Below are 144179 nucleotides of genomic sequence, written 5' to 3'. Positions count from 1 at the left end.
CCAGTCACAAAAACATCCATCAATCATTACACTTTGCTTCGTATCTCCAAGCCAATTTTGGATCCAACTTGCCACTTTGCCCTGTATCCCATGGGCTTTAACCTTCATGATCAGTCTACCATGTGGGACCTTATCAAAAGCCTTGCTACATCATACGCACTACCCTCATCGACCCTCTTGGTTACCTCCTCAAAAATGTTGAAGAAGGAAAACTGGTAAATACATAACAGATTATTCGAGTAAAAATGGAAAATGCTGGAAACACTCAGCAGGTCAGGCAGTATCTGTAGAGCAATAAACAGAGTTAATGTTTCAGGTTGATGGTCCTTCATCAGAGCAAACAAAAACAACAACTGCACGTCATGCTCCTCGCGGTAGAGGATCCCGCTGACCTGCGGAGGATGCGTGAGTGCCAGGAGATTTACTCGGCCGCATCCTCCGCCAGGATCAACTGGGAGAAATGTTCCGGACTCCTGGTGGGTCAGTGGCGGGTGGACTCCCTGCCGGAGGAGCTCGGGCCTTTTGCCTGGAGCACGACCCATCTCTTTTATCTGGGAGTCTACCTTAGCCCGGACGAGGAAGCCTGGCCGGCGAACTTGCAACAGCTGGAGGCCAAGGTCGCCGCTCACCTAGGGCGCTGGACAGGACTGCTCCGAGTGCTGTCCTACAGGGGTCGAGCGCTAGTCATGAACCAGCTGGTGGCCGCCATGCTGTGGTACCGGCTGGTCACTTTGACCCCTCCCCCTGCGTTTGTCAGGAAGCACTGGGTCTCTGCCGCGGTCTTGAGTCTCCCACTTGGGGAGGGCGGTCAGTCATTGGTGTACGTCAGCACCCAGCTCGTGACTTTCCGTCTTCAGACCCTGCAGAGATACCTTTACGTCGAGCCCCCTCCTAGGTGGCGTGCTCTGGCGACGTATTTCTTCCGCCAGCAGCATGGCCTCAACTACGACACGTAGCTCCTGTTTGTGAGCTTGGGGGACATCAGGACTGCCGTCCCGGAGCTGCCTGTCTTTTACAAGGAACTCACCAAAGTCTGGAACAAAGTCTCCACCAAGCGCAGCTCCCCACCGGCTGGAGTGGCGGCCGTCCTGCAGGAGCCGCTGCTCGGGAATCCGTACCTCCACGACCGAGGTTTTAGGTGGCAGTCGGACGAGAGGGCTGTGGCTGGTGAGGTGACCAGGGTCAGGGACCTGCTCGATGGTGGAGGAGTGGGCTGGATGGCGCCAGACACGCTGGCGCGGCGCCTAAATTCGGCCGACGTCCGCCGCGGGGCCGATGCCATCGAGTCGCTAAAAACGACTGGGCCCTGACTCCATTAGGTGCATCGAGGAGGCTCAAGCACGTGGGGAGATCCCGTCCGAACTGACCCCCGTCCGGACGGAATTCCTCATCGGCGCCAAACCCCGGAACCTTCCTCGGGAGCCGGCGCCTCACAACTTGAGCCGCCTCGGGGAAATTCCCTCCGTTCCTTTCAGTTCCGTGCGGAGGGGTTTCCTGTACGGGCTGCTCCTGCACACTCTCAACTTTGCCATCCTCGCCTGCCATCCGGACACGCCATGGCGTACCATCTTGCCATCTGGAAGAGGCGGGGTCCCCGATGGAGGGCACTCTACGCGGGAGTCCTCTCACTATTTATCGGGGACTTGGCCTGGAGGGTGGTACATGGAGCAGTGCCGTGCAATAAATTTTTAAGCCTGCAATTTCTACGGTCTGGAAGAGTCCGTGTTCCATGTTTTTATCGAATGCACGAGGTTGCAGCCCCTGTTTTATTATTTAAAGGGGCTGTTCCTGAAATTCTGGCTGCACTTCAGTCCCCCACACCTGATTTTTGGGCACCCTGTGCGGAGGGGAGCGGGTAGGTCTGAGGGCCTCCTCGTAGGACTGCTCCTGGGCACGGCCAAGGGTGCCATCAGCCGGTCCAGGCAGTGGGTGGTCGAGGGGGTCGTTCAGCCTGACTGCCTGTCTCTCTTCCGTGCGTACATCCGCGCCAGGGTGTCCTTGGAGGTGGAGCTGGGCACCAGAGGGACTGGAGTGCATCATCACGCCCGGCAACCAAATTTTAATTTGATTGTATGTTTTAAAGTTTAATTTGTTTTAATTGCCGGTGTTTTTAGTGTCCCCCTCCCCTTTTATAGGGGGCACTTGGAGAAAAAAAAATGATTTTAGTGCCCAAAAAAAAAACTAAAAAAAAAAACAAAAACACAAAAAACCCCCCAAAAAAACACAAAAAAAAGGGCCTTGAAAATGGTTGGTGTGTCCCCCAGATCGGGGGGACACAATTTAATGTTTTAGTTTCCTCCCAAAAAGAGTTCTGTGGACCAATGGTGGAGCTGTTGGAGGCGTGGCCTATTCACTTGGAGCTGTGCTGCAGTGAGAGAAGGAGCTCCCTGCTGTTGCTCCTGCCTGGAAGGCCTTTGTGAGCCCTGTGAAACAGCCCAGGAAGAGGAGGAAGGGGCTTATTTCATTACAATCCATCCAGAGGGAGAGGAGGAGAGCAGAAAAATTTAACTGCACGTCATGCTCCTCGGGGTAGAGGATCCCGCTGACCTGCGGAGGATGCGTGAGTGCCAGGAGATTTACTCGGCCGCATCCTCCGCCAGGATCAACTGGGAGAAATGTTCCGGACTCCTGGTGGGTCAGTGGTGGGTGGACTCCCTGCCGGAGGAGCTCAGGCCTTTTGCCTGGAGCACGACCCATCTCCTCTATCTGGGAGTCTACCTTAGCCCCGACGAGGAAGCCTGGCCGGCGAACTGGCAAGAGCTGGAAGCTAAGGTCGCCGCTCGCCTAGGGCGCTGGACAGGACTGCTCCGAGTGCTGTCCGACAGGGTTCGAGCCCTAGTCATAAACCAGCTGGTGGCCGCCATGCTGTGGTACCGGCTGGTCAATTTGACCCCTCCCCCTGCGTTTGTCACCAAGATACAGAAGAAGCTGGTGGACTTCTTCTGGAACAACAGGAAGCACTGGGTCTCTGCCACGGTCTTGAGTCTCCCGCTTGGGGAGGGCGGTCAGTCGTTGGTGTGCGTCAGCGCCCAGCTCGCGACTTTCCGTCTTCAGACCCTGCAGAGATACCTTGACGTCGAGCCCCCTCCCAGGTGGCGTGCTCTGGCGACGTATTTCTTCCGCCAGCAGCACGGCCTCAACTACGACACACAGCTCCTGTTTGTGAGCTAGGGGGGGCATCAGGACCGCCTTCCAGGAGCTGCCTGTCTTTTACAAGGAACTCACCAGGGTCTGGAACAAAGTCTCCACCAAGCGCAGCTCTCCACCGGCTGGAGTGGCGGCTGTCCTGTAGGAGCCTCTGCTCGGGAATCCGTACCTCCACGACCGAGGTTTTAGGTGACAGTCGGATGAGAGGGCTGTGGCTGGTGAGGTGACCAGGGTCAGGGACCTGCTTGATGGCGGAGGAGCGGGCTGGATGGCGCCAGACACGCTGGCGCGGCGCCTAAATACGGCCGACGTCCGCCGCGCGGCCGATGCCATCGAGTCGCTAAAAACAGCTCTGGGCCCTGACTCCGTTAGGTGCATCGAGGAGGCTCAAGCACGTGGGGAGATCCCGTCCGGACGAAATTCCTCATCGGCGCCAAACCCCGGAACCTCCCTCGGGAGCCGGCGCCTCACATCTTGAGCTGCCTCGGGGATATCCCCTCCGTGCCTTTCAGTTCCGCGCGGAGGGGTTTCCTGTACGGGCTGCTCCTGCACACTTTCAACTTTGCCATCCTCGCCTGCCGTCCGGACACGCCATGGCGTACCATCTTGCCGTTCGGAGGAGGCGGGGGTCCCCGATGGAGGGCACTCTATGCGGGAGTCCTCCCACTATTTATCGGGGGCTTGGCCTGGAGGATGGTGCACGGAGCAGTGCCGTGCAATAAATTTTTAAGCCGGTTCACGGGCTCCCAGGCCGCCTGCAATTTCTGCGATCTGGAAGAGTCCTTGTTCCATGTTTTTATCGAATGCACAAGGTTGCAGCCCCTGTTTTATTATTTAAAGGGGCTGCTCCTGAAATTCTGGCTGCACTTCAGTCCCACACTCCTGATCTTTGGGCACTCTGTGCGGAGGGGAGCGGGTAGGTCCGAGGGCCTCCTCGTAGGACTGCTCCTGGGCACAGCCAAGGGTGCCATCAGCTGGGCAGGCAGCGGGCGGTCGAGGGGGTCGTCCAGCCTGACTGCCTGCCTCTCTTCCGTGCGTACATCTGCGCCAGGGTGTCCTTGGAGATGGAGCACGCGGTGTCCACCGGTACGCTCGCGGCCTTCCGCGAGAGCTGGGCACCGGAGGGACTGAGTGCATCATCACCCCCGGCAACCAAATTTTAATTTGATTTTATTTATTTTACAGTTTGATTTGTTTTAATTGCCGGTTTTAGTGTCCCCCTCCCCTTTTATAGGGGGCAGTTGTAGAATTAATGATTTTATGGCCCAAAAAAAAATTTTTTTTTTTTTTTTTTTTACAGTCCAAAAAAGTCACACGAGACGATGGGGGAGGTAGGAATGGTGCAGCACTGTTCTCTGTGGAACTCATTAGCTACTGAATTTTTTGAAGGTAATACTGATCTGGTAGGAAAGAGGAATGAAAACGATAATACACATTTGGATTTCAAAGCGAGCTTTTGAAAAGCTTCCACACTTGTGACAACATTTTCCGGCATTTTGAAGCCTCTTATGCTAACCAAAAATAAATCCTCCTGGAAGGATTCTAGATTTTTGAAATATGAACTAAAAGTAATTGTATAGACTTCAGGACAACTTTACAAAGCAAAGTTAAACTCAACAGGTTAACACCCCCCACACCTCCCGTTAAAATATTGTCAGGAGAACGGTCAAAAGCATAGAAGCATTCATGCACGGTGGCCAATAACAGGAATTCTGATCTATTTTGGTCTAAGGACCTAATGATTTCCACCCCAGGGGTATTAAAAGGAACAGGCGAGGAAACTGCAGATGCGATAGTTTATACAAAGCTCTCTCGATTCGAGACCATGCCCTTGGACTCCATTATTTCAGAAGCGAGGGAGCGAGAAACTAGGAGACGACAGACCAGTAAGTTTAACATTCGATTTCCAGGAACATCCCCACAACTATCACGAGAGATCGAGTGACTGAACACTTGGACAAATATGAGCTGATCAGAGTCAGCATGGATTTGCAAAGGGTAGGTCATGTCTAACTAATCCAGATACATTTTTTGAGGAGGTCATCAACATGGTGGATAGGGGAGTGCCCGTGGATGTTGTCTATACAGACTTCCAAAGACATTTGATGAGGATTATTATAAGAATGAGGGATTATTAGCAAAAATAAATAAATGTAATTGGAGGGAATCATAGAATCATAGAAATTTACAGCACAGAAGGAGGCCATTTCGGCCCATCATGTCTGCACCGGCTGACAAAAAGCTATCCAGCCTAATCCCACTTTCCAGCTCTTGGTCCTCTGTACCCTCTCTAGTGCAATCACATCTTTCCTGTAATGTGGTGACCAGAACTGCACACAATACTCGAGCTATGGCTTAACCAGTGTTTTATACATAGAAACATAGAAAATAGGTGCAGGAGTAGGCCATTCGGCCCTTCAAGCCTGCACCACCAGTCAATAAGATCATGGCTGATAATTCCCTCAGTATCCCTTTCCTGTTTTCTCTCCATTGATCCCCTTAGTCATAAGGGCCATATCTAACTCCCTCTTGAATATATCCAATGAACTGACATCAACAACTCTCTGCGGCAGGGAATTCCACAGGTTAACAACTCTCTGAGGGAAGAAGTTTCTCCTCAACTTAGTCCTAAATGGCCTACCCCTTATCCTAAGACTGTGTCCCCTGGTTCTGGACTTCCCCAACATCGGGAACATTATACCCGCATCTAACCTGTCCCCTCCCGTCAGAATCTTATATGTTTCTATGAGATCCCCTCTCATCCTTCTAAACTCCAGTGTATAAAGGCCCAGTTGATCCAGTCTCTCCTCATATGTCAGTCCTGCCATCCCGGGAATAAGTCTGGTGAAATTTCGCTGCACTCCCTCAATAGCAAGAACAGTTCAAGCATAACCGCTCTGCTCTTGTATTCTATGCCTCGGTTAATAAAGGTAAATACCACCTTAACCACCTTATCTACCTGTTCTGCTACCTTCAGGGATCTGTGGACCTGCACTCCAAGGTCCTTTTGTTCCTCTACATTTCTCAGTGTCCTACCATTTATTGGCCCTTAAATTCCGGTCGAGGTCTTCCCGTGGGCAAACGAATGAAATAGAGAAAAAAGATGCGCACTTGCCCGATGCTGCTGCGCCCATTGGAACTTCCGAGCCTGAGGCCTCTCGTGACTGCACGTCGCAGCGCATGCAAGTGGGGACATGCGCAGGCTGGCAGCTGGAGACAGCAGCCAATCAGGTTAGTATATTTTCTCATTCATAGTAATAGGAGTTCTGTAAGTCCAGAACTCCTATTACTATGAATGAAAAACCTCCCACGAACACCAAAAACACAATAAAAAAATAGAAAATAAACTACATCTTCAATATTCATTTAAATTAAAGTTGTTTTTAAAAAAAAAAGTCGGGAAAATATTTTTTTTTATAACTTTTTTTAATTAACCCTTTAAAATAAACTTACCGTAGTGGGGAGGGTTTTTAACAATAAAATGTGTTCTCATAACTATTTTAAAATGTTTCTGTGTATTTTCAAACACTTGTACCTGTAAAAGTAAGCTATATGCCTGCTTTTTCAGGCGTAAGATTTTAAAAGACATTTGCGAGGCAAGATATTTGTAAATATTGGAAAGCCTGCCCTGCAAGTCTCCTCGCTCCCGATATGTGTTGGCTCTGTCAAGCCAGAAACGTGCCAGATGGGAAAAGCCGGTTTTCAGCCCATGTGCATTGTGTGCTGAAACCCAGCTTTTCCTATGTCTTCCCGGGTCTGTAGAAACTTCATACGGGAGATCAGAATTTGAGAGCCATTGTGTATTCCCTTGTCTTGTTAGACCTGCCTAAATGCATTACTTCACACGTCTCAGGATTGAATTCCATTTTCCACTGTTCTGTCCACCTGACCAGTACATTGATATCTTCCTGCAGTCCGCAGCTTTCTTCTTCAGTATCAACCACACAGCCTATTTTTGTATCATCTGCCAACTTCTTCATCATACTCCCTACATTCAAGTCGAAATCATTGATATATACCACAAAAAGCAAGGTAATCTTCTGACATGGGTTGGTAATTGGCTGGGAGGCAGGATACAGAGGGGCCGAAATTCAGGGTGGGGATAAGGCCCGTTACCGCCATTTTGCTGCGGCTATGCGGCGGAATCAAGTGGCCGCCGCATTGCAGTCGATTGGCCACCACGATCCAAATTCAGCTCGGGGATTTTTCGGGTGGTCCCCACTTCTGCCCCACTGCTGCCGACCGTCGCAGGCGTATCATCAAAGTGTGCACCGCCACTCTCCCACACTTCCATTCCACTTCGCTCGAAATTTACCTTAAAGAATCGACGATCCGCCCGTTGCGCGGTGCCCCTGAAAGTTTTTCTGTTCGTGCACCTTGCTTTGTGTGCGTGAGCCATGGCATCGCGCCGATCCTTCAAGGGGAGGGCGCACTGCTGCGGCCGCCATGTTTTTTTTTGCTGGCTAACTTCCCAATCAGCCGGACAGTTACGGCCTCGGGTTTGGCCAGGTTGCCAACAGGCAGGCCACTGGTCCAGTCAAAACCCTCCCTGGTGACCCAGTGGCCAAACCTAAAGAAACGCTGCTTCTCTCCCCTTTAAATGAGGGGAGAGACGTGGTGACGCACACGCGCATTGACATCACCTCCGCTCCGCCAATGAGTGACAGCGGAGGAGACTCCGTTCAGAGGGTCTAGTAAGGAGGAGGAACTGAGGGAAATGTTTATTAGTAGGGAAATTGTGTTGGGGAAATTGATGGGATTGAAGGCCGATAAATCCCCAGGGCCTGATGGTCTGCATCCCAGAGTACTTAAGGAGGTGGCCTTGGAAATAGCGGATGCATTGACAGTCATTTTTCAACATTCCATTGACTCTGGATCAGTTCCTATCGAGTGGGGGGGTAGCCAATGTAACCCCACTTTTTAAAAAAGGAGGGAGAGAGAAAACAGGGAATTATAGACCGGTCAGTCTGACCTCGGTAGTGGGTAAAATGATGGAATCAATTATTAAGGATGTCATAGCAGTGCATTTGGAAAGAGGTGACATGATAGGTCCAAGTCAGCATAGATTTGTGAAAGGGAAATCATGCTTGACAAATCTTCTGGAATTTTTTGAGGATGTTTCCAGTAGAATTGATGGAGAACCAGTTGATGTGGTATATTTGGACTTTCAGAAGGCTTTCGACAAGGTCCCACACAAGAGATTAATGTGCAAAGTTAAAGCACATGGGATTGGGGGTAGTGTGCTGACGTGGATTGAGAAGAGTAGGAGTAAATGGGTACTTTTCAGAATGGCAGGCAGTGACTAGTGGGGTACCGCAAGGTTCTGTGCTGGGGCCCCAGCTGTTTACACTGTACATTAATGATTTAGACGAGGGGATTAAATGTAGTATCTCCAAATTTGCGGATGACACTAAGTTGGGTGGCAGTGTGAGCTGCGAGGAGGATGCTATGAGGCTGCAGAGTGACTTGGATAGGTTAGGTGAGTGGGCAAATGCATGGCAGATGAAGTATAATGTGGATAAATGTGAGGTTATCCACTTTGGTGGTTAAAAACAGAGAGATTATTATCTGAATGGTGACAGATTAGGAAAAGGGGAGGTGCAACGAGACCTGGGTGTCATGGTACATCAGTCATTGAAGGTTGGCATGCAGGTACAGCAGGCGGTTAAGAAAGCAAATGGCATGTTGGCCTTCATAGCGAGGGGATTTGAGTACAGGGGCAGGGAGGTGTTGCTACAGTTGTCCAGGGCCTTGGTGAGGCCACATCTGGAGTACTGTGTACAGTTTTGGTCTCCTAACTTGAGGAAGGACATTCTTGCTATTGAGGGAGTGCAGCGAAGGTTCACCAGACTGATTCCCAGGATGGTGGGACTGACCTATCAAGAAAGACTGGATCAACTGGGCTTGTATTCACGAGTTCAGAAGAATGAGAGGGGACCTCATAGAATCGTTTAAAATTCTGAAGGGTTTAGACAGGTTAGATGCAGGAAGAATGTTCCCAATGTTAGGGAAGTCCAGAACCAGGGGACACAGTCTAAGGATAAGGGGGAAGCCATTTAGGACCGAGATAAGGAGAAACTTCTTCACCCAGAGAGTGGTGAACCTGTGGAATTCTCTACCACAGAAAGTTGTTGAGGCCAATTCACTAAATATATTTAAAAGGGAGTTAGATGAAGTCCTTACTACTCGGGGGATCAAGGGGTATGGCGAGAAAGCAGGAATGGGGTACTGAAGTTGCATTTTCAGCCATGAACTAATTGAATGGCGATGCAGGCTAGAAGGGCCGAATGGCCTACTCCTGCACCTATTTTCTATGTTTCTATGTTCCACCCCTCACCAGCACTTACCGCCACACTTCCGCCCCATTATGACCGACTTCTGGTCTGATCCGAAAAAAACAGAAAATCGATAGGAAGCCTGTCTCATCGCACCCGACGGTAAAAACATCTAAAAAACGGAGGTGCGCCCACTTTCTGGCGGGCTTGAAATTTGGCCCCAGAGAGTTGGGATGTGACAAGTGGTGTTCCTTTGGGATCTGTACCAGAGCCTCAGCTTTTCATCAGATATATTATTGACTTGGATGAAGGAATAGAGAGCCGAAAATCCAAGCGTGTAAGGACAGTAATATAAGGAAGTTACAAGGCAACATAGATTGACTGACTAAATGGGCAAAACTGTGGCAGATGCAGTTCAACGTGGGGAAGTGTGAGGTCATCCACTTTGGATCCGAGAAAGACAAATCGGAATATTTTCTTTATGGTGAGAGACTCGGAGCTGTGGAGGAGCGAAGGGATTTAGGGAATCCAAGTACACATCACTAAAAGCTAGTAGACAAATACAAAAATTAATCAAGAAGGCTAATGGAATGTTGGCCTTTATCTCAAGTGGGCTGTAATACAAAGGGGAGGATGTTATACAGGGTACTTCAGAGCCTTGGTTATCTGGAGTACTGCATTAAGTACCGAGCACTGCATCTCAGTAAAGAAAAAAAGACTTGGATTTAAATAGCGCCTTTCACGACCACCGAACGTTCAAAGCACTTTACAGCCAGTGAAGTACTTTTTGGAGTGTAGTCACTGTTGTAATGTAGGAATCGCAGCAGCCAATTTGCACACAAGCAAGCTCCTACAAACAGCAATGTGATAATGACCAGATAATCTGTTTATTTTGTTATGTTGATTGAGGGATAAATATTGGCCAGGACACCGGGGATAACTCCCCTGCCCCTCTTCAAAATAGTGCCATGCGATCTTTTACGTCCACCCAAGAGGGCAGATGTCTCAACCAAAAGATGGCACCTCTGACAGTGCAGCACTCCCTCAGCTCTGCACTGGAGAGTCAGCCTAGATTTATGTGCTCAAGTCCCTAGAGTGGGACTTGAACCCACAACCTTCCAACTCAGTGGCGAGAGTGCTGCCCATTGAGCCACTGCTGACACTTAGGAAGGATGTATTGGCATTGTTGGGGGTGAAAATGCACCAGAATAATACCAGGGTTTAGAGGGTTAAATTATGAAGACCAGCGGCATATACTTGATTTGTATTCCCTTGCGTGTAGAAGGTGGAGTGGTAATCTATTCAAGGTGTTTAAAATGATAAAGGGATTTGATAGGTTAGATTGAGGGAAACTATTTGCTCGGGTGAGGGAATGAAAAAGAATGGAGGATAATCTTAGAGCTAGGCCATTTAGGAGCTAAAATGGAAGCACTTTTTATAACAAAGGGTCGCGAAAATCTAAGGCTTTCTCCCCAAAGGATTTTGGATGGAAAATTGACATTTTCAAGAGTGCTAGATTTTCTTTAGGTAATTGATATCAAAGGCTGGTAAATGGAGTTGTGGTACAGATCAATCATGATCTCACTGGCTGGCAGAACAGACTTGAGGGGCTGAATGATGGTCTTCTGTCCCCCTCTTGACCAGCTATCTGATTGTTTCATGGATTAATCATGGGCAGTATGCCCACTATTGTCTGGTGGTTAGTGAAGCTCTCACTTGTACACACTTGGAAAATTAACCCGTTCAGTAAATTTTGGTCACCTAGTGAGTACTCTGTAGGATGAGAACAGGGAGTGGCATCCTGTGGGGTGAGGGAGGGACGGGGGAAGTGGTGTCCTGTGGGGTGAGAGGGAGAAATGTCCTGGTTTTCTGTAGGGTGAGGGAGGGAGCAGGGAGTGGTGTCCTGTGGAGGGAGGGAGAGGGAGCAGGGAGTAGTGTCCTGTGGGGTGAGGGAGGGAGCAGGGAGTGGTGTCCTGTGAGATGAGGGAGGGAGAGGGAGCAGGGAGTGTTGTCCTGTGGGATGATGGAGGAAGAGGGAACAGGGAGTGGTGTCCTGTGGGGTGAGGGAGGGAGCAGGGAGTAGTGTCCTGTGGGGTGAAGGAGGGAGCAGGAAATGGTGTCCTGTGGGATGAGGGAGGGAGAGGGAGCAGGGAGTGGTGTCCTGTGGGATGAGGGAGCAGGGGGTGGTGTCCGGTGGGGTGAGGGAGGGAGAGGGAGCAGGGCATGGTGTCCTGTGGGGTGAGGGAGGGAGAGGGAGCAGGGAGTGGTGTCCTGTGGGGTGAGGGAGGGAGAGGGAGTGGTGTCCGGTGGGGTGAGGGAGGGAGAGGGAGCAGGGAGTGGTGTCCTGTGGAGGGAGGGAGAGGGAGCAGGGAGTGGTGTCCTGTGGGGTGAGGGAGGGAGAGGGAGCAGGGAGTGGTGTCCGGTGGGGTGAGGGAGGGAGAGGGAGCAGGGAGTGGTGTCCTGTGGGGTGAGGGAGGGAGAGGGAGCAGGGAGTGGTGTCCGGTGGGGTGAGGGAGGGAGAGGGAGCAGGGAGTGGTGTCCGGTGGGGTGAGGGAGGGAGAGGGAGCAGGGAGTGGTGTCCTGCGGAGTGAGGCAGGGAGAGGGAGCAGGCAGTGGTGTCCTGCGGGGTGAGGGAGGGAGAGGGAGCAGGGAGTGGTGTCCGGTGGGGTGAGGGAGGGAGAGGGAGCAGGGAGTGGTGTCCGGTGGGGTGAGGGAGGGAGAGGGAGCAGGGAGTGGTGTCCTGCGGAGAGAGGGAGCAGGGAGTGGTGTCCGGTGGGGTGAGGGAGAGGGAGCAGGGAGTGGTGTCCGGTGGGGTGAGGGAGGGAGAGGGAGCAGGGAGTGGTGTCCGGTGGGGTGAGGGAGGGAGAGGGAGCAGGGAGTGGTGTCTTGCGGAGTGAGGGAGGGAGAGGGAGCAGGGAATGGTGTCCTGCGGGGAGAGGGAGCAGGGAGTGGTGTCCGGTGGGGTGAGGGAGAGGGAGCAGGGAATGGTGTCCTGTGGGGTGAGGGAGGGAGAGGGAGCAGGGAGTGGTGTCCGGTGGGGTGAGGGAGGGAGAGGGAGCAGGGAGTGGTGTCCTGCGGAGTGAGGGAGGGAGAGGGAGCAGGGAATGGTGTCCTGTGGGGTGAGGGAGGGAGCAGGGAGTGGTGTCCGGTGGGGTGAGGGAGGGAGAGGGAGCAGGGAGTGGTGTCCGGTAGGGTGAGGGAGGGAGAGGGAGCAGGGAGTGGTGTCCGGTGGGGTGAGGGAGGGAGAGGGAGCAGGGAGTGGTGTCCGGTAGGGTGAGGGAGGGAGAGGGAGCAGGGAGTGGTGTCCGGTGGGGTGAGGGAGGGAGAGGGAGCAGGGAGTGGTGTCCGGTGGGGTGAGGGAGGGAGAGGGAGCAGGGAGTGGTGTCCGGTGGGGTGAGGGAGGGAGAGGGAGCAGGGAGTGGTGTCCTGCGGAGTGAGGCGGGCAGCAGACACTGTCTGGTGGTGGTTGTACAGACAGGGGGCTTTGCCTGCTATGATTTTACCACATTGCGAGCAGGCAGTAAATAGATTGGTTCCTCCTGGCATCGGAGTACAAATCAAGTCAATACCTCAATCCTGGAGAGAAGTGTGTCTCTCTCACTTGTGTTTCTACTATATTCTCATCTATCTCTCTCTCTCTTTCTCCTTTGCTACTTTTTCCTCACAGCGCCTTCAGGGTTTCAAAGCACTGCTATGTCCTTGAAAAGTGAGAAGAGAAAGACTGTGATGGCTCCTGTTGCTGGTTGAAAGCAGCTATTGATGGGGAGCGAAGGTTTTTAAATAGTCCCTCAGTCTCTGAAAATAAATTGCACCTAGGGGTTTGCTGCCAGGGCTCAGAGGCTGTCCTTGCTAACAAGGATAGTCAGGTATTCAGACTCTCCGTTCCTGTCAGTGTCCCTGTCACACTCACCCCAGCTTCTCTTCTCCGCTCACCCAATGCTGCGCGTGATCCACATTCCCATGGTGCGGATTTGGGATCTGCTGGTTGCTCCAAACGGCCCAGCGGTGGCTGCTTATCCTCGGAAATGAAAGGTGTTCGGTCAATTAGCATTTTAAATCTCCGATACTGTTTTAAGCTTCTGACAGTAATCTCTCAGCTGGTAAAGCGACGATTTTCTTTGGCCTGGTAGGGTGGCCCTTGACCTCCTGAGGGGTGGGGGGGGGGGGAGGGGCGCGGTGGACATAAAAGATGCTATGGCACTATTCAAAGAAGTCATTTATCTCATTACTGTCTGTGGGATCTCACTGTGCACAAATTGGCTGCCACCTTTGCTACATTAAAACAGTGACTACATTTCAAAAATATTTCATTGGCTGTAAAGCACTTTGCGGCGATCTGAGGTTTGGAAATCCACGTATAAATGCAAGTTATTTTAGTTTATATTGTATTAGTTTTCAGGAACCGAAGCGATGAGGAACGGCTGGGAAGGTTGTTCTCAATGGAAAGGAAGAGCCCCCAGAGGTGTTGTTCTGACTGCAAGCTCCTGGGACAAGGCCTCACCCTGCTGCATCGCACACCAGGAAAGCATGTGGGTACAGCTTGCACCTTTGCATCCATTGTGGGCGGAAGACCGTGCCTCGCCGCGGAGCACTGCAGGTGGACGAGTCCTGTGTCCAACAATCAGGCCTCTCCGTGTCGGTGTCCCGCCACTATGGTCAGTACCGCACTGTAGAACTAAATAAAGTGCTGGTGCGTTTGGGTCCACTTGGATGATCCAGCGGCCCCAGCACTGTGTAACATAGCAGCTGGATTTTATTAGCAACATTTGTAAACCAGCATCCCATTAACTGGTGCAGGCAGTGGGCAGTCGAGGGGGTCGTTCAGCTCGACTGCCTGCCTCTCTTCCGCAGCTACGTTCGTGTCAGGGTGTCCCTGGAGATGGAGCACGCGTGTCCACCGGCACACTCGCGGCCTTCTGCGAGAGGTGGGCGCCGGAGGGACTGGAGTGCATCATTTCAACAGGGAACAGAATTTTAATTTGATTTGATTTGATAAGGTTCCCTTTAATGCATAATTGTTAATTTGTGGGTTTTGGTGCCCTTAAAAGCGGCAATTGAGTTAAAAGTTTCACTAAAATAGTTGTAAACCAGCTGAGTTCGGGAAACATTGCAAGACTCTCGGTGAAGAGTCGTCTTGTGCAGGGAAATTGCTGCATTGCAGAATTAACCCTGCCCATCAGGGTAGCCTAGTCATTATTATGGAGAAAAGCAATTAGTATTCCTGGGCATTCATTTATCTGCTAGTTTAGTGAATAGAGGAGAGTTACCAAAACATGTTACATGTTCCTCCACGAACACCGGTGACCAGTGATCTCTTTTTTTTGGGTGCACAAGCCCTTTAACAGGCTGTGGAGCCCATTCAAATGTCCGTGCATGCACAGTTTTTCCATTTAAAAGCCGGTGAGCCAGTTGCGTGGGACATCTAGACAGATGTGCAACATAACGGGAATGTTGCTGGTGACAGGCGTATCCAGAGAAGTTGTGTTTTAAGTTACAACAGTGACAGCGTCACAGAATCATAGAAATTTACAGCACGGAAGGAAGCCATTTTGGTCCATTGTGTCCGCACTGGCTGACCAAGAGCTATCCAGCCTAATCCCACTTTCCAGCTCTTGATTCATTGCCATGTAGGTTACTGCACTTGAAGTATACATCCAAGTATTCTTAAAAATGTGGTGAGGATTTCTGCCTCTACCATCCTTTCAGGCAGTGCGTTCCAGACCCCCACCACCCTCTGTGTGAAGGAATTTTCCTTCGTGTCTCTTCTAAACCTCCCCTCAATTACTTTAAATCTATGCCCCCTGGTTGTTTATCCCTCTGCCAAGGGCAACAGGTCCATCCTATCCACTCTATCCAGGCCCCTCATAATTTTATACACCTCAATCAAGTCTCCCCTCAGCCTCCTCTGTTCCAAAGAAAACAGACCCAGCATGTCCAATCTTTCCTCATAGCCAACATTCTCCAGTCCGGGCAACATTCTTGTAAATCCCCTCTGCACCCTTTCCAGTGCAATCACATCTTTCCTGTAATGTGGTGACCAGAACTACACACAGTACTCCAGCTGCGGCCTAACCAGTGTTTTCTACAGTTCAAGCATAACCTCCTTGCTCTTGTATTCCATGCAATTATTCCATATGCCACCTTAACCATCTTTTCTACCTGGCCTGCTACCTTTAGAGATCTGTGGACCTGCACCCAATGTCCCTTTGTTCCTCTACACTTTTCTATGTCGTACCATTTAATGTGTATTCCCGTGTCTTGTTAGACCTCCCCAAATGCATTACCTCACAATTATCCGGATTGAATTCCATTTGTTACTGTTCTGACCAGTACATTGATATCTTCCTGCAATCCGCAGCTTTCTTCTTCATTATCAACCACACAGCCTATTTTAGCATAATCTGCAAACTTCTTAATCATACCCCCCAACATTCAAGTCCAAGTCATTGATTTATAGTCAAATGTACTTCATTGACTGTAAAGCGCTTCAGGATGTCCTGTGGTTGTGAAAGGTGCTATATAAATGCAAGTCTGTCTTTCTTTTTCTCTTTCTCTTTCTCTTTCTCTTTCTCTTCTTTGCACTAACCATCTCACTCCAAGTCCGTACTCACTTATTTTGGTATTGCTCCAGTATCACATCACTCACTTCAGTACAGATTGGTCAACTCACTAACAGCAGGCTAGTGCTGGCTCCTCATTAATGGCAAAGGCATTTTGCACTATCCAGATTAGTGAAAGTGTTAAATGGAAACATCCTTCATCAGATTCTCTGCACCAAGCAGGTCAGCAAATAAATCCAAGTCCATGAATATTTAAAGGCCTCGCTCAAAGGTTTCAATTCAATGGAAAACATTAAAAACATTTTTTTTTTATATTTGTTCCTGGGATATGGGTGTCACTGGCAAGGCCAGCATTTATTGCCCGTCCCTAATTGCCCTCGAGAAGGTGGAGGTGAGCCGCCGCCTTGAACCGCTGCAGTCCATATGGTGAAGGTGCTCCCACAGTGCTGTTAGGGAGGGAGTTCCAGGATTTTGACCCAGCAACGATGAAGGAACAGCGATATAGCTCCAAGCCTGGATGGTGTGTAACTTGGAGGGGAATGGAGAGGTGATGCCATTCCCATGCGCCTACTGCCCTTGTCCTTCTAGGTGGTAGAGGTCGCTGGTTTGGGAGGTTCCGTGGAAGTAGCCTTGGCGAGTGCTGCAGTGCATCTTGTAGATGGTACACACTGCAGCCATGGTGCGCCAGGGGTAGAGGGAGTGAGTGTTTAAGATGGTGGATGGATGCCAATCAAGTGGGCTGCTTTGTCCTGGATGGTGTCGAGCTTCTTGAGTGTTGTTGGAGCTGCAGTCATCCAGGCAAGTGGGAAGTATTCCATCACACTCCTGACTTGTGCCTTGTAGATGGTGGAAAGGCTTTGCGGAGTCAGGAGGTGAGAAACTCGCTGCAAAATACCCAGCCTCTGACCTGCTCTTGTTGCCGCAATATTTATGTGGCTGGTCCAGTTAAGTTTCTGATCAATAGTGATCCCCAGGATATGGATGTGGCGGATTCGGCGATACATAGAAACATAAAAAATAGGTGCAGGAGTAGGCCATTCACCCCTTCAAGCCTGTACCACCATTCAATATGATCATGGCTGATCATGCAACTTCAGAACCCCATTCCTGCTTTCTCTCCATACCCTTTGATCCCTTTAGCCGTAAGGGCCACATCTCACTCCCTTTTGAATGCCACAGGTTCACAATTCTCTGAGTGAAGAAGTTTCTCCTCATCTCGGTCCTAAATGGCCTACCCCTTATCCTTAGACTGTGACCCCTGGTTCTGAACTTCCCCAACAACGGGAACATTATTCCTGCATCTAACCTGTCCAATCCCGTCAGAATTTTATATGTTTCTATGAGATCCCCTCTCAGTTTTCTAAATTCCAGTGAATGTAAGCCTTGTCGATCCAGTCTTTCTTCATATGTCAGTCCTGCCATCCCAGGAATCAGTCTGGTGAACCTTTGCTGCACTCTCTCAATAGCAAGAATGTCCTTCCTCAGATTAGGGGACCAAAACTGTACATAATATTCAAGGTGTGGCCTCACCAAGGCCCTGTACAACTGCAGTAAGACCTCCCTGCTCCTATACTCAAATCCTCTCGCTATGAAGGCCAACATGCCATTTGCCGCCTTCACCGCCTGCTGTACCTGCATGCCAACTTTCAATAACTGATGTACCATGACACCCAGGTCTCATTGCACCTCCCCTTTTCCTAATCTATCACCATTCAAATAATATTCTGCCTCCCTGTTTTTGCCACTAAAGTGGATAACCTCACATTTATCTACATTATACTGCATCTGCCATGCATTTGCCCACTCACCTAACCTGTCCAAGTCACCCTGCAGCCTTTTAGCATCCTCCTCACAGCTCACAATGCCACCCAGCAAATTTGGAGATATTACATTCAATTCCTTCGAACAAATCATTAATGTATATTGTAAACAGCTGGGGGCCCAGCACTGAACCTTGCGGCACCCACTAGTCACTGTTCTGAAAAGGACCCGTTTATTCCTACTCTTTGCTTCCTGTCTGCCAACCAGTTCTCTATCCACATGAATACATTACCCCCAATACCATGTGCTTTAATTTTACACACTAATCTCTTGTCAAAAGCCTTTTGAAAGTCCAAATACACCATATCCACTGGTTCTACTTTCTCCACTCTACTAGTTACATCCTCAAAATTTCTAGAAGATTTGTCAAGCATGATTTTCCTTTCATAAATTCATGCTGACTTAGACCAATCCTGTCACTGCTTTCCAAATGCACTGCTATTACGTCTTTAATAATTAATTCCAACATTTTCCCCACTACCAAGTCAGACTAACCGATCTATAATTCCCTGGTCTACAATTAAAATCAAGAAAAAGCAAATGAGTTCAAGAGCTGCTGGTTAACTAGATACAAATTTCCAGATGAATTGTTCTCCACCTCATACTGCATTCTAGCATTTTCTCTACTACTGATGTCAGGCTAACTGGCCTGTAGTTCCCCATTTTCTCTCTCCCTCCTTTCTTAAATAGCAGGGTTACATTAACTACCTTCCAATCTGCGGGCACCATTTTAGAATCTATGGAATTTGAAAGATGACAACCAATACATCCACTATCTCTGTAGCCACCACTTTCAAAACCCTAGGATGTAGGCCATCAGCTTCATTCCCATTCATTTCTCCAGTACTATTTTTTTACTAATAATTTCTTTCAATTCCTCATTCTCGCTCGACCCCTGATACTCCACTATTTCCAGAAGGTTTTTTGCATCTTCTTCCGTGAAGACAGAACAAAATATTGATTTAATTTCTCTGCCATTTCCTTATTCTGCATTGTAATTTCTCCTGTCTCAGCCTGTAGAGGACCCACATTTACTTTAGCTAATCTTTTCCTTTTTACATACCTATAGAAGCTTTTACCGTCTGTTTTTATGTCTCTTGCTAGTTTACTCTTGTATTCTACTTTCCCTTTCTTTATCAAAAGTCCTCCTTTGCTGAATTCTAAAATCCTCCCAATCCTCACGCTAACTGCTCTTTTTGGCAACAATATAAGCCTCTTCCTTTGATCGAATACTATCTTTAACTTCTCTTGTTAGCCATGGTTGGACCACTTTTCCTATGGGGTTTTTGTGCCTTAAAGGAATGTATGTTTGTTGTAAATTATGTATTAATTCTTTAACTGCTACGTCTACCATCATACCTTTTAATGTAGTTTCCCAATCTACCTTGGCCAACTCACCCCTCATACCTACATAGTTTACTTTGTTTAGATTTAAGACCCTAGTTTTGGATTTAACTAAATCACTTTCAAACTTAATGTAAAATTCTATCATATTATGCTCACTCTTCCCTAAAGGCCCCTTTACTACAAGGTTATTAATTAACTCTTTCACAATACTAGATCTAAAATAGAATGTTTTCTAGTTGATTCCTCAACATACTGATCTGGAAAACCATCTTGTATACATTCCATGAATTCGTCCTTCACACTATTACTGCACATTTGGTTTGCCCAGTCTATATGTAGATTAAAGTCCTCCATGATTACCTTTTATTATTATAGCTTCTTGTCTATACAGCATTTCCTGTTCATCGCCTCCCTGCTAACCTATACTGGGTGTCTGTCACTTTTCGGGTTGTAAGGTTCTGCCTAAATTCTCTTTCTTTCTAATTTCTTTGGTGTAAAACTGTAGTCCGGAATATTTCTGTTCTGATATCTGCCAAATACTTCACACACTCTTAATACATTATTATGTCCAGTAATCTAATGAAAGAATTCACCGTATCAAAATAATTGGGCTAACACTTCTGTGAATATAAAGAATAGAGGGATGAGTTAGCCCAATTATTTCAGTGTTCGCTGCTAATATCCAAGCTTCTATCTTCTAGATTTTGATACCTCTGTCACTGTGAACAATTTGTCAAGATAAACTTCACAAATCCCCCTCATAATTGTGAAAGCCATCCTTTAGTCAACCTCTTAGTGTCTTCCTTTCTAATGAGAGTGAGCCCATCTCCCTTCAGCGACACAGCACTGTCTGCTCGTTCCCAGATTTTTGGATGACCCTCATGGATTAAACCAAGGCCCTATCTGCCCACTCAGGTGGATTTAAGAGAGTCCATGGCACTATTAGAAGAAGAGCAGAAGAGCTCTCCCCAATGTCCTGACCAATATTTATCCCTCAACCAACACCAAAAAAACCCAGATTATCTCAATGCTGTTTGTGGGACCTTGCTTTGCTCAAATTGGCTGTGGCATTTCATAAGAAATAGGAGCAGGAGTAGGCCATTAGGCCCCTCGAGCCTGCTCCACCATGGCTGATCTGACCATGGACTCAGCTCCATCATAGGCAGTCCCTCAAAATCGAGGAAGACTTGCTCATACTCTACAAATGAGTTCTTAGGTGATTGAACAGTCCAATATGGGAATTACAGTCTCTGTCAGAGATGGGACAGATAGTCGTTGCAGGAAAGGGTGGGTGGGGAGTCTGGTTTGCCACACGCTCCTTCTGCCTGCGCTTGCTTTCTGCATGCTCTCGGCAATGAGACTCGAGGTGCTCAGCACCCTCCCGGATGCTCTTCCTTCACTTAGGGCCAGGGACTCCCAGGTGTCGGTGGGGATGTTGCATTTTATCAAGGGGGCTTTGAGGGTGTCCTTGAAACGTTTCCTCTGCCCACCTATGGCTCACTTGCCATGTAGAAGTTCCGAGTAGAGCACTTACTTCGGATGCTGGGGATGTTGGCCTGATCGAGGACAATAACGTTGGTGCATCTGTCTCCTCCTAGGCAACTACACAGCTTCCCTGCCCGCTCCCCATAACCCTTTACTCCCTTATATCTCAAAAATCTGTCTATCTCCACCTTAAATATATTCAGTGACCCAGCCTATACAGCTCTCTGGGACAGAGAATTCCATAGATGTACAACCCTCTGAGAGAAGAAATTCCTCCTCATCTCAGTTTTAAAGGGGCGGCCCCTTATTCTGAGACTAAGTTCCCTAGTTTTAGTTTCTCCTGAGTGGAAATATCCTCCCTGCATCCACCTTGTCGAGCCCCCTCATTATCTTATATGTCTCGATAAGATCACCTCTCATTCTTCTGAATTCCAATGAGTATAGGCTCAATCTACTAAACCTATCTTCATGTCAACCCCTTCATCTCCAGAATCAACCTAGTGAACCTTCTCTAAACAGCCCCCAATGCAAGTATATCCTTCCTTAAATACGGAGACCAAAACTGAATGCAGTACTCTAGGAGTAATCTCACCAATACTCTGTACAATTGTAGCAGGACTTTATCCTCTTGTAATAAAGACCAACATTCCATTTGCCTTCCTAATTACTTGCTGTACCTGCATACTAACTTTTTGTGTTTCATGCACAAGGATCCCCAAGTCCCTCTGTACTGCTGCACTTTGCAATTTTTCTCAATTTAAATTATAATTTGCTCTTTTATTTTTACTGCTAAAGTGGATAACCTCACATTTTCCCACATTATACTCCCATCTGCCAAATTTTTGCCCAGTCAGTTAGCCTGTCTACATCCCTTTGCAGATTGTCTGTGTCCTCCTCACAATTTTCTTTCCCACCCATCTAGGTCCCAGCACTGATCCCTGTGGCACCCCACTAGTTGATAACCAGAAAATAACCCATTTATCCCGACTCTCTGTACTGTTAGTGAGCCAATCCTACATTATAACAGTGACTACATTTCAAAAATACTTCATTTGTTGTAAAGCACTTTGGGACAACCTGAGGTGCTATAGGAATGTAAGTTCTTCCTTTCTTTTACTGAATCATACTTTCCCCACCACGCTTTGCAGCCACAGTGTCCTTCCCATGGTGTGGTGAACAGAACTGCACACAGTAGTCCAGACATAGTTACATTTCAGTAAAGGTTAGGATACCATGCTATCCGAGTAGGTAATAGGAGGTGAACCTCTGAGGTGGATTGAAAATTGGTGACCCCCAGAGAAAGCAGAGTGGTTGTGAATGGAACTGCTGTGATGTGACTAGGGTCACTAGTGGGTTGTCATTGGATCAGTGCTGGGCCATTGCTGTTTACAGAGCACAGAATGATTTGGAGCTGGGCCATTGCTGTTTATAGTGCACAGAATGATTTGGAGCAGGAGAGACAAACACAACTGTTTGAGTTTACAGATGGTAACAAATGTGAAGGTGGGAAGAGTTCTAACAATAGTGAAGAGGCATACCAAATACAAGATCTGTTTAGGTTGGAAATGTAGACTAATGATTGGAAGGTGGCATTTAATGTGGATACTGCAAGGGATGTGACTGGAGAAGGGAACCATACAATGGGAATATGAATGAAATGGCTCTGAACACAACACAGGAGAGGGGTCCGGTAATTGGAGTGAGTCCAGAGAAAGGCAAGCAAACTGGCACCTAACTTAAGGCATTAGAGCTGAGGAGAGAGTGAAGAGGCCAGGGTTGTTCAATCTGGAGGAAAGGAGGCTCGGGAATGTGATGAAGTGTACATCCATTCTGATTAGTGTGGGACACTAGGACAATGGGGGTAGATGGTTAATGCCAGCTCAGTTCCCAATAAGTCATCACATGTCTGCCTGATAAATAAACAAGCAAGGGAAGTTATAAAACCCAATGTCTCAGATCATGGGCAGACCTTAAAGTTTTGTCTTTAAAAAGTGTGCAGAAGCTGAACTGCATTCAGTAGACAGGGTTGAATTGTTGTCGAGGACACGAAGGGGTCCTGCTCCAAATCACGAAGGGATGATACAAGTGCGGGCCATCCTGACACAAGGGGCACAATCACAGGATTTTAAAATTTTCATCCTTGTGTTCAAATCCATGGCCTAGCTCCTTCCTATCTCTGTAACCTCCTGCAGCCCTACAACCCTCTGAAATCTCTGCACCCCTCAAATTCTGGCCTCTTGTGCACCCCCAATTTTCATCGCTCCACCATTGGTGGCCGCGCCTTTGATTACCTTGGGCCCCAAGCTCTGGAATTCACTCCCAAAACCTCTGCCCCTCTATCCTCTCTTAAGATGCTCCTTAAAGCCTACTTCTTTGACTAAGATTTAGATCATCAGTCCTAATATCTCCTTTTATGGCTCGGTGTCAAATTTTGTCCGATAATGCTCCTCTGAAGCACCTAGGGATGTTTGCTTACGTTAAAGGCTCTATATAAATGCAAGTTGTTAATGTATTCAAGATCCTCAGGGGACTAGTCAAACTGAAGTCTGAATATGTCTGAAGTGGACACAAGCTCTCGGGAGGAAGTTGGGAAGAGAGTATGAGAACATCTAAAGGGATAATTCGAGAAAAATTGAAGGGACTGTGTGATGAGGGTGTTTGGTTTCTGGGATTGCCCTGATGAGCTACAGAGCCTCTTCCTATTTGTTATGTGTCCAATTTTAGTCTCCTCGGCAAACTTGGAAACCCTTTTCAAGATCATTCTCTCACTCTTGCCTTCCAAAGACTAACCTCTGGGGCAGTCCACTCGATGTCTTTGCAGCTTAAAATTTATCTGATGCTGCCTATGTTCTAGGAATCATTCAATTAGATCATTGCTGATCTGTGGCCTAACTCCATATACCCACCTTTGCCCCATATCCCTTAATAGGGTATATGCTTAACAAAACTTTATCAATCTCAGATTTAAAATTAATAATCTACGATCAATTGCCATTTGTGGAAGAGAATTCCAAACTTCAACCAGCCTTTGCGTGTAGAAGTGTTTCCTAATTTCACTCCTGAAAGGCCTGGCTCTAATCTTTAGACTATGCCCCCTAGCCTGAGACTCCCCAACCAGCAGAAATGGTTTCTGTCAATCCACTCTGTTTCCCCTTAATATCTTGAAAACTTTGATCAAATCACTCCTTAACCTTCTAAATTCCAGCGAATACAACCCTAGATGGTGTAATCGCTCCTTGTAATTTAACCCCGAGTCCGTTTTTGTTCTTGTTCTTGTGCTAAATTTGCATCCATTCCCCGATTCTATTCCTGTTTATTGTAGCAATTTTACCCTCCAGTTTTGACAAAACAACCCCTGCAGTTTGCAGATGGGCTTCCGGTGAATTCCATGCACCAGCAGCTGTTCAGAGCTTTGAAAATCAAACTTGTCAAAAGTTCTGGAAGTTGGGCAGTGTTTGTTTGTCTAGGGTCTGGTGCAGTTAAAAGAAAATAGTACCTTAGTGAAAAATTACAGGACAGCTGCTGCAAATATTTTAGCCCTGATTTTAACTCCAGGTGGATTCCCTGCTCAGGCCTGAGGTTAAAATTACAGTCGGGTCACAATGATATCATCAGGCCACAACATGCATATGTAAAGAAGGATCCTGTTGGCTCCGGGTGCGTGCCTTGCTGCCTGCTCAGGAGAGAGCAGGTTAAAATCGTAGATGTTGCGATCATGGCGGCTTTTGGACAAGAGCCAGGGCGATTTTAACTGCCCACCCACTAGGTTTCTGCTGAGCGAATGGGTTTAAATCGCCCCCGAAGTTTCCTTTGAACAGCACTGTTTATTTTCTTGCAGCCTCAGCAAAGCACATTAGAGAAACTGCAGAGACTAAAATGGGATAGAATTCTTGCAAGACTGCATTTTTGAGTAGGATTTTACAGTCAGTCGCGCAGGAGTCTGTGGGGCATGGCAAATATTTCACAAGTAACTCTGACCTTGTGAACCGTGAGCAGAAACAGTGACAAATGAGTTTGCATGAGTCAAACAGTGAAAAGGAGAATTTTAAACAGGCTTTTACCCTCTCCCCAATTCCCACTTCTACAAAGTGTTGTGAAAAGCTTTCAGCCTGATTTTTCCCCTGTTGAATGACGTAAATGTTGTGTTTATTGTAAGCAGTCCTCTGGGCCCATCTGACAGTAATGCCACCCTCTGTAAATGAAACGGTGGAACTGCATGAATCCTGCTGCTTTCTGAGAATAAGCAGCTTCTGGTATCTGATGTGGAAGCAGGGTTACCAACCCTCCCGGAGTATTCCGAATTTGATTTGCGACGAACCCGGGAGACTAAACTCGTTCGGTGAGCTCAGCAGTGCTGTTCCTTGCATGGCCGTTTCCCTCCTGTCTCCAGATTCGCAGACCAGTCACTATCAAGATCCCGATACAATGCGGGGCTGGTGAAAGCAATGGGGCATAGTTTACCCAGTATCCAGAGCGCCGGAGAAATCGCCCTATCCCCCAGACAGGGCGGCGCTAGGAATGCTGGGGAGGGTATTCCCCATTGATCAGCAACGCACTGACGTCACCAGCTGCCAGCACATGGGCACATCAAGGGGGGAATTCCCATTGTCAAAGTTGGCGACTTTGAGTGCGCCGTTCTTCGATTTCAGCCCAGTCGAGACAGCCTGGACAGACAGGATGGATTCCCGAAGGTGCAACTATTTTGCTACTATTCTACTTTAAATACATAGTATATTTTTCTTTTGTCCTGGCTGATTTTTATCCCTCAATCAACATCACTAAAACAGATTATCTGGTCAGTATCACATTGCTGTTTGTGGGAGCTTGCTGTGCACAAATTGGCTGCCGCGTTTCCTACATTATAATAGTGACGACTCTCCAAAAAGTACTTAATTGGTTGTAAAGTGTTTTGGGATGTCAAATGGTCGTGAAAGGCGCTATATAAATACAAGGCTTTATTTTTGGATGAGGGATGAATATCCATTCTTTTTTTCACGAGTACTCCTTAAAATAAGGTCACGTTTATTTGTAATGTAAAAATGGCCGCCCTTTGACCTCTGATTGGTCTCCTTGGAGAATAAGCCACACCCTGAAGTTTCTCTCGAATGTGTAACTGGAACCGCCCACTTACCTCCCCAGGCTCTCTTTCTCCCCCCCCCCCCCCCCCACCCTCCATCCCCTTCCCAGGCTCTCCAGCCCCCACCCCCTCCTGCCCCCACCCCCCTCCTCCCTCCCCAGGCTCTTACTCACCCTCCCACCCCGCCTTCCCAGGCTCTCTTTCCCCCCACCCTGCTCCCCACCCTCCCCAGGATCTCTTTCTCCCCCCCCCCCCTCCCCAAGCACTCTTTCTCCCCCCCCTCCCCAGGCACTCTTTCTACCTCCCCCCCCCCCAGGCTCTCTCTTTCCCCCCCCCAGGCTCTCTCTTTCCCCCCCCCCCAGGCTCTCTCTTCCCCCTGCCCCCCATCCCACCAACTTCCTAGGCTCTCTCTTCTAACCCCCCACTCCCCAGGCTTTCTCTCCTGCCCCTCAACCCCTCCCCAAACTCTTCCCCCCCCCCTCCACCCAGGCTCTTCCTCCCCCCACCCAGGCTCTTCCCCCTCCCCCCCTTCCCACGCTCTTCCCCCTCCGCCCCCTTCCCACGCTCTCCCCCTCCCCAGGCTCTCTCCCACCCACTCCCCAGGCTCTCTCTCTTTGCCCCCCCCTCCCCAGGCTCTCACCCCCACCCCCCCTTCCCAGGCTCTCTCTTCTCCCACCCTCCCCAGGTTCTCTTCCCCCCCCCCTCCTCCCCAGACTCTCTTTCTTCCCCTCCCCACACGCTCCCTCTCTCTTTCCCCCCCCTTCCCTTCTCTTCCCCCCCCTTCCCTTCCCACTTCCCTTTCCTTCCCTTCTCTCTCTTCCCACCCGCCCTCCGCTCTCTCTCTCTTCCCCGCCCCCACACTCCCTCTCTCATCCCCCCCTTCCCTTTCCCCCCTTCCCTTCCTGTCCCCTCATGCTCCCTGTCTCTTCCCTTCCCCCCCCCTCTTCCCTTCCCACTTTTCCCTTCCCCTTTCTCCCCTCCCTCTTCTCCCCCTCTCTCTTCCCCCCCTCTTCCACCCCCCCTCTTCCACCCCCCCTCTCCCCCCTCTTCCACCCCCCCTCTCCCCCCTCTTCCACCCCCATCTCCCCCCCTCTTCCACCCACACTCTCCCACCCACACTCTCCCCCCCTCTTCCACCCCCTCCCCCCCGCTCCCTCTCCCTCTCCCCCCTCTCTCTCTCCCTCTCCCTCTCCCCCCTCTCTCTCTCCCTCTCCCTCTCCCCCCTCTCTCTCCCTCTCCCCCCACTCTCTCTCTCTCTCTCTCTCTCTCTCTCTCTCTCTCTCTCTCTCCCCCCCCCTCTCTCTCTCCTCTCTCTCTCTCCCCCTCTCTCTCTCTCTCTCTCTCTCTCTCTCTTTCTCCCCCCCTCTCTCTTTCCCCCCCTCTCTTTCCCCCCCTCTCTTTCCCCCCCTCTCTTTTCCCCCCTCTCTTTCCCCCCCTCTCTTTCCCCCCCCTCTCTTTCCCCCCCTCTCTTCCCCCCCTCTCTTCCCCCCCCTCTCTTCCCCCCCCTCTCTTCCCCCCCCTCTCTTTCCCCCCCGCTCTTCCCCCCCCGCTCTTCCCCCCCGCTCTTCCCCCCCGCTCTTCCCCCCCCGCTCTTCCCCCCCCGCTCTTCCCCCCCCCGCTCTTCCCCCCCCGCTCTTCCCCCCCCCCGCTCTTCCCCCCCCGCTCTTCCCCCCCCCCGCTCTTCCCCCCCCGCTCTTCCCCCCCCCGCTCTTCCCCCCCCCGCTCTTCCCCCCCCGCTCTTCCCCCCCCGCTCTTCCCCCCCCGCTCTTCCCCCCCCCCCGCTCTCCCCCCCCGCTCTCCCCCCCCCGCTCTTTCCCCCCCCGCTCTTTCCCCCCCCGCTCTTTCCCCCCCCCGCTCTTCCCCCCCCGCTCTTTCCCCCCCCCGCTCTTTCCCCCCCCGCTCTTTCCCCCCCCCGCTCTTCCCCCCCCCGCTCTTCCCCCCCCCGCTCTTCCCCCCCCGCTCTTCTTCCCCCCCCCCCCCGCTCTTCCCCCCCCCCCCCGCTCTTCCCCCCCCCGCTCTTCCCCCCCCCGCTCTTCCCCCCCCCCGCTCTTCCCCCCCCCCGCTCTTCCCCCCCCCCCGCTCTTCCCCCCCCGCTCTTCCCCCCCCCGCTCTTCCCCCCCCCCCCCGCTTTTCCCCCCCCGCTCTTCCCCACCCCCCGCTCTTCCCCCCCCCGCTCTTTCCCCCCCCCCGCTCTTCCCCCCCCGCTCTTTCCCCCCCCGCTCTTTCCCCCCCGCTCTTCCCCCCCCGCTCTCTCTCTCGCTTTCCCCCCCGCTCTCGATCCCCCCCCACGCTCTCCCTCTCACCCTGCCCCCCCACGCTCTCCCTCTTGCCCCCCCCCAGCTCTCCCTCTTCTCCCCCCCACCACGCTCTCCCTCTCCTCCCCCCCACGCTCTCTCTCTCCTCCCCCCCACGCTCTCTTTCTCCCCCCCAAACGCTCCCTCTCTCTTCCGCCCCACCCTCTCTCTTCCGCCCCCACCCTCTCTCTTCCCCCCCCTTCGCTTCCCTTCCCCCTCTTCCCTTCCCCCCCCCAATCCCTTCCCTTTCCCCCTTCCCTTCCCCCCGTTCCCTTCTCTCCCCCCCCTTCCCTTCCCCCCTTCCCTCCCGCCCTTCCTCCCTTCCCCTCCCCCCTTCCCCTCCCCCCTTCCTTCCCCGCTTCCCTTCCCCCCACGCTCCCGCACTCTTCCCCATCCCCCTTTCCCTTCCCCCTCTCCCCCTCTCTCTTTCCTCCACTCTTTCCCCCCCTCTTTCCCCCCCTCTTTCCCCCCTCTTTCCCCCCTCTTCCCCCCCTCTTTTCCCCCCTCTTTCCCCCCTCTTTCCCCCCGCTCTCTCTTTCCCCCCACGCTCTCTCTTTCCCCCCCCGCTCTCTCTTTCCCCCCCCGGGCTCTCTTTCCCCCCCCGGGCTCTCTTTCCCCCCCCGCTCTCTCTTTCCCCCCCCGCTCTCTCTTTCCCCCCCCGCTCTCTCTTTCCCCCCCCCCCGCTCTCTTTCCCCCCCGCTCTCTCTTTCCCCCCCCGCTCTCTCTTTCCCCCCCGCTCTCTCTTTCCCCCCCCGCTCTCTCTTTCCCCCCCGCTCTCTCTTTCCCCCCCCGCTCTCTCTTTCCCCCCCCGCTCTCTCTTTCCCCCCCGCTCTCTCTTTCCCCCCCCGCTCTCTCTTTCCCCCCCCGCTCTCTCTTTCCCCCCCCGCTCTCTCTTTCCCCCCCCGCTCTCTCTTTCCCCCCCCGCTCTCTCTTTCCCCCCCCGCTCTCTCTTTCCCCCCCCGCTCTCTCTTTCCCCCCCGCTCTCTCTTTCCCCCCCCGCTCTCTCTTTCCCCCCCCGCTCTCTCTTTCCCCCCCCGCTCTCTCTTTCCCCCCCCGCTCTCTCTTTCCCCCCCCGCTCTCTCTTTCCCCCCCCGCTCTCTCTTTCCCCCCCCGCTCTCTCTTTCCCCCCCCGCTCTCTCTTTCCCCCCCCGCTCTCTCTTTCCCCCCCCGCTCTCTCTTTCCCCCCCGCTCTCTCTTTCCCCCCCCGCTCTCTCTTTCCCCCCCCGCTCTCTCTTTCCCCCCCCGCTCTCTCTTTCCCCCCCCGCTCTCTCTTTCCCCCCCCGCTCTCTCTTTCCCCCCCCGCTCTCTCTTTCCCCCCCCGCTCTCTCTTTCCCCCCCCGCTCTCTCTTTCCCCCCCCGCTCTCTCTTTCCCCCCCGCTCTCTCTTTCCCCCCCCGCTCTCTCTTTCCCCCCCCGCTCTCTCTTTCCCCCCCCGCTCTCTCTTTCCCCCCCGCTCTCTCTTTCCCCCCCCGCTCTCTCTTTCCCCCCCCGCTCTCTCTTTCCCCCCCCGCTCTCTCTTTCCCCCCCGCTCTCTCTTTCCCCCCCCGCTCTCTCTTTCCCCCCCCGCTCTCTCTTTCCCCCCCGCTCTCTCTTTCCCCCCCCGCTCTCTCTTTCCCCCCCGCTCTCTCTTTCCCCCCCGCTCTCTCTTTCCCCCCCCGCTCTCTCTTTCCCCCCCGCTCTCTCTTTCCCCCCCCGCTCTCTCTTTCCCCCCCCGCTCTCTCTTTCCCCCCCCGCTCTCTCTTTCCCCCCCCGCTCTCTCTTTCCCCCCCCGCTCTCTCTTTCCCCCCCCGCTCTCTCTTTCCCCCCCCGCTCTCTCTTTCCCCCCCCGCTCTCTCTTTCCCCCCCCGCTCTCTCTTTCCCCCCCCGCTCTCTCTTTCCCCCCCCGCTCTCTCTTTCCCCCCCCGCTCTCTCTTTCCCCCCCCCGCTCTCTCTTTCCCCCCCCCGCTCTCTCTTTCCCCCCCCGCTCTCTCTTTCCCCCCCCGCTCTCTCTTTCCCCCCCCGCTCTCTCTTTCCCCCCCCGCTCTCTCTTTCCCCCCCGCTCTCTCTTTCCCCCCCGCTCTCTCTTTCCCCCCCCGCTCTCTCTTTCCCCCCCCGCTCTCTCTTTCCCCCCCCGCTCTCTCTTTCCCCCCCCGCTCTCTCTTTCCCCCCCCGCTCTCTCTTTCCCCCCCCGCTCTCTCTTTCCCCCCCCGCTCTCTCTTTCCCCCCCCGCTCTCTCTTTCCCCCCCCGCTCTCTCTTTCCCCCCCCGCTCTCTCTTTCCCCCCCCGCTCTCTCTTTCCCCCCCCGCTCTCTCTTTCCCCCCCCGCTCTCTCTTTCCCCCCCCGCTCTCTCTTTCCCCCCCCGCTCTCTCTTTCCCCCCCCGCTCTCTCTTTCCCCCCCCACACGCGCGCTCTCTCTCTCTCTCTCTCTCTCTCTCTCTCTCTCTTCCCCCCCGCTCTGTCTCTCTCTCTCTCTCTCTCTCTCTCTTTCCCCCCCATACGCTCTCTCTTCCCCCCCCCCCGCACTCTCTCTCTCCCCCCCCCCGCACTCTCTCTCTCCCCCCCCCCGCTCTGTCTCTCTCCCTCCCCCCGCTCTGTCTCTCTCCCCCCCCGCTCTCACTCTTCTCCCCCCAACACGCTCCCTCTCTCTCTTCCCCCCCCCCACGCTCCCTCACTCTTCACCCCCCCGCACCCCCCTTCCTTTCCCCCTTCACCCCCCTTCCCTTCCCCCTTCCCTCCCCTTCCCCCCTTCCCCCCTCCTTCCCTTCCCCCCTCCTCTTTCCTTCCCCCCCCTCCTCTTTCCTTCCCCCCCCTCCTCTTTCCTTCCCCCCCTCCTCTTTCCTTCCCCCCCTCCTCTTTCCTTCCCCCCCCTCCTCTTTCCTTTCCCCCCCTCCTCTTTCCTTCCCCCCCTCCTCTTTCCTTCCCCCCCTCCTCTTTCCTTCCCCCCCCTCCTCTTTCCTTTCCCCCCTCCTCTTTCCTTTCCCCCCTCCTCTTTCCTTCCCCCCTCCTCTTTCCTTCCCCCCTCCTCTTTCCTTCCCCCCTCCTCTTTCCTTCCCCCCTCCTCTTTCCTTCCCCCCCTCCTCTTTCCTTCCCCCACTCCTCTTTCCTTCCCCCACTCCTCTTTCCTTCCCCCCCTCCTTTTTCCTCCCCCCCTCTTTCCTTCCCCCCCTCCTCTTTCCTTCCCCCCCTCCTCTTTCCTTTCCCCTCCTCTTTCCTTCCCCCCCTCCTCCTTCCTTCCCCCCCTCTTCCCTTCCTTCCCCCCCTTCCCTTCCTCCCCCCCTCTTCCCTTCCCCCCCCCTTCCCCTCTCTTCCCTTCCCACTTTTCCCCCTCTCTATTTCCACCCTCTCTTTCCCCCCACTCTTTCGCCCCCCCTTCCCCTCTAACCCCCCCTTTCCATCTTCCACCCCCTTTCCCTCTTTCCCCCCCCCCCCCACCGCTCTCTTTCAACCCCCCGTTTGGCAGGAAATTTGAGCTGGAGACAGATCACAAACCCCTAACGTCCCTTTTGGCCGATAACAAGGCCATAAATGCAAATGCATCGGCCTGCATAGAGTTCGGCACTCACGTTAGCTGCCTATGACTATACAATTCGGCACAGACTGGGCACCGAAAAATGTGCCGATGCACTCAGCAGGCTCCCACTAGCCACCACCGAGGGGGCAACCGAGTATGCTGCTGAGATGGTCATGGCTGTTGGAGCTTTCGAAAGCGAAGGCTCACCCGTGACAGCCCGTCAGATTAAAGTCTGGACAAATAGAGACCCGCTACTGTCTTTAGTCAAGAAATGCGTCCTGAATGGAGATGGGCAGCCACGTATGGGGCATGCCCTGAGGAATTCAAACCATTTCACAGGTGCAAGGATGAACTCTCGATTCAAGCCGATTGCCTACTATGAGGAAACTGAGTAGTCATGCCCCAGATGGGCAGAGAGATGTTCATCAGAAAACGCCACAATGAGCACCTGGGCATTGTCATGAAGGCAATTGCCAGGACACACGTTTGGTGGCTAGGGATAGATGCAGACTTGGAACTTTGTGTTCGCAGGTGCAACACGTGTGCCCAGCTGGGCAATGCGCCCAGGGAAGCCCCCTTAGCCCCTGGTCCTGACCCGCCAAGCCATGGTCATGCATCCATTTGGACTACGCAGGTCCTTTCATGGGAAAAATGTTTTTGTTGTAGTAGACACCTACTCCAAATGGATCGAGTGTGACATTCTCAATTCAAGCACATCCTCTGCCACGGTAGAAAGTTTACAGGCAATGTTCACCACCCATGGTCTACCGGACGTCTTGGTCAGCGACAATGGCCCGTGCTTTACAAACATTGAATTCCAGGACTTCATGGCAGGAAGTGGTATCAACCATGTCAGAACGGCACCGTTCAAGCCGGCCTCAAACGGCCAGGTGGAACGAGCAGTGCAGATAATCAAACAGGGGATGCTCATAATCCAAAAGGGTTCCCTACAAAACTGCTTATCACGCCTCCTGTTGGCCAATAGATCCCAACCACACTCGCTCATAGGAGTCCCACCCGCAGAGCTGCTACTGAAAAGGACACTCAAAACCAGGTTATCCCTTATACACCCCACCATGAAAGAAATTGTTGAGAGCAGGCGTCAGTCACAATGTGACTACCATGACGGGAATGCGAGGATGTATCAATGTCAATGACCCTGTCTTTGTCCTCAACTATGCTGCAGGGTCCAAATGGCTCACAGACACTGTGATTGCCAAAGAGGGGAATAGGATTACCAGTGGACAAATCTGCCGCAAACACATGGATCAAACAAAAAGGAGGTTCAGCAACCCCACAGAAGAAGCAGAGGAAGAACACGATGTAGAGATCACTCCTCCATAGGTGACCGAACACCGGAACCAAGCAGAGGAGAGCCCAGTCACTGTGGGCAGTCCGGACAGGCCTGAGGCATCGCAAACAGCAGACACTCAGGCCAGCGCCCAACAACCGGAGCCCCAACTCAGGCGCTCTACAAGGGAGCGAAAACCACCAGAGCGACTTAACCTATGATCCCAATAAGAATTTGGGGGGGAAGTGATGTCACGTATTCAACTGTCATTGTAACCCATGTATAAACTGACCTAAGTTGTACACTGTGAGAACATTGACCACTAGGTGATGAACTTGTGAGAGACACTCCTAACCTGGACTTAAAGGTATGAAAGGGGAAGCTTCATTCACCTTCATCACTTCAGTGCTGGCTAATAAAGGTAACTGGTCACAGAGTGACCTTCTCTCAAGTATGGGCCTCGTGTGCATTTATACTGTATAGTAAGGACATATTAAGAGAGAACCTGCACAAATCCTTGTATCCCTGGTAGATCAGAGCAAGGCTGTCCAGGGTTAGGTCATAGAAACATAGAAAATAGGTGCAGGAGTAGGCCATTCGAGCCTGCACTGCCATTCAATGAGTTCATGGCTGAACATGCAACTTCAGTACCCCATTCCTGCTTTCTCGCCATACCCCTTGATCCCCTAGTAGTAAGGACTACATCTAACTCCCTTTTTAAATATATTTAGTGAATTGGCCTCAACAACTTTCTATGGTAGAGAATTCCACAGGTTCACCACTCTGGGTGAAGAAGTTTCTCCTCATCTAGGTCCTAAATGGCTTACCCCTTATCCAAAGACTGTGACCCCTGGTTCTGGACTTCCTAACATAGGAAACATTCTTCCTGCATCTAACCCATCAGAATTTTAAACGTTTCTATGAGATCCCCTCTCATTCTTCTGAACTCCAGTGAATACAAGTCCAGTTGATCCAGTCTTTCTCGATATGTCAGTCCCGTCATCCCGGGAATCAATCTGGTGAACTTTGGCTGCACTCCCTCAATAGCAAGAATGTCCTTCCTCAAGTTAGGAGACCAAAACTGTACACAATACTCCAGGTGTGACCTCACCAAGGCCCTGTACAACTGTAGTAACACCTCCCTGCCCTTGTACTCAAATCCCCTCGCTATGAAGGCCAACATGCCATTTGCTTTCTTAACCGCCTGCTATACCTGCATGCCAACCTTCAATGACTGATGTACCATGACACCCAGGTCTCGTTGCACCTCCACTTTTCCTAAACTGTCACCGATCAGATAATAGTCTCTCTCTCTGTTTTTACCACCAAAGTGGATAACCTCACATTTATCCACATTATACTTCATCTGCCATGCATTTGCCCGCTCACCTAACCTATCCAAGTCACTCTGCAATCTCATAGCATCCTCCTCGCAGCTCACACTGCCATCCAACTTAGTGGCATCTGCAAATTTGGAGATACTACATTTAATCCCCTCGTCTAAATCATTAATGTACAATGTAAACAGCTGGGGCCCCAGCACAGAGCCTTGCGGTACCCCACTAATCACTGCCTGCCATTCTGAAAAGTACCCATTTACTCCTACTCTTTGATTCCTGTCTGCCAACCAGTTCTCAATCCACATCAGCACACTACCCCCAATCCCATGTGCTTTAACTTTGCACATTAATCTCTTGTGTGACCTTGTCGAAGGCCTTCCGAAAGTCCAAATACACCACATCAACTGGTTCTCCCTTGTCCACTCTACTGGAAACATCCTCAAAAAATTCCAGAAGATTTGTCAAGCATGATTTCCCTTTCACAAATCCATACTGACTTGGACCTATCATGTCACCTCTTTCCAAATGCGCTGCTATGACATCCTTAATAATTGATTCGGGAAGCATTTCTTCACACAAAGGAAATCTGAAACTCTCTTTCCCCCAAAAAGCTGTTGAGGCTGGGGGTCAGTTGAAAATTTTAAAACTGAGATTGATAGATTTTTGTTGGGTAAGGGTATTAAGAATTACAAAACCAAAGCGGCTAAATGGAGTTAAGATACAGATCAGCCATGATCTGATTGAGTGGCAGAACAGGCTCGAAGGGCTGAATAACTTCCTCCTGTTCCTATCTTCTAAGTGTATTTTTACCTGGTGTAAGATGGGATCTCTATCTCTTGATCAGATACTCGCTGTATAAGCTCAGAGGTTCAGTTTGTTTGGAGACATTTTAATGCAGCGTTAATCCATTCACTGTAAATTTCTCTCTCACTTTTCCAATTTATCTGCCAGTAGAATGTCACATGAGCACATTCAACCTTCATTCTCTGAGAACAGCACTATTTGTTTTGCGTTGAAGAGATGAAGTGAGGGGCTGAGTCCAGAAACAGCAGGCAGCCGTTAATAGGAGTTTTGATGCCGGAAAGGAGTTAGAAATAAACCGCAGGTCTTGGAATCCTTGTGGTTAAACATTAGAAAGTGATCCATTTTGTAGTCTCATTGACCAGTAGTGGAAACATCCTCTCTGCATCTACTTTGTCGAGCGCCCTCAGTATCTTATATGTTTCAATAAGATCACCTCATTCTTCTAAACTCCAATGAGTATAGGCCCAACCTACTCAATCTTTCTTCATAAGTCAACCCTCTCATCTCAGGAATCAACCAAGTGAACCTTCTCTGAACAGCCTCCAATGCAAGTATATTCTTCCTTACATACACAGACCAAAACTGCACGCAGTACTCCAGGTGTGATCTCACCAATACCCTGTACAGTTGTAGCAGGACTTCTCTGCTTTTATACTCTATCCCCTTTGCAATAAAAGCTAACATTCCATTTGCCTTCCTGATTACTTGCTGTAGCTGCATACTAACATTTTGTGTTTCATGCACAAGGGCCCCCAGGTGTCTCTGTACTGCAGCATTTTGTAATTTCTCTCTATTTAAATAATAATTTGCTTTTTTTTTCCGGCCAAAGTGGATAACCTCACACTTTCCCACATTATACTCCATCTGCCAAATGTTTGCCAACTCACTTAGCCTGTCAAGAGACCTTTGCAGATTTTTTCCGTTCCCCTCCCAACTTGCTCTCCCACCCATCTTTGTATCATCAGCAAACTTGGCTACATTACACTCGGTCCCTTCATCCAATATATATAGATTGTAGTGTAGTCACTGTTGTAATGTAGGAAAATGAGAGGTGATCTCATTGAAACATATACGTTTCTGAGGGGAGTAGACAGGATAGATACTGGCTGGAGAGTCTAGAACTTTCTTTTTATTCATTCACAGGATGTGGATGTCACCAGCAAGGCCAGCATTTATCGCCCATCGCTAATTGCCCTCGAGAAGGTGGTAATGAGCTGCCTTCTTGAATACAACTGAGTGTCTCGCTGGGCCATTTCGAGGGCAGTTAAGAGTCAACCACATTTTTGTGGGTCTGGAGTCACATATAGTCCAGACCAGATAAGAACAGCAGATTTCCTTCCTTAAAGGACATTAGTGAACCAGATGGGTTTTTATGACAATTCAATAGTTTCATGGTCACCTTTACTAGCTTTTAAAATGTAATTATTTGAATTTAAATTCTCCAGTTGCCGTGATAGGATTTGAACTCCTGTCTCTGGATTATGAGTCCAGTAACATAACCACTATGCTACTGTACCCAGATACTCAGGATATAGTCTCAGGATAAGAGTTCAGCCATTTAAGACTAAGATGAGAACTTTCTTCACTAAGGGTTGTGACTCTTTAGAATTTTCTACCCTAAAGTGCTGTGGATGCTGAATCATTGAGTATATTTATGGCTGAGATGGATAGATTTTTTGGCTCTTGGGGAATCAAGAGATATGGGGATTGGGCGGGAAAGTGGATTTGAGATCCAAGATCAGCCACGATCTTATTGAATGGCAGAGCAGGCTCGCGGGGCCATATGGTCTACTCCTGCTCCTAATTCTTATATTCTTATGAGATCTCTGTGCTCCTCCAGTTCTGGCCTCTTGCCCAGACCCTATTTCCATCCCTCCACCATTGGCTGTGCCTTCAGTTGTCTGGGCTCTAAGCTCTGGCATTCTTTCTCTAAACCTCTTGGGCTCTCATCCTTTAAGACGCTCCTTAAAACCTACCTCTTTGACCAAGCTTTTGGCCACCAGTCCCAATATCTCTATGTGGCTCAGTGTCAAATTTTGTTTGATAAAGCTTCTGTGAATCATCTTGGGATGTTTTATTACATTAAAGATACTATATAAATGCAAGTTATTGTTGTTAGTGACATAAATATGCGTTTGAAAGAATTTTACACAATTGATTTATGTAGCATTGCACAGATCCCAGGTGTGAGATTTTTAGTCAGGAATCAATTACTTCCGGTGTCCACTTACGCAGGAAACATCAAAGTTAAGAGCAACATGTCCCAGGGATTTAGGTCTTATTAGAGCAGGTTAAGTGAACCAAGAGAGGTTTGAAATTTTGGAAAAGTTGATGAATTGGTAACAAGGGAGCATGGACTGAGGACCATCAGCCAGGGAAAGAACACAATGCCAGACTGAAGAGGGACGATGCAAGACATTTTTTGCACAAGAGAGTTATTCGAAGTTGGAATGCTTCACCACAAGACACTATTGAGGCAGAGACTATTGAAAAGAAATTGGATGTGTTTGAAAAGGAATATAAAAGGATACAGGGAATAGGCAGGGGAATGGGATTAGAGCTCAGCTCTCGTGGCAGAGTTATCACCCATACAGGTGAGCTGAACACCTCCATCCTCTGCTAAATCCTATGTGTATGCGGGAGGTCCTGACACTCATTTGAGAAACTCCTGTTGAATGTGACAGAGTAGGTAGACCTCTTGCTGTAAAAAAAAAATGAAGAAAAAGACTTACCAAGCTCCTCTTCATGAAGGCAGCATCCCTTTAACAACAGCTGGTGGTGAAGTAGTGCTGCAAGAATTCTTCACAAAGCCTGTACTTGGTTGTGCATTCAATTCTCACACAACCAGCAGTGAATTTAAACTCATAGAATCATACAGCACAGAAGGAGGCCATTCAGTCCATTATGCCTGCGCTGGCTTTTTGAAAGAGCAGTCCAATTCGTCCCACTCCTCAGCACTTTCCCCATATCCCTGCAATTATTTTCTTTTTCAAGTATTTATCGAATTCTCTTTTGAAAGTTATTATTGAATTGGTTCCACCCTCTCAGGCATTCCAGATCATAACAACTCGCTGCATTAAAAAAAACTCTCATCTCCCCCTCTGGTTCTTTTGCGAATTACCTTAAATCTGTGTCCTTTGGTTACCGACCCTCCTGCCAGTGGATACAGTTTCTCCTTATTTACTCTATTAAAACCTCTCATAATTTTGAACTGTTTAAAATTTAATTTTGTGATTAAATCTTCCCTTAACTTTCTCCGCTCTAAGGAGAACAACCTCAGCTTCTCTAGTCTCCCATCCATGGTACTATGCTAGTAAATTTCTTCTGCACCCTCTCCAAGGTCTTGAAATCTTTCCTAAAATGCCGTGCTCAGAATTGGACATAATGCTCTAGTTAAGGCTTAACCTGTGATATATAAAGGTTTAGCATAACCTCCTTGCTTTTGTAGTTGATGCCTCTATTTATAAAGCCATGGGTCCTGAATGCTTTTTAACAGCTTTATCAACTAGTTCTGCCACCTTCAAAGATTTGTGTATTTACACCCCCCAGGTCTCTCTCTTCCTGCACCTCCTTTAAAATTGTACCATTTCGTTTTTTTGTTTCTCCTCATTCTTGCTTTTTATAATGTATCATTTCTCTGCATTAAATTACATGTATCTGCCCATTTCACCAGTCAGTCTGTGTCGTCCTGAATTCTGTTACTATTCTCCTGTTTACTACATTTGAGTTTTGCATCATCTGCAGACTTGGAAATGATGCCCTTTTATACCTAAGTTCAGGTCACTAATATATATTAAAAAGAGTCCTAGTACCGACCCCTGGGAACACCACTTCCGTCCAGTCTGAAAAACAACAGCTTACCACTACTCTCTGCTTTCCGTTCCTTAGCCAATTCTGAATCCATGCAGCCACTGCCCCTTTAATCCATGGGCTTCAATTTTTCTAATCGGTCCATTTATGTGGTATTTTATTTTATCAAATGCTTTTTGAAAGTCTATATATACATCAACCACACTACCCTCATCAACACTCTCATTTACTTCAGAGAGTTGGAAGCATTTAAATGATCCCAGCCCTACCAGTAGTGACATTTTTTTGTTCCGTGATCAATTCTGAAACACACAAATGCCAGGCATTCTCAATTCTGTCCTATCCAAGATAGGTGAGCATATCAGAGCCTTTAATTCAAAAGTCAGCTTGGCTATCGATGTGTTGCTTGAAGGAATACCATGCAGTCAGCAGCTGGGAGCCAGCCCAGCCAGTGTGAGGAGTTTAAACACTCAATGTTACATTTAAATAATATAATTCAATGTAGCATCTCCCACTAATGGCGCAGAGTGGAAAATGTTTGTGTTGAGCAGTTGGTAACTGATCTGATCTTTGAGAAGTCCGATTGATTCCAGCAGTATGTGGCATGCGATCACCTCCTCACAATCTAACCGGTCTGAGAGCCACAGTAACTGAGCAACTATTGATTTTCAGCCCAAGCTGAAAGGGGCTGAGTTGAGTGCAGGTATTTATAGGAGGGTCTGTCACATTTGCTCGCAGCAGGTATTACACAATGAGCTGCTCACTTCTTGCACACCTGATGTCACTGTTCACAGTCTTAGAAACTCAGGCTCTTTCAATACTGTAATAATGATCTCGGGGAAAGAAACACTGCCTTTTAAATGATTTCTGTCTGTATCTGTGCAAATTGTATACCTTTATAAATACAATTTGTGGAGTATACTTTCTGTTTATTTAAGCTGCATGTATATGCTTCGTATACCTGTTGCGTGTACATTTTGTGCTGTGCCCATTGTATCCTGTGCACTGTATCTGTACTGTTTCCGCACTGTTTGTACACTTCTACTGTGTATATAATGTTTTGTATGGTTTGATGTGTATACACTGTTTGCATATGGTTCATTCTGTATATACAGAGATATATCTAGCAGTAAGATAGACACAGAATCCCTATTTATTGAGTTAAAAGTGGGGAGAAATTGTGTCGCGTCCCGCTTAGTTACCCTAAAAGTATCACCGGGCGCTACATGAGGGACTCCGTGAACTTCCGGTGCACTAAATCAAGCGCTTTCACTTCCCTTGGAGCGCTAAAGCCGGTGGAGGGTTGGTAACGTTGCAGTGCGGCCCAATATCGAGGGCAGCGCTGCCGGGATCGGAGGCTCCTCCCCTCCCTTAAAGGGAAGGGTCATTGCTGCGGGCTCTGCATTGAAACGAGGTCCCTCGTCGCTGATGGTAGCCACGATCCGCGATGCACAGCCCCAAACACTTTGGCAGAGTACAGGGATGATCGATCACGGCTGAAGAAAGTGCTGAAAAATAGATGAAATGAATTCACAAACATTCTTTATTGACGCAACCATCATCACCTTTAAATACCGCTCTCCAAGTGGCTAGCCTCCCGAACAACATCTCCCTCACAACGCCTGGTATTGTCGCCCGGCGATGCTGGAGGGGGCGGAACCGAAGTTCGGGTCTGGAGCGTTACCGGGGCGATGTGCAGCACGATGACGTCATGATCTCCAGGCTCGTCAACCAAACTAACCAACTCCTCTCCCAGGAGTTTATTTTCGGCAGACACCTCACTCTGTACTCACATGAATAGAAACATCACTGACTCAGCAGGTTTCAAGATTCACTTGAATCTCGAAATGAACTCTCATTGTCTAAAACGCTCTAGTTCAAACTCCTCTGAATCTTAATCTACATTTCCCATTGTGTGCAGTTAACCCCTCGAGAGCTGCATTTAACTTAATAGCAGCATTTTTAACATAAATTATACCATGATCCTCCAATGAAGATATAGTCAGAAATCCCAAAATGTGACAAGGGAGCTCAGAACTCTGATAATAACAAACTACCATGTTTAAAGGGCAACATGACTTTGTTATTTAAAAAAGCATCCTGTTTAAAGAGACACATAAATATGTCGATAGAAATGCCCTAGTTAACTGGACGCAGGACTCTGTCAATAAAATATTTTTCTCATTAAAATTGACTCGAGGTTCTGTTAATAAATGATTACCCTAATTAAAGGGGACCAGACAGTTAATAAATGATTGTCCTCTTTAAAGTAGTACAAGATGCAGTTAATAAAGCATTATACCAGCTATTCTGGGAACAGCAACCAATATTCACGCAGCTGGTATCGACCCACTATCCAGAGGGACCGAATTGTGGGACACATCCAACATAAAGAACCAACACCTCATCATTGACCCAACAGCAGAGGTCCCTGGCCTCGGCCTTCGCCTCCCTCGAGGACCGTGGACAACACTCTACCCAATCCACACTGTGGCCACGAGTCCCTGACCATGGAACACATCGCATCAAACTGCCCATTGAGACCTGTGGCTGGAGGCACCTCATTTCTCCACTCGGCATCTCCGGAGGGACATCGGATGGAGAGGCAAACTAGACATCCCGTTGTAAGCTTCCCCCGTCATATGAAACAACAACACCTTTTAAAGGGACACCCAGCTCGGTTAACAAAATGTTGCCCTGTTTAAAGGGCACTGCACTCTGTTACTTTATTGTCAAAGTCCTGCACAGTATCATAGAATCAGAGAACATTACTGTACAAAAGCAAGCCATTTGGCTCTTAAAATCTGCATCCTAACAAAAGTAATTTACAAGTTTAATATTTCCCTTAATACCCTGTGCCATTTTATTTTAAAACCATAAATCCCTTATGTGGTACCTTATCAAATGCTTTTTGAAGATCCATATAAACCACATGCACTGTATTTCCTGTAACTATCCTCCGTTATTTCTTCAATGAATTCTATAAGGTTGGTCGAGCGTGACAGGCCTTTCAGAAATGTTGCCAAATAGTTCTGATTAATTCTTGTTTCTCCAAGTGTTTAATCATTTCATCCTGTCTTGTAAACTCTAGTAATTCACCAGCAACTGACACCATTACTAAATTATTATGCTGTTTAAATGGCACCAGACTGCATTCATAAAAGATTATTGGTTAAAGGAGTTATGCACTTGGTTACTAAAAGATTGTCCTGTTTACTGGGCACCAGATTCTGTTAATAAATTATTAGTGTTTGAAGGGAAATATGGTTTGGTTTAATACAAGAATGCACCTTTTAAAAGCCAGGAAATTCTGTTTATAAAAGATTACCCTGTTTAAAGGGACATTAGATGCTAATAAAAAGATATACTGTTTAGCAAACTGTGTTAACAAACGATTACCTTGTTTAAAGAGACAGAGGACTTGATTATAAAAGATTACCCTGCTTTGCATCGGTGTTTACCAAGGATTTTGCCAAAGCTATGATAAACAAGGAGGTTGTTGGGATACTGGATGAGATGAAAATAGATAACTAGGAGGTACTAGAAAGATTGTCAGTACTTAAAATGAATAAGTCATCTATTTGGATGGGATGCATCCTATGTTCTTGAGGGAAGCAAGGGTAGAAATAGCAGAGGTGCTGGCCACAATCTTCTAATCCTCCTTAGATACAGGGGTGGTGCCAGAGGGCTGGAGAATTGCCAATGTTATACCTGTTCAAAAAGGGGGAGGCGGATAAACCCAGCAATTACAGGCCAGTCCGTTTAATGTCGGTGGTGGGAGAGCTTTTAGAAACAATAATCCAGAAGAAAGTTAACAGATTATTAAGGGCAAATCATGTTTGATTGAGTTTTTGATGCGCAAACAGAGGGTGGATGAGGACAGTGCAGCTGATGTGTATATGGACTTTCAAAAGGCATTTGATAAAGTATCACATAAAAGGCTTGTTAGTAAAATTGAAGCCTATGGGATACATGAGGCCATAGCAGCATGGATACACCACTGGCTAAGAGCCAGAAAACCGAGAGTTGTGGTGAATGGCTGCTTTCAGACTGGAGGGAAGTATATTGTTCCCAGGGTTCAGTACCAGGACCACTGCTGTTTTTGATATACAATAATGACTTGGACAGGGTACAATTTCAAAATTTGCAGATGACACGAAGCTTGGAAGTCTAGTAACAGTGAGGAAGATCATAATAGACTTCAACAGGCTGGTGGAATTAGTGGACACATGGCAGATGAAACTTAATGTAGAAAAGTGTGAGGTGATACAGTTTGGTAGGAATAATGAGGAGCCAGTACAAACGAAATGGTACAATTTTAAAGATGGTGCAATAACAGAGAGACCTCGGCTTGTTTGTGCAAAAATCTTTGAAGATAGCAGGACAAGTTGAGAAGGCTATTAAAAAAAAAAAGAGATCCTGAGCTTTATAAATAGAGGCATAGAATACAAAAGCCTGGAAGTTATGCTCGACCTTTATAAAACACTGGTTCAGCCTCAGCTGGAGTACTGTGTCCAATTCTGGGCACCGCACTTTAGGAAGGACATGAAGGCTTTGGAGAGGGTACAGAAGAGATTTGCTAGAATGATTCCAGAGATGAGGGATTACAGTTACATGGATAGACTGGAGGAGCTGGGGTTATTATTATTAGAGCAGAGAAGCCTAAGGAAATTTGAAAGTGGTGTTTAAAATCATGAAAGGTTTAGATAGAGAAATTGTTTCCAATGGCTGAAGGGCCGATAATGAGAGGGCACAGATTTAAGGTGACTGGCAAAAGAACCAGAGGCGACATGAGAAAAAATGTTTTTACGCAATGAGTGATTAGGATTTGAAATGCACTGACTGACTGGGTCATGGATACAGATTCAATAGTAGCTTTCAAGAGGGAATTGGACAAATATTTGAAGGAGAAAGAATTGCAGGGATATGGGAACGAGTGAGTGGGACTGACTGAATTGCTCTTTGGAAGAGCTGCTGCTGACTCAATGGGGGCCGAATGGCCTCTTTCTGTGCTGTACAATTCTGTGATTTAAAATGGTGCAGGACTCATAATAAAAAGTTGCTTTTTAAAGGGATACTAAATTTGACAACAACAACTTGCATTTATCCCAAAGCGCTTTACAGGAATGTAATGAAAGAAAATTTGACACCGATCCAAAGAAGCAGATATTAGGATGGGTGACCAAATGCTTGGTCAAAGAGCTAGGTTTGAAGGTAGAGAGACGGAGAGATTTAGGGAAGGAATTCCGGAGCTTAGAATCGAGATAGGTGAAGGCACGACTGCCAATGGTGGGGCGAAGGAAGTGGGGCATGGACAAGAGGCCAGAAATGAAGGCATGCAGAGATTTCGGAGAGTTGCAGGACTTGAAGTGTTTACAGAGATAGGCAGGAGCAAGGCCATGACGAATAAAATGTTACCATAATTAAAGGGACGAATACCCTGTTAAAAGGTACTTCTATTTAAAGGATCATGTTTGGGCTCCTTTTTATAACTTTTAGAAATGACATAGAGGATTAATATTATCAAAAATATAATCAAAAGTTGCCTTTTGGATGAAGCAGCTAATGGTTCTAACCAATGTGCAATCACCTAAAAATATTTGAATGCAGCTAAATAACTACCGGTAATAAATGTTGTGTACTTTTATCTGTAACCCAGTGTAAAAGCCCTGCTATATTTTCCTATGAGAGTCCCAATGTTTGATGTTATTCTGCCCTGGCAGGAAGATAATTCTGTAGCTTGTGCTCTTACACAGTACATCACACTGAACCAATTAGAGTAATGCAACCATCGATTCAGAGCTCAGTCTGATCTTTTTACTGACACAAGTGGTCATGGCAAGCTAAACTGTTTATTTCCTGCAGCAGTCCGTGTGAGTCCCAAGGTAAATGCTGTCAATAGTAATTAGAGACACTTGTTTTATGGATTGCTACACTATATACATTTTCCTCAGTTTCAGTATCATACACCACGCCCCTTGGCGAGTTCTTGTTCTCAAGGTAACTATAGAGAACCCAGGGGGTCACAATGAGAACTCCTGTCACTGCGTTTAACTTACCTGATGCATCACAGACTGCCAAATTGTTCCTTCATCATTGGGTCTGCAGAAGAATAAACTCTCTCAGACCAATGGTTAGGCTGCAAATTACAAGTCAGATTTATTGAACAGTAAACAGAATAAATGCACGGTAGTAAAAAGAGTACATTTTGAGTAACTCTAGGCTTAACTATACCTCCATGGGACCTAGAAAACAACACATTTGCTTCTCTGCTAATACTCAATGTTAAACTAAACCTAGAAAGACGAAACACGCTCCCTCATTAGTCGTACTTGCCGCTGTGACATCGGAGAATGCGGAGTCAGGACAAGTAGCAGAATGGATAGCTAGCTGGCTTCAAGACAGAAAGCAGAGAGTAGGGGTAAAGGGTAGCTATTCACAATGGCAGAAGGTGGGTAGTGGTGTTCCACAAGGATCAGTGCTGGGACCACTGTTGTTCACAATTTATATTAACGTTTTGGACTTTGGAATCAAAAACACAATTTCTAAATTTGCGGATGACACCAAATTGTCACTGATAGTCAATACTGAGGAGGACTGCAACAAATTACAGGAGGACATTAATAAACTTGCAGAATGGGCATATACTTGGCAAATGAAGTTTAACACAAATAAATGTGAGGTATTACATTTTGGTAGGAAGAATAGGGAGGTCACTTATTACATAAAGAATGCGACTCTAGGTGAGGTAGAGGAACAAAGAGATTTCAGAGTATAAATACACAAATCACTAAAAGTTGTTACACAGGTTAGCAAGGCCATTTAAAAAATACTAACCAAGCACTAAGGTTTATTTCTGGAGGTATAGAATCGACAAGTAAGGAAGTTATGCTCAACCTGTATAGAACCTTGGTCAGACCACACTTGGAGTGCTGCGTACAGTTCTGGTCACCGTATTATAAAAAGGATATAGAGGCATTGGAGAGAGTTCAGAGAAGATTTACAAGGTTGATACCAGAAATCTGAGGGTATACATATCAGGAAAGGATGAACCATCTCTTTTCTCTTGAAAAAAGGCTGAGGGGTGACCTAATAGAGGTCTTTAAAATTATGAAAGGTTTTGATCGAGTGGATACAGAGAGAATGTTTGCACTTGTGGGGAAGAGAATAACCAGAGACCATCAATATAAGATAGTCACCAAGAAATCCAATCGGGGAGTCAGAAGAAAATTCTTTACCCAAAGAATGGTGAGAATGTGGAACTTGCTACCACAGGGAGTGGTTGAAGCGAATAGTATAGTTGCGTTTAAGGGGAGGCTGGACAAGCATATGAGGGAGAAGAGAATAGAGGGTTATGCTGATAGATTTAGATGAGGACAAACAGGAGGAGGCTCGAATGGAGCATAAACGCTGGCATGGACTGGTTGGGCCGAATGGCCTGTTTCTGTGCTGTATATCCTATGTAATCCTACTGTGGAGACTCTGAACAGTGCCCAGCTCAGATGGTTTCAGAATGACCGCTGACCTAGAATAGGTAGAAGTTACAACATGGAAACAGGCCATTTGGCCCAACCAGTCCATGTTGGCATTTACCCTTCACTCAAACAAAGGATCACATTTACCTGCCCAGTTCCCAAATCCCTTCAACTCCATTCCCTTCATCCACCCAACTAATTGATGCTTCCAATGGAAAAGTCATTTATAAATTATTTAGTCCCATTTGGTACTAAAATAAAACAAAATAACCATGGTGAGTTTCCGCAAATTGTGCCTGTTTGCGGGCCTTCGACAAGGCCCTTAAAATTAAGCTGTTTCTTTTAGGCGCAAAATTAAAATAGTTAATTTACTAAGAAACTGACTACTGTACACCAATGAAACTAGCAAATAGTTCTGTATTAGCTTGGATGATGTGGAATCTATATGGGTAGAGCTGCAGAACACCAAAGGGCAAAAAACGTTAGTGGGAGTTGTGTACAGACCTCCAAACAGTAGTAGTGATGTTGGGGAGGGCATCAAACAGGAAATTAGGGGTGCATGCAATAAAGGTGCAGCAGTTATAATGGGTGACTTTAATATGCACATAGATTGGGCTAGCCAAACTGGAAGCAATACGGTGGAGGAGGATTTCCTGGAGTGCATAAGGGTTGGTTTTCTAGACCAATATGTCGAGGAACCAACTAGGGGGGAGGCCATCTTAGACTGGGTGTTGTGTAATGAGAGAGGACTAATTAGCAATCTCATTGTGCGAGGCACCTTGGGGAAGAGTGACCATAATATGGTGGAATTCTGCATTAGGATGGAGAATGATACAGTTAATTCAGAGACCATGGTCCAGAACTTAAAGAAGGGTAACTTTGAAGGTATGAGGCGTGAATTGGCTAGGATAGATTGGCGAATGATACTTAAGGGGTTGACTGTGGATGGGCAATGGCAGACATTTAGAGACCGCATGGATGAATTACAACAATTGTACATTCCTGTCTGGCGTAAAAATAAAAAAGGGAAGGTGGCTCAACCATGGCTATCTAGGGAAATCAGGGATAGTATTAAAGCCAAGGAAGTGGCATACAAATTGGCCAGAAATAGCAGCGAACCTGGGGACTGGGAGAAATTTAGAACTCAGCAGAGGAGGACAAAGGGTTTGATTAGGGCAGGGAAAATGGAGTACGAGAAGAAGCTTGCAGGGAACATTAAGGCGGATTGCAAGAGTTTCTATAGGTATGTAAAGAGAAAAAGGTTAGTAAAGACAAACGTAGGTCCCCTGCAGTCAGAATCAGGGGAAGTCATAACAGGGAACAAAGAAATGGCAGACCAATTGAACAAGTACTTTGGTTCAGTATTCACTAAGGAGGACACAAACAACCTTCCGGATATAAAAGAGGTCTAGTAGGGAGGAGGAACTGAGGGAAATCTTTATTGGTCGGGTAATTGTGTTGGGGAAATTGATGGGATTGAAGGCCGATAAATCCCCAGGGCCTGATGGACTGCATCCCAGAGTACTTAAGGAGGTGGCCTTGGAAATAGCGGATGCATTGACAGTCATTTTCCAACATTCCATTGACTCTGGATCAGTTCCTATCGAGTGGAGGGTAGCCAATGTAAACCCACTTTTTAAAAAAGGAGGGAGAGAGAAAACAGGGAATTATAGACCGGTCAGCCTGACCTCAGTAGTGGGTAAAATGATGGAATCAATTATTAAGGATGTCATAGCAGCGCATTTGGAAAATGGTGACATGATAGCTCCAAGTCAGCATGGATTTGTGAAGGGGAAATCATGCTTGACAAATCTTCTGGAATTTTTTGAGGATGTTTCCAGTAAAGTGGACAAAGGAGAACCAGTTGATGTGGTATATTTGGACTTTCAGAAGGCTTTTGACAAGGTCCCACACAAGAGATTAATGTGCAAAGTTAAAGCACATGGGATTGGGGGTAGTGTGCTGACGTGGATTGAGAACTGGTTGGCAGACAGGAATCAAAGAGTAGGAGTAAATGGGTACTTTTCAGAATGGCAGGCAGTGATTAGTGGGGTACCGCAAGCTTCTGTGCTGGGGCCCCAGCTGTTTACATTGTACATTAATGATTTAGACGAGGGGATTAAATGTAGAATCTCCAAATTTGCGGATGACACTAAGTTGGGTGGCAGTGTGAGCTGCGAGGAGGATGCTATGAGGCTGCAGAGTGACTTGGATAGGTTAGGTGAGTGGGCAAATGCATGGCAGATGAAGTATAATGTGGATAAATGTAAGGTTATCCACTTTGGTGGTAAAAACAGAGAGACAGACTATTATCTGAATGGTGACAGATTAGGAAAAGGGAAGGTGCAATGAGACCTGGGTGTCATGGTACATCAGTCATTGAAGGTTGGCATGCAGGTACAGCAGGCGGTTAAGAAAGCAAATGGCATGTTGGCCTTCATAGCGAGGGAATTTGAGTACAGGGGCAGGGAGGTGTTGCTACAGTTGTACAGGGCCTTGGTGAGGCCACACCTGGAGTATTGTGTACAATTTTGGTCTCCTAACTTGAGGAAGGACATTCTTGCTATTGAGGGAGTGCAGCGAAGGTTCACCAGACTGATTCCCGGGATGGTGGGACTGACCTATCAAGAAAGACTGGATCAACTGGGCTTGTATTCACTGGAGTTCAGAAGAATGAGAGGGAACCTCATAGAAACGTTTAAGATTCTGACTGGTTTAGACAGGTTAGATGCAGGAAGAATGTTCCCAATGTTGGGGAAGTCCAGAACCAGGGGTCACAGTCTAAGGATAAGGGGTAAGCCATTTAGGACCGAGATGAGGAGAGACTTCTTCACCCAGAGAGTGGTGAACCTGTGGAATTCTCTGCCACAGAAAGTGGTTGGGGCCAATTCACTAAATATATTCAAAAGGGAGTTAGATGAAGTCCTTACTACTCGGGGGATCAAGGGGTATGGCGAGAAAGCAGGAAAGGGGTACTGAAGTTTCATGTTCAGCCATGAACTCATTGAATGGCAGTGCAGGCTAGAAGGGCTGAATGGCCTGCTCCTGCACCTATTTTCTATGTTTCTATGTTTGTATGTATAGTTTTAAAGTCATTTTCAGTTATTTAAAATTGTGTTACTCACAGGTGGTGGACTAGACACTCTAATTTAAAATGCTTATTTTTTGTGATAAACCTCACCTGGTATTAATTAAACTGCACCAAGTTACCACTCTTAAATTATTTCTAGGAATATTCATTAATGCGCAAAAACGCATTTTAACATGCTGGCCAATTGTACTGGATCATAGACAATTTTTCTTTTGTGATTGTACAAATGAGTTTGAGTGGAAACTTGACCTATAAACTTCATTTCAGAAAACGAGCACAATTTTGAGCTTGCAATTGCCGATTGCTCCCAAAATGGAAACTCCAACCCAACACCTTTGCCTTGAATCCTTCTCGTTTCTTTAGCAGAGTTTCTTTAACTCATTTAAAACAAGCAGGTTAACCACTAGCTAAGGGATCTGACACAAGTGCAATAAATATTCATAAACTAACAGCACTGACAAACATAAAATGCAAATGCTACAAATCAGAAATGTAAAAAATGACTCAAATTAAATGTAAATTACACATTATAGTTAAAGGGCCTAGAAATTTGGGGTTTCACGCCGGCCATTAAGGCCCATTTTCCTGAAAAAATGGCGGCAGACTCACTTCCGGCACTTCCGGTGAGTCCCTTTGCGGCTGCCATTTTGGGGTGGTTGGCTTGCTCCACATATTTGGATTAGGCAGATCGTGATGTCAATGAGCTGATTTGACGCACAATCTGCCATTTTGGACATCGCCGCTCCATTTAACACCCTCTCCCAATCACGACCAGCTGACCAAGTGTTCAGCAGCAGGAAGGAACCCTCAGCAGCGCTATTTAAAGGGATCATCAACAACTGAAGTGCTTTTTCAGTTCTACTGGCTCTGTCTAAGTTTGTGCAAAGTTTTGGTGATTTCCAAAGTTGTTTCAAGCTGGTGAGGTCACAGTGAGCGTTACTGCAAGTGGAGAAAGCCTTGCTTCTCATTTAAGGGCTTCTGCTCATACCACTTGCTCCCAATCATGGGGACTCTACTTGCTATGCTCCTAACGCTCAATAAGGTTATGGAGAGGAGGCAGAGAAAAAGATGCTCTCAGAGGGAGGGGCAGGACGCCTCTCAGCAGGAGGCCTTACCCAACTAGGATCTTCCGAGAACACTTCCCCCTACCTGCACTTAATCGAGGAGCAGTGTATTCGGAGGCTCCTCTTCACCAAGGAGGTGATCACAGAACTCTGCCACCTCCTGCAACCAGACATGCAACCACAGCTCTCCCCATGGCCCTCCATTTTTTCACCACCGGATCCTTCCAGCCTGTAGCAGACGACATAGCTAAAATCTCCTAGTTCACCATCCATCGCTGCATCCGGGAACTCAAAGGCTCTGTACTCTAGGGGAAGGGACCTCATTGTCTTCTCTCTGAACAGAGAGAAACAGATCGAGCGTGTATGTGTCTTTGTCAGGATAGCAGGCTTCCCCATGGTGCAGGGCGCCGCATAACAATCCTGAGATGTTCTCTAATCACAAAGGCTGCCACTTAATGTACAGTTATTGTGTGATCACACCCAGCACAACATGATGGTGACTGTCTGCTATCCTGGCAGCAGTCATGATGTCTTTATCCTACCAGTCCAGCAATCTTCCAGCCACCCCGTCAAACCCCGGTGTGGCTGCTCAGAGACAAAGGCTATCCACTTTGCACCTGGCTAATGACACTCCTCTGCAACCCCACCACATGTGGCCAGCAGTCATGTAATGACAGCCATGCTGCCACCAAGAACCTCATCGATGCTTTGCTTAAGAAGGGAGAAAGGGATAGACTGAGTAATTACAGACCAGTCAGCCTAACCTCAGTGATGGGAAAATTATTGGAAAAAATCCTGAAGGATAGGATAAATCTTCAATTAGAAATACACTGATTAATCAAGGATAGTCAGCACGGATTTGTTAAGGAAAGGTCATGTCTGACTAACTTGATTGAATTTTTCGAGGAGGTAAGCAGGAGGGTCAATGAGGGCAAAGTGTATAATGTAGTGTATATGGATTTTAGCAAAGCTTTTGATAAGGTCCTACATGGAAGACTGATCCAGGGATCCAGAGCAAAGTGGCAAGTTGGATCCAAAATTGGCTCAGAGGCAGGAAACAAAGGGTAATGGTTGATGGGTGTTTTTGTGACTGGAAGGATGTTTCCAGTGGGGTTCCGCAGGTCTCAGTACAGGATCTCTTGCTTTTTGTGATATACATCAATGATCTAGACTTGAATATAGGGGGTATGATTAAGAAGTTTGCAGATTATACTAATATCGGCTGTGTGGTTGATAATGAAGAAGAAAGCTGCGGACTGCAGGAAGATATCCATCAACTGGTCAGGTGGGCAGAACAGTGGCAAATGGAATTTAATCCAGAGAAGTGTGAGGTAATGCATTTGGGGAGGGCTAACAAGGAAAAGGAATTCATATTAAATGGTAGGGCACTGAAGTGTAGAGGAACAAAGGGACCTTGGAGTGCATGTCCACAGATCCCTGAAAGTAGCAGGCCAAGTAGATAAGGTGGTTAAGAAGGCATATGGAATGCTTGCCTTTATTAGCTGAGGCATAGAATACAAGAGCAGGAGGGTTATGCTTGAACTGTATAAAACACTGGTTAGGCCACAGCTATAATACTGTGTGCTGTTCTGGTCACCGCATTACAGGAAGGATGTCATTGCACTGGAGAGGATACAGAGGAGATTTATGAGGATGTTGCCAGGAGTGGAGAATCTTAACTATGAGTACAGATTGGATAGGCTGGATTTGTTTTCCTTGTAACAGAGGAGGCTGAGGGGAGACCACTTTGAGGTGTATAAAATTATGAGGGGCCTAGATATAGTAGATAGAAAGGGTCTATTTCTCTTAGCAGAGGGGTCAACAACCAGGTAGCATAAATTTAAAGTAATTGGGGGGAGGTTTAGAGGGGATTTGATGGGAAATTTCTTCATGCAAAGGGTTGTGGGAGTCTGGAACTCACTGCCTGAAAGGGTGGTAGAGGCAGAAATCCTCACCACATTTAAAAAGTACTTGGGTATGCACTTGAAGTGCCGTAACCTACAGGGCTACGGACCAAGAACTGGGAAGTGGGATTAGGCTGGATAGCCTCTTGTTGGCCAGCGCGGACACGATGGGCCAAAATGGTCTCCTTCCATGCTGTAAATTTCTGATTCTCTGATCGAGCAGAACACCGGGGTGATAAAGCAATGGTTCAACTGTCTTGACTGCTCGGGAGGGGCTCTCCAGTACTCTCTGGAACGGGTGTCCCATTTTGTAGTGGTCTTCTGCATGCTCCACAACTAGGCCTTCATGAATGCACAGCCCTAGTCACCAGGGTTTCTGGGAGGAGGAGGAGGAAAAGGACAGAGGAGGCAGGCAGCAAATCCCTGTTCCAGACGGGCTGTTGTGAGCATCTCATCAGACTCTGATTCTAGTGAATGAAATCCCAGATCCCTGTTGCTCACCACTTCTCCATGATACCGTAGTCCTGTGTCACAGGACATCACAGCGTCCTCCTGGGCATAAAGCTGAAATGTGTGCCACCACAAAACACACATTCCAAGCAAAATTCATAACTTTATCAAGTTCAAATCAAAAGACCAAGCTCAACTAATCACCCTTGTGCATTCTCTCAGCGTTTGACTTTCATTTGCTTTTCCTACTCTAGTGCTCCTACGCAGTGCTCCCCCAGTGGCTGCAGCACGGCTGGTTGAAGGCTGCTGACTTTCAGTGGGGGAAATTACAGATGGCCTTGCAGGACAACCTCGAGCATCTCTGGACCTAGAAGGCCCAGCTGTAGACTGCACTACCTCGGCATGGGCAGCAGCAGTCTGGATGACAGGCAGCAGCAAGGGCAGTGGTGGGAGTAGGAATGCTGTCATCCTGAGAGGACAGCCAGGTTCTTGCTCCACAAACCATTGTCAATCCTGGGGCAGTGCCTCAACTATCCGTTTAAGGACAGATTGCTGGCCTGCTGTAACACACTGCAAGCCCTTTCAACACTCGTAAACCCAGCAATGATGGCAGCAGTTTGAGCTTCCACTGCAGCAGTGAGGCATTGGGTCGCTTCCACCTGTGCTGCAATGGAAGATGCAATATCGCCCATCACACCCACCAGCATATTTGGGTCCACAAGGTTTCTCCTGGAGTTGCCTGTCATTTCCATTTTGGAAATCATGGGTACCAAGCTCTGTGTAAAACCCTCAATATGCCTTGACACTGTCGCGAGGTTTGCCATTACATCTAGGATTTACGTGTGCATGCCCATCACCGTTCTTCTGAAAGCCGCCCCATCAAGGTCATCATCTGAGTCCTGTGGGGCAGAACTCGTGAATGAACTCGCCCTGTGTGGAGCTGGCTCCCGAGCTGCCCTTTCCCCCTGGCCAGGCTGCAGCGCACTCATGCTCAGTGACTTGCCACGTGCAGATCCCGCTTCTATACTACTGTCTAAAGTCCGCCCAATGCTACTTTCTGAGGCAGTGCCTGTGAATGTCAGAGGCAGTGCCATGTTGCCTGCTGGCAGTTCTCGGGTATCTGAAAGCAGAAAGGCAAAGGTTGGGTTGTGGTGAGATGAGATTGTGGATGTGAGAAGAAGGATTAGGTATGAACATACCGTCAACTTTTCCGCTTACCACGGACTCTTACCACAGGCCCTCCAATTATTTGTAACACTGAATCCTCCAGGTTCCCAATCCTCGCTTGGCCGCCTCTTGTCTGCTGTTGTGCGTGGTGTTTGTGTACCACCTTGTCCTGCAAGAGAAATGGAAGTGTGCCAGTGAGTGTGGTGTGTCTGCTACGGTTGAATAGCTAGCAGTGTGTGCAAGGTGTGAGTTGTGGGTGTGAGTGTTGCAGCCATGGTAAGTGGGTAAGGTGAAGCTATGATTGTGAGGTATGAGTGGTGATAGCTAGAGATTGTTGGTGGGTGAATGATGGGGGTGCATTGTATAAGAATTCGGCAAAAACACTTTTTGGACCTTTTGGACTTTGCTTGGACGTATTTTCTGTTACTGCAAAAGAGCAGACAGCTGAAGTGGGACAGGTCCAAACATGTGCATAACGGATGGTTTTCTAGACCAATATGTCGAGGAACCAACTAGGGGGGAGGCCATCTTAGACTGGGTGTTGCGTAATGAGAGAGGATTAATTAGCAATCTCGTTGTGCAAGGCCCCTTGGGGAAGAGTGACCATAATATGGTGGAATTCTGCATTAGGATGGAGAATGAAACAGTTAATTCAGAGACCATGGTCCAGAACTTAAAGAAGGGTAACTTTGAAGGTATGAGGCGTGAATTGGCTAGGATAGATTGGCGAATGATACTTAAGGGGTTGACTGTGGATGGGCAATGGCAGACATTTAGAGACCGCATGGATGAACTACAACAATTGTACATTCCTGTCTGGCGTAAAAATAAAAAAGGGAAGGTGGCTCAACCGTGGCTATCAAGGGAAATCAGGGATAGTATTAAAGCCAAGGAAGTGGCATACAAATTGGCCAGAAATAGCAGCGAACCCAGGGATTGGGAGAAATTTAGAACTCCGCAGAGGAGGACAAAGGGTTTGATTAGGGCAGGGAAAATGGAGTACAAGAAGAAGTTTGCAGGGAATATTAAGATGGATTTCAAAAGTTTCTATAGATATGTAAAGAGAAAAAGGTTAGTAAAGACAAACGTAGGTCCCCTGCAGTCAGAATCAGGGGAAGTCATAATGGGGAACAAAGAAACGACAGACCAATTGAACAAATACTTTGGTTCGGTATTCACTAAGGAGGACACAAACAATCTTCCGGATATAAAAGGGGTCAGAGGGTCTAGTAAGGAGGAGGAACTGAGGGAAATCCTTATTAGTCAGGAAATTGTGTTGGGGAAATTGATGGGATTAAAGGCCGATAAATCCCCAGGGCCTGATGGACTGCATTCCAGAGTACTTAAGGAGGTGGCCTTGGAAATAGTGGATGCATTGACAGTCATTTTCCAACATTCCATTGACTCTGGATCAGTTCCTATCGAGTGGAGAGTAGCCAATGTAACCCCACTTTTTAAAAAAGGAAGGAGAGAGAAAACAGGGAATTATAGACCGGTCAGCCTGACCTCGGTAGTGGGTAAAATGATGGAATCAATTATTAAGGATGTCAGAGCAGCGCATTTGGAAAGAGGTGACATGATAGGTCCAAGTCAGCATGGATTTGTGAAAGGGAAATCATGCTTGACAAATCTTCTGGAATTTTTTGAGGATGTTTCCAGTAGAGTGGACTTTCAGAAGGCTTTCGACAAGGTCCCACACAAGAGATTAATGTGCAAAGTTAAAGCACATGGGATTGGGGTTCGTGTGCTGACATGGATTGAGAACTGGTTGTCAGACAGGAATCAAAGAGTAGGAGTAAATGGGTACTTTTCAGAATGGCAGACAGTGACTAGTGGGGTACCGCAAGGTTCTGTGCTGGGGCCCCAGCTGTTTACACTGTACATTAATGATTTAGACGAGGGGATTAAATGTAGTATCTCCAAATTTGTGGATGGCACTAAGTTGGGTGGCAGTGTGAGCTGCGAGGAGGATGCAATGAGGCTGCAGAGTGACTTGGATAGGTTAGGTGAGTGGGCAAATGCATGGCAGATGAAGTATAATGTGGATAAATATGAGGTTATCCACTTGGTGGTAAAAACAGAGAGACAGACTATTATCTGAATGGTGACAGATTGGGAAAAGGGGAGGTGCAACGAGACTTGGGTGTCATGGTACATCAGTCATTGAAGGTTGACATGCAGGTACAGCAGGCGGTTAAGAAAGCAAATGGCATGTTGGCCTTCATAGCGAGGGGATTTGAGTACAGGGGCAGGGAGGTGTTGCTACAGTTGTACAGGGCCTTGGTGAGGCCACACCTGGAGTAATGTGTACAGTTTTGGTCTCCTAACTTGAGGAAGGACATTCTTGCTATTGAGGGAGTGCAGCGAAGGTTCAACAGACTGATTCCCGGGATGGTGGGACTGACCTATCAAGAAAGACTGGATCAACTGGGCTTGTATTCACTGGAGTTCAGATGAATGAAAGGGGACCTCATAGAAACGTTTAAAATTCTGATGGGTTCAGACAGGTTAGATGCAGGAAGAATGTTCCCAATGTTGGGGAAGTCCAGAACCAGGGGTCACAGTCTAAGGATAAGGGGTAAGCCATTTAGGACCGAGATGAGGAGAAACTTCTTCACCCAGAGAGTGGTGAACCTGTGGAATTCGCTACCACAGAAAGTTGTTCAGGCCAATTCACTAAATATATTCAAAAGGGAGTTAGATGAAGTCCTTACTACTCGGGGGATCAAGGGGTATGGCAAGAAAGCAGGAATGGGGTACTGAAGTTGCATGTTCAGCCATGAACTCATTGAATGGCAGTGCAGGCTAGAAGGGCCGAATGGCCTACTCCTGCACCTATTTTCTATGTTTCTATGTCTCACTTGAATACACATCAGCTGGATGGGAATGAGAATGGCTGAAAGCAGGAACATCATGGGCGCCTTTTGACATGGAATGGGAAGCAATCGGTGAGATATTAAGTAAAGTGGTCGGGGTTTCAGGCCATCGAAAGACAAAGGAAAGATATTTCGACCACAGACTCATCGGAGCCACACATCGAGGTACAACCCAGTTGACAAAGGAACAAGGGAAAGACTTGATTTTGCTTTTCAGTTGCATAGCCTCAGGCGAAGGGACAGTTGGACCTTTGGCGCAGAAGACACAATTTTGCAAGTATAAGAAAGGCAGTGGTGGCTGCCATCTCTCTCTCTCTCTCTCCCTCCCTTGCTTGCAACGTACAAGGACTGAGCACTTCGTCTTGGATGGAGAGAAGAAACACCAGAGAGCCGAGCTACTTCAACTGGGAAGCTGACCTTCAGATGGGACTGGAAGACCCAGAAGATTAGCCTCATCGGGAGAAGCAGCAAGTAAGCCAGAGGGGTAATTGGGGAGCATTTATCCCAGCCCACGCATCTTTAAGACCACCGCATTGTGTGAAAGGGCATCGTGTGTCCCAACCAAACCTTAAGGGTTTTAGTGGGGAGGTTTTTGCAAGGATCCTAAGCGTACGCACATTCTTTTGGACAGATCTAGTGGTGCAATTTTGAATCTGAGCAAGGGTGATTTAGACGTTGGTACTTCGCGTTAGGGGCCTGTTTAGACAGGCCAGACTGTGTGTTGTACTGTGTTTATTTGTATTATACTATCAGGGTGTGTTTTTGCTGGGTGCAGGTGTGTTTTAACTTGAGTAAAAGCATTGTGAAGGTGGAGACCGACAAGATCTGTCTATATTACTATTCTCGAATATAATTCCGGTGTCTAGAACTATTGTAAGAGAGGTGATTCGAAACCATCAGGGGCAAAAGCACATCCAATTGAGCAGTGTGCAAGGTTTGTGGTGCAGATGGTGGGATATGGCATTTGCTGAAGCCTTCACTCACCTTCACCAGCTGTGTGAGGTCATTAAATTTTTGAGACACTAGATCCAGGTCGTGGGGGTAACACTCGTTACCATGATGGATTGCCCTATCTCTTCCCCGATCCTTAATTTGATTATCTTTTTTGAAGGCCTTTTATCCCCATGCGGTATAGGACAACACGTCAATGTTGGACCCCCAGGACCAAATCCTCCAGTGTGGCATCTGAGAAACGTCTCGCCATGACTTATTTTCACCTGAATGAGGTGCTTCTGCAGTAAACCACCTCCCCTTTAAGTAGTAGAGAAAGCCTAGGCCAAACTTTACTGATCAGTAGACTGCATCCGATATTGTCCCCTCCTAGTTAAGCACTAAGCCAATCAGCAGCGCATTTAGTGCTGAGATTGGTACTGCAATTATGTAAATGAGTAGACAGCATGAATTTTGCGTGTTGCCTGCACCACTTTGAAAAGGTAGTGATGGTCGGTGGCCCCGCCTGTTTTCAGGCCTTATCCAATTTCTAGGCTCTGGTCTTCATGAAAATTTTTCCAATTTTTCTTTAATTGGCGACTGAAAAGAGCTGTATGTTAATTTAATCAGGAGGGTGTGAAATTTAATGTAGTGACAATTTGTGACGTGGTCAATATCACTGAACCTTATGTTTGCAAACAAACCAATAAGTACTTGCTGAATAATTTGTCAATTTGCCCATCATCATCATAGGCAGTCCCTCGGAATCGAGGAAGACTTGCTTACACTCCCAAAGTGAGTTCTTTGATGGCTGAACAGTCCAATACAAGAGCCACAGACCCTGTTACAGGTGGGACAGACATTCATCAAGGGAAGGGGTCGGTGGGGCTGGTTTGCCGCACGCTCCTTCCGCTGCATGCACTTGGTCTCTTTGTGCTCTTTGCGTTGAGACTCGAAGAGCCCCATGTAACTTATTTTTATTCATTCCTGGGACATTCATGCAAGTTGTTGTTAAAATGTAAGTTGTTGCTGTTCTTGGAAGTATTAATGTTGCTTGAGTCAGGTTGTGCAAGGGAGAGGTAACCAGCCTCTGGTTGCTCAGTCTGAAAATCTCTGGAGGAAGCGGCAGGAGATGAAGGTCTTGTTTGACTAAAAGTACTTTTGGAGTGTAGTCACTGTTGTAATGTGGGAAACGCGGCAGCCAATTTGCGCACAGCAAGCTCCCACAGACATCAATGTGATAATGACTAGATAATCTGTTCTGTTGTGTTGATTGAGGGATAAATATTGACCCAGGACACCGGGGATAACTCCTCTGCTCTTCTTCGAAATAGTGCCATGGGATCTTTTACATCCACCTGAGAGAGCAGGCAGGGCCTCGGTTTGAGGTCTCATCTGAAAAACGGCACCTCCGACAGTGCAGCGCTCCCTCAGCACTGCTCTAGAGTGTTGGCCCAGACTGAAGGCAGAAGAAAAACATCAACCTTACTACATCTGTAGCAAATTACTTTGAAGTAATTGCCTCTTCCTGTGGAAGCTGGAGTGCAGCCCTGTCCCTGCCCATTGGGGTTCGGAGCAGGTAGGCCTGCTCGTGTGTGGAGCTGCAACAGCTGTTCCAGCTTGCTCGGGGACGTTTTGAGTCGATGGATTAATCAATGTTATGAACTGAATCTGTGGGGTTTTTATATTGTAATTGGTTTCAGATGACACTTTGCTAGTCAATCTGTGAGGCGTTTGAATGTTGACACAGCTGAAGAGTCCCAGCTGTTTACTTTCACCCTATCCCTGCTCCCTTCCTGCTTTCCCCTCTGTGCATTTTCACTTCCTAGTTTTTTTTCCAGCTTCTTAATCCTCATTCTGTGGATTCCTATCTCTCAGCATTAGTGCAGATTGCTGATGATTCTCTTTTCTATTCCCCTGGATCAATCCTCACTTCTACTGTCCTCCTCAGTTGGGATAAGACTAGCTGCCTGCATTTTTGGGGCATTCTTAATTCCTTTCCTCCCTCCCTCTTCGCAGACTAAATTGTCAAGTAATGAAGTGATATTTTAGTAATATTTTACAATGTAACTTGACTGAACTTAACTAAGGTTGAAAGTCAATTAAAAGAGGAAGCTAATGTGACATAATTCCTTTGCAAGATTGAATAACCAATTATAATTACAAAGTAATACATAGCATTTATAGCACAGAAATAGGCCACTCGGCCCAACAGGTGCATGCTGGTGTTTATGCTCCACACGTGCCTCCTCCCACCTCACTTCATCTAACCCCATCAGCATATTCTTTTATTCCTTTCTCCCTCGTAATCTAACTTCGCCTTAAATAAATCTGTGCTATTCACCTCAACCACTCCATGTCGTAACGAGTTCCACATTCTAACCACTCTCTGGGTAAAGAAGTTTCTCCTGAATTCCCCATTGGATTTATTAGTGACTATCTTCTATTTATGGCCCCTAGTTTTGGATTCCCCCACAGGTGGATACATCTTCTCTACATTTACCCCCTTGAACCCCTTTATAATTTTAAAGACCTCCATCAGGTCAGCCTTCAGCCTTAACCTTACTGTCTTTGGCCAGTGGAATAACCAGATTAGCAACAGGGAGCCACATGTGTGAATATACAGACGATACTGATACCTGTCACAAGGTCCAGTTGTCATTGATACAACAGGCAGGTGGCCCTAGGTTACACACAAATCTATCACGAGTCAGCCGAGTGTCTTGCCTCAGTTAGCAAGAAGATAACAATGGAATTTTGTCTGATTGTGGCTTCCAGCAGGAATGTAATGAGCAGGATGTCTGGGAGGTTCTAGTTGCCACATATTTCAATTTTCATCCCTCACACCCAATTCACGGCCGAGACTGCTTTCGTTCCCCTTCTGGAGCAATGCTGGCTGCATTCCTCACTGCCCCCACCCCACCCCACACTGCTGCCAAAACGCTACTCCGTGTTTTTCTCAATTCGAGGCTCGATGTCGCTAACACATTCTTTCAATCAGAATCAACCCACACAAGGTCCCATATTCCCATCGTACCCCATCCTTTCTGACCTCTCAAGATCATTGTCGTTGCTTCTTGGCCTCACTCCAGCCATACAGCCCTGAAGCCCTTTCAATGACTATGGCCTTACTCCACTATGGAACCACCTCCCATAGTCTATCTTGCCAACCTCCCTCCCACGTTCAAAAGTCTCCTTAAAACCCTTCTCTTTGGCAGTGCCATTGATCTTCCCACTTCTGCTTTCCTGACTTTCTCCCTCTCTGCATACATTGTTTTTTCCACCTGTGTGCAGCATTTTGAGCCATCACTCTGGATGTGAGGAGCACACAGTGTTATTGTTGTCGTGTCCAGGGAATCCCCAGCGTTGAGATGATAAACATCATGGATCATTGTACAGTGCAGCTGATACCACTTTCTTTCCTGTCTCTCATACACTCAGTCTCTCTCATACACTCAGTCTCTCCCATACACTCAGTCTCTCACTGTCTCTCATACACTCGGTCTCTCACTGTCTCCCATTCTGGGTCTCATTGTCTCACTCTCAGTCTCTCACTGTCTCCCACACACTCAGACTCTCACTTTGCGCGGCAGCATAAAACATGTAATAGCGAATCGGAAGCCTCTTTTATATATATCCCAAATTTTACTGAAATTAATGGAAATAAAAGTCGGGAGAGATGTAAAATAAGCTTCCAATTCTCTATCACCTGTTTTACGCTGTCACATATTTAGAGCTGTGTAACAAATGCTGGCCTTGCCGGCGATGCCCACATCCCATGAACGAATAAAAAAAAAACACACAAAGACAAAATCACCTGCACTCCATTTTAACTGCCCCTTTTGCCCTGTTTCCGCCTATGTTTTCTCAATTGATTTCAAGCTACACCCCGGTTTAAAAAAGGGGAGAGAGATAAATCCGACAACTACAGGCCGGTCAGCCTAACGTCAGTGGTGGGGAAAGTTTTAGAGACAATAATGAGAGACAAAATTTATTGTCACTTGAAGGACATGGGTTAATAATTGACAGTCAGCATGGATTTTTTAAAGGCAAATTATGTTTGACTATTTTGATTTGAGTTTTTGATGAAGTAACAGAGGGTTTGATGAGGGCGCCGTGGTTGATGTGTATATATGGACTTTCAAAAGGCATTTCATAAAATACCACATAATAGACCTGTTAGCAAAATAGAATCCCATTGGATTAAAGGGACGGCGGCAGCGTGGATACAAAATTGGCTAAGAGACAGAAAGCAGAGAGTAGTGGTGAACGGTTGTTTTTCAGACTGCAAATAAGTATACAGTTGGGTCCTCCAGGGGTCGGTATGAGGACTGCTGCCCTTTTTGATATGTATTAATGACCTGGACTTGGATATACAGGGCATAGTTTCGAAGTCTGCGGATGACACGAAACTCGGAAATCTAATAAACATTGAGGAGAATAGTAAAAGACTTCAGGAAGACATAGACAGACTGGTGAAATGGGCAGACACATGGCAGATGAAATTTAATGAAGAGAGTTTGAAGTGGTGCATTTTGTTAAGAAGTTTGAGGAGAGGCAATATAAACTAATTTTAAAGGAGGTGCAGGAACAGAGAGTCCTGTGAGTGTATGCACAGAAATCTTTAAAGGTGCAGGATAAGTTGAGAAGACTGTTGCAAAATCATACTTTATAAATAGAGGCATAAAGCACAAAAACAAGAAAGTTATCCTAAACCTTAATAAATCACGGGTTAGGCCTCAGCTGGAGTATTGTGTCTAATACTGGGCACCACACTGTAAGAAGTATATCAAGGCCTTCGGAGGGTACAGAAGTACAGAAGAGATTTACTAGAATGGTACCAGGGAGGAGGGACTTAAGTTATGTGGAGAGACCAGAGAAGCTGGGATTGTACTCCTTAGAGTAGAGAATGCTAAGAGAGATTTAATCGAGATGTTCAAAGTCATGAAAGGTTTTGATAGAGTAAATAAGGAGAAACTAGTTCCATTGGAGGAGGGTCGGTAACTAGAGGACGCAAATTTAAGGTAATTGGCAAAAGAATCACAAGTGAGAGGAGGAGATTTTTAATGATCTGTCTGAAAGGATGGTGGAAGCAGATTCAATAATAACTTTCAAAAGGGAATTGGATAAATAGTTGAAGGGGAAAAAATTACAGCACTATGTGGAAAGGGCAGGAGAGTGGGACTAATAGGATAACTCTTTCAGAGAGCCGACCTAGCCACAATGGGCCAAATGGATTCTTTCTATGCTGTACAATTCTATGAGATGTCTACCTAATGAGGAGCTTGGTTCATCTATGTTCATCCACTAGTCTCTGCTGTGCTGTACCTTCCCTGAGAGTGTTTGATAGGACAGTGTAGAGGGAGCTTTTTTCTGTATCTAACCCGTGCTGTACCTTCACTGAGAGATTTTGATGGGACACATAAAGGGGGCTTTACTCTGCATCTAACCCATGCTGTATCTTTGCTGAGAGTATATGATGGGACTACATAAAGGGGGCTTTACTCTGCATCTAAACCATGTGTACCTGTCCTGGGAGTGATTGATCAGGCAATGTAGAGGGAGTATCACTCTGTATCTAACTTGTGCTGTACCTGCCCTGGGAGTGTTTGATGGGTCAGTGTATATTAGATCTTAAATTGTGGAATTCTTTCCCTAAACCTCTCCAACTCTATCTCTCTTTCCTCCTTTAAAACGATCCTTAAAACCTGCCTCTTTGACCAAGCTTTTGGTCATGTGCCCTAATATCTCCTTATGTGGCTCAGTGTCAAATTTTGTTTTATCACACTCGTGTGAAGCACCTAGGGATGTTTTACTGTTAAATGCACTATATAAATACAAGTTATTGTATCTAAACTGTGCTGTACCTGCCCTGGGAGTGTTTAATTGGATAGTGTGGAGGGAGCTTTACTATGTAACAAATGCTTTATATAAAAGGCCATTGATGAGCTCCCTTCTGACACTATCCAGCCTCACTTTTAATATGATTAATGCTTTGCCTCTAGTTCCCCAGCCAGTTTTGTTGCAAATAGCATCTGTTTCCCAATATCTATTTAAAACTATAACAATTGATGTAATTCTTTTTGCGCATTCTCCACTGATTTTGCTGTATGATAACTGGCATTAAACACACTGCTCCAAATACAGTCAGAACTGGAGTGCCTGTTGCTTACATTGGGTTGAGGAGATCTGATAGAGTTGTTAAAAATAATGAATACTTTTTTTAATCAGATAAATAGAACAAAAACTATTGCTACCGATTGGCGAGTTAGTATCTAGATCATCACTAACAGAACAAAGAGAATGGTTAGGAGACTGTTTTCATACACTGAGGGTTGTTTCAACATGGAAAAAAGGGAAGTAGATAAACGGGATGTGACTAAGTGGATAGCTCTTTCAGAGAGCTAGCACCTCAAAGCACTGGAGAAGTACCACCAACGCTGCCTCCGCAAGATCCTGCAAATCCATGGGCAGGATAGGTGCACCAATGTCAGTGTTCTTGCTCAGGCTAACATCCCCAGCATCGAAGCATTGACCACGCTCGATCAGCTCCGCCGGACAGGTCACATCATCCGCATGCCTGACGCAAGATTCCCAAAACAAGTGTTCTACTCAGTGCTCTGACACGGCAAGCCAGCCCCAGGTGGGCAGAGGAAACACTTCAAGGCCACCCTCAAAGCGTCCTTGAAAAAGTGCAACATTCCCACCGACACCTGGGAATCCCTGGCCCAACACCACTCAAATTGAAGAAGAAGCATTCGGGAAGGCGCTGAACCTCGAGTCTCATCGCCGGGAGCACGTGGAAGCCAAGCACAAACAGCGGAAGGAGCGCACGACAACCCAAGCACCCCACCTACCCGTCTCTCTGACCACCGTCTGCCCCACCTGAGACAGAGTCTATAGGTCCCGCACTGGACTCATCAGTCACCTGAGAACTCATATTGGTGTGGAAGCAAGTCATCCTCGACGCCGAGGGATTGCCTAAGAAGAAGAAGATGGGCTGAATGGGCGCATTCTGTATGATTTGGATTGAAGCCAATATTGAAGGTGCCTATGCCATGCATAGCTATTTATTTATTGTTTATGTTTTACCTTATTTATAGCTTAAATTAAGACTTGTAAAATACAGTTGCATGAGATGTTTTTGGCATTATACGATGACCAGAATTGTGCTTAGTAATCCGTTTTTGACCATATCAGCCTCACTGGCTCCAAGTTTCCTCTCCCTTCCTTCAGACTGGACACATCCAAAAGCAAGAAATCGAGGATGCGATTGTGGGTCCCCGGAGAGGGAAAAGACTTTCACAGCCTTATTGCCTGCTCTTCTTCAGGTTCGCTGACCTCAGGGGCTCAGGTTCAAGGGCAACTTGTTCTAGGTGGCACTCCCACCTCTATAGCAACAACACCAACAACTTGTATAGCGCCTTTAACATAGTAAAAAGTCCCAAGGTGCAGGAGTGTTATAAACAACATTTGACACCAAGCTACAGAAGGAGATACTAGGGCAGCTGACAAAAGTCTTGGTTTTGAGGAGCGCCTTAAAGGAAAAGAGAAAGGTAGAGAGGTGGAGGTGTTTGAGGGAATTTCAGAGCTTAGGGCCTAGTCAGCAGAAGGCACGGCCACCAATGGCTGAGCGATTACCATCAGGGATGTTCAAGAGGCCAGAATTAGAGGAGCGCAGATATTTCAAAGGGTTGTGGGGCTGGAGAAGGTTAGAGGTAGGGAGGGGCGAGGCCATGGAGGGAATTGAAAACAGGATGAGAATTTTAAAATCGAGGTGTTGCTTAACCGGAAGCCAGTGTAGGTCAATGAGCACAGGGGTGATGGGTGAACGGGACTTGGTGTGAGTTAGGACATGGGGTGCTGAGTTTTGGGACATCTCAAGTTTACGTAGAGTAGAACGTGGGAGGCCAACCAGGAGTGCGTTGGAATAGTCACGTCTAGAGGTAACAAAGAATGGATAAGAATTTCAGTAGCAGATGAGCTGAGGCAGGGGCGGAGATGTGCTATGTTACTGAAGTGGAAATAGGCCGTCTTAGTTATGATTGCAGAAATGGGGTCAGAAGCTCATTTTACGGTCAAATATGAAACCAAGGTTGTGACCAGCCTGGTTCAGCCTCAGGCAGATGTTGGGGAAAGGGATGGAGTTGGTGGCTAGGGAATGTAGTTTGTGGCAGGGACCAAAGACAATGACTTTGGTCTTCCCAATATTTAATTGCAGAAAATTTCTGCTCATCCAGTACCGTCAGATAAGCAGTTTGATAATTTTATAATAATCTCACAGATAACTGTAGGGAAACGGGGCAGGAGATCCTGTTTGTTAATGACTGGGTCATGGGCACACCTGCTGTCTCCTCCCCCAGATCTCCAGTAGATCACTGGTCATCATAAATATGGGAGGCAATATCTGTCCGTTTTCTTTCTGCCTTTCACCCAAACACCGAACATTCCCCGGATGTAAAAATGAGGGCCGTTATTGCCTCCTGGGATTTGTGTTCTTCCTCCCACCTCCACCCCTGCCCCCTCCAGTTCTACATACTAAGATCCAGGTAGCTGCTGCACACTGCACTGTTCATTTCTATCCAACAGTAACACCCCCAGATCCCTCTCCTTAAACAAGGCCTCAGTGTGCCTGCCAGAGTTCTATGGAAGCCCTCTATGTGAGGACATGCCATGACTATAAGCTGCTCAATGTGAGAGCCCAGCTGGTAGTCATTGTGCTCACTGTGGAGCCTTGAACAACAACCCGACCTTGGATCCATCATTAAAACTTATTATGTTCCAATAACTTATGAGCAGTGACAGCTTCAAGTGCATTACACAAGAGATCTCCCAAACCCACAACTCCCACCAGCTAGAAGGACAAGGGCAGCAAGCGCATGGGAACACCATTGGTTGTAGTTTACCAAAATTCCCTGGATTCTGGGGAGGTCCCAGCAGATTGGAAAACTGAAATGTAATGGACCTATTTAAAAAAGGAGGCAGACAAAAAGCAGGAAACTATAGACCAGTTAGCCTAACATCTGTGGTTGGGAAAATGTGGGAGACCATTATTAAAGAAGCAGTAGCAGGACATTTGGAAAAACAAAATTCAGTCAGGCAGAGTCAACATGGATTTATGAAGGGGAAGTCATGTTTGACAAATTTGCTGGAGTTCTTCGAGGATGTAACAAACAGGGTGAATAAAGGGGAACCAGTGGATGTGGTGTATTTGGACTTCCAGAAGGCATTTGTCAAAGTGCCACATAAAAGGTTACTGCACAAGATAAAAGTTCACGGGGTTGGGGGTAATATATTAGCATGGATGGAGGATTGGCTAACTAACAGAACTCAGCAAGTTGGGATAAATGGCTCATTCTCTGGTTGGAAACTAATGGGGTGCCGCAGGGATCCGTGCTGGGACCACAACTATTTACAATCTATATTAATGACATAGAAGAAGGGACTGAGTGTAACGTAGCCAAGTTTGCTGATGATACAAAGATGGGAGAAAATGCAATGTGTAAGGAGGACACAAAAAAATCTGCAAAGGGACATAGGCAGGCTAAGTGAGTGGGCAACAATTTGGCAGATGGAGTATAATGTTGTAAAGTGTGAGGTCATGCACTTTGGCAGAAAAAAAATCAAAGAACAAGTTATTATATAACTGGAGAAAGATTGCAAAGTGCCGCAGTATAGCGGGACCTGGGGGTACTTGTGCATGAAACGCAAAAGGATAGTATGCAGGTACAGCAATTAATCAGGAAGGTCAAAGGTATCTTGGCCTTTATTGCAAAGGGGATAGAGTATAAAAGAAGGGAAGTCTTGCTACAGCTATATGAGGCCACACCTGGAATAATGCGTGCAGTTTTGGTTTCCATATTTCCAAAAGGATATACTTGCTTTGGAGGCAGTTCAGAGAAGGTTCACTAGGTTGAGGGGTTGACTTATGAGGAAAGGTTGAGTAGGTTGGGCCTCTGCTCATTGGAATTCAGAGGAATGAGAAGTGATCTTATGGACACGTATAAGATTATGAAGGTGGATGCAGAGAGGATGTTTCCACTAATGGGGGAGACTAGAACTAGAGGGCATGATCTTAGAATAAGGGGCCGCCCATTTAAAACAGAGATGAGGAGAAATTTCTTCTCTGAGGGTTGTAAATCTGTGGAATTCTCTGCCTCAGAGAGCTATGGAAGCCGGGACATTGAATAAATTTAAGACAGAAATAGACAGTTTCTTAAACGATAAGGGGATAAAGGGTTATGGGGAGCGGGCGGAGAAGTGGAGCTGAGTCCATGATCAGATCAGCCATGATCTTATTGAATGGCAGAGCAGGCTCGATGGACCGTATGGCCTACTCCTGTTCCTATTTCTTCTGTACCATCACCTCCACGTTCCCCTCCAAGTTACACACCATCCTGACTTGGAAATACATCGCCATTCCTTCATCATCACTGGGTCAAAATCCTGGAACTTCCTTCCTAACAACACTGTGGGAGTACCACACGGACTGCAGCAGTTCAAGGAGCAACTAGCAATGAACAATAAATGCTGGCCTTGCCAACGACATTCACATCCCAAGAATGAATTTTTTTAAACTGTCTGCTTGTTGTACTGTCTTGGGACTGTGGGGGGAGTGGATGAATTAATTTGATAATACTAGGAAACATTGCCTGTGACTGTTTTAAACCAGGGTATTGAGCCTTTTGGACACTCCTGTTGGATATTGTTTGTGATTGTGGAGCCTCGGCTGAGCCTTTGCGGGTGATTGCTGGCATGAGGAAGTGTGAAGTGATCCTGCGTCTGACTTCAATATGGCTGACATCCACCAAAGACCATACAGCTCCAGTGTACAAAACGGGGTAATGTGAACAGGATCCAGAATCGTCAACATCTGCCCGGACTAGACAATCTGTTCTTTCCTGAACATGTGGCAATGCTGTCTGTCAGACATTTTGCGTTTTTTTTCATTTTCTTCAAACTTGTTTATTTTTGAACCATTTTTTGCAATGCGAGAAAATCAAAATTCTTCAGCACTTTTGAGAAAAATGGATCAAATGCCTGGTCATGTGTGTCTGTCTCCTTTGGCCCAAGAAACCTTGGATCTCTAAAGACCCTAAAATATGAATTGGCAGTCTCTCAGTTACCCAGTTTAATCAAAGCAAATCAATCCCTTGCTGAGGTCGGCTTTGATGTTTTTCCCACAGAAATGTCATGTCACAGAATGGGGCGTTGTTCCTTGTTAGATGTGAAAGACCAGGAAAGGTTATTTTGAGTGTCATCTCACTTTAACCTTTCAGGCACAGAATCTGCACCTTATAAAACATCTCTCAGTAACAGCAGCTGGACTGTAATAACCTTGCTGTGACCTTCACCTCCATGTTGCCACCAGTAATGTTCTAAATAAGACCTTTCCCCATTCTCCTCCACTAGATCTTCAGCCTCCATCTTGAAATTCTCCACAGGATAGTTTTGGATCAACTCACCTGGAACCCCAAATTAAGTTGGCTTTTTTTTTTACTGTATTTTCTCCCTCTTGCTGTTGCTTCTCCTGAATCATGTGGGTCATCTGGAGCCCTTCAGTATCCAACCCCAGTCATTACTGTCATCTTAAACAGCGAGGCCCCATGACTCGGGCAGAAGCCCCTGTAAAACAAGCAAAGACTCAGTTGCCCCCACCTGACCATCTTGTAAGGGGTGGAATACCCATCTGTCCTTTGCAAGGCTGTTCCCGCTCCTGGATCTTGAGGGGGACCCAGTACAGTAGTGGGGGCCTATATGCCAAGTGGCGATGTACTGATCTTCACAAGGGGATACGTGGACCCCACCGGTGGGCCTAGACCCCTGAAGAATTTAAATTATTTTTTTAAATGCAGCTATTTTCTTAAGATCATGGCCGTGATCGGGATGAGCTGCCAATACTATTCCAGGTCCCCTTCCATCCTGAGAAGTGGGAATTCCCGGCCTTGAGTCCCCATCCCTGCTCCACCCCCTGTCCTTCATTTACCTTGAAAGGGTGGACAGAGGTATAGTTCCATACCAGGGAAAAAAAGAGATTCCTGGAAATAATGGGGTTCCACTGGTCTCCCAGCACCATGACATCAGGAGACCATTGGAAACACTCATGGAATCTGACTCCCAATGTCTTCTAACTTTCCTCCATCATTTCTAATCTCTTCTGTGCAGGAAAAATCTCACAAAACATTTACAAATTTGACTGTCTCGGCAGTCTTTTCTCTGTGTCAAAATGCTCCTGTGAGAACGCTGGGTTTAGGTATCCTGACAACAATTTGCCAAAGAACCAGATGAATCCGTAACCCCTTGCTCTAATTCCTCACCAAGGAACTGTCCAGGTTTACTGCCCAATTTTACGCCTAGGGGTGAACGATGACTAAGTTGGCTCACCGAATCATCTCACATCACCCAGTTCAAATTGAATCGAGTCCAATGTCATCCCTCGCTTGTGGTACCCACAAACTACCGAGCGAGTGAATTGACCCTTTCTTGCTGAATCATTGAGGAAGACGTTAAACAACAAGTCATTATACTAACAACTAAATATTGCTGCAAATTCACAACTTAAAAGTTACACATTGAGCGTACGAGCAATTAATAGATATAAATAGATGTAGTCTGGGTCATCAGGCAGTTTGTATAACAAACAAATAATAAACAGAGTTAACAAAATGAGTAACAGAGGTTGACAGCTGTGCCACCGTAATTCAGTATTAAAGGAATCACTGATTATTAGATTATTGTTGAGATTAGTGACTGCAAATTGGTGAGATTAATTTATGGCAACCTTCCGTCTCGAAAGACGATGGTATTAGTGCCAAAGCAGTTCAGTCACTTTGTTACACTGTAACATTGTGAGTATCTGAAGAGTCCAGTTCTCAAGCGATAGTCCTTGCCACAGATCATGCAGGTGTAAATCACAGGTTAGATTCCAGAAGCCTATTGGATAGATTAACGTGTTTCCAGAGCTTATACGACCTCATCCTCATGAGCAGCATGGCTGAAGTGACCTCTTCCTTCTCTGGGATACAGGTGTCAGCTTCTGGAGTACTGAGTGGATGAGCGCTTTCCGTGGCGAGGTTAGCGGTTCCACTTGGATGTTCTGTTCCAGCTGAGCCCACCCTCGCGTATGACGGCATCTGAGCTAGCTGGCTTTTCTCTCACGTTCCTTGATCATCGACACTTATACAGTTAAGTGACAATCTTATCCCTTCCTGTATCTGGCTGGTATAGCCATTCAATATGACTTCTATAACCTCTTACACTCTGTCCTGAAGATACTTTGTATTTGTGAAAGCACCTTTTACATCTGATAGGTAAGGTTACTGTTATATCCTTGGATGCTCTAATAATGACTCCACGAGGCACCATTTTGCACTTAAATTGTAGTGAACTTAGTCCTTTATTTGTTAACTCCAGAGTGAGGATCACACTTGGTGGCCTGCCTTTTATACTAGACCAGGCAGACCTGTACAGGTAACCTACAAGTCTCCCACTGCTGTGCCCTCTGGTGGCACACCTTGTGATACATAGAAACATAGAAAATAGGTGCAGGAGCAGGCTATTCGGCCCTTCGAGCCTGCACTGCAATTCAATATGATCATGGCTGATCATTCAGCCTCAGTACCCCACCCCAGCCTTCTCTCCATACCTGCTAATCCTTTTAGCCGTCTAATTCCCTTTGAATATGTCCAACGAACTGGACTCAACAACTTTCTGTGGCAGAGAATTCCACAGGTTCACAACTCTCTGGGTGAAAAGGTTTCTCCTCATCTCGATCCTATATGGCTGACCCCTTATCCTTAGACTGTGTCCCGTGGTTCTGGACTTCCCCAACATCGGGAACATTCTTCCTGCATCTAACCTGTCCAGTCCCGTCAGAATTTTATGTTTCTATGAGATCCCCTCTCATTCTTCTAAATTCCAGTGAGTATAAGCCTAGCCGATCCAGTTTTTCCTCATATGTCAGTCCTGCCATCCCGGAAATCAGTCTGGTGAATCTTCGCTGCACACCCTCAATGGCAAGCACTTCCTTCCTCAGATTAGGAGACCAAAACTGTACACAATACTCAAGCTGTGGTCTCACCAAGGCTCTGCACAACTGCAACAAGACCTTCCTGCTCCTATAATCAAATCCCCTCGCTATGAAGGCCAGCATGCCATTTGCTTTCTTTACTGCCTGCTGTACCAGCATTCTTACCTTCAATGACTGATGTACCATGACACCCAGGTCTCGTTGCACCTCCCCTTTTACTAATCTGTCACCATTCAGATAATAATCTGCCTTCCTGTTTTTGACACCAAAGTGGATAACCTCACATTTATCCACATTATACTACATAACACTCATGTATTTGCCCATTCACCTAACCTGTCCGAGTCCCCCTGCAGCCTCTTAGCATCCTCCTCGCATCTCGCACTGCCACCCAGCTTAGTGTCATCTGCAACCTTGGAGATATTACATTCAAATCCTTAGTCTAAATCATTAATGTATATTGTAAATAGCTGGGCACCTAGCACTGAACCCTGCGACACCTCACTAGTCACTGCCTGCCATTCTGAAAAGGACCCGTTTATTCCCACCCTTTGTTTCCTGTCTGCCAACCATATCTCTATCCACGTCAATACATTACCCCTAATACCATGTGCCTTAATTTTGCACACCAATCTCTTGTGTGGGACCTTGTCAAAAGCCTTTTGAAAGTCCAAATACACCACAACTACTGGTTCTCCCTTATCCACTCGACTAGTTACATCCTCAAAAAACTCAAGATTTGTCAAGCATGATTTCCTTTTCATAAATCCATGCTGACTCGGACCGATCCTGTCACTGCTTTCCAAATGCGCTGCTATTACATCTTTAATAATTGACTCCAGCATTTTCCCCACCACCGATGTCAGGCTAACCCGTATATAATTCCCTGTTTTCTCTCGCCCTCCTTTTTTAAAAAGTGGGGTTACATTAGCTACCCTCCAATCCATAGGAACTGATCCAGAGTCCATGGAATGTTGGAAACTGACCACCAATGCATCTACTATTTCTAGGGCTACTTCCTTAACTACTCTGGGATGCAGACTATCAGGCCCTAAGGATTTATCGGCCTTCAGTCCTTTCAATTTCCCTAACACCATTTCCTGACGAATAAGGATTTCCCTCAGTTCACCCTTCTCGCTGGACCCTCGGTCCCCTAGTATTTTCGGGAGGTTATTCGTGTCTTCCTTAGTGAAGACAGAACCCAAGTATTTGTTCAATTGGTCTGCCATTTCCTTGTTCTCCATTATGAATTCACCTGATTCTGACTACAAGGGACCTACATTAGACTTCACTAATCTTTTTCTCTTCACATATCTATAGAAGCTTTTGCAGTCAGTTTTTATGTCCCCTGCAAGCTTCCTCTCCTCATACTCTATTTCTCCCCCCCCCCCCTCCTAATTAAACCCTTAATCCTCCTCTGCTGAATTCTAAATTTCTCCCAGTCCTCAGGTTTGCTGCTTTTTCTGGCCAATCTATATGCCTCTTCCTTGGATTTAACACTTTCCCTAATTTCCCTTGTTAGCCACGGTTGAGCTACCTTCCCTTTTTTATTCTTATGCCACACGGGGATGTACAATTGTTGTAGTTCATCCATGTGATCTTTAAATGTCTTCCATTGCCTATCCACTGTCAACCCTTTAAATATCATTCACCAGTCTATCCTAGCCAATTCACATCTCATACTGTCGAAGTTTCCTTTCTTTAAGTTCAGGACCCTAGTCTCTGAATTAACTGTGTCACTCTCCATCTTAAAGAAGAATTCTACCATATTAGTGGGGAAAATGTTGGAATTAATCATTAAGGATGAAATAGCAGCGCATTTGGAAAGCAGTGACAGGATCGGACCAATTCAGCGTGGATTTATGAAAGGGAAATCATGCTTGACGAATCTTCTGGAATTTTTTGAGGATGTAACTAGCAGAGTGGACAAGGGAGAACCAGTGGATGTGATGTATTTGGACTTTCAAAAGGCTTTTGACAAGGTCCCGCACAAGAGATTAGTGTGCAAAATAAAAGCGCATGGTATTGGGGGTAATGTACTGACGTGGATAGAGAACTGGTTAACAGACAGGAAGCAGAGAGTCGGGATAAACGGGTCCTTTTCAGAATGGCAGGCAGTGACTAGTGGAGTGCCGCAGGGCTCAGTGCTGGGACCCCAGCTCTTTGCAATATACATTAACGATTTAGATGACGGAATTGAGTGTAGTATCTCCAAGTTTGCAGATGACACTAAACTGGGTGGCAGTGTGAGCTGTGAGGAGGACGCTAAGAGGCTGCAGGGTGACTTGGACAGGTTAGGTAAGTGGGCAAATGCATGGCAGATGCAGTATAATGTGGATAAATGTGAGGTTATCCATTTTGGAGGCAAAAACATGAGGGAGAATACTATCTGAATGGCGGCAGATTAGGAAAAGAGGAGGTGTAACGAGACCTGGGTGTCATGGTTCATCAGTCACTGAAAGTGGGCATGCAGGTACATCAGGCAGTGAACAAGGCAATTGGAATGTTGGCCTTCATAGCTAGGGGATTTGAATATAGGAGCAGGGAGGTCTTACTGCAGTTTTACAGGGCCTTGGTGAAGCCTCACCTGGAATATTGTGTTCAGTTTTGGTCTCCTAATCTGAGGAAGGACGTTCTTGCTATTGAGGGAGTGCAGCAAAGGTTCACCAGACTGATTCCAGGGATGGCTGGACTGTCATATGAGGAGAGACTGGATCAACTGTGCCTTTATTCAGTGGAGTTTAGAAGGATGAGAGGGGATCTCATAGAAAAGTATAAGATTCTGACGGGACTGGATAGGTTAGATGCGGGAAGAATGTTCCCGATGTTGGGGAAGTCCAGAACCAGGGGACATAGTCTTAGGATAAGGGGTAGGCCATTTAGGACTGAGATGAGGAGAAACTTCTTCACTCAGAGAGTTGTTAACCTATGGAATTCCCTGCCGCAGAGAGTTGTTGATGTCAGTTCATTGGATATATTCAAGAAGGAGTTAGATATGGCCCTTCCGGCTAAGGGGTTCAAGGGGTATGGAGAGAAAGCAGGAAATGGGTACTGAGGGAATGATCAGCCATGATATTGAATGGCGGTGCAGGCTCGAAGGGCCAAATGGCCTACTCCTGCACCTATTTTCTATGTTTCTATTATGGTCACTCTTCTCTAAGGGGCCTCGCATGACCAGATTGCTAATAAATCATCTCTCGTTACACAAGACCCAGTCTAGGATGGCCTGCTCTCTAGTTGGTTCCCCGACATATTGGTCTCGAAAACCATCCCTTATACACTCCAGGAACTCCTGCTCCACATTATTGCTACCAGTTTGGTTCGCCCAATCAATATGTAGATTAAAGTCACCCATGATAACTGCTATACCCTGATTGCACACATCCATAATTTTCTGTTTGATGCCGTCCCCAACCTCCCTACTACTGTTTGGTGGGCTGTACACAACTCCCACTAACGTTTTGTGCCCTTTGGTGTTTCGCAGCTCTACTCATATAGATTCCACATCATCCACGCTAATGTCCGTCCTTACTATTGCGTTAAGCTCCTCTTTAACCTGTAAAGCTACCCCCACCTCCTTTTCCTTCTTGTCTATCCATCCTGAATATTGAATACCCCTGGATGTTGAGTTCCCAGCCTTGGTTACCCTGGAGCCATGTCTCCGTAATCCCAATTACATCATATCCATTAACAGCTATCTGTGCAGTTAATTCATCCACCTTATTACGAATGCTCCTCACATTAAGACTCAGAGCCTTCAGGCTTGTTTTTTTTTTATCACTCTTTGTCTTTTTGGAATTATGTTGTAATGTGGCCCTTTTTGATTTTAGCCCTTGATTTCTCTGCTCTCCACTCTTGTTTTTCTCCTTCCTACCTTTTGCTTCTGCCTCCTTTTTACTTCCTTCTGCCTCCCTGATAGTACTAACAGTAGCCATGTAGGATAGATGACATCACTCTCCCCCAAGCCTTTAGTGCAAATCGTCTCTGCATTGACTGTGCTCTGGGCTTAGCTCTGTCTGCTAAACTGTTCGTGGGTTGTTTCAACCTTGGGTGAGTGGTTGGTGCAGTAGAGTGCTGATGGTTGCTGTTTGTGTGTATCCCTGACCACTCCATTCTCTCCCTCCCAAATATAGGTTATGCCGGAGGTTTAGTGCATTCATATATATTCAAGTTCAGAAAAACAAGTTTGCATTCATTTGTGGTTCAGTTGTGAGACTGGTACGTTAGACTGGTGAGATACATTATCGATGCGTGCTGGGGGTCGGTTACTGGTGCGTAAGGACAAACTAGTTCCAGAACTGCTGGATGGAGTCTAGGCAGTCTGGTTGCGGCGCGGTGCCCAGTGCTGGCAATGGAAACCCAGTTGGCTCAAGTTGCCTTCTCTTGGGGCTGTTGCCATGGTTCCTAGCGTCGGGCAGGTTCAAAGATGCCTGTGACCTCCCTGTCCTTTCTTGCGCCCTGGGTTGCTGCTGCTCCCTGAGGGGCTGTCGTCTAGCAGTGCACAGGGAACTGCTGACTCGCTAGCCTGGGAGTTGTTTGGTTTGGGATCCTGGCTGGTCTCGGTCCCCTTTGTGAGGACTGTAGCGAGTGACCCTTCATTTCCGGGTATGGCCTTGGTGGCGATGGGGTCTGGGGGCTTCGCCTTAGCACAGTTTGCTCTTTCAAGCTCATGGCAGTTGGTGCCATTGGCTGCCTGAGAAGTGGAGCCGATACCGATACCGATGCCGTTGCCCTCACGAAGGCAGAATATTATCTGAATGGCGGCAGATTAGGAAAAGGGGAGGTGCAACGAGACCTGGGTGTCATGTTTCATCAGTACTGAAAGTGAGCACGCAGGTACAACAGGCGGTAAAGAAGGCAAATGGTATGTTGGCCTTCATAGCTAGGGGATTTGAGTATAGGAGCAGGGAGGTCTTACTGCAGTTGTACAAGGCCTCAGTGAGGCCTCACCTGGAATATTGTATTCAGTTTGGGTCTCCTAGTCTGAGGAAAGACGTTCTTGCTATTGAGGGAGTGCAGCGAAGGTTCACCAGACTGATTCCAGGGATGGCTGGGCTGTCATATGAGGGGAGACTGGATCAACTGGACCTTTATTCACTGGAGTTTAGAAGGATGAAAGGGGATCTCATAGAAACATATAATATTCTGACGGGACTGGATAGGTTAGATGCAGGAAGAATGTTCCCGATGTTAGGGAAGTCCAGAACCAGGGGACATAGTCTTCGGGTAAGGGGTAGGCCATCTAGGACTGAGATGAGGAGAAACTTCTTCATTCAGAGAGTTGTTAACCTGTGGAATTCCCTGCCGCAGAGAGTTGTTGATGCCAGTTCATTGGATATATTCAAGAGGGAGTTAGATATGGCCCTTACGGTTAAGGGGATCAAGGATTGTGGAGAGAAAGCAGGAAAGGGGTACTGAAGGAATGATCAGCCATGATCTTATTGAATGGCGGTGCAGGCTCAAAGGGCCAAATGGCCTACTCCTGCACCTATTTTCTATGTTTCTATGAGATCGTTTTCTCTGTAGCTCGTGTGTATTGGCTGCTTGTGGCCACACTCCATGGTGCGTAATTCTGGTCCCGGGGACGCAGGCTACAGCATTGGGTAGCTCGCTGGACCTGTGTGCTCCCGATGGGTGTCTGCCCGCTGCATTGGCTGTGTACAATTGAAATCCTACATCGCACAACTTTTCATTACTTATGATGGATACTCTGTAGCTCCGATCGCGCGACTTTTCCTCGCTGGTTGCATGTACACAATTCTGATCATCAATTACACATTTTACATGATCGCGCGACTTTTCCTTGCTTATTGCATGTACACAACTCTGATGATCAGTTACACATTTTGTCTCTAACTTACAGTTGCTATTATATTGCTTGAGTGTGTGGAACTGTCCCTTTAATTGTAGTGGGTTGCAGACCTCCTTTATGAGAGCCTTGCTTGCTTTACCCCAATCCTCTTCTCCATTTCGTGCCACGTGTTGCTCCATCAGCGCTGCACCTCGTGGTCTGGCTGCGGCTATCTTTTTCTTCAGTGCATCACCTTGTGGTTTGGGTGCCATCTTTCCTTCATCCACGATGTCGACTGCGGTGATCCTCTTCTCCCCGGGTTCTGCCACTGAAGCTGGGAAGTCGCCTTTGGATCTGATTTTCTTCCTCTGGAGTCCTGCCACTGGAGCCTGGAAGGTGTGTTCGGGTCGTCTCAGCTGGATCATCTCCATGCAGTCGTGCTGAGCGGTCTGTGCCATGGGTGGTGTGCTGGTCTGCTCTCTGGTGCCGGTTGCTGTGCCTCCGAATGCGGAGGACGTTGATTGCTGGAGGGGGTGAAGTCTTCCCACTTCCAATGGATCTTCTCCATCCACCTTCTTCCAAGTAGCATTGGTCCATCAGAGGTAACTTGAGTATCGCGCCATCATGGAGTACCTTTACATTCGCACTACCAACGACTTGGATAAGTTCATGGGTGTTGGTGCGCAGCTTTTCCTGAACCGGGACCAACTTGGGTCGTTCAGCTTGATTGTCCCATTGACTCGCAAAGGCTTTTTGATTCATTACTGACTGGCATGCAGGTAAACATGCTATATACCTCATCGTGGGGCTGAGCTGCCTCTCTGCCTATCGTTTCTTTATCCGCGCTGGATTCATGGCCATCTACAGACTCTTCATCGACACAGTGAGTTATATTTCTCTTACACATTCGCTGGAGGTGGCCTTTTGTTCTGCAGCCCTTGCATACATAGTCTTTAAAGCGGCACTGGTGAGCCCTGTGATTCCCTCCACAACGTCAGCATGGAGCTACTCGATTAGCCCCCCTCGGCGGACTCTGAGTTAAGGGACTTGGGGGCCTGTTCTCTCTCCCCTGAGAGGGTTCGCGTTCTACAGTCCAGCCTCTAAAAGGCGCCACTCGGTGCACAGTACCTGCCGGGTTTGAGTCCTGAGGGTATGAGTCATCTGCCTAGAAACAGTAGGTCGAGGTCATGAATGCCTGGCTCACAGAGATGGCCTTCTGCAGTATCCGCCAACAGTAGCTTATGAAGAAGGCCCTCATGGCCGATTTCAATGACAAAAATGTCCCGCAGCGCTTCGTTGAGGTGCCGAAATCACATGATGCCGCCAGCCTCGAGGTCTGCAGCGTATTTTGCGATTTCCTGGCCTTCGGTGGGTGTAGAACCAGTGTCTCGCTGTGGGGATGCTCTCCTTGGGCTTGAGTTGCTCATGGATCAGTGTTACGAGCTCCTCGTACGTCTTGGTCGTTGTCTTCATTGGTGCCAGCAAGTCCCTGACAAGGCCATAGTTGGTGGGCCCACAACTGGTTAGCAGGATAACTCTGCACTTATCAGCTAGTGTGGCCGGGTCATCTCCTGCCAGGTCGTGTGAAGAAATGGTCAAGCCACTCCACAAAGATGTCCCAATCATCGAATTGCTGCAACGTACCAAGGGTAACCATTTTCGCGTGAAAGTCCGTAATCTCATCGCCAATTGTTATATCCTTGGATGCTCTACTAATGACTCCACGAGGCAACGTGTTGTACTTGAACTGTTGTGACCTTAGTCCTTTATTTGTTAACTCTGGTGGCCTGCCTTTTATACTAGGCCAGGCACACCAGTACAGGTAACCTACAAGTCTTTCACTGCTGTGCCCTCTGGTGGCACACCTTGTGATAGTACAAACAATAGCCATGTAGGATACATGACAGTTACAACAGAAGAAGACAAATAAAATCTTCTAGCTACAAAAAGAAACTACATCTAAGGAAGATAAAGAGAATTTTCTTCTACCTCCTCTACTACTGCCAAAAGTCTTTTTAAACCTTGACTTCAAAGAGAAGCTTCTTGTATTCAATTGAGCAATCTGAGTGACATGTGCATTAGAAAGGTTTGCCTCTTTTGGTGTCAATCACTTTTAATAAAATGCAGGGTTCTGGGACTGCCCTTGAGTCACTGGAGCCTGGAGTTTACAAGACTTCATGTCTCCATTCCTGACTCACCAATCTTCCACCCATCAAGGTGTCCAACAGAGGGTATGGGACATCTTTATGTCCCACTAAATGCCATCTGTGGGTCTGTGCCCCTAACACAGGGCCACATAAGGCTTGACAAGTTCATGCCACCTCTCGGAGTTACTTCCTGGGCCTTTTAAATGGCTTTCTATCACTAGTAAGGAACATCTTGTTTATCTACACTAACCTTTATGATGTACTTAGTCTAGAAGTCTTTATGGTTCGACCAGTTAGAATAAAAGCTGAACTCCTTATTTTTGATGCACTTAAATCCTTTTATTTGCCCTCCTCCCTCCTCATCGCCACCATCTCCCCAGGCCATGTACTGACTGTGGTGTAGGATGAATAGGGAAGTAGACCACCTGCTCACGGGCCTCTGCCAATGCTGCTCAGAGATACCCACGAGGTGTGAGAGAGTGGTCTGTCAGTGAACTCCAGCCAATCCTTCTCCTTGCCCAAGCAGAGCTGGCAGAGCTTCACTTAACACCTCGACCCAGCAGTAGTCTTCTGGGTGAGAGAAGAGCAGGATGGGGGAATCAGAGCCACCCGCCCCCCCATGAGCTCCATGTCCTGATTGCAGTATTATATCATCAGCGTCAACATTTCTTGTGTGCGTAGGTTAAAAGAGGGTCAGTGGCACTCCTAGAACAGGCCGGCCAGTGAAATGTTTGTTTTATTTATGAAGTGTTGCGGAGAAAGTATCTGCAGGCCTCCAGGGAGTAAGTGTTTTATCAACAGGGGCCTGGAAAACAAAGCTGCCTGTGGGAGTGCCCGAGGGACTGGCAGCGAGTGCTCCAGTACAGACAGATGGTCCCTATGGAGTGCTCTCATTCCCCTTCCCTCAGTACCCCTGGGGCTGCGGTACAGTGACTCACAGGGCTGGTCCCAGGCGACCTGCACAGCAATCCATCAGGTGCAGCTTGGAAAGAAGGACTTTGTTAAACCATCATAAATTGCCCTCGTCCTTCCTCATCACCATCACCTCTCTTACCAGGTGGCCATGCCTGATCCCTCTGTGTGTGGATTGCTTTCTAATAATAGTCCTGAACTTGCCTTTTACTTGTATGTGCCTCTATTCCCTTGCCCTGCAGTTGTGCTTTAACCTGAATTAGTGCTCAGGATTAACCTTTTTGACACCATTTACTATCTTGTATACCTCTGTAAGGTTCTCTTTAATTTGTCTCTTTTCAAGATTGAAGAGTCCAAGACTTCAAATTCTCTTGGGGCTGTTCCCTCTCCACCACCGTAACGTCACTGAAAGTGCAACGGAATTATCATTTACTTGCATAATTGGAATATCCGCCGTACTTTCGACAAAGTTACAGCACGGGAATGGGAGATATGAGGGAATTCCACACCTAAGTTTTATTTAACCGTTTCTCATAACTCAACCCCTCTGACACTGGACATTAATCAGCCACATGGACCTTCTCTGCACCTCTTCCAGGGTTTGCATGTTCCCTTTGTGCCTCAGTGACCAGATTGAGCACAAAGTACTGCTGACCACAACACTATGCAACCTCAGCGTGACGGCCTCAGCTTTCGACAGTGTAGCTGGGCATTCTGTTTAATTGCTGATCTGCGGTGACAGGACATGCTCAGCATTGAGTCCACTATCATTCCTCGATCTTTCAGCCTCTCCCCTAGCTGCTTCAACATCGTTCACGGAGTAAGATCTTATCCCCACCTAAAGTACTGGTCATCCTACTGTGAGAAAGACTTACAGGTATTGGAGAAGGTACACTGAAGGACAACTAAATTGATAATTGGGGTTCGGTACTGGAGCACTGCAGTGGCTGGGAATGATTACAGTGCAGCAGAGAAGGCTCAGGAGTGACCTTATGCATGGATTCAAGATCCTAAAGAGCAAAGACAAGATAGATGCAGCAAAAAGACATTTCCTCAAAGAGAGAGGGTGAAAGGACAGTTTAGATTTAATGGCCTTACGCAGAGGGTGGTGAATGTATTGTATGGGCTGCCCTAAGAGGCTGATTGAGTCAGCACATTCAGGAGAGAGTTGGATAAGTACAGGAGAAAAAGTTGATAGAGGGTGTGAGAGGTGTTGTTCAATTCCCTCCATGGCCTCGCCCTTCCCTGTCTCTGTGAGCTTCTCCAACCCTACAACCCTCCGAGATTTCTGCTATTCTCCAATTCTGATCTCTTGTACATCCTCAATTTCTCGCACTCTAGCACTGGTGGCCTTACCTTCAGCTGCCTGGATCCTAAGCCCTGGAATTCCTTTCCTAACCCCTCTGCCTCTCTCTCCTCCTTTTAAGTTGCTCCTTAAACCTACCTCTTTGACCAAGCTTTTGGTAACCCATCCTAATATCTCCTTCTGTGGCTCAATGTCAAATTTTGTCTGAAATCGCTCTCAAGGATGTTTTACGGCACTATATAAATGCAAGTTGTTGTAGGATCTGATGCTTCATAGACACGAGGACTGGACGGAAGGCCTGCAGTGACCTTTGCCAGTCTTGTACTTGACTATGCAACACCTTAAACTTATTTGTGTTAGGTTTTAGCTGCCATGTCATTCAGCCCCTTTGTAAATTTTGCTTGGGCACTTTAAATTAGTATCAGCTCTGAATCTGACCAACTTGAATTGTGTTTCTGGTGCAGGTTGCTCTTTTTCGTTTTGTTGTTTTAAACATCAGATTACATACACACACTCAGTTATAGCAATGACAGGATCAGGTCTTTATTTAAAACTTCATACTATAAAAACCAATATGAAAGTTACTGAGACATACACTTCACAAAACCAATGCATGCTCCCTGCTTGTGAAACACACACGCTCCCTGTTCCAGTGTCTGTCTCGAGACACACACTCCTATTCTAATGACTCTGCTAAAACAGTGCTCGCTCACATCCCTTATACAAAATCAGGTCTTTGAACTCTATATTCCATACATACTATCAATAAATCATGGTACATCAAAAGTACATACAAATACTAACAGACTGGCAATGTAAACTAAACCAGCCACCCAACCTCCTGAAATTGGTTCATTGCCGCAATTGACTCTTGCCACGAATTTTATTACTATAACGCACAGGTGACCAAGTTGATACATTCGAATGGCTTTCCTGTGGCGACCTCCTCTGCTTTGATCTAAACTTCAATTTACAATCCATGCTCATCAGAAAAGCTGCTTTAACTTTTAACCCAGCACGTGTCATCTCAGACTGCACCGAAAGCGAGGTATTCGAGAAAATACAGGCATTTGGTTCCACACAGGTCATTTCTATCGATTGGAAACATCAGGGCCCCCAGCACTGGTCCTTGGTGTAGTACTCCATTCATCTTCCCAGCCTGATATCACTCCCCTCACTGGGACTTGCTGTTTCCTCTCTCTCAGCTAACTCCTTTCCAAAGCCAAGATTTACTGGGGCTAGCCAAGGCCTAAAACATGTGTAGTTCTTTTGCCTTTTCTGCAGCATGTTCTGAGTCTAGGTACTCTACATCATAGGGTTTCCTAACTGCCCCTTGAGACATCCTTAAACCCAACATATAGGATACTTAAAATGTCTGCTCTTTTCCAGGTGCTTTTAACCTGATGGTAGTTTATATCGATTAAATCACTTTTTGTTTGAATTTTTATCTTATCCTTCCTTGCACAGATAATTCAGCACTTTTAATCAGACATTCATTATAGTGTAAAATATTGATTGTAAACTGGAAAATTGGTCATACTGGTCTCTAATTTTGTTAAACTATTTAAAAAAAACTTGTACCAGCCATAATAAAGCTATCCTCCCTTGACCATATTCTCATTCTCTCAATTTCTCACTCTCCCTCCATCTGTGTCTTTCTCACTTGCACTCTGACTCTCACCTTCACTCTCATTCCCTCTGCCTCTCTTACACACTCGCATCCTGTCTCTCTCTCTTTATCTATCCATCTCTCTCTATAACACACACTTCCTCAGTTTCTCTCTCTCTCTAATGCACTGTGTATGTGTGCCTCTCTCTCTCTCTGTTTCCATGTGATCACAGTTCTGTGTTTTTCTTCCTTGATCCTGGTACTTAAGTTGAATTATTTTCTTATTTTCATGCTATTTCGCAAAAGCAACCACATGTGTTGCACATTATCAGCCATGCTGAGTACCAGCTCTGTGGCTGTCACATGCACAGTCTCTGCTGCTCTAACTGGCTATTTACAGGGTGTGTAAATGGTCCCCTTTTAATGTTATTGTGCACCAGTGACTGAGAACTGCCAAGCTTTTCTATTGCCTCTATCATGGGCAGGATAGGACAGGACAGGGCATTTAGGCCCAGCAATGTTTTAGTTTAAATACTAAAAAACAAGGGGGTAGAGTTTCCACTTTAGGCACAGTTGGGAAACTGGCCGCAAATTGTGCTTGAAATTGCATTGCTTTTCTTAAGTGAAGTTACAATTCAAATTTCTGCTGAAACTCACAATCTTCCATAAACCTTGGACACCATAATAGAACAAAATCATTTGGGTTTTTTCTTCGTATTAAAACATATTCCTTGATATATTTAGCAGTGGTAACCTGGTGCAGTTTTATTAATACAACTAAAAATGGGTTTATCACAAAAAATAAGTGTCTATTCTTCCTTGAACGTCCACAATTGGCAGAAACTCGCTATGCTCATTATTTCAATCTTGACATAACTTATGTTTAAAATTCACCAATCTTTTGCACTAGTTTAGCCGATTTCACCTCTTTTGCGCTGATGATACTAGTGCAAACTCTACCCCAAGCTGTTTCTATTGTTTAATATTCTGGTACATTTTGTAATGGCATTTTCTTAAAGTGGTTTATTTACGTTTGATGTGGGTCATTCAAACAATGAGGGTGGGCACCTGTTCTTGTAGTGGTGAAAACCAACCCAAAGGGGTACCCTCCCATGCTGAGAGGAGGAGCAATGGGTCAAACCAGCCTGAAGACAGGAGCCTCCTGAATTTTTTTTACATTTTCCCACCGGAATGGCAGCGGTAATCTGCAACAGTGAGCAATTAGCATTGGACTGCTGCCTCTAGGCTGGGGACTATTCTTATCTATATCACTCAACTAGTCACTGATAAATTTGTTGAGTCTTTGGGGAGTTCAGGTTGTCTCTTGAATCTATTTCTATTATTTGTGTCACTGACTTTCCCTGGTAATTTATTCCATTTTGTGTAGAGCAGTTCTATCAACATAGCTTATTTCCTTCTATTTTTTAAGTTATGATTCCAGATTCTAGTGGACAATTTGGTTTTATCAATTTACTCCATAATCCTTTGCATTCCTGAAACCTTCTTCTCTGAAGATGACGATCACAACTTCATTAATCTTTATTGGTAACTTGAATTCTCGAGCCTGGGTAGCATACTGATTATTCTATATGGCATCTTGCTCAAGGGCACCATATTTTTCCCACTGGTGACCAGTGGGGAACACAATGCTCACATCAGATCAGGCCTAACCAGGATCTAATATAATAATAAGTCACCTCTTTTGATTTTTGTTCTATCGGTGTCAGCCTTGGCTCAGTTGGTAGCACTCTCACCTCTGAGTCAGAAGGTTGTGTGGTCAAGCCCCACTCCAGAGACTTGAACATATAATTTAAGCTGATAGTTCAGTGCAGTACTTGGGAAAAGCAGCAGAGTTCTCCTAGGTTTCCTGACCAATATTTATGCCTCAACCAACAACTCTAAAACAGATGATTTGGTTGTTTATCTAATTGCTGTTTGTGGGCCTATGCCGTGTGTAAATTGGCTACACTTCAATGGTACTTAATTGGCTTTACAGCACATTGTGACATCCTGAAAGATGCTATATAAATGCAAGTTATTTATTTTATCCCCTTATTAATGCAACCCATTGCCATATGCTATGTGAATTATTTCAAGAATTTTGTCACACTATTCCCCAAATCTCTGTGTCTCGCCTCTGATTCAGAAAGTTGTGGGTTCAAGTCCCACTCCAGAGACTTGAGCACAAAAACCTAGTACTGAGGGAGTGCTTAAGTATTGGAGGTGCCGTCTTTTAGATAAGACGTTAAACGTTGTCCTCTTGGGTGGAGGTAAAAGATTCTATGACACTACTTCGAAGAAGAGCAGGGGAGTAATCCCCAGTGTCCTGGAGCTAATATTTATCCCTTGATCAACATCACTAAAACAGATTATCTGGTCATTATCACACTGTTGTTTGTGGGAGCTTGCTGTGTGAAAATTGGATGCCACATTTCCTACATTACAACATTGACTACACTGCAAAAAATACTTAATTGACTGTAAAGCACTTTGGGACTTCTGGTGGTCATGAAAGGCGCTATATAAATTCAAGTCCTTTTTTTTTGTGTTGTGCATGACTGCTCCACTCAACATGTATCCAATATTTTGGTTCCTTGCTTCCAAACAAATTATTTTACACTTGCCTATGTTGAACTGCATTTGCCATCTACTGGCCTTTTCCAAAAGATCCAAGTCCTTCCAAATCCCATTGTATTTTTTTCATTATTTACTCTGTCTTCAAGTATAGTATTATCTGCAAATCTGTGAAGTTGTTTTTGATAGCCTCAGTTCTGTAACAGCCAATATATAATCATTGAACTAATTGCACTCATCAGTCTTGAGCATCTTGCACGTCATCACTTAAGAGTCTATCTGTCACCAATCTGTAGAACTGCTCGTGTAATTTCTGATTAAAAGTTCAGGTTGAAGCTTCTGATCAAGAGATCAAAAAGAACATTCAAAGTGCTTTGTTTCCATGACAGAGTGATTGATGAAAAACTGTTAAGGGAGTTTGGTACCTTTGTAGACAAGGTTGTGTATTGTGTTGATTAGATCATTGAGCTCCATTTACATATAGAATCATACAACAGAGGAGGCCATTCCGCCCATTGTACCCCTGCTGGCTTTTTGAAATAGCCATCCAATTAGTCCCACTCTCCTACTCTTTCCCCATAGTCCTGCAGTTTCCCCCATTCAAGTATTCCCTTTTGAAAATTACTATTGAATCTGTTTCCAACATCCTTTCATGCAGTTCATTCCAGATCATAACATCTTGCTGCGTAAAAATACATTCACTCATCTCCTTTTGGCTCTTTTGTCAATTACATTAAATCTATGTCCTCTGGTTACCAACCCTCCTGCCAGTGGTAACCGTTTCTCCCTATCTACTTTATTAAAACCCTTATCATTTTGAATACCTCTATTAAATCTCTTAACCTTCTCTGCTCTAAGTAGAATGATCTCAGCTTCGGGCGCAAGTTTCCATTTTCAGCACTATTCTCGGCCTTGCACGTGGATAACGTCATTTAAAAAAAAATTAGGCCGTGCGATGCAGCACATTCATGTGTGCCGAAAGGTGGGCCAATGATAAATGGGCTATAATTGGCCGCTAGTTTCCACTTTTTAGCAAATATGGGCGATAGCCTGCATCTCAGCCCTTATATGGGCAATAAATGGGCAATGGTGTGCCGAAAGTCTAGTTTGTTGTGGAGCATTGTTAATTGCATTTCTGGATGTGGTCTCATCAAATTTTGTCTTGACTATCCAATGTCAAAGAGGTAGAATAGTTAAAACAAACCCAATGAAAAAAATACTGGGGAGCATTCGAAAGTTCATGGGTGGGAAGTTCTGAATTGCAGAAAGTGTGTGTGCAAGAGAGGATTCTGCAGCTGTGATGTATCTTTACAGGATTTGTTGTACAGAACAGAAGTGATTGAAAAGAGTAATTAACCCATTGTAAACTTTGCACATCAGATTTTTGTGTTGCAATGTATCAGCAGAATTTCTCAAATGATTTTATCCTTCAGGATTCCATTTAATTTGTTACTAAATGTCATAAAGATTTTTAATTGTTTTAACCTGGAAGAAATTCTAGTTTGTCTTTAATATTTGGCTATCCAAAGTGAATGATATTGTAGCACAATATTCCTGTGGACTAAACGTTAACACAATTCTGCAAGCACGTGCAATTAATAAAACATACGTGTTCCAATCATGGAGCATGGGTGCCGCCTTATGGGGACTGTTGGGAAATTTTTGAAGGAGAGAAAGGACTCTGCGAAAAGCTGCCATTGTCAGGCTGTCCTTCATAATATAGCCCAAACTGTATTTGGGTCAGTTTTGCAGGAACCGGAATGAAGGGCAGACAATAATGCTGTAAGTATGGCATGGATGCAGTCGAGTATATGTGATGTCAACAGGTGGCATTTCTGCTATTATTTCAGCTCTTAAATAAACCTATAACCAGCAGCCCTGCCTAGGAACATCACAATATGTAAAGATAGAAAGAACCTGCATTTAGATACAACATACTTTTATATCGCGCCTTTAACATAGTAAAACATCCCAAGGTGCATATATAACACCTGATCATGTCCTCAAGACAACACAAAACATTTCACAACTAATAAATTAGTTTTAAAGTGAAGTCACTGTTGTTATGTAGGCACATGGAGCATTTAATTGCACAGAAGGTCCCAAAACAGCGACTGCGATGAACGAGCACTGATTCTGTTTTATTAGTGGTGTGAGTTAAGGTAGGTTTGCTTGCCAGGATCTTTTTGCTCATCTTCAAAAAGTGCAATGGGATCACTCACACCCCCCTGAACAGTCAGATAATCAGAATGCACCATATGAATGGTGACACCTAAAATAACGTAGCACTCCTTTAGTCCTGCACTGAAGTATCAACCCAGATTATGTGCTCAAGTCCTAAAGCAGGGCTTGAACCCACAGCCTTCAGACTCAGAGATGACAGGAGCAGTAAGAGCCACCTCTGCTATTTATAACACTCTGGAAACAGCCTGTTGTTTGCAACACTCAAGAAAGTCTGTATGTAAAACTCTAGAATCAGTCTCTGTGTAACTCTAGAAACAGCCTATGTGTAACACTTTAGAAAGAACCCTCTCTGAAATGTTTGTCTTCAGATTGCGAGAGATGAGTGTGTTTCAGGATCCACTATTGTAACATGTAGATTTTGATTGTGCATCAATTAATGCCGATTACAATTAGATTAGTTTTAATCAGGAGTCCCTGAACATTTGAAGGTGCTTCAGTTAAAGTGTGTCAGCATGTATGTTGTATGCACATTTTAAATATAGAATTGCAAGGAACAGCTTCATCTTTAGGATGGGGAGATTTCTGCAGCCACACTGTGGGAAATATCGTCATTTCCCAGTTTGAAACCAGATTTAAACAGATCTGATTAAAATTTTACCTTTTATCTTTCGCTACTTATTTATACTGCCATTGCTAACTAAAATTTAGGGCCTTCTGGGTTCTAAATGGAGCATTTATTTACATTTTCCTGCAGGATTTATTCAGGATAATAAATCCCTTATATTGAGCTGTAACTATTCAGTGTTGGAAGTTACTCTTGGTGCCAACTGTTGGTCACCCTGTGCCAAGTGGCTGCGAAGGTTCAGGAAATTTCTCAAGGTTCTCTGCACTCGCGGCCTGCAGTTCCTTTCTGGAAGTGAATTGTCATTAATTTGTTTTGCAATTCAATTTGTGAGTCTGGGGTCAGTGCTGCCACGGTCAGACAACTAGGATCAGTCTTTAGATCAAAAAAGCATTGCAAATGCAAGAAATATATAGCCGGTTAGTCAGCATCTCTAAGGAGAACAGATCAGTTACTCATCAGAATAGACCAGTTACCACTTGCGCTCGAAGTGTGGACCCACCTTTGCTCGTTACAGATGTTGACTGCCCTGCCGTATATTTTCAGCATTTAAATTTTACAATAAATGTTGACAGTTTGCAAACCCACTGAAGTGAAGAGAGTGAGGATATTTTTGAAGAGAGATGCAATTCACTACAAACGAAGTGAGAGTTGACATCCAGAGCTTGTAGAAGATTGCAGTGTTGAAGAGGTCACACTGGAGACATCGAATATCCGGTAATGCGGCCAGCACTGTCCTGGCACCTCAGTCCTCTGTGCCCTGGTGTTGGCCGGGTCTGCACCATAGAACCCGTGTTTTTCTGATAGTTGATATTGACAGATCTTCAAGGTGCAAACTCCATTTCCTAATTTACAAGCACTGTCTTTTCAAATGTGATTTATTGTTGACTATTGTCCACCAGAGCTGATTTCTTTAACTGTGTGCAACCTTGAGGCAGCTCGGGTTTGGAGTGCCATGCTTCATTTTTCGAAATGACACGAACCTCAAATATAAAATGGATAAATTACTTCCTGGTGAAGACTTGAGTGCGAGTCTTTGGGACAAGAGGGAAGGGAGAGGTTGTAAAGCTGAGCCAAGCCTTTGTGGGGGTGGAGGGAATAGTTGAGTAAAGAAAGAAAAAAGGCTTACATTTATATAGCGCCTTTCACGACCACCGGACATCTCAAAGCACTTTACAACCAATGAAGTACTTTTGACGTGTAGTCACTTTTGTAATGTAGGAAACCTGGCAGCCAATTTGCGCACAGCAAGCGCTCTCAAATAGCAATGTGATAATGACCAGAGTAGGGGGAAGATGTTATATATCTAAATGGTGGAGGGCAGGTCATCTGCCTGCCACCGTTTAGATGGGAATGGTTGCATAGTGGTTATGTTACTGGACTAATAATCCAGAGGCCTGGACTAATGATCTGGAGACGTGTGTTCAAATCCCACCATGGCAGCTGTGAAATTTAAATTCAGTTGATTAAATTAATCTGGAATAAAAAGCTAGTATCAGTAATCATCATCGTAGGCAGTCCCTCGGAATCGAGGAAGACTTGCTTCCGCTCCCAAAGTGAGTTCTCTGGTGGCTAAACAGTCCAATACGAGAGCCACAGACCCTGTCACAGGTAGGACAGACGTTAGTCGAGGGAAGGGGTGGGTGATTTGCCGCGTGCTCCTTCCGCTGTCTGTGCTTGACCTCTTCATGCTCTTTGCATTGAGACTCGAAGAACAACGCCCTCCCGGATGCACTTTTTCCACCTCGGGTGGTCTTCGGCCAGGGTCTCCCAGGTGTCAGTGGTGATGTTGCACTTTAACCAGGGAGGCTTTGAGGGTGTCCTTGTAACGTTTCTGCTGCCCACCTTTGGCTCGTTTACCATGAAGGAGCTCCGCATAAAGCATTTGCTTAGGGAGTCTCATATCTGGCATGCGAACTATGTGGCTTGCCCAGCGAAGCTGATCGAATGTGGTCAGTGTTTCAATACTGGGGATGTTAGCCTGGACGAGGACACTGACGTTGGTGCGCCTAGCCTCCCAGGGGATTTTCAGGATCTCACGGAGACATCGTTGGTGATATATCTCCAGCAACTTGAGGTGCCTTCTATACAACGTCCAAAAACCAGTGGGAAGCTGTTTAACCTAAACAGCCAGGTCCAAGATCACCCCAATCTCTGTCGTTGAGTTGCAGTATGCGGGCGATGTCTGCGTCTGCACACATTCTCAGGCTGAACTCCAGGATACAATCAATGTATTCACTGAGGCATATGAAAGCATAGGCCTTACGTTTAACATACGTAATATAAAGATCCTCCACCAGCCTGTCCCCACCACACAGCACTGCCCTCCAATCATCAAGATTCACAGCGCGGCCCTCAACAACGTGGACCATTTCCCATATCTTGGGAGCCTCTTATCAATAAAGGCAGACATTGATGCTGAGATTCAACATCGCCTCCAGTGCGCCAGTGCAGCCTTCGGCCGTCTGAGGAAAAGAGTGTTTGAGGACCTGGCCCTCAAATCTACTACCACGCTCATGGTCTACAGGACTGTAGTAATTCCCTACCTCCTGTGTGGATCTGAGGCATGGACGTTGTATCAGTAATGGTAACCATGTAACTACCGGATTGTCGTAAAACCCCATCTGGTTCACTAATGACCTTTAGGAAAGGAAATCTGCCACCTTACCTGGTTGGCTTATATGTGGCTCCAGACCCACAGCAATGTGGTTGACTCTTAACGGCGCTTTGAAATAGCCTAGCGAGGCACTCAGTTGTACAAAAACTGCTATGAGAAAGTCAGTGTGAGAATACCTTCACCCCACGGACTGCAGCAGTTCAAGAAGGCAGTTCACCACCATCTTCTCAAGGGCAATTAGGGATGGGCAATAAATGCTGGCCTTGCCAGTGGTGCCCACATTCCATTAATGAATTTTTAAAAAGCTGAATGGAGAGGAAGTCAGCTGGGTTGGGGAAGTAGGTTATATATCTGGGTATGGGGAAAAGGCCAGCTGAGCAGGGAGGAGGTTATATTATTTAAATGGGGGATGTCAGCTTAATATATGGAGGATATTCTATATCTGAGTGGAGGAGTCCATATTTGGGACAAGGCTGTAATGAATTCAGGAGCTGAGTGATCCTGGAGGAACCCAAACTGAGTATCGGTGGGCAGGTTATTGGTAATTGCCACTTAATAGCATTGTTGATGATTCCTTCCATCACTTTACTGATGATTATGAGCAGACTGATAAGGCGGTAATGATTAAGGGATTCAATAGGGTAGATACAGAGGGGTAGAAATCCGACTTTGGCGGTAGCGCAAAGTGGGGTTGGGGGGTGTGGGGAGTGTGGTGGAGTTGATAGGCTGGGTTGGATTTGTCCTGCTTTTTGTTGACAGGACATACCTGGGCAATTGTCGGGTCGATGCCGGTGTTGTAGCTGTACTGGAACAGTTTGGCTAGAAGCATGGCTAGATCTAGAGCACAGGTCTTCAGGACTACAGCTTGTCTCCTTTGTTGTACCCATTATTGATTATCGTGTGAAGTGAATTGAATTGGCTGAAGGCTGGCATCTGTGATGGTTGGAATCTCAGGAGGAGGCTGAGAAGGATCATCCACTCAACACTACTGGCTGAAGATGGGAATGTTCATGGAGCCTCCTCCTCCTCCGTTAGTTGCTTAATTGTCAACCACCATTTACAACTGGATGTGGCATGATTGCAGAGCTTTGACCTGATCTGTTGGTTGTGGGATCACTTAGCTGTGTCTATAGCATGATGCTTCTGCTCTTTAGCATGCATGTAGTCCGATGTCAGAGCATCACCAGGTTGGTACCTCATTTTCAGATAGACCTGGTGCTATTTCCGCTGCGCTTTTTAACACACCTTATTGAACTAGGGTTGGTCATCTGACTTGATGGTGATGGAGGAGTGAGGGAAGTATTGAGCCATGAAGTTACAGATTATGATACTGCTGATGGCCCACAGCACCTCACTGATTCCCAGTTTTGAGCTGTAAGATCTTATCTTAATCTGTCCCACTTTACACGGTGGTAGTGCCACACAGCATGATGGAGGGTGTCCTCAGTATGAAGATAGGATTTGGTCTCCACAAGGACTGTGCGGTATCATCATAGACAGATGCATGCAGAAGGATGTAGGTTATTCCTTTGTGCTGGTTTTCTCACCACCTCCCTTAAGCCCAGTCTGGCAGCTATGTCCTTCAGGACTCATTCAGCTTGGTCAGTGATGGTACTACCCAGTCACTCTTGGTGATGCGCATTGAAGTCCCCCACCCAAAGTATATTCTGTGCCCTGGCTACCCTCAGTGACTCCTCCAATGGCGAAACTGTGGATTTCTTTTTGGCGCTACTTCGGCTTAAAAAATCGTCCGTTAATCTTAAAGAGCGCCAAAAAAGGCAATGTGCAATTTTGGGCCCACTGTATTATAATGTAACACATTTCCACTTAATGGCCCAAGATTCCACACGCGCCTAGAACGGTGCAGTCCCGACCTGGACGCCCGTTTTTCGCGCCACAAAGTGCGCCTAAAAAAGTTCTCCGTATTCTCCACCTTCCTGCAGGTTCTCTGGCCCTCGGCGCAGCGTAGCACGAGCTGTAGGGGGGCGGAGCCAGGTCCCTGCGCTGAAATTAGTGCCGGGACCTCTGCACATGCGCGCTACAGTGGGCACGCAAGTGCAGTAGCTCCAGGCGCCGAACTGTGTGGGAGGGGCCCGAAGCACGCAGCCCCTGGCCCAATGGCCTCACTGGGGCTGCGTGAATAAGGCTCCTCCCACAGCCAGCTCCTGCTTCCCCCCCCCCCCCCGACTGGACCCAACCCAACCCGACCCGCACTCCCGCCCCCCGACCCGACCCCACCCCACCCTCCCCCCACTGGACCTGACCTGGCTCCCGCTCCCGCTCCGCCCCCCCCCCCGGACTGGACCCGACCCGCGGTCCTGCTCCCGCTCTCCCTCCTCCCCCCCGACTGGACCCGACCCGACCCGACTCCCGCTCCCCCCGCCCCCGGACTGGATCCGACCTGACCACCCCCTCCCCGACCTCCCCCTCCCTGACCTCCCCCTTCCTGACCTCCCTCTCTTTCCCCCCCCCTCTCTCTCCCTCCCCCCCTCTCTCTCCCTCCCTCCCCCCCGACCCGAACCGAACCTCCCCAACCCGACCCAACGCCACCTACCTGTAAATCTGGTGCTGGGGACGGGCCCTGCCCGAAGTCTCGGGCCGGCCCGTTCAGCATTTGGTCCCGAAAGGCCTGCCTGAAGCACTTTCACACAGGTAGGAAGATGGTTTATTTAATCTTTTCTTTGCTTATAAATGTTTATTCAGGTTGGATTTATTTGTATAATATTTGTATAAGTATAAATAAGGATTTATTATAGAATTTAATGACTTCCCTTCCCCTCCCCCCCCTCGTTCTGGACACCTAATTTGTAACCTGCGCCTGATTTTTAAATGTGTAGAACAGGTTTTTTCAGTTCTACAAAAATCTTCACTTGCTCCATTCTAAGTTAGTTTGGAGTACGTTTTCACTGTGGAAACTTTGAAATCAGGCGTCAGTGGCCGGACACGCCCCCTTTTGAAGAAAAAATTCTGTTCCAAAGTGGAACTGTTCTACCTGACGAGAACTGCAGAAAAAAAAATGTGGAGAATTGCGATTTCTAAGATAGTCCGTTCTCCACCAGTTGCTCCTAAAAAATCAGGCGCAAATCAGGTGGAAACTTGGGCCCAATGTATTTGAAAGTCAATTGTCCACATTACACAGTACAGTATGATTAGCATATCAGTCTTTACACCCAGAACAGTCATAGTTTTGACAGATAGCAATCAGAAAAGGAGTGTTCAAAAATCAGAAATTGTTAAGTGCTTAAAATGTTCTTACAATATCATGATGCTTATTGATTCGTGCAGTGTTAATTGAAGTGCTTGTGAAGCACCAAAGCCTATTTACATTGCAGAGCCATCAGCCACATCAGAACGGATGTGATTAACAACAGTGTAAACATCATCCAGCAAGTAACAATTACATATTGCACAAAGGGACCATAAGCACAGGAGTAGGCAATTCAGCCTCCTGAGTCATTCCTTCAATTAGATCATGGCTGATCTGTACACCAACTTAATTTACCTGCCCTTGTTTCATATCCCTTGATACTCTTACCTAACAAAAAGCTATCAATCTCAGTCATAAAAATTTCAATTGACCCAGCATCTGTCGCATTTTTGTGGAAGTAAGAATTCCACTACTTTGTGTGTGAAAAAAATGCTTCCTGAGTTCACTCCTAAATGGCCTAGCTTTAATTTTAAGAATATGCCCTCTTGTTCTGAATTTTCCTGCCAGAGGAAAGTGTTTCTCTGGGTTAGAAATTTGATTTGGGCGGTATTGCATTGACTACCTGTAATATCCCCGCCCGATATTCAGTTCCATTGACTTAATAAAACTGAATATCGGGGTGGGAGGTATAACGGGCGGCCGATGCAATACTGCCCGCTTTGCGCTATCGTCCAAGTCAGATTTCTACCCCTCTATCTAACCTATTGACGTTCTTAATCATTTTAAACACTCAACTTTCAAAACTCAAGGGATTACAAGTCATAATCTCATAAATTAACACTTTAAGCACTGGCATAGTCTTGTGAATCTGCGCTGAAGCCCCTCTAACACCCATTTATTTTTCCTGAGAGGGGTTGCCCAAAATTGAATGCAGTATTCCAAATTGGGTCTGACCGAGGCTCTGCACAACTGAAGCATCACTTCCTCTATCATGAATTCCAACGCCCTTGTGATAAAAACCGATATTCCATTAGCCTTTTTGATCACTTTTTATACCTGTGCACTAGCTTTTAGTGATTTGTGAACAGGGACACCGAAATCATATTGCTTCTCCACAGATCCTAGTCTCTCGACATTAAGAAAATAAAATCAATGGAAACAAAAATTGAGTGGTGTGTAATACGAGCGGCTGATCCACGACCGCTCGTTTTGCAATTCTGCTCAAGACAAATTTATATCCCACAACCCCAGAACAGTGTCATCTGTGAACTTGGATATACAACCCTCTATTCCTTAGAATCAAAGAATCATAGAAGTTTACAGCACAAAAGAAGGCCATTTCGGCCCATCGTGTCCATGCTGGCCAACAAGAGGCTATCCAGCCTAATCCCACTTTCCAGCTCTTGGTCCAAAACCCTGTAGGTTATGGCACTTCAAGTGCCCATCCAAGTACTTTTTAAATGTGGTGAGGGTTTCTGCCTTTACCACCCTTTCAGGCAGTGACTTCCAGATCCCCAGAACCCTCTGCGTGAAGAAATTTCCCCTCAAATCCCCTCTAAACCTTCTACCAATTACTTTAAATGTATACCCGCTGGTTGTTGACCCCTCTGCTAAGGAAAATATCCACTATATCGAGGCCCCTCCATTTTATACACCTCAATGAGGTCTCCGTTAGCCTCCTCTGTTCCAAGGAAAACAAACCCAGCCTATCCAATCTGTCCTCATATCTAAGATTCTCCACATCCGGCAACATCTTCATAAATCTCCTCTGTACCCTCTCTAGTGCAATCACGTCCTTCCTGTAATGCGGTAACCAGAACTGCACGCAGTACTTCAGCCTAATCAGTGTTTTATACAGTTCAAGCATAACCTCTCCCCGCTCTTATATTCTATGCCTCGGCTAATAAAGGCAACCATTCCATATGCCGCCTTAACCATCTTATCTACCTGGCCTGTTATCTTCAGGAAGCTATGAACATGCACTCCAAGGTTCCTTTGTTCCGCTGCACTTCTCAGTGTCTTGCCATTTAATGTGTATTCCCTTTCCTTGTTAGCCCTCCCCAAACTTCTCTGGATTAAGTTCCATTCGCCATTGTTTTGCTCACCTGACCAGTTGATTGATATTTTCCTGCAGTCCGCAGCTTTCTTCTTCATTATCAACCACACAGACGATTTTAGTATCATCTGCAAACTTCTTAATCAAACCCCTTATATTCAAGTCTGGATCATTGATGTATACCACAAAAAGCAAGGTACCTAGTACTGAACACTGTGGAACCGCACTGGAAACATCCTTCTAGTCACAAAAACACCCATCAACCATTAGAAACATAGAAAAATAGAAAATAGGTACAGGAATAGGCCATTCGGCCCTTTGAGCCTGCACCACCATTCAATAAGATCATGGCTGATCATTTACCTCAGTACCACCTTCCTGCCTTCTCTCCATACCCCTTGATCCCTTTAGCCGTAAGGGCCATATCTAACTCACTCTTGAATATATCCAATGAACTTGCATCAACAACTCTCTGCGGCAGGGAATTCTACAGGTTAACAACTCTCTGAGTGAAGAAGTTTCTCCTCATCACAGTCCTAAATGGCCTACCTCTTATCCTAAGACTGTGTCCCCTGGTTCTGGACTTCCCCAATATCGGGAACATTCTTCCTGCATCTAACGTGTCCAGTCCCATCAAAATTTTATATGTTTCAATGAGATCCCCTCTCATCCTTCTAAACTCCAGTGTATACAGGCCCAGTTGATCCAGTCTCTCCTCATATGTCAGTCCAGCCATCCCAGGAATCATCCTGGTGAGCCTTCGCTGCACTACCTCAATAGCAAGAACGTCCTTCCTCAGATTAGGAGACCAAAACTGAACACAATATTCCAGGTGAGGCCTCACCAAGGCCTGGTACAACTGCAGCAAGACCTCCCTGCTCCTATACTCAAATCCCCTAGCCATGAAGGCCAACATACCATTTGCCTTCTTCACCGCCTGCTGTACCTGCATGCCAACTTTCAATGACTAATGTACCATGACACCCAGGTCTCATTGCACCTTCCCTTTTCCTAATCTGCCGCCATTCAGATAATATTCTGCTTTCGTGTTTCTGCCACCAAAGTGGATAACCTCACATTTATCCATATTATACTGCATCTGCCATGCGTTTGCCACTCACCTAACCTGTCCCAAGTCACCCTGCAGCCTCTTAGCGTCCTCCTCACAGCTCACACGGCCACCCAGCTTAGTGTCATCTGCAAACTTGAAGATATTACACTAAATTCCTTCATTTAAATTATTAATGTATATCGTAAATCACTGGGGTCCCAGCACTGAGCCCTGCGGCACCCCACTAGTCACTGCCTGCCATTCTGAAAAGGACCCATTTATCCCGACTCTCTGCTTCCTGTCTGCCAACCAGTTCTCTATCCACGTCAGTACATTACCCCAATACCATGTGCTTTAATTCTGCACACCAATCTCTTGTGTGGGACTTTGTCAAAAGCCTTTTGAAAGTCCAAATACACCACATCCACTGGTTCTCCCTTGTCCACTCTACCAGTTACATCCTCAAAAAATTCTAGAAGATTTGTCAAGCATGATTTTCCTTTCATAAATCCATGCTGACTTGGACCGATCCTGTCATTACTTTCCAAATGCGCTGCTATTTCATCTTTAATAATTGAATCCAACATTTTCTCCACTAATGATGTCAGGCTAACCGGCCTATAATTACCCTTTTTCTCTCTCCCTCCTTTCTCAAAAAGTGGTGTTACATCGGCTACCCTCCAGTCCATACGAACTGATCCAGAGTCGACAGACTGTTGGAAAATGATCACCAATGCATCCACTATTTCTAGGGCCACTTCCTCAAGTACTCTGGGATGCAAACTATCAGGCCCCGGGGACTTATTGGCCTTCAATCCCATCAATTTCCCTAACACAATTTCCTGCCTAATAAGGATTTCCTTCAGTTCCTCCTTCTCACTAGACCTGGGTCCCCGAGTATTTCCGGAAGGTTATTTGTGCCTTCCTTAGTGAAGACAGAACCAAAGTATTTGTTGAACTGGTCCGCCATTTCTTTGTTCCCCATTATAAATTCACCTGAATCTGACTGCAAAGGACCTACGTTTGTCTTCACGAATCTTTTTCTCTTCACATATCTATAGAAGCTTTTGCAGTCAGTTTTTATGTTCCCAGCAAGCTTCCTCTCATATTCTATTTCCCCCTTCATAATTAAACCCTTTGTCCTCCTCTGCTGAATTATAAAATTCTCCCAGTCCTCAGGTTTGCTGCTTTTTCTGGCCAATGTATATGCCTCTTCCTTAGATTTAACACTATTCTTAATTTCCCTTGTTAGCCACGGTTGAGCCACCTTCCCCGTTTTATTTTTACTTCAGAAGGGATGTACAATTGTTGAAGTTCATCAATGTGATCTTTAAATGTTTGCCATTGCCTATCCACCATCAACCCTTTAAGTATTATTCGCCAGACTATTCTAGCCAATTCACGTCTCATACCATCGAAGTTACCTTTCCTTAGGTTCAGGACCCTAGTCTCTGAATTAACTGTGTCACTCTCCAGCTTAATAAAGAATTCTACCATTTGCTTCCTGCTTCTAGAGCCAATTTTGGATCCAACTTGCCACTTTGCTCTCGATCCCATGGGCTTTTACTTTCGTGACCAGTCCGCCATGTGCGACCTTATCAAAAGCTTTTCTAAAATCCATATACACTACATCATACACACTGCCCTCATCGACCTTCCTGGTTACCTCCTCGAAAACCATGCTGACGGGCCTTGATTAATCCATGTCTTTCTAAATGAAGATATATCCTGTCCTTCAGGATTTTTTCCAATAATTTTCCTGCCACTGAGGTTAGGATGACTAGCCTGTAATTACTTGGTCTAGCCCTTTCTCCCTTCTTAAACAAAGGTACCACAAAGGTCCTCTAGCACCACACCTGAAGCCAGAGAGGATTGGAAAATGATGGTCAAAGCCTCTGCTATTTCATCTTTCGCTTAACAGCCTGGGATATATTTTATCTGGGTGTGGGGACCTTCATCTAGGTCATTGATAAATATAGTGAAAAGCTCAGGCCACTACAGATCCCTGGTGAATACTGCTTGTCATATCCCACCAATCAGAGAATGAATCCTTTATCCCTCCCTTGTTTTCTATCTCCCAACCAATGTTGCGTTGACTTCAATTCCATGCATTCCCATTTTTGCTAATGCTCTCTGATGCAGCTCCTTAACTACTGCCTTCTAGAATTCTATAAAGACAACATTCATGGACATTCCTCTATCCACCATGCTCGTGATCACCTCAAAAAATCTTATTATTTCTTATTCATTCACGGGATGTGAGTGTCACTGGCAAAGCCAGCATTTGTTGCCCATCCCTAATACCATTCAGAAGGCGGTGTTGAGGGAGTTCCAGCATTAGTCAGACATGCCGTGCCCATCACAAATCCATGCTGAATCACTTTAATCAACTGATATCTGTCCAATTGCTCAGTGATCTTGTCTCTGATGATAAATTCTAGTAAGCTCCTACAATTGCTGTTAAACTGACAGGTCTGTAGTTACTTGATTTCTTTCTCCATCCCTTCTTAAATAATGGAATTACATTTGCACTTTTCCAATCCAAAGGCATAATTCCTGAATCTCGAGAGCTTTGAAAAATTGCGACTAATGCTTCTTCAACTTCACTTTTTTAATACCCTGGTGTGGAGACCTTTGGTCCTAAAATTTGTCTATCTTAAGTCTCATTACTTTCTCCATTACCATTTTGTTAGCTCGTATTAAATCTGATAAATTTCTCCCCATAACTTATGTTTAGGCTCCTTTGCACTTCTGATATTTTTGCTGCATTTTCCACTGTGTGTTTTCACAAAGTGCTCATTTAACAGTTTTGCCTGCATCTGTTTTTAATGAGCCCGCATTTAACCCTCTCTTTCTCTTAATATATTTATAAAATCTTAAGGGATGTCAAAGCTAACATCTAAAGTTTTTTCCATATTCTTTTTTGCACCTCATTACTTTCTTTGTATGCCTTTGTGGCTTTTTGTAGCTCTGCTGGTATTCCTCTTTTTCTTGCACTTGTGTAAACCTTTTATTTTAGCTTGATCCTGTCTCTTACCTGATTTGTTGACCATGCTTGCTTAACGACACAAATGGAACCTTTGGGGGCTAAATTGGACAGGGCCCAAAAATGGGCGTGGGGATTGTGATGCGGGATTAACCCATGCCCGTTGCTTCCGATGCAGGCAGCATGGCTGCTTCATGCTGCCTGATAATTAACATGATTGCAGTGTGCAGCCAGTGCTAACTATGCTGTTATATGGCTGCACACCTCAGCACGGGCCCCAAAATTGTTGTAGGCTAGCATCAGTTAAAGCTAGTCTGCACTACTTAAAGCCAGCCTGCACCTCTTAATGTGGAGGTGCATCGTGGCTGGAGCAGGTGAGGGAAGTCATTGTGGAACTCATTATGAAGTGGAAAAGAACTGAATAATGGCACAACAGCATGCTCCAAGTGTTATGTATGAATACAGAGTCTGACCAGATACTATGAGTTCAAAGTAAAGTGTGACCTTAGTCTTTTATTACAGGTCTCCAGAGTACCTCACCAGCCTTTGAGGCCACCTTAAGTACAGGTGCTCCCAAGGGATTGTGTGATCCCTTGGGACTCCAGTGGGTGAGTCCTCTGGTGGTTAAACAAGGTATTGATATATAACAACACCTGCACCCTCCCCTGCCCCGCACCAAAGCCAATAATGTAACTATTTACAAGGTGAGTCGATCTGGGGCCCTTCTTTCCCTGGGTTGATCGTCTCGGTGCAAATGCTCGTTTTGATGAGTCATTTGTTGGGCCCTTGCTGGGCTGCTGTGCTGCTGGCCTTGCTGGGCTGCCTGAGGTGGCAAGTCCTGCTGGGCTACTGTGGGTGATGGGTTCTGCTTTGTGGTTAACCGCTATGTCGGTTGCCACTGGTGTGTGTGTGTTGGGGGTCAAAAAAGATAGGGTTTAATGTGGGTTGCTCTGGATAGTCCATGAATCTGAGTTTGGTTTGGTCCAAGTGTTTCCTGTAGATGAGTCCCATTTGAAAGTTTGACCCGAAACACCCTACACCCCTCTTTGGTCACGACAGTGCCAGGGAGCCCCTTGGGACCTTGTCCATAGTTCAACACACATACAGGATCATTCATTTCAATTTCGCATGACACATTTGCGCTATCATGATATGTACTTTGTTGAAGCTGCCTGCTCTCTACATGTTCGTGTAGATCAGGGTGGACATACAAGAGCCTAGTCTTAAGTGCCCTTTTCATGAGCAGTTCAGCCAGTGGAATCCCAGTGAGCGATGGAGTCTCGTACGGTAACTAAGCAGGACTCTGGATAGGCGAGTCTGCAGTGAGCCTTCAGTTACCCTCTTCAAGCTCTGCTTGATTGTTTGCACTGCTCTCTCTGCTTGACCATTGGATGCTGGTTTGAATGGGGCAGATGTAACATGTTTAATCCCATTGCAGGTCATGAACTCTTTGAACTCATCACTGGTGAAACACGTCCTTGTGAGCGACAACGGGCCATCAGGTAGGCCGTGCGTGGAAAACATGGCCCACAGGCTTTCAGTGATGGCAGCGGACTTGCTTGCCGACATTATCTCACATTCAATCCATTTGGAGTACGCATCTACAACCACTCGGAACATTTTACCCAAGAACAGGCCTACATAGTTGACATGGACCCTAGACCACGGTTTGGAGGACCAAGACCATAAACTTAGTGTGGCCTCCCTGGATGCATTACTTAACTGTGAACATATGTTACATTTGTGCACGCAGGACTCTAAGTCCGCATCGATACCGGGCCACCACACGTGGGATCTGGCTATCACTTTCATCATTACAATGCCTGGGTGGGTACTGCGGAGATCACTAATAAAAGTGTCCCTGCCCTTTTTGGGTACCACTACCCAATTACCCCACAGAAGGCAGTCTGCCTGTATAGACATTTCAACTTTGCGCCACTGGTACGGCTTTATCTATTCCTGCATTTCTAATGGGACACTGGACCAGCTCCCGTGAAGCACACCGTTTTTGACTAAGGACAGTAAGGGGACCTGGCTCATCCAGGTTCTAATCTGTTGGGCGGTAACATCTTGAATGCTTCCATTATCATGACTAAATCTGCGGGCTGTGCCATTTCCACCCCCGTGGTGGGCATGGCAGCCTACTGAGAGCATCCGTACAGTTTTCTGTGCCTGGCCTGTGACGGATGGCATAGTTGTATGCAGACAACGTGAGCAACCATCTCTGAATGCGGGCCGATGCAGTTGTATTTATCCCCTTACTTTCAGAAAAGAGGGATATCAGTGGCTTGTGGTCAGTTTCTAATTGAAATTTGAGCCCAAACAGATACTGATGCATTTTCTTTATCCCATAAACACATGCTAACGCTTCTTTTTCAATCATGCTGGAGGCCCTCTCAGCCTTAGACAGACTTTTGAATGCATCAGCAACCGCTTGCAATTTCCCAGATTCATTACCTTGTTGCAATACACACCCGGCACCGTATGACGACGCATCACATGCTAGCATCACATGCTAGTATCAAATGCTTACATGGATCATACAACACAAGCAATTCGTTTGAGCAGAAGTTTTCTAGCTTTTACAAAGGCATTTTCTTGGCTTTTACTCCATACCCATTCGTCTCCATTACACAGTAATGCGTGCAGTGGTTCTAACAATGTGCTGAGACCCGGTAAGAAGTTACCAAAGTAGTTCAGGAGTCCTTCCTGCATTTCAACAAGGTCCCACACAAGAGATTAATGTGAAAAGTTAAAGCACGTGGGATTGGGGGTAGTGTGCTGACGTGGATTGAGAACTGGTTGGCAGACAGGAAGCAAAGAGTAGGAGTAAATGGGTACTTTTCAGAATGGCAGGCAGTGACTAGTGGGGCACCGCAAGGTTCTGTGCTGGGGCCCCAGCTGTTTACATTGTACATTAATGATTTAGACGAGGGGATTAAATGTAGTATCTCCAAATTTGACATTAAGTCGGGTGGCAGTGTGAGCTGCAAGGAGAATGCTATGAGGCTGCAGAGTGACTTGGATAGGTTAGATAAGTGGGCAAATGCATGGCAGATGAAGTATAATGTGGATAAATGTGAGGTTATCCACTTTGCTGGTAAAAACAGAGAGGCAGACTATTATCTGAATGGTGACAGATTAGGAAAAGGGGAGGTGCAATGAGACCTGGGTGTCATGGTACATCAGTCATTGAAGGTTGGCATGCAGGTACAGCAGGCGGTTAAGAAAGCAAATGTCATGTTGGCCTTCATAGCGAGCGGATTTGAGTACAGGGGCAGGGAGGTGTTACTACAGTTGTACAGGGCCTTGGTGAAGCCACACCTGGAGTATTGTGTACAGTTTTGGTCTCCTAACTTGAGGAAGGACATTCTTGCTATTGAGGGAGTGCAGCGAAGGTTCACCAGACTGATTCCCGGGATGGCGGGACTGACATATCAAGAAAGACTGGATCAACTGGGCTTGTATTCACTGGAGTTCAGAAGAATGAGAGGAGATCTCATAGAAACGTTTAAAATTCTGACGGGTTTAGACAGGTTAGATGCAGGAAGAATGTTCCCAATGTTGGGGAAGTCCAGAACCAGGGGTCACAGTCTAAGGATTAGGAGTAAGCCATTTAGGACCGAGATGAGGAGAAACTTCTTCACCCAGAGTGGTGAACCTGTGGAATTCTCTACCACAGAAAGTTGTTGAGGCCAATTCACTAAATATATTCAAAAAGGAGTTAGATGTAGTTCTTACTACTAGGGGGATCAAGGGGTATGGCAAGAAAGCAGGAATGGGGTACTGAAGTTGCATGTTCAGCCATGAACTCATTGAATGGTGGTGTAGGCTTGAAGGCCAAATGGCCTACTCCTGCACCTATTTTCTATATCCTAGAAATGACCGCTCGATTGCCTCCACTTCAAATCAGTGGGCCTGATGCGGTCCGCCGCGATTCTTCTCCCCAGGAACTCCACTTCAGGCGCCAGGAAATCGCACTTCGAGCGTTTTAACCTGAGCCCCACGTGGTTAAGCTAAGAACCCTCTCCAGGTTCTGCAGACGCTCGACTGTGTCCAGACCTGTAACCAAGATGTCGTCCTGGAAGACCGCAGTACGAGGGACCGACTTCAGTAGGCTTTCCATGTTTCTCTGGAATATCACCGCGGCTGATCGAATCTCAAACGGGCATCTGTTGTAAATGAAGAGACCTTTGTGCGTGTTGATGCAGGTGAGGCCCTTCGATGATTCCTCCAGCTCCTGCGTCATGTAGGCCAAGGTCAAGTCCAGCTTCGTGAATGTCTTTCCTCCCACCAGCGTAGCAAAAAGGTCGTCTGCCTTTGGTAGTGGGTATTGATCCTACAGGGAGAAACCATTGATAGTTACTTTGTAACCACCACAGATTCTGATGGTGCCGTCTCCCTTGAGGACTGGAACAATCTGACTGGCCCACTCGTTGAATTCGATCGGCGAAATGATGCCCTCTCGTTGCAGTCGGTCCAGCTCGATCTCCACCCTCTCTCTCATCATGTACGGTACTGCTCTCGCCTTGTGATGGATGGGTTGCACCCCCGGAATTAGGTGGATCTGCACTTTTGCTCCTTGGAACTTCCCGATGCCTGGTTCGAACAGCGAGGGGAACTTGTTTAAGACCTGGGCACACGAAGTGTCGTTGACGGACGAGAGCGCTTGGACGTCGTCCCAGTTGTTCCCCAGCCAGCTCCTGCTGAGCAACGTGGGGCCATCGTCCGGTACCACGCAGAGTGGTAGCTTGTGCACCGCTCCATCATAGTAGACCTTTACGGTAGCAATGCTGATTACGGGAATCAGTTCCTTTGTGTACATTCTCAGTTTAGTGCGAATGAGAGTCAGAACTGGCCTTGAGGATTTGCTGCATCACAATTTATCGAAAGTCTTTTTGCTCATAATGGACTGACTCGCGCTTGTGTCCAGCTCCATTGACATCGGGAGTCCATTTAATTCAACCTTCAGCATTATCAGGGGACACTTTGTGGTAAGTGTGAACCCTATATACCTCTGCCTCCTCGGCCTGAGGCTCTGGTTCACCGTGATCTGCTGTGGATCTGTCTTCCTCTGCAACATGGTGATTTGCAGGATTAGCAGCTCGCCTGCACATACGTTGGAGGTGTCCCATTGTTCCACGGCCCTTGCAAACGTATACTTTGAAGTGGCATGAATAGAAACGATGATCACCCCCACAGCGCCAACAAGGTGTTAATGGCCTAGCACTCATCACCCTTGATGGTAGGCTCTGAGACATCTGCGGACGTGCAGCTGCAGGTGTGTGAGGCCTGCCCTGTATGTTGCGATTCGAAAACATTACTTTGTTCACAGTACTTGTGGCAGCACGTGTGCTGAGAGATTTGCTTCGTATTGTCACTGGTGGCAGTGAACACCTGGGCTATCACTATGGCTTTACTCAAGGTTGGGGTCTCTACAGTCAAAAGTTTGCGAAGTATCACTTCATGGCCAATGCTAAGTACAAAGAAGTCCCTGAGCATGTGCTTCAAATTCGCAATGTCCTGCAAGGCGTCTTAGTTCGGCGACATAGCTCGGCACTTCCTGGCCTTCAGACCTTTTGTACGTGTAAAACCATCCCTCGCCATCAGAATACTTTCCTTTGGGTTAAGATGCTCCCAGACCAGTGTGTACAAATCATCATACGATCTCCCTGTGGGTTTTGCTGGAGCAAGCAGACTTTTCATGAGGCCGTACATTGGTGCCCCGCAAACGGTGAGTAGAATCACTCTTCGTTTGGCAGCATTCGCTTCTCCTTCCAGCTCGTTGGCCACGAAGTATTGGTCAAGTCGCTGCACGAAGGTTTCCCAATCATCTCCTTCCGAGAATTTCTCGAGGATGCCCACTGTTCTCTGCATTGTTGCGATGGGGTTCATCATCTGTATCTCGTCGGCGGTTGTTGTGTATGAATAAAGTGTCTGACCAGATACTGTGAGCTCAAAGTCTTTTATTGCAGGTCTCCAGAGTGCCTCTCCAGCCTGTGAGGCCTCCTTAATTACAGGTGCTCCCAAGGGATTGTGGAATATTCCAGGGGGTAAGCCCTCTGGTGGTTAAACAAAGATTTCCAGGTTTACATAGATAACACCAAAATTTTCCGATACTGCACTGGAGGTCTTGGTAGAGGAGATGGAGAGGAGAGATGTACTCGATCCACAGAGGACAGGAGGCCCTCTAGACAAACTCTCTGAAAGCAATGGGACCAGATGGCCACGGCCAGGAATCAAGTCCCGAGGACCTGGATGCAGTGCATAAAAAGTTCAGTGACCTCACACGAGTGTGGTCATGGTCACTGAATGTATCTTCAAATGCCATATCCCAACTGCACCACTAGCCTCAACAACTGCTCAATCATCACTCACTTACCAACAATCTCTATTGATCAGGACTCATATTTAACATTAATAGCTTCACCTTATCCTCACACCGCTGCAAGCCGCACACCCACATCTCTCAGCTTTCACACTGCCAGCTATTCAACCATGACAGCCACATCACCCAAACAGATTGAACCACACTCACTGACCCTCTTCCCGATCTCTTGTAGGAAAAGGTTTTGCACACGGAGGCAGCAGGAGCTAGGCAATGAGGGACAGGCATGGCTGCATGTACTTACCCTTTTGTAAGAGACAACTCTGCCATCATTGGAGCAGGCCGTGGCCAGTGGCAGTGCTGAAATGATTGATGACAGTATCCTCATACCTAATCCTCCATCCCACATCCCCCCATCTCACAATCTTTTCTGATTTACAAGCTGCAGATGGTGTAAGTATCCATCTCTTACTTTCCTCACTCCCCTCACTGCAACCCTACCCATGTGCCTTTCTCTTTCAGCTACCTAAGAACTGCAACCTGGCCAGGCAGTGGTGGAAGAGCAAAAGGTGGATGAGTAAAAAGACAGTGATGATGAAGAAACACTATCACTTTTACACACTCAGCCACCAGCTCAGATATTGACACTGCGCATAACTTGGAGGATAGCTTAGAGGTGGGATCTGCATGTGGTGACATCTCCAGGAGTGGCCTGCAGCCATGGCAGGGAGGCAAGGATAGCACAGGTGCAGCATGCCGGAGGGCGAGGTCACACATGAGTTCTGCTGCAGAGGACTCGGATGAGCAATTTGATGTGACGGGCTACAGAAGAAGGCTGATAGGTGTACACACCGAAATGCTTAGCACATTTGTGGACCCAACCATGATGCTTCATGACAGCTGATGTCTCAGCTTCCATTGCAGCACAAGCAGAAGCCACCCAACATCTGGGTGTTGTAGTGGAAGCTCAGATTTTTGTCATTCAAGCACAGCTTTCTGCCATCATAGCTATTGATACCAGTGTTCAAAGCAGCTTGCAGGGTCTCATAGCAGTCCAGCAATCTGTACTCCAACAGATTACTAGGATTGCTGAGGCACGCGGGGGAGTGGCAGCAACTCTGTAGAGCACAATCCTGCTGCCCTCTGAGTGACAGCATTCCTCCTCCCACAAGCCCATGCCAAGATGGTGCAGTCTGAAGCCAGGCCTTCTAGACCCAGAGCTGCTCAAGGTCATCCTGCAAGGGCATCTGCAGTCTGCCCTACTGAAAGTCAGCAGCCTTTCACAAGCCATGCTGCAGCCACTGGGTAAGAGCATTCGGACAGGCAAAGACACATGGAAGACAGGCATTAAGGAAATGCATAAGGGTGATTAGTTTACGCATATGGCATGGTCTAATTAATAAATTTGGTTTGGAATTTTTTTTGTGTTCGATTTTTGCATTGTGGCTAAGCGGATGCTGTGATGGTCAGTAACAGAGGGAAGGTAAGATGTGGGACTGTTGGTGAATGGAGAATTGGGGTTGTGTTTACTGTTCCTGCAGTTAGATGAGTTGTTCAAGGTTGGCCTGGCCAGAAAGGGGCTGTCTAGGTTGCCTCCTCCCTTCCTCTTGTCATGCTCCTCAGCTGCTCGCTATGCCTCACGATGGCAAGGTTGTGCAGCATGCTGCAGACCACCACGAATCTTGAAACACACTCTGCCAAGTACAGCATGGTTCCTCCAGAGCAGTCAAGGCAGAGTAAATATTGGTTCAGTAAACCAATGGTGTACTCGATCATATTTCGCTTGGCAACATAGCTTTTGTCATATGCATGCTGCCCACGTGTACGTGGTTTGCTTGGTTACTGCTGCACATTGGGTTCTGTCCCCTTCTTGAGCACCCAAGCAGCAAAAGAAGATACTTTTGAATGCTGGCAATGAGACACCCCTTGAAAAAAAACATACACGGCCCAACATTGTCGTAAGTTTAGCAAGTTAGGTTGCAATGCTGCAATATATATCGGCTCAATTTTAACTCCTGGTGCTAAGTTGGCGGCCTCAGGTTTTAACTAGCAGATCTCATTTGAATGCTTCTGATCTGCTGTTTTCCCATTTTGAATGGGTCACCAAGTGAAGGCTGCCGGCAGCATGGCGGGTTTGTGAGGGGGGATCTTATGAGAGTCTTGCAGCTGGAGGAAGGAGTCCGGGGAAGCAGAGGCCTGGTATTTCCTGGTGTGTTCTGGAGGAACACTTCGTCCGAAGAATTCTTTTTTGCACTTAACCTTCAAAGGCTGCACTGGTTTCCCTGACAACTTTACCTGGAGTGACAGCCTTTGCTTGGACCCACTCAGGAGTGGGTTAAAATCCTGTCCCATGTACATCAGGCAGGATCCTCCTCCACCACCAGCGCTGTTAAAATAGAGAATTGGTAGGAAGGTGCGGGAAATACAGCTGCTTTATTTTTACTGCTTTCCCGCTCCCGTCCTGATCAGGAAGAGTTCAAATTCCCCCTTATATGTGTGTGAAAGAAAGTCAATGAGTGAGATCCAAATCCAAAAGATGATACTAGCCTTGAACATTGGATAGGGTTGCCAATTCTGGTTGGACATATTCCTGGAGGTTTCATCACATGACATCTTGCATCCAACTCTCCTGCCAATTAAATAGCCTTTTTTCCCCATCTCCAACATTTCTATAACTAGTAAATGAAAGTGTTTAAAAAAAAGTTTTTTTTAATGCCCGTTTGATTTTTCTCCTGGATTTCTCCAGGGAATGAATCTTGAATTCCTGGAGGCTCCATGACAATCCTGGAGGGTTAGTAACCTGAGCTCGAAGGAGATATTCTACCCCCCACCCCTCTCCCTCCAAGCCCAGGACCTCCCTTGTAAAGAGTAGGTTAGGTCACTCCCCTCTTGTCAGCAAGCGCTGTTTCGGTTAAGCGTAGCCTCCACCGAAAGGAAAGGGATGTTTTCTGGAAGGTGAGTGAGTCTGTGAACATACAACTTGCAGGTGTTTTGTGTGCTTAGTGTTTGTTGCTAGGCACATATAACGAACTACAGAGTAAACATGTTATTCCAGCAATGAGAGAGCCCTGATGAAAGGTGGGGTACTTTTGTGCATCTGGAAAGCATATGAACAGTTGCCGAGAGCTGTGCATTTCCCCGCTGTGATGCTGCATGAAGCCTATAGTGACATGCGGATAAGATAGATTATAAGGCACCTCGGCAACCTTCCAGAGACTAACAAATCTCTTCCTCACCTATTCCCGGGGTTGGTGCAGCAGTGAGGTAGGCTTCTGTGGCATTTCCCTTTACTCAGGAGGCCATAAGCTCCGAATGCACCACCCTTCCTTTGCAGTACCTCCTGCAGAAGCACCTCCAATGCTGCCCACTGAACAGAGCTGCTCTGTTTCATTGCTCAAGCCATTAGCTCCTGCACCCCTCCTCCTCCCCCAGCACTGGGATATCCGTGTAACCCGACCCTTGACCCAAAGCCTCAGCCAGAGCATCGTGCACTGTGCCCAGGAATACCAGGCCAAAATATAACTAAGCTAACCTTATATTGCAGCGGGAGGCCAGCCTGCTGCACTGCAAGCATGTGTCTGTGCCAGAGGGGCAGTCATGCCACTATTGACTACACAGTCACCAAATTATTGCCTGGAATTTGGCCTCACTTCTTCCTGCTATCATTACCTAGCAGCTGAGTAACAATGCAAGCTGGGATCAGGAAAGTCCACAACGTCTGTTAGAAACACTTAGCAAGGGAGATAAGTTAGTGTGGGCCCTGACAAAATTAGGCTCATAAGACCTGATTTTAACCCTGTCCTGCCTAGCGGAAAACTGGCGGGTTGGCAGTTAAAATCGCATCACAATTATCTTGTCCAATCCCAGAGTCTTCCCAGGGGATGTGATTTTAACCTCCTGCTTTTAGCAGGTGCACTAGACATTCCTGGAAGGCAGCAGGGCCCTGCTTTAAATATGCAGATCTGGCTCCGATAATGTCATTGGTCTATAGTTGCAATTTTAACCCCAGGCCTGAATGAGGAAGCAGTCAGACCTTTCTCACCAGCCCTATCTGCAGGGTGACTTGGACAGGTTAGGTGAGTGGACAAACGCATGGCAAATGCAATATATTGTAGATAAATGTGAGGTTATCCACTTTGGTGGCAAAAATACGAAGACAGATTATCTGAATGGCGGCAGATTAGGAAAGGGGGAGGTGCAACGAGACCTGGGTGTCATGGTACATCAGTCATTGAAAGTTGGCATGCAGGTATAGTAGGCGGTGAAGGCCTTCATAGCTAGGGGATTTGAGTTTAGGAGCAGGGAGGTCTTACTGCAGTTGCACAGGGCCTTAGTGAGGCCTTACCTGGAATATTGTGTTCAGTTTTGGTCTCCTAATCTGAGAAAGGACGTTCTTGCTATTGAGGGAGTGCAGCGAAGGTTCACCAGACTGATTCCCGGGATGGCAGGACTAACATATGAGGAGAGGCTGGATTCACTGGAGGACGAGAGGGGATCTCATAGAAACATATAACATTCTGACGGGACTGGACAGGTTAGATGCAGGAAGAATGTTCCTGATGTTGGGGGAATTCCAGAACCAGAGGACATAGTCTAAGGATAAGGGGTAAGCCATTTAGGACTGAGATGAGGAGAAACTTCTTCACTCAGAGTTGTTAACCTGTGGAATTCCCTACCGCATAGAGTTGTTGATGCCAGTTCGTCGGATATATTCAAAAGGGAGTTAAATATGGCCCTTACGGCTAAAGGGATCAAGGGATATGGTGAGAAAGCAGGAAAGCGGTACTGAGGTCATGATCTTATTGAAAGGTGGTGCAGGCTCGAAGGGCCGAATGGCCTACTCCTGCACCTATTTTCTATATTTCTATCTGGTGGCAAGAAGAGGCCCAGAAAAGTAAGTTATTTAAAATTATTTTTGGTTTTATTGTGGGCCGGGAGGGACAGGAGTTCTCCTCCGGACCCCACAAGGAAACCATGGCCTTCCCTGCCCTGGACTTCCTTTCCCCCACCCCCACTTCAACCACAATCCCCCAACCTCCTCCTATGCACTTACCCGACTGCCAGGGGCTGTTCCTTCAGGCCCCTAGTGGTGCCCTCCTGTTGCCCGAAATCTCACTCCTGCCCGACTGCTGCTGAAACCCTCATCCATGCCTTTGTTACCTCTAGACTCGACTATTCCAATGCTCTCCTGGCCAGCCTCCCATCTTTCACCCTTCATAAACCAGCTGATCCAAAACTTTGCTGCTCGCAACCTAACTCACACCAAGTCATGTTCACCCATCACCCCAAGTCATGTTCACCCATCACCCCTGTGCTCGCTGACCTACATTGGATCTCAGTCCGGCAATACCTCACTTTTAAAATTCTCCCTCCACCCCTCACCCCTCCCTATCTCTGTAACCTCCTCCAGCCCTACAACCCTCTGAGAATTCTGTGTTCCTCCAACAGTGTGCATCCCCCACTCCCCTCACCTCACCATTGGCGGTTGTGATTTCAACCATCTACACCCTAAGCTCTGTAATTCTCTCACTCAATCTCTCCCTCTCGTTCCTCCTTTAAGACCATCCTTAAAATCTACCTATTCGACCAAGCTTTCAATCATCCATCCTAATATCTCAGATAAAAACAAAAAATGCTGGAAATACTCAGCAGATCAGGCAGCATCTGTGGAGAGAGAAACAGAGTTAATGTTTCAGGTTGCTGACCTTTCCTCAGAACTGGAAAAAGTTAAGAGATATAACAGGCTTTAAGCAAGTGCAGAGGCAGGGAAAGGGGGGGAGGGGAGGAAATAAAAAAAGTGAAGGTTTGTGATAGGGTGGAAGGCTGGAGAGATTAAATGACAAAGAAGGTGTAAGGCAGAATGAGATGGTAATGGGACAAGTAAAGCAACAAAAGATGGGTGTAGATGAGGTGTAAATGGGAATATCAGAATCATCAATAGTTGTTATCTGAAAAAATAGGGGCAGAGGTTATGATTTGAAATTGTTGAACTCGATGTTGAGTCTCGAAGGCTGTAAAGTGCCCAATCGAAAGATGAGGTGCTGTTCATCGAGCATACATTGAGCTTCATTGGAACAGTGTAGGAGCCGAGGACAGAGCAGTCAGAGTGGGAGTGGAGCAGAGAATTAAAGTGACAGGCAACCGGAAGCTCAGGGTCATGCTTGCAGACTAAATGGAGGTGTTCCACAAACAACAACTTTAACGCCGTATTCACAGGAGTATTATGCAATAAAAATTTGACACCGAGCCGCATAAGTATAAATTAGCGCAGGTGACCAAAAGAGGTATGTTTTAAGTAGCGTCTTGAAGGAGGAAAGAGGGTTTGGGAGGTTTAGGCAGGGTGTTCCAGGGTTTGGGGCCTATGCAACAGAAGGCACGGCCACCAATGGTTGAGCGATTTATAATCAGGGATGCTCAGGAGGGCAGAATTAGAGGAGCGCAGACATCTCAGGGGGTTGTGAGGCTGGAGAAGATTACAGAAATAGGGAGGGGCAAAGCCATGGAGGGATTTGAAAATAAGGATGAGAATTTTGAAATTGAGGCATTGCTTAACCGGAAGCCGATGTAGGTCAGCAAGCATAGGGGAGATGGGTGAGCGAGATTTGGTGTGAGTTAGGACATGGGCAGCTGATTCTGGATCATCTCTAGTTTACATAGGGTAGAATGTGGGAGGCCAGCCAAGTGTGCGTTGGAATAGTCAAGTCTTGAGGTAAAAAAGGCATGGATGAGGGCTTCAGCAGTGGATAAGCTGAAGCAAGGATGGAGACGGGTAATGTTATGGAGGTGGAAATAGGCAGTCTTAGTTTTGCTGCGGATATGTGGTCAAAAACTAATTTCAGGGTCAAATATGACACCAAGGTTGCGAACAGACTGGTTCAGCCTCAGACAGGAGTTACAACGCGGTCACCCAATCTGCGTCTGGTCTCCCCTCCCCTTTAATGTCGAGGAGTCCTTAAAACCTTTTATATTTCTAACTTCTTCCAGTTTGACGAAAGATCATCGACCTGAAACCTTAACTCTGTTTCTCTCTCCACAGTATTTTGCTTTAGTACAAATATCTCCTCCTTTGGCTTGGAGTCAGTTTTTGTCTAATTATTCTCTTGTGAAGCGCCTTGGGATGATTTACTAAATTTAACGTGCTATGTAGTGCAAATTGTTGTTCTTAAAAAAAAAAAAAAAAATTCTTGTATTCATTCATGAAAAATGGAGCTGCAATTGTGTCATGTCACCACCGATCACCTTGGGGTTGCCAAAATGAAATCTGTGCAGTATCAAATCTGCAGTACTACAGCAGTGCCGAAGATTTGCATCCTCTATTACAGACAGTTAGAACACGTATGCCTGCCTTCGCAGCGAAACCAAACATTCGTCCACAGTTCTGCTGCCCGTACCACGGCACTGCTACCAAGCTGTGCCCATTTCGGGTGTGGGATTGTACCCTGAGTGTGTCATCAATAGCAGCTTCTGATCAATGTGTCCAGGAAACACTGAACAGTTGATGTACATTCTACAGATTGTAATGACAATGATAAACTAGATGAAAGAGAAAAAGTGAAGGACATGTTGCTTGCTACTAGTGTAAGTGAACGTCCTGCCTCATTTCTGCACTCATTACCTTTCCTTGCATCACTACTATTCACCCTGAAAGGAATGTGGAGTTGATTAACACCTTAAGTTTTAAGAGGCAAAAAATTAAACATTTCACTATTACGATTGAAGATAGTTAGCAGAGAGCCTGTCATAAGCATAACCAGTGAACAGACTGACATTATTTATGATTGGCCCCGAACTGCTGCAGACAGTGAGTGATTGAGCAAAAAATCCATCCAAGCTCCATGCTTCTCCAAGTGAATTCAGGGTATGCCTAATGTATTGTTCCTATGGAAGCATTAAACATCTAAAGCGGATGTTGTTACATGAGTTGGTACAGAAGCAGTGTTGTGTGGGTCAGACAGGAAGAGGGAAAGGAGGTGAAGCTGCACCCCAATAGGGAGTGCTTGATGTTGATATTAAGTGCCTGAAATGGAAAAGTGTACCAATCCTCGAGTTGGCATGAGCACAGAAATTCACCAAACTATTCAGGTACAGTAACAGAGAGAGACAGGCAGTCAAGCAAAGGAGACAAGGGGGGACACTGTGTGCCAGGGAGTGAACACACAAGTAGGGAGGCAGTTAGGTATCTAAATTGGGACGTTGTGAGCGGGAGGAATTGAGGAAGGCGGACAGGTATGAAGGTGGGCAGGGAGTGAAAACTGAAAAAGATGAGGAATGAGGCAGAGAGGGAGGAAGACAGGTTTATAATATAATAAAACAAAATGCTGGAAACACTGAGCAGGTCAGACAGCATCTAGAATCATAGAATCATACAAATTTACGGCATAGAAGGAGGCCATTCGGCACATCGTGTCTGAGCCAGCCGAAAAAGAGCTATCCAGCTTAATCACAATTTTCCAGCACTTGGTCTGTAGCCTTGTAGGTTACGGCATTTCAAGTGCATATCCAAGTACTCTTTAAATGTGATGAGGGTCTCTGCCTCCACCACCCTTTCAGACAGTGAGCTCCAGACCCCAACCATCCTCTGGGTGAAAATATTCTGTCGAGAGTACAGAGAAATTAACATTTCAGATTAGCGGGAAGAAGGGAGGAAAAAAAATCACATGCATATACGCACACACACACTCTGCCAGATTTTCATGCTTCCCTTTCTACCTGCCTATCCAACTGTGTCTTCTCCATGTCTTTTATTTCTGTCATTGTGCCTCCTTTTATCCCTTGATAATACTGTTATTTAACCAGCTCCTGTTAAGCACTTTACAAGGCATTGTGTGCACTTCTGCTTGTGTGTGTTTCCCCTCTCTGCCTTGTTTTGTTCCTTTTTAAAGTTCTGGTGAAGGCTCTTCACCTCAACTGTTAACTCCTCTGTACCCTGCACTGACGCGTTTTTCTAACAGCCCCAGCAACATCAGCAAAAGACCAATTTTAAATGTGCCCCTTTCTTTAGTTGAAAAGGAGCACAACTAAGAAAAGAACTTAACCATAAAAAGAACAAACGGATACATAAAACGAAGTTACCATTTTATTCATTGCAGTGCCCAATGAAAGACTTAAATTTATATAGCGCCTTTCACGACCACCAGACGTCTCAAAGCGTTTTACAGCCAATGAAGTACTTTTGGAGTGTAGTCACTGTTGTAATGTGGGAAGCACGGCAGCCAATTTGTGCACAGCAAACTCCCACAAACAGCAATGTAATAATAGCTAGATAATCTGTTTTTGTTACGTTGATTGAGGGATAAATATTGGCCAGGACACCGGGATTAACTCCCTGCTCTTCTTTGAAATAGTGCCAGGGGATCTTTTACATCCACCTGAGAGAGCAAACGGGGCCTCCGCTTAGCACTGATACACTTCAACACCCCTCCCCTTCAATTAACATGGAAGGCTGCTGCACACTCTGCATGGCCTCTGATGGCAGCCACTTGGTCACCAGGGCAGTGTGCGACCGGGTTAGCAGCCCGGTCCACGCCAGGTCGAGCCGACCCGAGAGTTGGCCGACAAAAAAAGATGAGGGCCTGGGGAACTACTGCCCCGAGAGCGGATGCCCGCCTGGCGTCATCGCCGGTTGCATGGCAGCCCAGGGCACTAACCATGAGGCTGCTGTGTCAGTGCCTCCGCAACTTCCTGGGCAATTTCCTGGGAAGCGATAGTGCCCCTGGGCGAAAACTGCCTGGAAAACTGCCCCCCCCCCGAGATTAGAATGGGGTTATAAAAAGGGGCAATTTCACCCCCTTAGTCCCGGGCGCAGATTTCAGATTTGTTCCTTTCTGCATTTATGTCAAATTTACAGCATAAATGAGGGGTCATTCAGACTAACAAGTCTATGCCGGTGTTTATACTCCACATGAGCATCCTCCCACCCCGCTTCAGCTCATTCTATCAACATAACTTTGAATTCCTTTCTCCATGTGATTATGTAGCTTCCCCTTAAATGCATCTGTGCCATTCGCCTCAACTGCACCTTGTGGTAGCGCATTCCATATGCTAACCATTGAGTGGTTACTGGACCAAGTGAGATGGACTCACAAACCTGGAGATTTTGGTGCAAGAGAGCGAAATTTCAATTTTGGGTCTGGGCCTAAGTGTTAAACATCACTTACAAAATGGAGCTGCTGTTTTTCGGCAGTCCCTCTATTCAGCAATGGGTTCATAGAGTCCCTGATTCAGCTCTTGCCCTGTGATTATATCAGCTCTAGCGGAGTTGGTTGCTCCTAGTGCCTGATAGTAACTATTGCTTATTTTGTATGGGGAAAATCAAGAGCTTCCTCACTAAGCAACCTGCACCTTATTGAAGAATTTGCCCGCACCCTATTACAGAAAAACTTGCATTTATAAAGCACTTTTCACAACCAACGACCATCCCAAAGCACTTTACAGCCAATGAAGTACTTTTGAAGTGTAGTCACTGTTGTAATATGGGAAACCTGGCAGCCAATTTGCACACAGCAAGCTCCCACAAACAGCAATGTGATAATGACCAGATAATCTATTTTAGTGATGTTGATTGCGGGGTAAATATTGGCTAAGACACCAGGGATAACTCCCCTGCTCTTTCAAATAGTGCCATGGGCTTTTACATCCACCTCACAGGGCAGACGGTGCCCTCTGTTTATTTTCTCATCTGAAAGATGGCACCCCTGACAGTGCAGCACTGCTTCAGCACTGAACTGGAGTGTCAGGTTAGATTATCCTACGATCTCACGTATCATGCAACCCCTAAATTTTCGTCCCCAAAACATGATTTTATCATATATCTCATGTATCATGCGAGTCACTTTTTTGAGATACCAGATGCCACTAGGCTAGGCTTTCAAACAAGTTTAACAAGTACCCAACACGTAACAAGTACCCTAACACATAACAACGATCGAATACAGACCTTAACAACCGAATCATGAAACATCGAGTGGATTCTGTTGTGAAAGCTGTTCGCGAATCGAACACCGATATAGCAATCATTCCAGCTGGCTTGACTAGCGTCGTTCAGCCACAGCCTCTACTGTGTTTGCGGGTAAAAGAAGCATGGGCTGAGATAGATGGAGCCTCTAATAATGCAGCAAACTTCAGAGGGAGTTGTGGGTGGCGATCTCTAGACCACAGCAAAGATACAGTACAAGTGACAATAGAGGCTGCAATCCAGCCCAGGAGATACCTGCCGAGATTCAGCGTGGATACGGTCTGCTTAACAGCCTAACAGCCTAATCTTGGCCAGCACTTCACACCCGCAAATTTTGTATCTCGCGTATCATGCGACCCCCCAAATTTAGGTTACAATTTAGGTCTTCAAAAGTCGCATGATACGCGAGTATATACGGTATGTGCTTAAAACCCTGGAGTGGGACTTGAACCCACAACCTTCTGAGGCAAGTGTGCTACCCACCGAGCCACAGCTGACACTTTCAGGCATATCAATGAGACACAATCCACAATCCATTGATGCCTGAGCTGTTCTTTCCAGCATTATCTGTTTTTGTTTCAGATTTCTTGGGTGATACTACACATCATCATCATAGGCGGTCCCTCGAACTGGATGACTTGCTTCCACGAGAGTTCACAGATGTTTCAATGAAGGACCCGATGTTCCAGTCCTGAACTCCAAGGGGGTGAAAGATGCCTGTATGTGGATTTTTTTTTAACATGTGGTGACCGTTGCACATCAGCCACCACACGAGCTTGACAGAGCTAGGCCTTTATCTAGTGGCAAGGATTAACCAAGACGACTGCAGACCTGCACTGTTGCACGGACCTAGAGCGCACACATATCGCAATGTGGGCAGGTCAGTGCTGCCCCTGGGCCCTCGGCTCTTCTGAGCCCCGTATCCTCATTCGCCATACCTCCGCCACGATGTTCCAGGGCCCGGCGCTCCAGCTCAATTTATAGCCCCGACCTGCGGTGGTGTTCTCACACAGGTCAGGGAGGCCCACGATGTTCCAGGGCCCGGCGCTCCAGCTCTATTTATAGCCCCAACCCGCAGTGGTCTTCTCACACAGGTCAGGGCGGCACTACACTAGAAGGGTGCTGGAAGGTCTTTGAATTAGGTTTGTTCTGGTTCTAGTGTGATGGAATTGTCTGGATGAATGCAGCTCCAACACTCAAGAAGTTAGACACCATCCAGGACAAAGCAGACTGCTTGATTGGATACTCCATCCACCACCTTAAATATTCACGCCCTCCACCACAGGCGCAACCGTGGCTGCAGTGTGCACCATCTCTGAAATGCACTGCAGCAACTTGCCATGGCTTCTTTGACCGCACCTCCACCACATAGGCCAAGGGCAGCAGGCGCACAGGAACAACACCACCTCCAAGTCACACACCATCCTGACTTGAAAATATATCGCCGTTCCTTCGTCGCTGGGTCAAAATCCTGGAACTCCCTTCCCAACAGCACTATGAGAGCACCTTCACCACATGAACTTCAGCAGTTCAAGAAGGTGGCTCACCAGCACCTTCTCAAGGGTAATTAGGGATGGGCAATAAATGCTGGCTTGCCAATGATGGCACATCCCCATAACAAATAAAACAAAAAGGACAGTACAATGGCCATTAACTCATGCTCTTGATGTGGAGCTACACCTGCCTGGAATGCATATTTGCAATTCAAGTGCAAGCTCCAACATGATTTTCCATCTATAATAGTCCAAGAATCACGGGGGTAGGGAAGGATGGCACATGCCTGATCTCCCAATATCCGGTCCCAGCGAGAGGAAGAGTTTGTAAAACTAACCCATAGATCTTTTTAATAGTCTGTGCAGCAACAGAATAAATGAAATCTGTCATGTTTGTAGATCATGTATACTAACTGTATAGTCACATAAGGTGTGCCACCAGAGGGCACTGCGGTGGGAGACCTGAGGGTCACATGCATAGGTGTGCAGGGCCCAGTATAAAAGACTGCCCACCATGCTTGTGCCTCACTCTAGTGTTACAATAAATGGGACTAAGGTCACAACATCTCAAGTTACAATACTAGATCTCGGAGTCATTCATAAGAGTATTAAAGATACAACAAAATCAACACACTTTAGTTTTGCTGAGGTTCCAGAGGGATCTGCCTACTTTCTAATTTGACACTGCTCCTTTATGCAGCTCACACAGCCCATAGTGCATTATGTGATGGTGCTTGTTGCAGGTGAGTTTCTCAGGGTCATCTGTCAGGGCCTGTAACTGAGACATTTACTCATGTGAGCTGCCAATGTACAAACACTGTGGGAGCGCAGCAGTTTCCTGCCAGCACCTTGATACCAGCCATCTGGGAATTTAAATCACCGAATCGGAGCTCAGCCCCATTAATCACACTTTTAGCATCTTAACAAGCAGGCAATAAGCCTTCTGACCAAAACGAGAAATAAAGTGTCTAGTACTCCAGCTGCACTGACGGTAACTCAGTGCTCCAATAATACCTCCAGTTTCATAGACCCTCAAGTGCCTCCATTCTGCAGGATGTACACGACAGCAGGGCAGCAATTGTTGGTTAAAGGGCACATTCCAAGTTTAATGCCAGGAGGCAAATCTGAAACAAAATACCCAGGGGAATGCCAACTCTACCACATAGCAGTGTGTTGGAGTCCATTCAGAGTATTAGAGTCTGGTGCCAAACTCCAATGTGAACCAAGTTCCTGTTCACCAATCCTGCTTCTCCCGGAGTCCAGTTGCTAGTGTATTGGACCAGGCCCCTCTCTCCCCATCCTGATTCTACCCAAGTCCAGTTGCTAGTGTATTGACCAGGCACCTCTCTCCCGGGTCCTAATTCTACCCAAGTCCAGTTGCTAATGTACTGGAAGAATGCTCTAGAAGTTATAACACAAAAATAGGTTTCTTGGCTCAACTAGTCCATGCTGGTGTTTACCTTCCACACAAACTGTAGTTATAATCTCATTTCCATGCACTGTTCCTATATCGCTTCATCTCCCTTTCATTCAATGACCTGTCTAAACTCTTACATTCTGATCTGGTCTCTGCCTACAATCACTAATTCCGTTAGAGCATTCCACAGCCCGCCAGCTCTCTGTGTAAAGAAGTTTCTCCTGCTTTCTGTCATAAATCTTACCATTTAATCTTACATCTGTCGCCTTGTTCTAGACCCTTCAATCACTGGAAACAGTCTGTTTCTATCTACGCTGTCCCATCCCTTCATGTTTGACAAGACCATAAAAGCAATGCCTCAAGTGGGAAAGGCCGTAAACAAAGCTAAGATGTGATGTTGGATTTATATAAAAACCTAGTAAGACTACAGTTGGAGTATTTTGTCTAAGTATTGGGCTCCACGCTATAGGAAGAATGTGGAGGCAATAGCGAGGGAACAGCGCTAATTCACTGGGATGCTGCCTGGTATGAGGAAATACTTGACAATTGGGGCCATTTTCATTAGAACAGAGATTGCCGGGTGATAGAGGTGTTTAAAATTATGGATGTCAATTGAAGGAGACAAATTGATGGCGATAGAAAGTTGGCAATAGAGGGAAGAGGAAAATAGATAGTAATGGAAGGGCAAAGGAAAGTGCAGAATTGTGCATTGGAGTAGGATAAGAAAGAGAATTCCAGCATTATCTGCAGTGGGGAGGGAGATTGTCACCGAATTTGGGGGCACTGGATATAAGGTGCTAGTGGAATCGAAGTAGAGTAATATTTTAACTGGATTAGAGGGGGAGAAGAGTGGTAGTATTAACTAGGTGATCTGGAAAAATCTCTATGAAAGGGTGAGAATTGGATGGGGTACAGTGTCTCTGAAAGGGTGGGGAGTTGGATGGGGTGCAGTGTCTCTGTGAAAGGGTGGGGAATTGGATGGGGTACAGTGTCTCTGAAAGGGTGGGGAGTTGGATGGGATATAGGGGCCAAGTTTCCACACGATAAAAAACGGGCGCCCCTCCGAGCTGGGCGCCCGTTTTTCACGCCTAAAAAAAAACGAGATTCTGGAGCGTTCTGCAGCTCCTTGTCTGCCTGGCGCGGCGCCCAAAGGGGCAGAGCCTACACTCGCACCGATTTTTTAAGTGGGAGGGGGCGGGTACTATTTAAATTAGTTTTTTTTCCTGCCGGTAACGCTGCGTGTGCGCGTTGGAGCGTTCGCGCACGCGCAGTGTGAAGGAAACATTGGCATTCGGCCATTTTTGTAGTTTTTTGTAGCTGTTTAATTTTTGAACATTTTTTAATAAAAGCACATTGCCATCAGCACATCAGCACTTGCAGCCTTCTCACCGTCTCCTTCCCCCCTCCCCTGCGGGAAGAACGGGCGCCTCCTCCCCCCGCGGGAAGAATGGGCGCCTCAGGCTGACTGCAGCATTCTCCATGCCTGAAGCACTTTCACACAGGTAGGAAGATGGTTTATTTAATCTTTTATTTGCTTATAAATGTTTATTCAGGTTGGATTTATTTGTATAATATTTGTAAAAGTATAAATAAGGATTTATTGTAGAATTTAATGACTTCCCTTCCCTCCCCCACCTCGTTCTGGACACCTAATTTGTAACCTGCGCCTGATTTTTAAATGTGTAGAACAGGTTTTTTCAGTTCTACAAAAATCTTCACTTGCTCCATTCTAAGTTAGTTTGGAGTACGTTTTCACTGTGGAAACTTTGAAATCAGGCGTCAGTGGCCGGACACGCCCCCTTTTGAAGAAAAAATTCTGTTCCAAAGTAGAACTGTTCTACCTGACTAGAACTGCAGAAAAAAAAATTGGAGAATTGCGATTTCTAAGATAGTCCGTTCTCCACCAGTTGCTCCTAAAAATCAGGCGCAAATCATGTGGAAACTTGGGCCCTATGTGTGTGTAAGTATGGGAAGTTCCAATATAAGTGTGGCCAATCAAACTCTCAACAGAGGAGACACAGCAATGGCAAAGAATGGTTGCTGTTTCTCCAACTTCTAACCTGCAGCGGTATAGAAAGGGATGAGCACACGACCAAAGATTCAGCCACCTCAAGATTGTGGTTGGATATGTGGCTCTATTTCCCACCAGGTGCAGCCGAGATTAGACTGTTACATGGGGTGAAAAGCTGGGTGACATGCAGCAACAGAGCCTCACGTTGTTAATAAGACTGAGTTTTCTACTGGTTCCAAAAACTGATTACTTTATTCACATTTTTTGTTACGTTTTCCAACACTTGCTTGTTAAGGCTTATTAGCACCTTGGTTTCCTTGCACCTCTGGAGAGACAGATGGTACAGCATAACACTAAAGCCTGGATTTTGCGGTCAGTGACAAAGTATCGGCGCTCGCCGTTTATTACACTTACAGCTAGCCAGACTTTGTGGGCTTTAGAGTGGCAACTTATGGTTACTAGTGATCTTTTGCAGCATGGCCCCCTCTACAGGGGATCTGTGGCATGTGAGCAGGCTAAGCAGCAGCATGTCTCTTCAACCAATCAGATTGAAGAATCCTCACTGAGACACGCAGGCCTCGATATTTACTCGGACACGTGTTGGAAGTGCTGGTATGGGTGGGAGGGTCCGATATCACGTGGGAAACCAGGAAGTAAGTTCAGCGCCTCGGTCAGTGGCCTTTTAATTCAGCCAGTTCATTACTTCTGGGTTTGCCTTCCAATCCGAGGCAGCGGGCGTGATGAGGACCTGCATGGCGTAACCTTAACACCAGGATTTAAAGGGGCAATCCAAAGATAGAATTTGGAGAAGCTGGGACTTTGCAAAAAAGGAACAGGAAGTTATATGATGGATTCAAGGCAGGCAAAGACTGCGCTGCATTTCAATGACACCTCCCTTGTTGTGCTGCTGGGGTCTGTGAGGAGCCGCAGAGATATTCTCCCCCAGCAATGGGAGGAATAAACCTGCTGCTGCCACAAAGAAGGAGTGACTGGAAGTAACCCAGGAGGTCAGCAGCAGGAGCGTGGTGCAACACTCCTGGATTTAGTGCAAGAAATGCTTAACCAGCTAAGGAAAGGCGAGTACAGTTGTACATTCACTTACTTCCTGCTGTGCACATCTCCCCACCCATCACGCCTTCTCAAGCCTACTCCATCATGTCACTCCTCACACCCTCTTATCATGCACGCCCAGCCATCCTTCTCCTCCTATGCACTTCCTCACAGACCATCTATCTATCTATCCATCCAGCCATCACTCCCACACCCACATTCTAACTACAATTTCATGCCTCTCCCTTCTTCTTCTTTTGTATGGTAGTAACAAAGCAAATAAAATGTAAATATCCAAGTTCGATATCCAGGCCACAGCTTCCGGTGTAACTATTTGGATATCTTGTAGGCTGCCTGCAAATTTCCTCTGAGGGCAGTGCTCAGTGATGTGCTCCACGGTCTGATTAGGAGCTCCACAGTTGCATGAAGGGGATGCTTTAATCTTCCATCTATGGAGAAGGTGGCAGCATTTACCATGACCAGTTCTGAGGCTGTTGATGGCTGTCCACTGCTTGCGAGGAAAGTTTGATCCTTCAGGTTGTACTGTGGGGTCCTCTAAGAAATCCATTCCGTATGTCGCAGTTCTTCCAAGCATTTTGCCATCCGTCATCAAGGCTGAGGGGAGATCGCTGAAGGGCTTCGACAACAGTCCAAAATGGCCTTTTAGATTTGAGATGGATTGTTGGTAGGTTGTTCAAGTCGGTCTGGATCGGTATGTCTGTGCTGGTGTAGCAGTTGTATTCTCTGGAGACTGTAAATTCGCGGCGTAAGTGTGGTGTTGTGATGTTTGCAAACACGGGCAGCCAAAGTGTTGGTGTCGATAAAAGCATACCAGTGATAATTCTCATTGTAGAATTCAGCTGGACATCAATGGATTTGACATGTGGGCTTGATTGCTATGCCGGAGAGCAATACACTGCTGTAGAGTACACCAGGGCGAGTGCTACCGTATGGAGGGTTTGAGCATCTATGAGGGAATGTTGATCTTGCGAGTTTCTGGATCAAGTTAATTTTACTCTTAACATCTCCAGAACCTTAGGAAGAAACTGTCGATGGCTGGGTGCGATCAAGCATGACTCCTAAAATAGGAGGGTTTTTTGGCATGGTTTACCATCGCACCGCAAAAGGAGACTTTAAAGGCTTGGTTTGCTTGATGGGTAGTGTGGTGGTATGTTGAGGGGACAGTCTTTTACGGGTTTGGCCAGAGTCACCATCGGCAGAAACCTCGATCCTCTATAAATCACTGGTCAGGGTCTCTTCGGTGATGGACAGTGCGTTGCGTGGCCAAGGCAATGTCATCAGCATATACAAACTTGTAGGACTCTGTTTCGAGCAGATCACTGGTGTAAACTGTGGTATATTCTCTACGACATCACAAATACAGACTACAAAATGGCTCTTAACACAGGTCACCTGACACATTCCTGTCACCTGATGCCTTTTTGTATTTACAGCAATGGCTGCATTGCCACAGTAGTCCACTAGGTGGAGCAGTATTACACTGGATGGAGCTATATATACACTTCTCCCTCCTTAATGAAGAAGTAATTATAACAATCATCATACATAACTTGCATGGTTATACATAACAAGATATGGACTTATTTTGCCATATTTACAAATTAAATGTAACCATTTGTTTTCTGTTTCGAAGAGGATATCTTCGCTCTCGAACAGAACCTTCCAAAAATGATGTCGAACTTTGACTTATTCTAGGCTGATCCTGAGAAGTTTCCGTCCAAGGGATGTCCTTGATTTACATTTGGACTTTATAACTTTGGACTGTTTGTGTCTGACTTGGACTCAGACTTGAATTCTGACTTTCCCATGTACTTGTTTCTAGTACATTTGACATAGGATATGCGACTAGTACTCTGCTTGTAATGCCTATCTGATGAGTCATAAATAATCGAATCATTCCAACTTTCAACTCCTTCCACATCTGTAGGCAAAATATGATCAATGTGAACAAACCTAACCTGTCCATGATCAAACATCTTGACCAAATATGTGCAAGGGCCACATAGCTTCACTATTCTTCCTGGTAACCACTTTAATTATTTATGGTGATGGTTCTTCACTCACCACCTGATTTAATTTCACCTTCTCTTCTACTTCTATCATGATTCTCTTTCTGTCTTAATTGTTTCTCTTCTACTGTCAAGTTACAACGAGAACCTGGTTCGTGGCTGTTGTTTGAGAAACAACTCTGCTGGTGTTCTACTAGTAGTTGTATGAGGAGTATTATGATAAGTAATTAGAAAATTAGGCAATTTGTGGTCCAACGACAAGTGCCATTTCTTTGGATTTGGATGAGGGCACGTTTTACAATTTGTACAGTGCGCTCTGCTGCACCATTTGAAGCAGGGTGGTACGGTGGAACCTTGGTATGTTTCACACCGTTTCTGCTTGTGAACTGTGCAAATTCTTCTGAACAAAATCATGGTCCATTATCAGACACAATTTCTTCTGGGGGGCCATATGAAGAAAATAATCTTCGCAAATTGTCTAGTGTTTTACTTGTTATTTTCCGCATTGGAAATACCTCTACCCACTTCGCATGACTATCACAATGAACAATTGTCCTTCTAGCTCAGCAAAATCTACATGTAACCTTTGCCAGACCCTAGGAGGCCATTTCCATGGCTGTAATGGAACTGATGGTTTCTTGCTTACCGATTGACATGTTGTACACTGACTAATGACGTACTCTATATCTTTATCTAGACCTGGCCACCATAAGTAACTGCGTGCAAAACTCTTGGTCAAGCACATTCCCAGGTGCTGGTCATGAAGATCTCCTAATAATTTGGACTTGAATTTATTTGGAATAACTACTCTTGCACCCACAATACAATCTTTATTCACTGATAATTCATTCCTATGAACGAAGTATGGATGAAAATGTTTCATTCCTATGAATGAAGTATGGATGAAAATGTTTTTCTGTTACCTGGTTTGGCCAGCCTTTTGTGATGTAATCATACACCTTTGACACAACTGGGTCACATTTGGTTGCTCTACCAATCTCTTAAGCTGTGACAGGCAGTTCATCAATGTATGAAAAATAGAATACTTCTTCCCTATCAGGTGTAACTTGTGATGGGGAAGATAACCTGGACATTGCATCAGCATTCCTATGATCAGCTGATCGTCTGTAGTCTGTCATATATATATATGCTGTCAAAATCAAAGCCCATCTCTGCATTTGGGCTGCAACTAAGGTTGGAATTGGGGACTTTGGATGGAGGATTGCTGTCAGGAGCTTATGGTGGGTCACGATGGTAAACTTATGAACATACAAGTATTTGTGGAACTTCTTGACCCCAAAAATGAATGCCAAAGCTTCCCTTTAAATTTGTGCATAATTATGCTCACTGGCACTGACTGCATGAAGCAAAAGCAATTGGTCTCTCCTCCCCACTACGCAGTACATGAGAGATCACTGCCCCAACACCATACGGAGAGGCGTCACATGCTAGCTTGATCTCCTTAGAAAAGTCATAATGAACTAACATGATGCTCTCTGCCAACTGGCTTTTACACTCCTTGAATGCTGTATCGCATTCTTCTGACCACTTCCAATGGATCTGTTTTTTCAACAGCTCATTCATTCAGTGGATGTTACACTGTTCAAAAGACCCCAAAATGATCAAAGTTCAGTAACATTCTTGGGAGTGGGTGCATTTCTAATTGTATCCAGCTTTCCCTTGGTTGGATGGAAACCATCTTTGTCTACTCTGTGCTCTAAATACCCCACTGAGTTTTGAAATAACTCACACTTGCGAGCAGTCACTCGAACACAGAGTCGGTGCTTCTCTAGCCTTTTGAGCACTTCATTCAATATGTTATTATGGATTTGCCTATTTGGTGCTGAAATTAGTATGTCATCTTATTAATGTCTTGCAAAATCTGGTTCTTCACCCCTTGGAATATGGCAGGGATGGAAGATACTCCAAATGGTAGCCTATTAAATTGATATAGGCCTAGATGAGTATTTATAGTCAAGCATGATTTGGACTCTTCACCTAATTCAACTTGTAAGTAGGCATTTGTAAGATCTAACTTTGAGAAGATCTGACCACCTGTCAGCATTGTGAACAAATCTTCTGCATTTGACAATGTGTGGGGGAGATTACCCTCTAGAACTTGGTTTACAGTTACTTTTTAATCACCACACAACCTTACCTAACCATCTGACAGGCACAACAACAATGGGTGTAGCCCAATTACATAGATCTATCTTGGAGATAATGTTCTCAGTCTCCAGTCTTTTGAGTTCTTGCTCAACTTTCTCCTCGAGTGCATATGGTACAGGATGTGGCTTGCAGTAAACTGGTCTAGTGTCCTTCTGTATTCTGGCACTCGCCTTGAAATCTTGGACTAGACTGCCTGTTTCACTGAACAGCTTCGGCTACTTCTTGATGACATCATCCTTTGATGCAAATCTCGTTTCAACTTGAAAAATCTCATTCCAATCCAGCTTCAATGATCCCAACCAATTTCTACCCAGTAAGGCAGGCTTGTCTCCTGCCACCACTAAGAGAGGCAAGCTCTGAAATTGTTCCTTGTATTTCACCGGTGCGGTGACACCACCAACCACAGGAATTTGCTCTCCTGAGTAGCATCGCAGCTCTACCTTAGGTTTCACAAGGGGAAATCACACAATTTGTCAAGATATAGCGATTCTGGTACTACGCTCACTGTTGCACCAGTGTCGATTTCCATGGGTATCCTGGTTCCTGCAACATCTACTTGGATGATACTTTTTGAATCACTGTTAGATACCCTCATGCTCCTGATGACGTGCATCTATTCAACCTTTGCTTTTCTTCCATGCTATGTAGTCTCTGGGAATTTCTACTTATAGCTTTGAAAGTTGGTTTACTTTTCGGTCTTTGTAAGATGGCCAGTTTTCTTGCAAAGAAACATTCTGCCTTCACACAAGCACAACTTTGAGCAATGTGTTGTCCCAGACACCGATAGCATGACTTTAATGTGCTGTTACCGTGGCTAGTTGCTGAGGCCTTGGGGCCCAACTGCCTTTTACTTTTAACCTGCAGAGGATTCACCTCAGGTTGTCTGATGACTGGAAATGTTACGAAATTCTCGGGAATATTGGTCGGCCATATCCATTGACATAGCTATCTGACAAGCTAAATCAAAAGTCAAGTTAGAGGTTGTCAACAACTTCTGATCGCTTCATTTTTCATCTCACAAACAAAGTGGTCACGCAATGCTTGGTCCTGAACGTTTCCGAAATGACAGTGAATGGATAGCTTTTTTAATGCTACAATGTACACGCTGATACACTCGTCAGGTAATTGATTTCCTGTTCCAAAACGATAACTTTTAGCAATTTCCCAGGGCTCAGGACTGTAGTGCTGCTTAGAATCTCCATAAGTGATGTGTCCTTTGGCTTGATGGGAGCAAGCACATTTTTCAGGGTTTCATACACTTCAGGGCCAGCTTCAGTCAAGAAAATATCTCTTTCTTTCTAACACCACTGGTTACGATTTTCATCAGCGGGGTGAAAAACATTTCTAGCCACACCCATGCGCACTATTATTCCGATAGGCGCAGCCATCTGGACTGTTCAGTTCAGCCAAGTGTGCTTGTAATTTACCTTGGATTTTTAGCTGTTCTGCAACACAAAGGATCTCTCTAGTCTCTGTTGTTTGGCTGAAATCATCCACAAACAAAAATTTCAGCTAGGGAATCTAATTAGCTCATCCTTCATCGCCAAATGTGGTATATTCTCTTCAACATCACAAACACAGACTACAAAATGTAACATAGGAACTTGTCAGGTGACCTGTCACCTGATGTGTTCATTGTATTTACAGCAATGGCTGCGTTACCACAGTGGTCCACTCAATGGAGCTATATATTAATAACATGGGTACCAGGACAGAACCCAGTGGGAGTCCGTTGTTCAATATCCTATATTTGCGCTACTGGGTGCCAGAGTACACATGGAAACGTCGGTTGCTAAGCATGGAGTCAAGAAGATGGATCATTGTTCTGCAGGGTAAAATGCCTCTCCCTCATAAATCACCCTCACCAAATGCACCGCATGCATCGGGTGAACACATGCCATTACACTCAAAGGTCTGTTCATTCCTTTGTTGTAGGGGGAAAAAGCACAGAACAAGAGGGAGAGGGGGAGAATCGGAGGTGGTACTCCACACAATTCTTAGCTAATAAGTGCAGAGCAGGATGTGCTGGAAATCAGTGGAGTTTTGCTGTCCCTGGCTGTTGCAGCTGGGGAGATGGGAAGCTCCCAGCTACTTGGTGACACAATTACATATTACCAACCCATGTCACACAGCACTCAATTATGTTGACTTGATTTGATTTCAACATCACATTAAAATGATTATCTTCATAAATGATAAGTTGCAACATTTTTACCTTGCCAATACTAATTCATATCTTTTATCTCTGACAGGGCCTTCACACGTGCAGCAGCAGTCAGTGGAGGTCACTGATGACGATTTCTCAAAGGAGCTGATTCTTTCTGAGGGTGCACCGTCACAGGATGCCTGCATACCATGCACCAGCTCAGATACTCTCACTTCAGTGGGAGCATGTAGACAGATAGTTGGGTTTTCACCTGGTGAGTCATGCTTCACAAGTGAGCAAGAGTAGTGTCAGGGACATCAGTGGAGAGTCCGTGTTGGAGGGCTCTCAGAACTCTGCTCAGCTGGACGCAAATGCTGTACTCCGGTGGCCTTTGATGGAAAGGAGAATCATTGAGCAACAGCAGACAATGTGGAGTAAGTGTCTGCATCTCAAGGAAATTCAGCTCAGAGTTGCTGGATTCGGAGGTGCAGACATTGCAGAGAATCAGGGAGGCAGAGAGTTACCTGGACGCTTTGATCCAGGAGGCAGTCATACCCCTTAGTGGTGCAGGTCTGGTTAGTGGTCAGGGACAGGAGGGTGTGACTGCGAGTCAGGCAGATAAAGGAACCACAGGTGCAATGCTGGAGGAGCCTTGGCCTTTGCCCTTATCCAACAGTTGCAAGGTTCTTGTTGCTGGTGTGGATGAGGGCAAAATCTGCAAAGAGGATGAGCAAACTGACCATGGCCATTCAAGTGGGGGGTGGGGGTAGTGAAAAGGACTGTTTTAGTGGTAGGGACAGTATAGTCAGGGGGATACTGTTCTCTGCAGCCATAACCGGGAGTTACGAAGGCTGTATTGCCTTCCCGGTGCTAGGGTTAAGGATATGTCCTCACAGCTGGAGAAGTATTTGGAATGGGAAGGCGAAGGATCCATGGTCATGGTCCACAAAGGAACCAACAACAAAGGTAGAACTAGGAATGAGGTTCTGCTGAGAGTTTGAGAAGCTCGGGTCCAAATTAAAATGCAGAACCTCACCGGTAATAATCTCTGGATTGTTACCTTAGTCACGCACAAATTGACATAGGGACAAACAAATTAGAAGATTGAAAGAGTGGTGTGTGAGGCTTCATGGGACACTGGCAACAGGACTGAGGAAAGAGGGAAGCTGTTTCATTGTGATGGACTTAAACCAGGCTGGGACCAGTGACCTGATGAATCGAATAACTAGAGCGATACATATGGCTTTAAACCAATGAAGTGGGAGGTGGGAGGATTCATAAGAACATAAGAATTAGGAACAGGAGTAGGCCATCTAGACCCTCGAGCCTGCTCCGCCATTCAACAAGATCATGGCTGAGGGTAAAGGGTAAATTCAACAGTCGTAAGAGAAAGAGAAATGTCAAGGCTGAAGAGCAATCTGGGTAAAAATAAGCTGAGTGGGTCAGGAAGGGACAGGGAGCTTAATAAAGGTAATAGGGCATTAGTGACCAAGGTGACATCAGGGAAAAATAGAAAAATATAAAAGCTAAAGCCGCTATATTTGAATACGCAAAGCATTCTCAACAAAATAGATGAATTAATACTACACATAGAAATAAATGGGTTTAATCTAATAGCCATTATTGAGACATGATTGCATAGTCACCAAGTTTGATGTTTTCCCCTCCGAAACATCACCTGCTTGTGTCCTGGCTCTCCCAACAAAACCTTAAACTGTCTTCATCACCTTGAGAACTAATTTCTCAAATGCTCATCAGCTTCCCTTCTCCATCCTTCACAATCTTCACCTAATCCAGAATGCTAGTTACACTCATCTATTAAAAAAAGTCCTGCACAACAATCCCTCCCATCCTCCACCATTCTCTCTCTCTCTCTCTCTCTTAGGCAGTCCCTCGGAATCGAGGATGACTTGCTTCCACATTAGGTTAGGTGAGTGGGCAAATGCATGGCAGATGAAGTATAATGTGGATAAATGTGAGGTTATCCACTTTGGTGGTAAAAATAGAGAGACAGACTATTATCTGAATGGTGACAGATTGGGAAAAGGGGAGATGCAACGAGACTTGGGTGTCATGGTTCATCAGTCACTGAAGGTTGGCATGCAGGTACAGCAGGCGGTTAAGAAAACAAATAGCATGTTGGCCTTCATAGCGAGGGGATTTGAGTACAGGGGTAGGGAGGTGTTACTACAGTTGTACAGGGCCTTGGTGAGGCCACACCTGGAGTATTGTGTACAGTTTTGGTCTCCTAACTTGAAGGACATTATTGCTATTGAGGGAGTGCAGCGAAGGTTCACCAGACTGATTCCCGGGATGGTGGGACTGACATATCAAAGACTGGATCAACTGGACTTGCATTCACTGGAGTTCAGAAGAATGAGAGGGGATCTCATAAACGTTTAAAATTCTGACGGTTTAGACAGGTTAGATGCAGGAAGAATGTTCCCAATGTTGGGGGAAGTCCAGAACCAGGGGTCACAGTCTAAGGATAAGGGGGTAAGCCATTTAGGACCAAGAAGAGGAGAAACTTCTTCACCCAGAGAGTGGTGAACCTGTGGAATTCTCAACCACAGAAAGTTGTTGAGGCCAATTCACTAAATATATTCAAAAAGGAGTTAGATGTAGTCCTTACTACTAGGGGGATCAAGGGGTATGGCAAGAAAGCAGGAATGGGGTACGAAATGGGGGTAGTGTACTGACTGGTTGTCAGACAGGAAGCAAAGAGTAGGAGTAAATGGGTACTTTTCAGAATGGCAGGCAGTGACTAGTGGGGTACCGCAAGGTTCTGTGCTGGGGCCCCAGCTGTTTACACTGTACATTAATGATTTAGATGAGGGGATTAAATGTAGTATCTCCAAATTTGCAGATGACACTAAGTTGGGTGGCAGTGTGAGCTGCGAGGAGGATGCTGTGAGGCTGCAGGGCGACTTGGATAGGTTAGGTGAGTGGGCAAATGCATGGCAGATGAAGTATAATGTGGATAAATGTGAGGTTATCCACTTTGGTGGTAAAAACAGAGAGACAGACTATTATCTGAATGGTGACAGATTAGGAAAAGGGAAGGTGCAACGAGACCTGGATGTCATGGTACATCAGTCATTGAAGGTTGGCATGCAGGTGCAGCAGGCGGTTAAGAAAGCAAATGGCATGTTGGCCTTCATAGCAAGGGGATTTGAGTACAGGGGCAGGGAGGTGTTGCTACAGTTGTACAGGGCATTGGTGAGGCCACACCTGGAGTATTGTGTACAGTTTTGGTCTCCTAACCTGAGGAAGGACATTCTTGCTATTGAGGGAGTGCAGCGAAGGTTCACCAGACTGATTCCCGGGATGGCGGGACTGACCTATCAAGAAAGACTGGATCAACTGGGCTTGTATTCACTGGAGTTCAGAAGAATGAGAGGGGACCTCATAGAAACATTTAAAATTCTGACGGGGTTAGACAGGTTAGATGCAGGAAGAATGCTCCCAATGTTGGGGGAAGTCCAGAACCAGAGGTCACAGTCTAAGGATAAGGGGTAAGCCATTTAGGACCGAGATGCAGAGGAACTTCTTCACCCAGAGAGTGGTGAACCTGTGGAATTCTCTACCACAGAAAGTTGTTGAGGCCAATTCACTAAATATATTCAAAAAGGAGTTAGATGAGGTCCTTACTACTAGGGGGATCAAGGGGTATGGCGAGAAAGCAGGAATGGGGTACTGAAGTTGAATGTTCAGCCATGAACTCATTGAATGGCGGTGCAGGCTAGAAGGGCCGAATGGCCTACTCCTGCACCTATTTTCTATGTTTCTAATACGAGTTCCCAGGTGACTGAGGAGTCCAATGCAGGACCTACAGTCTCTGTCTCAGGTAGTGCAGACGGTGGTTGGAGGGACGGATGGGTGGGATGCTTGGGTTGTCGTGCGCTCCTTCCGCTGGGCTTCTGCCTGCTCCCAGCGAAGAGACTCTAGGTGTTTGGCGCCTTCCTGGATGCTTGTCCTCCACTTTAAATGGTCTTGGGTCAGGGATTCCCAGGTGTTGGTGGAGATGTTGCACTTTTTCAAGGAGGCTTGGAGGGTGTCCTTGAAGTGTTTCCTCTGCCCACCTGGGGCTCGCTTGCTGTGTCAGAGCTCTGAGTAGAGCACTTGTTTTGGGAATCTAGTATCGAGCATGCGGAACGATGTGACTGTCCATCGGAGCTGATCGAGCGTGGTCAATGCTTCGATACTGGCCTGAGCGAGACTGCCGCAAGATCCTGTCATTCACACCACCAAGCTGTTCCAGTACTGCTATAAAACTCACATCTATCTGAAAATGTGGAAAACTGCCTAGGTCTTGTCCACAAAAAAGCAGAACAAATCCAATCCGGCCAATTACCACCCCATCAGTCTATTCTCCATCATCAGCAAAGTGATGGAAGGTGTCATTAATAGTGATATCAAGCGGCACTTACTCACCAATAACCTGCTCACCGATGCCCAGTTTGGGTTCTGCCAGGACCACTCGGCTCCAGACCTCATTACAGCCTTGGTCCAAACATGGACTAAAGAGTCGAGTTCCAGAAGTGAGGGGAGAGTGACTGCCCTTGACATCAAGACAACATTTGACAGTGTGGCATCAAGGAGCCCTAATAAAACTAAAGTCAATGGGAATCAGGGGGAAAACTCTCCAATGGCTGGAGTCAAAGAAAGATGGTTGTGGTGGTTGGAGGTCAATCCTCCAGTCCCAGGATATCGCTGCAGGAGTTCTTCAGGGCAGTGTCCGAGGCCCAACCATCTTCAGCTGCTTCATCAATGACCTTCCCTTCATCATAAGGTCAGACATATATAAACATAGAAATTTACAGCGCAGAGGAGGCCATTTCAGCCCATTGTGTCCACACCGGCCGACAAAGAGCTATACAGCCCTCGATCAGCAGTCTTGAAGGTTACATAAACCTATGAACAATAGCGGATAGGTAAAGAGCATCCGGCCAACCAGTCTGCCCCACACAACTGCGATACCCCATGTAGCGCAACATTTTACACTCCACCACACCCGGAGCCATGCAATCTCCTGGGAGAGGCTAAAAAAAAAAAGATAAAAACCCAGTTCAATTGGGGGAAAAAATCTGGATTGTGGTGATATTCGCTGATGACTGCAGTGTTCAGTGCCATTCACAACTCCTCACATAATGGAGCAGTCCATGCCTGCATGCTACAAGACCTGGATAACAATCAGGCTTAGGCTGATAAGTGGCAAGTATCATTCGTGCCACCAAAGTGCCAGGCAATGACCATCTCCAACAAGAGAGTCTAACCACCACTTGACATTCAACAGCATTACCATCGCCGAATCCCCCACCATCAACATCCTGAGGGTCACCATTGACCAGAAACTTAACTGGACCAGCCACGCAAATACTGTGGTAGCAAGAGCAGGTCAGAGGCTGGGTATTCTGCAGCAAGTGTCTCACCTCCTGACTCCCCACAGCCTGTCCACCATCTACAAGACACAAGTCAGGAATGTGATGGAATACTCCCCACTTGCCTGGATGAGTGTAGCTCCAACAACACTCAAGAAGCTTGACACCATTCAGGACAAAGTAGCCCGCTTGATTGGCACCTTAAACATTCACTCCTTCCATCACTGATGCACCATGGCTCCACTGAAGTAATTCGACAAGGCTTCTTCGGCAGCACCTTCCAAACTCGTGACCTCTACAACCTAGAAGGACAAGGGCAGCAGGCACATGGGAACACCATCACCTTCATGTTCCCAAGTCACACACCATCCTGACTTGGAAGTATATCACCGTTACTTATCATCACAGGGTCAAAATTCTGGAACTCCCTCCCTAACAGCACTGTGGGGGTACCTTCACCACACAGACTGCAGCATAGAAACATAGAAAATAGGTGCAGGAGTAGGCCATTTGGCCCTTCGAGCCTGCACCACCATTCAATATGATCATAGTTGATCATGCAACCTAAGTACCCAATTCATGCTTTCTCTCCATACTCCTTGATTCCTTTAGCCGCAAGGCCTACATCTAACTCCCTTTTGAATATATCTAACAAACTGGCCTTAACAACTTTCTGTGGTAGAGATTTCCACAGGTTCACAATTCTCTGGGTGAAGAAGTTTCTCCTCATCTCGGTCCTAAATGACTTACCCCTTATCCTTAACACTGTGACCCCTGGTTCTGGACTTCCCCAACATCGGGAACATTCTTCCTGCATCTAACCTGTCCAATCCCATCAGAATTTTATGTTTCTATGAGATCCCCTCTCATTCTTCTAAATTCCAGAGAATATAAACCTAGTCGATCCAGTGCGCCAGTCCTGCCATCCCGGGAATCAGTTTGGTGAACCTTTGTCGCACTCCCTCAATAGCAAGAATGTCCTTCCTCAGATTAGGAGACCAGAACTGTACACAATATTCAAGGTGTGGCCTCACAAAGGCCCTGTACAAATGCAGTAAGACGTCCCCGCTCCTATACTCAAATCCTCTCGCTATGACTGATGTACCATGACACCCAGGTCTCATTGCACCTCCCCTTTTCCTAATCTGTCACCATTCGGATAATATTCTGCCTCCCTATTTTTGCCACTAAAGTGGATAACCTCACATTTACCTATATTATACTGCAACTGCCATGCATTTGCCCACTCACCTAACCCGTCATGGTTCATCAGTCATTGAAAGTTGGCGGACAGGTACAGCAGGCAGTAAAGAAGGCAAATGGTATATTGGCCTTCATAGCTCGAGGATTTAAATATAGGAGCAGGGAGATCTTATTGCATTTGTACAGGGCCTTTGTGAGGCCACACCTAGAATACTGTGTACAGTTCTGGTCTCCTAATCTGAGGAAGGACGTTCTTGCTATTGAGGGAGTGCGGCGAAGGTTCACCAGACTGATTCCCGGTATGGCAGGACTGACTCACTGGATCGACTAGGCTTATATTTTCTGGAATTTAGAAGAATGAGAGGGGATCTCATAGAAACATACAAGATTCTGAAGGGACGGGACAAGTTAAGAGTGGGTAGATTGTTCCTGATGTTGGGAAAGTCCAGAACCAGGGAATACTGTCTTTAGGATAAGGGGCAGGCCATTTAGGACTGAGATGAGGAGAAACTTCTTCACCCAGAGAGTTGTTAACCTGTGGAATTCCCTGCCGCAGAGAGTTGTTGATGCCAGTTCATTGGATATATTCAAGAGGGAGTTAGATATGGCCCTTACGGCTAAGGGGATCAAGGGGTATGGAGAGAAAGCAGGAAAGGGGTACTGAGGGAATGATCAGCCATGATCTTATCGAATGGTGGTGCAGGCTCTAAGGGCCGATTGACCTACTCCTGCACTTATTTTCTATGTTTTTATGTCCAAGTCACCCTGCAGACTCCTCACAACTCGCACCACCACCCAACTTAGTGTCATCTGCAAACTTGGAGATATTACATTCAATTCCTTCATCCAAATCATTAATGTATATTGTAAATAGCTGGGGGTCCAGCACTGAACCTGGCGGTACCGCACTAGTCACTGTCTGCCACTCTGAAAAGGACCCGTTTTTTTCCTACTCTTCACTTCCTGTCTGCCAACCAGTTCTCTATCCACGTCAATACATTACCCCCAATACCACGTGCTTTAATTTTGCACACTAATCTCATGTGGGACCTTGTCAAAAGCCTTTTGAAAGTCCAAATACACCACATCTACTGCTTCTCCCTTAGTTACATCCTCAAAAAATTCGAGAAGTTTGTCAAGCATGGTTTCCCTTTCATAAATCCATGCTGACTTGGACCAATCCTGTCACTGCTTTCCAAATGCGCTGCTATTAAGTCTTTAATAATTGATTCCAACATTTTCCCCACTACCGATGTCAGGCTAACCGGTCTATAATTCCGTTTTCTCTCTCCCTCCTTTTTTAAAGTGGGGTTACATTAGCTACCCTCCAATCCATAGGAACTGATCCAGAGTCTATAGAATATTGGAAAATGACCACCATTGCGTCCACTATTTCTAGAGCTACTTCCTTAAGTACTCTGGGATGCAGATTATCAGGCCCTGGGGATTTATTGGCCTTCAATCCCATCAATTTCCATAACACAATTTCCTGACCAATAAGGATTTCCTTCAGTTCCTCCTTCTCACTAGACCCTCGGTCCCCTAGTATTTCCAGAAGGTTATTTGTGTCTTCCTTAGGTGAAGACAGAACCAAAGTATTTGTTCAATTGGTCTGCCATTTCTTTGTTCCCCATTTTCAATTCACCTGATTCTGACTGCAAGGGACCTACATTTGTCTTCACTAATCGTTTTCTCCTCACATATCTATAGAAGCTTTTGCAGTCAGTTTTTAATGTTCTCTGCAAGCTTAGTCTCATACTCTCTTCAGCCCCTCCTAATTAAATCCTTTGTCCTCCTCTGCTGAATTCTAAATTTTTCCCAGTGCTCAGGTTTGCTGCTTTTTTCTGGCTAATTTATATGCCTCGTCCTTGGATTTAACACTATCCCTAATTTCCCTTGTTCGCCACGGTTGAGCCACCTTCCCCATTTTATTTTTACGTCAGACAGGGATGTACAATTGTTGAAGTTCATTCATGTGATCATTAAATGTCTGCCATTGCCTATTCACCTTTTAGATATCATTCGCCAGTCTATCCTAGCCAATTCACGACTCATACCTTTTCTTTAAGTTCAGTACCCTAGTCTCTGAATTAACTGTGTCACTCTCCATCTTAATGAAGAATTCTACCATATTATGCTCACTCTTCTCAAAGGGGCCAATTAATCCTCTCTCATTACATAAGACCCAGTCTAGGATGGCCTGCTTTCTAGTTGGTTCCTCGACATATTGGTCTGGAAAACCATCCATTATACACTCCAGGAAATCCTCCTCCACCAAATTGCTACCAGTTTGGTTAGCCCATTAAGGATGTCATAGCAGCGCATCTGGAAAATGGTGACATGATAGGTCCAAGTCAGCATGGATTTGTGAAAGGGAAATCATACTTGACAAATCTTCTGGAATTTTTTGAGGATGTGGACAAGGGAGAACCAGTTGATGTGGTGTATTTGGACATTCGGAAGGCTTTCGACAAGGTCCCACGCAAGAGATTAATGTGCAAAGTTAAAGCACATGGGATTGGGGGTAGTGTGCTGACGTGGATTGAGAACTGGTTGGCAGACAGGAAGCAAAGAGGAGTAAATGGGTACTTTTCAGAATGGCAGGCAGTGATTTGTGGGGTACCGCAAGGTTCTGTGCTGGGACCCCAGCTGTTTACATTGTACATTAATGATTTATATAAGGGGATTAAATGTAGAATCTCCAAATTTGCAGATGACACTAAGTTGGGTGGCAGTGTGAGCTGCGAGGAGGATGCTATGAGGCTGCAGAGTAACTTGGATAAGTTAGGTGAGTGGGCAAATGCATGGCAGATGAAGTATAATGTGGATAAATGTGAGGTTATCCACTTTGGTGGTAAAAACAGAGACACAGACTATTATCTGAATGGTGACAGATTAGGAAAATGGGAGGTGCAACAAGACCTGGGTGTCATGGTACATCAGTCATTGAAGGTTGGCATGCAGGTACAGTAGGCGATTAAGAAAGCAAATGGCATGTTGGCCTTCATAGCGAGGGGATTTGAGTGCAGGGAGGTGTTACTACAGTTGTACAGGGCCTTGGTGAGGCCACACCTGGAGTATTGTGTACAGTTTTGGTCTCCTAACTTGAGGAAAGACATTCTTGCTATTGAGGGAGTGCAGCGAAGGTTCACCAGACTGATTCCCGGGATGGTGGGACTGACAGATCAAGAAAGACTGGATCAACTGGGCTTGTATTCACTGGAGTTCAGATGTTTAAAATTCTGACAGGTTTATACAGGTTAGATGCAGGAAGAATGTTCCCAATGTTGGGGAAGTCCAGAACCAGGGGTCACAGTCTAAGGATAAGGGGTAAGCCATTTAGGACCAAGATGAGGAGAAACATCTTCACCCAGAGAGTGGTGAACCTATGGAATTCTCAACCACAGGAAGTTGTTGAGGCCAATTCACTAAATATATTCAAAAAGGAGTTAGATGTAGTCCTTACTACTAGTGCGATCAAGGGGTATGGCGAGAAAGCAGGAATGGGGTACTGAAGTTGCATGTTCAGCCATGAACTCATTGAATGGCGGTGCAGGCTCGAAGGGCCGAATGGTCTACTCCCACACCTATTTTCTATGTTTCTATATTTAGATTAAAGTCAGCCATGATAACTGCTGTATCTTTATTGCATGCATCCCTAATTTCCTGGTTGATGCTGTCCCCAACCTCACTACCACTGTTTGGTGGTCTGTATACAACTCCCACTAGCGTTTTCTGCCCTTTGGTGTTCCGCAGCTCTACCCATACAGATTCCACATCATTCAAGGTAATGTCCTTCCTTACTATTGCGTTAATCTCCTCTTTAACCAGCAACGCTACCCCACCCCCTTTTCCTTTCTGTCTATCCTTCCTGACTGTTGAATACCCCTGGATGTTGAGTTCCCAGCCTTGGTCACCCTGGAGCCAGGTCTCTGTAATCCCAATTACATCATATCCATGAACAGCTATCTGCGCAGTTAATTCATCCACCTTATGATGAATGTTCCTCGCATTGAGACACAGAGCCTTCCGGCTGGTTTTTTTTAAAAACACTCTGTCTCTTTAGAATTATATTGTAATGTGGCCTTTTTTGATTTTTCCCTTTGATTTCTCTACCCTCCACCTTTCCTTATCTCCTAACTACCTTTTGTTTCTGCCCCAATTTTACTTCCATCTGTCCCCCTGCATAGATTCCCAGTTCAAGAAGACCTTCCCAAGGGCAATTAGGGATGTGATAGAAATGCTGGCCTGTCAGCGACACCTACATCCCATGAACGAATTTTTAAAAATTCACTTCGTCCTCCACCAATCATTCTAATTAGCTTCCATCGTGCTTGGCATTGCTACGAGCAATCTAGGAGAAAAATCATTGAGCGAGTTAAAAAAATTGATTGAACACTTGTTTACATAAGAACATAAGAATTAGGAACAGGAGTAGGCCATCTAGCCCCTCGAGCCTGCTCCGCCATTCAATAAGATCATGGCTGATCTGGCCGTGGACTCACCTCCACTTCCACGCCCGCTCCCTGTAACCCTTAATTTCCTTATTGGTTAAAAATCTATCTATCTGTGACTTGAATACATTCAATGAGCTAGCCTCAACTGCTTCCTTGGGCAGAGAATTCCACAGATTCACAACCTTCTGGGAGAAAAAATTCCTTCTCAACTCTGTTTTAAATTGGCTCCCCCGTATTTTGAGGCTGTGCCTCCTAGTTCTAGTCTCCCCGACCAGTGGAAACAATCTCTCCGCCTCTATCTTGTCTATCCCTTTCATTATTTTAAATGTTTCTACAAGATCACCCCTCATCCTTCTGAACTCCAACGAGTAGAGACCCAGTCTACTCAATCTATCATCCTAAGGTAACCCCCTCATCTCCAGAATCAGCCAAGTGAATAGTCTCTGTACCCCCTCCAAAGCCAGTATATCCTTCCTTAAGTAAGGTGACCAAAACTGCACGCAGTACTCCAGGTGCGGCCTCACCAATACCCTATACAGTTGCAGCAGGACCTCCCTGCTTTTGTACTCCATCCCTCTTGCAATGAAGGCCAACATTCCATTCGCCTTCCTGATTACCTGCTGCACCTGCAAACTAACTTTTTGGGATTCATGCACAAGGACCCCCAGGTCCCTCTGCACCTCAGCATGTTGTAATTTCTCCCCATTCAAATAATATTCCCTTTTACTGTATTTTTTCCCAAGGTGGATGACCTCACACTTTGACATTGTATTCCATCTGCCAAACCTTAGCCCATTCGCTTAACTTATCTAAATCTCTTTGCAGCCTCTCTATGTCCTCTACACAACCCGCTTTCCCACTAATCTTTGTGTCATCTGCAAATTTTGTTACACGACACTCTGTCCCCTCTTCCAGGTCATCGATGTATATTGTAAACAGTTGTGGTCCCAGCACCGATCCCTGTGGCACACCACTAACTACCGATTTCCAACCCGAAAAGGGCCCATTTATCCCGACTCTCTGCTTTCTGGTCGTCAGCCAATTCTCTATCCATGCTAATACATTTCCTCTGACTCCGCGTACCTCTATCTTCTGCAGTAACCTTTTGTGTGGCACCTTATCGAATGCCTTTTGGAAATCTAAAAACACCACATCCATCGGTACACCTCTATCCAACATGCTCATTATATCCTCAAAGAATTCCAGTAAATTAGTTAAACATGATTTCCCCTTCATGAATCCATGCTGCGTCTGCTTGATTGCACTATTCCTCTCTAGATGTCCCGCTATTTCTTCCTTAATGATAGCTTCAAGCATTTTCCCCACTACAGATGTTAAACTAACCAGCCTATAGTTACCTGCCTTTTGTCTGCCCCCTTTTTTTTAAAAAACAGAGGCATTACATTAGCTGCTTTCCAATCCGCTGGTACCTCCCCAGAGTCCAGAGAATTTTGGTAGATTATAACAAATGCATCTGCTATAACTTCCGCCATCTCTTTTAATACCTTGGGATGCATTTCATCAGGACCAGGGAACTTGTCTACCTTGAGTCCCATTAGCCTGTCAAGCACTACCCCCCTAGTGATTGTGATTGTCTCAAGGTCCTCCCTTCCCACATTCCTGTGACCAGCAATTTTTGGCATGGTTTTTGTGTCTTCCACTGTGAAGACAGAAGCAAAATAATTGTTTAAGGTCTCAGCCATTTCCACATTTCCCATTATTAAATCCCCCTTCTCATCTTCTAAGGGACCAACATTTGCTTTAGTCACTTTTCCGTTTTATATATCTGCAAAAGCTTTTACTATCTGTGTTTTTATGTTTCGCGCAAATTTACCTTCGTAATCTATCGTTCCTTTCTTTATTGCTTTTTTAGTCATTCTTTGCTGTTGTTTAAAATTTTCCCAATCTTCTAGTTTCCCACTAATCTTGGCCACCTTATACGCATTGGTCTTTGATTTGATACTCTCCTTTATTTACTTGGTTATCCACAGCTGGCTATCCCTTCTCTTACCGCCCTTCTTTTTCACTGGAATATATTTTTGTTGCGCACTATGAAAGAGCTCCTTAAAAGTCCTCCACTGTTCCTCAATTGTGCCACCGTTTAGTCTGTGTTTCCAGTCTACTTTAGCCAACTCTGCCCTCATCCCACTGTAGTCCCCTTTGTTTAAGCATAGTACGCTCGTTTCTGACACAACTTCCTCACCCTCAATCTGTATTACAAATTCAACCATACTGTGATCACTCATTCCGAGAGGATCTTTTACTAGGAGATAGTTTATTTTTCCTGTCTCATTACACAGGACCAGATCTAAGATAGCTTGCTCCCTTGTAGGTTCTGTAACATACTGTTCTAAGAAACAATCCCGTACGCATTCTATGAATTCCTCCTCCAGGCTACCCGTGCGATTTGAGTTGACCAATCGATATTTAGGTTAAAATCCCCCATGACTACTGCCGTTCCTTTTTCACATGCCTCCATTATTCCCTTGATTATTGCCCGCCCCACCGAGAAGTTATTATTTGGGGGCCTATAAACCAAGCCCACCAGTGACTTTTTCCCCTATCTTTAATCTCCACCCACAATGATTCAACATTTTGTTCATTAGAGCCAATATCATCTCTCACAACTGCCCTGATATCATCCTTCATTAACAGAGCTACACCACCTCCTTTCCCTTCTTGTCTATCTTTCCGAATCATCAGATACCCCTGTATGTTTAATTCCCAGTCTTGGCCCCCTGTTTCTGTAATAGCCACCAAATCATACCCATTTGTAATGATTTGTGCCGTCAACTCATTTACTTTATTTCT

This window comes from Pristiophorus japonicus, chromosome 21, assembly GCF_044704955.1.
Source record: "Pristiophorus japonicus isolate sPriJap1 chromosome 21, sPriJap1.hap1, whole genome shotgun sequence".
Taxonomy (NCBI): domain Eukaryota; kingdom Metazoa; phylum Chordata; class Chondrichthyes; family Pristiophoridae; genus Pristiophorus; species Pristiophorus japonicus.
This window is presented reverse-complemented; position numbering follows the sequence as displayed.